The sequence below is a fragment of the Blennius ocellaris genome (assembly GCF_963422515.1).
Source record: "Blennius ocellaris genome assembly, chromosome: 17".
NCBI classification, from domain to species: Eukaryota; Metazoa; Chordata; class Actinopteri; order Blenniiformes; family Blenniidae; genus Blennius; species Blennius ocellaris.
Window position 1 is genome coordinate 12,519,335 of NC_137666.1, and position 144,179 is coordinate 12,663,513.

The 144,179-nt window shown below is 41.3% G+C and overlaps 4 protein-coding genes across 5 annotated transcripts; all 4 read left to right on the forward strand.

Moving 5' to 3' along the window:
- Positions 1-498: 498 nt before the first annotated feature.
- dph6 (diphthamine biosynthesis 6) lies at positions 499-61,531 on the forward strand (the record flags this gene model as incomplete). The annotated part of the gene is made up of 15 exons (XM_080513378.1): positions 499-521; positions 815-921; positions 2,721-2,905; positions 17,378-17,451; positions 18,373-18,491; positions 27,061-27,122; positions 27,851-27,945; positions 28,082-28,196; positions 30,040-30,190; positions 30,619-30,744; positions 32,565-32,694; positions 33,583-33,757; positions 50,234-50,476; positions 56,028-56,415; positions 61,353-61,531. The coding sequence occupies 15 exons, from the start codon at positions 499-501 to the stop codon at positions 61,469-61,471; spliced, it is 2,112 nt and encodes a 703-aa protein (XP_080369504.1). The 3' UTR covers positions 61,472-61,531.
- A 6,820-nt stretch (positions 61,532-68,351) lies between these two features.
- On the forward strand, positions 68,352-118,660 carry aqr (aquarius intron-binding spliceosomal factor). The gene is made up of 36 exons (XM_080513172.1): positions 68,352-68,426; positions 69,210-69,314; positions 69,813-69,869; positions 70,028-70,068; positions 70,171-70,206; positions 70,303-70,423; positions 70,547-70,687; positions 71,245-71,313; positions 71,480-71,580; positions 71,702-71,778; positions 72,613-72,677; positions 76,131-76,247; positions 76,342-76,455; positions 77,114-77,217; positions 79,977-80,079; positions 81,965-82,085; positions 82,856-82,997; positions 83,789-83,967; positions 84,676-84,843; positions 87,446-87,615; positions 88,568-88,809; positions 89,107-89,256; positions 89,526-89,595; positions 90,561-90,671; positions 91,056-91,165; positions 94,407-94,542; positions 95,812-96,021; positions 98,121-98,258; positions 98,409-98,480; positions 99,723-99,910; positions 100,012-100,183; positions 104,440-104,610; positions 109,960-110,045; positions 115,314-115,488; positions 116,691-116,801; positions 118,223-118,660. The coding sequence occupies exons 2-36, from the start codon at positions 69,231-69,233 to the stop codon at positions 118,520-118,522; spliced, it is 4,452 nt and encodes a 1,483-aa protein (XP_080369298.1). The 5' UTR covers positions 68,352-68,426; positions 69,210-69,230; the 3' UTR covers positions 118,523-118,660.
- An 11,228-nt stretch (positions 118,661-129,888) lies between these two features.
- LOC308142196 (actin, alpha cardiac muscle 1) lies at positions 129,889-133,943 on the forward strand. 2 transcript variants are annotated; one of them, XM_080512542.1, is made up of 7 exons: positions 129,889-130,038; positions 130,513-130,651; positions 130,930-131,254; positions 131,332-131,493; positions 131,697-131,888; positions 133,352-133,533; positions 133,616-133,943. In XM_080512542.1, the coding sequence occupies exons 2-7, from the start codon at positions 130,523-130,525 to the stop codon at positions 133,757-133,759; spliced, it is 1,134 nt and encodes a 377-aa protein (XP_080368668.1). In that variant the 5' UTR covers positions 129,889-130,038; positions 130,513-130,522; the 3' UTR covers positions 133,760-133,943. The 2 variants fall into 2 exon arrangements, with proteins under 2 accessions (XP_080368668.1, XP_080368669.1); XM_080512543.1 differs by having other exon boundaries at positions 129,906-130,038; positions 130,483-130,651.
- A 1,492-nt stretch (positions 133,944-135,435) lies between these two features.
- LOC308142399 (gap junction delta-2 protein) lies at positions 135,436-137,111 on the forward strand (the record flags this gene model as incomplete). The annotated part of the gene is made up of 2 exons (XM_080512779.1): positions 135,436-135,506; positions 136,268-137,111. The coding sequence occupies 2 exons, from the start codon at positions 135,436-135,438 to the stop codon at positions 137,109-137,111; spliced, it is 915 nt and encodes a 304-aa protein (XP_080368905.1).
- Between the last annotated feature and the right edge of the window lie 7,068 nt (positions 137,112-144,179).

A 144,179-nucleotide genomic window follows, 5' to 3' on the forward strand; every position in this document is an offset into this window, starting at 1 on the left:
TATTCGTGTTACAATTTATATATATTGTTATTATATATTTAATTATTTTTAGCTTTTAAAGCATGCACTTCACAATGGTTGGAACAGTTTTAGATAGCATTTTTTTCTCTTTCCCTTTCTTTCCATCTTCTTTTTTCCCTTCCATTTCTTCTTCTTCTTCTTCTTCTTCTTCTTCTTCTTCTTCTTCTTATTGTTATTATTATTATTATTATTATTATTATTATTATTATTATTATTATTATTATTATTATTATCGCTATTGTTATTATTATTATTATTATTATTATTATTATTATTATTATTGAAAGTATTCTCCATTTGGTACTAATTTTCTTTCAGGCATAATAGAGGGCATCTTGATATACAAAATGGGTCCTTCGCCAACCCGGAAGCTAAGCTCTCACATGTTGTTTGTATTCGCCGGTTGCTCAGAGCATTTTTTCCCCCATTTTTAAAGATCAGAGTCAATCATTATCCTCCGCAGCAAAATATAGGAAGATGAAAGTGGTGGCGTTAATAAGGTAATAGTCTCTCTTTACTTTAAGGACGTGTTCGTTTTGTCAGTGGTGTTTTCTACCGCTGTGCAGAACCAGTGCCGAATGTTTACATGCCAAATGAAGAGCTGAGGTTTGTACTGTGCCTGGAATAACTGGCAAAATTACACTAATCTATTGGACTATCTAACAGATAATTCTGAGCAACCTCAATTACAAATATGCCCATCCTTTGTGAGTAATATTACCGCTGTGCCACCGACATTAATGTATATATCTGCATTGTAACGCCTGTACCTATTTTTCACACTGTGTTCCAGTGGGGGCAAAGACAGCTGCTACAACATGATGCAGTGTGTTGCTGCTGGGCATCGGATCGTAGCTTTGGCCAACCTGCGTCCTGCTCTCGCAGGTGAGGAAAAATGCTGTGCTTATGTGGAGCAGCCAGCTGCACTTCTGTGGACTGAGAAACTAGGAACTGTACAGTAATACATTTCTAAAGAACTTTATCAGCATAAGCTGCGTGTTGTATGCAGATGCCCCTCTTCAGCTGGGTTGTGCACGGATACATTGTAAAAATTATTATCTAGAGTAGCATGTGTGTCTGTTTTGGGTTGTGCATTTGTTAGGCCATGCAGGAAATAAGATAAAGTCTTATACTATGACATTTTAATTAATTTGCAATTAATTTTTAACAAAAGTTGAAGGAGCTCACATGCTCACATTCGTGCTAAAATCGTCCTCACATTGGAGACACAACAAGACCTTGTATTGCTGTTTAAACTATCAAACTATATAGTAGGACAGTGTGGGTATGAAGAATGTAATCAGAAACTTTGTTTTTGCCACAGATGATTTGTACTTACTTTCATCCATGCATAGTCTGTTCTTTATATATGAAATTAATTAAAGGCCTTTATTTAAGTGTATGGAATCATATAGAATACCATGGTTGCACATGGCACAAGAAAATTAAAAAGTTAAAACCTGTAACTTTGAACAGGATAAAATGGATGGATGAATGGCTGGATGGCTTTTTAAGACAAAGAAACATGTCAAAACAGATCATTTACACATTTAAAAATAAGAACATACACCCATAATAGAAAAACATTAAATGTAAACAGCTGAATGCAGATTATAGTATTTTATTAAAAACTGTCTTTTAAATCCACTGTCTTTATGTAGGGTCACATTGCTCTCCTGGGGCTGCTTGCCAAGAAAAGTAGGGAGTTTGTGTGTCACCACGTTCAAGTGTTTTAAAGCAGGAAGACTGACTAAATCTTATTAGCATAGAAGAAGCCAAGCATCCCTGTCATATTTGGACTGAAGAGAAGCTGATATATAAGTATCAGATCTTCTTTTATTTGGTAGTATGTATGACCACTGTTGGACTTCCACTATACACATACATATTTAATTTAGCCTATTTTTGATTTTCTTCCATAAATACAAATTTTAAATACAACTGTAAATTATTGGGGAAGCAATGTGTGTGTATTTGTTCATATTTGTCTACGTAAAACAAAGATGAGTTGGACTTTAATAGAAGGGCTATGGTTTAGAGTGCAGCGTTTCTGCAACTTTAAGTCTTAATAGTTAAATAAATTAATACTGTAACAGCTGGACTTTGTTGAATACTAAATTCAATTGTTGTATCCTAAAATCTCTTCATTCTCTCAGCTGAGTCAGCGCTTTCCTTGTGTTTGTTTCCTAGAAACAAACACCTGCTATGAAATGTGTTTCTGTTCAGCGTTTTGAGTCCAAAAACAGATAATCAGAAAACTAATGGCTGAAATTCCTGTACTAGTTGGATATTAATCTTGTTTATTTACCAAATCATGGTGCATATTCTAACGGTTTTTCATGTTCTGTCAAAGTTGGTGTATATATCTGTGGCCTTTCATATACAACCTCCTTTCACCAAATAGCCTGAAATATTTACCAGACAATTTAAAAAAAAGTCTATTAATTAGACAAGTGATAGAGTTTGATGGGAAACTTGACTATCCTTTACCCAAAAATAAGATTTTCGTAATGCCACATTATAAGTATACAACTGATGAATTATATAGGAAAAGTTAAGATTGTCCAGCCAATTACTTCAATGATGATATGAATTACTTTAAGCCTTTACAGAGAATTGCTTCAGTAAACATGAGCCCATAAATGATGAATGTGATTTTGCCAGGCACGGAATGTAACATATTGTGCTTCCTGCCATAGATGAGTTGGACAGCTACATGTACCAGACGGTGGGCCATCAGGCTATCGAGCTGTATGCTGATGCCATGGACCTTCCTCTGTACAGACGCACCATCCAGGGTTCCAGTCTGGACACCAGCAGAAACTACAGGGAGACAGAGGGAGACGAGGTGGAGGACTTGTATCAGCTGCTGCACCTTGTAAAGGTAAAGTTGTTCAGTGAAAGATGTTCCATGCATTCTTCTGTTAGTTTACCGAGGCTGGCCAAGAGTTAATATTGGAAGCACCCACATTGTTTGATTTTCGATGTTACCTTTGAAATGTCTTAGTTTACAGTTAACACTAATGGTGAATACATCATCGAAAGTTGAATGATTCATCTGTATCCTTAGTCCTGAAGCAGGGAAAGACTTCAGACGCTGAACTCGGCTTTAAAACTCACCTCATTAATCCATCAAAGTAAAAAAAGGAACATCTTCTTGGCATCGTTCTCACTCATGATAAATTCCACCTTTTGTTTTAGTTTATAGTGATGCCTCTCAAGGACGATGTCCAGGTCCCTCTGTGTAACTGTGCTGTGTTTTGTCTTTGGTTGTGTACTTTTGTTTCCAGAAAAGGCACAGCATAGTGAGACATAAGAATCCACAGTACACCCACCTGCTTGATGACTTTCACAGCATAGAGCAGGAGTTCCCACTGAGTTTTGGTGGTAAACAGGCTCAATCTGGAGTCACCGTGAGGCCTTTTCCATGCATTATTTATTGTTGTTAATTATGAGGAAGAATTGAGCTCTACAAAGAAGTTGAGCGTACATTTATTCATATTTTAATCAAAATAGTTTGAGGTGTGTGTTTCATTTGTTTTGGGAATGCCCGGGTATCTTAAAATTTTGGAGAAAAATTAAATTGGCCACGTGGAAAATCTTGAGCACGGTCATTCTTTCATTCGGTCGGCGTTTGAGACATTATATTTGGGATTAACACCAGATGCTGAGAAGGGCTCTGAACAGAAATGTATATATACAATATTTTACTAATAGCAAGTCAGAAGGCAGTTGCGAGGAAATGGTTTGTGAAAGATTCCCCTTCGGTTGATGACTGGGTCAAAGTTTTTTGGGGTAATTTTATGATGGAGAAGCTGACTTTCATTCTGAGGCTTGACCAAAATCAGTTTGAAAGTTGGATAGAATATATGGCAACTTTGGGATAAGATGTTGATTAAAATAATAATAATAATACACCCCTCTTTTTTCTTTGTTTTCTTTTGCTCTTCTCCACTCCACTCTTTTAATTGTGTTTTCTGTTTCATTATTTGGAGTGTGCCAAGTACATGTTACACATGTATGCAGCTGGGTGCTCAGTGGATATTCACTATAATCACTGTCAAATATCTGTGTTACTTTTTTTTTTGTTTTTTTTGTTTTACAATTTACAGTGCTGATCACGGGGAATTAATGTGCAGTCAGTTGTGAGAAGGGGATTTATTTTTGAGAGATGTGGATATATTTTGGACAAACCTGTTATTATAATTACAATTGTTTGTCTTAATTTCTATTATATATTAAATTGTAATTATTATGGTTGTTTTTATTGTTGCAAGTTCAGATATTTGTGTGCAGAATAGGTAATACCTGGATGTTGGTGAATATATAAGTGCTGTAGTATTTTTTTTTTTTTAATTTTTCAATGTTTATTCATTTATTGAGGTTGTTTTTTATTGTTATTGTGTTTTATTAGTAAATGTTATTTATTTATTTCACTGCTAAATACTATTTCATTCAAGTCTTAAAGACTGGTGAGACATGCACAAAAATATAAGCAACATGTATAATCGGTGTTCTTGTTTTTCCAAGTAAAAAGTTCAATAACCAAAAAAACAATAATTTTGAGAACTGACTTTAATGTATATGTTGTGGAGACAAATTTAGGTTTCAAAAGACGTTTTAGTGCATCGTCATCATCATCAGTTTAACAGTCACAACTGATGACTCTATTGATAAATGAAAAACATCTAACTGTCGCATGAACCACAATGTCTTCCAATGTGAAAAACATCAGGAAGTCCAATATTCAAACTCAAATGACTCCTTGGCGAGCCACAAAAGATCTCAGGATGAGAGTTGGGAGGACAGATGTGCTTAAAGCTCAGTCAAAGGAGCCTCATTCTAACAGTTTGAATCGCCTGCTCTTTTGCAGCATTGCATTGTTCCATAAACTGGGAAATGTCGTTCCTGTGTCTGTTAGCAAATGCCATACTGTATGCACAAGCACACTTACAGGGCGGAAAAGAAATTGCCCAAGTATATGTATGAGTGAAAAAAGCTTTCAAAGCAACTGTGAACTTCTCTCATCTGAGCTTCATCCAGTGTGACACTACTGACATGCTTTACAGTGGACTCGCTGAAGTTTCAAAGTAATGGGAAAACCCATCGTACAATCTGCAAGAGACCTTTTCTGTGTAGCTTCAGTTGACTTTCCAAACTCTGACTAAAAGATTAGCAACCCATGTTAGTGTTTTCATTCTGTCTTATTTAGTATGTGTTCATTTTACTCTCAAAGTGGAGTAAGTTTGCCTTCTTTTTTTTTTTTTTTTTGTCACTGAAAAAAATGGTGTGCCTGGTCTATCAGTTAATCAAACTTTTATGTGCAAAGTTTGAGAGAGGTGCCCTTGAACAATGGCTCCACTGGGGGGGGGAATCCATTCTTTTTTTATCTCACTTGACAGAAGATCAGATGCAAAAATTAATCACCAAATTAATATTTCATCAAATACCACTTTTGCCAGGATGCTGAGGAAATATTCATTTGATGCCAAATTATGTATGAGACCTCGGTGGTCTAATGTGGTGCGGGGTGGCTGACTGACAGGTTAGAGATAACTGCGTGTGTGTTTAACACACCGCTGGCACTGCCTGTCTACCTGACCGCCTGCAGCCATGAGGAAGCGACCCGGACACACACTTCAACAGCAAGAGTTCTCCCTGCTGTCAGTGGGAACACGGTGCAGGATTGAACCTTGGTAACACTTTAGCCCCTCTGCGCCCTGACAAAATCAAATTTTTTTTGGTCTGGCAGTATCAAAATCCAAGTGCTTTTTTTTTTTTTATGGGTGATAGTTTGGATTTGTTGCTGAAGTGGGACTTGGCTTGATGCGGTGTAAATGAGAGGGGTTTGGGTATGCACAGTTCCTCCTGTAGCTCTGTGTGGAGACATGTTCATCTGGAGCTGATGACCGCTCCAGGGCCCTTGCATGTCCACACATTGCCTGAGCGGCAGGGGCCAGTCGTCCTGCCTCGGGGCATTTGGCGCCCTTTTGCCTGACTTCCTTTGCCATTTTCTGTGGAAATCTTCAGCTCGACTCGTGCAGCTACACAAGGAATCTCTTGATTTTCTCTCCAGTGTTTTGTCTGCTTTATATTTTGAAAAGTACACACAGTCATTCTCAATTTGTGAGTTTTTAGAGTATTTACAGCAAAGTAGCAGACATATCTTTGGTATGATGCAATATACCATCTCTGCCTGTGGTCAGGGCTCTAATTGCAAAAGGCTGCTAATTTCCTATTTCCAGGGCTTCTCTGGCCTGACCTCACCAGTCAGACAGGCCATAGATCAGGGCAGTTGGACTCCCATGGGGCCCTCGCAAGGCTAGCAGACCTCCAGTCGTCTCTCCGTTTACCTCTTTCACCGTCATCAACAGACCTTCACCATAAACAACGAGCTTCCTCTCTCACTCACTGAGTGATGGTAACCATAGGAGTTTTTATTTTGTTTTTTGTTTTTTTTCCCTCAAATTTCAAGTAACCACTATATGCAGTTGTTTTTTTGACCTCCTCACTAATTGATAGGTTCACTAACTTTTACCATTTGTTCCACATTATGTAAGAGATTAAATTATTCAAATCCTGTCACACTGTCTCAGTCTATGTCACATTCAATCAAGCTGAAGGCATTCTTTTTTATTGTGGGAAAAAAAAAACACACACACACACACACAAATATAAAAATCCTCCACTGTAAAGTTTTTGGTGTTGTTGATTAGTGGAGGGAGTGATAAAGAAGGGAGAAAGATACAGGGGGAAAAAAACACCTCTTTTGATAATGAGCTGTTAAATCACCAATGCTGGAAAAAGAACAGTTTTATGCATCCTGTTTGGAATGTGTGATTTTTTTTTTATTTTTTTTTTTACAAGTAGTTTGAATTAATTAGAAGTTACAAGATTATATTTGGCAAATGACACTTGAGCATTGATGAAATATATATTTTTTTTTTTCTCAGATCCAAAGTTGATGAGTTTTAAGTGGATGTTCATCCCTCCTCCTCTTGCAGCCGGGCTTGTAGCATGAGCCAACAGTGCCATCTATGGATCATTCCCATGAGCTGACGAACCAAACCTACTCTGCACACTTTGGCCTCAGAGAATGTTTGGAGCCATTGAGTAGATTCAAAGGACGAGATCATATTCTTCAGAACTATTGTTGATAGAAGGGGAGGGGGGAAAAAAAAGTCCAATTATATCAGGAAAAAAATGAGCTATCCATTCACTGGCGGTAGTGATAATGGGGGAATGACAATGTGGCCCTATCCTCAGCTCCTTTGCTCTCATCGCTGGCCGCCTTTCTTTGAAGTCTGTAACCTGATAGATATGCAAGCCACACCGTACCCTGTCCCATCCTGCTCGGTGCTGATCTTTGAACCCGCTCTTTGAGAGAGAGAAATAACAGTTCTGATGGGGCACGTTTGGACATCTATAGCTGAAGGCTACATATTCATAGAAAAGATGACATCTTTGTGTCCTCTGCCAGGATTCACAACAAAATCAGAACACCGACATCCTAAAACGATGTGTTTTACAAATAAGTATAAGCTCTATTTCTTTTTCTTTTTTTTTTTTTTTTAAAAAAAGGTCTCCTTGTACATTGTGAAATTTAGTGGATTGTGTGTCCATACTTCATTTTGTGTCTGTTCTGCTCCTCTGTCGTGATCTGCTCCAATGTGTGATACAGATCAACAGTGTCAGTCACCCCTAGCTGTAACGCCAGTCCCCCCGAAGGCCAGCAAAACCCCTCATATTAGTCATATCACATCCCTCAAGTCCTTTATCCTTCTCTCAGTGCTCTGTGACCTGACACAGTGGCTCTTTATGCCCCGTGACCCTGCTGCTGCTTGTGTGTGTGTGTGTGTGTGTGTGTGTGTGTGTGTGTGTGTGTGTGTGTGTGTGTGTGTGTGTGTGTGTGTGTGTGTGTGTGTGTGTGTGTGTGTGTGTGTGTGTGTGTGTGTGTGTGTGTGTGTGTGTGTGTGTGTGTGTGTGTGTGTGTGTGTGTGTGTGTGTGTGTGTGTGCGCGTGTGTGCGCGTGCGCGTGTGTGTGTGTGTGTGTGTGTTCAAGGTCAAATTGGGCCTCCGTTACATGATAACAGGTCTATCTCGGTTCTCCTTACACACCTCTGCCTCTCTTTTCTCCCCAGCTTACCTTCTTTCAACACTGGCAAAGATACGTCACTGCTCTCATTTATTCGCACTCTTTTACTCTTCAATATCTGCAAGGGAAACGGTCCTGCACATGAGTATGCATGTTTCTTGTGTCATTTGGTGTTCGTGAAACACTTTAATAAAGTGTGTGACTTTTGGAAAGATGCAACTGTAGCTTCGGTGTCTTCCTGTCGGGATGCGTAGAATATAAAAAGAAAATGACTGTATTGCAGCAGCTCTACAACCTTTGAGCTGATGAATAAAGACAAAGACATTTAAGCTCATTAGAGTGATGAGGAACAATAGATGATATCTATGCACATGTTCTATTCTGCCAGCTCTAATTAGCAGCACGGCAACATCTCTGTCACACTGAGACTCGGCTTTGGGAACGATGGAAATGTTACTTTCAAATCTAATTTTCCATCCTCTAATACATTTGACTTTCCCTAAAACACTGTGAGGATTAAAACAAAAAAAATCCAACTTATTTTATTGTTTTGCATCGATTTGATGGGTCATTTAACATCCAACTCCTGTATATTTTTTTGTTGTTGTTTTCAGTTATGTCTTTACAAAATCAAGCAGAGATGTATTGGGACTTTTAGCCCTTGTAGATGAAAAAGATAATCCTTTCCACAAACTTGAACCCCCCCCCCCCAAAAAAAAAAAGAATCTACTGTATTTCCTGACCTTCATTATACACAAAACCCCTCCTCATCCTCAGTCACTTCTGCTGCTCCGTTATCGACATCAGCAGACAAGACCGGGGCCCTCTGAGATAGCAGAGACGGTCTGTCCACAAGTCCAAACATTCTTTTTCAATCTTTCCTCTCACTCAGTCCTCCTTCCTTTTCTTCTGCTGGCACGGTTGTCTCCATTGTGTTGTTGTCGCACTTTCATCTGGACCCTTTAGAAGCTCGGCACCGCCGCGTTACGAGTGCCCTGATGGAGGTGCATCCTGCTGCGAGAAAAGAAGGGAGGAGGACCAGGAGAGATGAGAAGGAAAGGAACAGAGGAGGAGGAGGAGGAGGAGGAGGCGGCGGCGTTGGCTGGCAGGCAGGCAGATGGAGGAATCTCCAGTCAAACCAGGAGCTCTGTTGTATTGATTAGGCTGCTGAGGTGTTGTGAGACAAGATGTTGAAGAAGGGTGTGAACTGTGAAAGGGAGGGGTTAAAATCAAACACGCAGCCCTTCTCTGATTACCGGCATGGTGCCGCATTAGACGTACATCGGGGGCTCAACGGGAAAATGGATTTCTTTAAAAAGCCGCTTAATACATAAATCATGACCTCTGGGGTCACAGCGAGGGTTTAGAAGATTAGATCAATAACAAAGCTAATGCAAGCTTGTTGTAGCTGGGTTGTGGCGCAGAGAGCCCTCTAAATGGTGTTATTGGAAGTAGCTTTACAAGCAGTTATGGGCCAATGGACTTCTGTGGAAAGTTTATTTCATTATATTTCAGCAAAGTTTACAATGCCTTCAGAATATATGGCAGTGGGAGCATGTACAGAGCTTCTCAAACAGCTGTCATTCTCCACGCGATCGCCATTGTGTTCTCTTCCTCCGGTCTGAGATGCTTGTATTTATGTTGCCCGACACAGTGGCAGTGAGGTTGAGATTGCATGCTTGTTTTGCACATGAGGAAGGATAGCATTAGCACTGAGATAATGGCACTGTGTATTGTTCGCTGGCCGTGTGGAAGTGGTGGGACAGGATCTATTAGATGGAGGCCCATTTCCCACCAACTGACGCTAGCAGTCCCCCACAAACATTAGATAAAGCCTCCAGCCTTTGTAATTTGTTTGTATTTTTCTGCTTAATGTACTTTGCTCAATCTTGTTTAGTGATGATGGAAACTGATAGCCTTATCTCGCCCTGCCAAGGGCATGAACCACTCCAAACTGCTCGGCTGAACAATGTTTCAATGAAGAACGTGTGTGTTTACGGTCCGTCGTTCTGGTTTCATTTTGATGCTGAATGAATTGTGTGTGGATCTTTGTCCATTTGCATTTTAGCTATTGCCCAATATGTTTTGTTATGCACTGAAGTAAATACACCATTATGTAAAGTTTATTCCCACAATTTCTCTCTTTTGGTTGTGTGTTTATAAAAGAGGCTGAAGGAAAAATACTTCTCGTCTTGGCAAAATCATTTAAAGTTTTTTTGTTTGTTTTCTGTTTTTCTTTTCTTCAAAATGCCAAGACTGCTAATCTTTATATCTGGATTTATGTTATTATGTTTTCTTTAATGCATTCTGTACTTCTTTTGAAAAATTGCATTTGGAATTTTTGCTTTCAGATTTACTTGCCTTCCCCAGATTGGGGACCAAGCCTAGTGACGTGTGTCCTCTGTCGTGGACATGTTCAGCCGTCTCTCCTTACTCTTTTAAGCTACTCCACTGTTGTGGTTTTCTACAGTTTTCCCTTGAAGCTCATGTTAGTCCATGTTACCCAGAAGAAAAGGTGCCAACCCAGACCTTGAATGTAAAAAATAAATAGGCAGTTTCAAACTGAGTCGGTAACGTTTTGGGCTCCTCTGTGATGTTTTTGGTCCCTGGACTCCCGAGTTGGGAACCACTGCACAGGTTTTTCAGGGATATATCAAATGTTCTGCTGCTACTACTAGGCCTCAGACAAAATGAAAAAGGTAATTATAATTTTACATTCACAGTTGTTGCGTTGCTCTCTCAAACCATCACAAAATCTAAATCTAGAAAAACAGAAGTCAGAGAAGAGATTGAACTTGTAATAACATTTTTCAAACTGACCAGAATCAACAAGTCTGGCTGTCTCCCTCAGAAAAGACAGGGAAAGTGTGAAGTCTTTCAACTCCCTGCCACTCATCCACTCAGAAATTAAGAGGGCTTTTATGTTTTGTTTTCCGAACCGTTCCCCTCAAGAAGTATTTGTGGCCGGCCCCATCACCTCCCGCAGCTAAAGTCATAACCAGGCGTAGAAAAACACTGTCTGGTGTCTGGAGGACTGGGTTAAACCAGCATCACTACCATATTTTCCTCAAGTCTCTCTCCCTCCCTCTTCTCTCTCGCTTTCTCTCTGGGCGGTGGAGGATGGAGGACAAGATGCCAAGAGACTGGAACCTGACCTCACCAGAAAAAACATTTACATTTTGGAGTGTGCGTATGCAGAGGCCGGTGCATGACTGTGTATGAACAGGGGCATCAGTACATGTGCACGCATGTGGACTAGGTGCTTGTACTGGGCCATAAAAAGCAGCCGACATAGTTTACCTCTCTGTGGCATAAGTCTCGCTCTTTGATTCTGCCCCTCTCACTTTCTGGGAGCAGCTTCCTGTTTCAGACACTCAAAGACTTTTACCTCAGCCTAATGGGAATGTTGCAATGACAGAGCTGGGACCCGTATGATTTCAGATATTACCGACGCTTTAAAAGTAAAAAATAGAATCATGGTTCAAATGTTTGGAGGGAGTTACACAATTTCTTTCTGGCTCAAAATTCCCAAAGCAGCTATTCGGCTGAAGGTCAAGGCCTGCAGTGACTATTTGATTGATAACAAGAAAAATAATATATTAATAAAAATGTTGCATTTTTAAAACTGATTCATAACCGAAGTTATTTGTTTGAATTGCAGGCATTCATGAACGTGCACAACATCAATAAACAACCTTATGTCCTTCTGCTGCTTCTCAGCATTTAGTTTTCCGTGTGTCTCGATGTCGAAAGCCTCTTTGTCCTTGGCCTGCTGAAACCAGTGCTTGCTTTGGCGAAGACTTTCTCCCTCCCTGTCTGACAACTGGCTGGGTCTGTGTTTACGTAACCATATATATCTGAGAGGAAACTCGTGAAACGTTAATCTCTCCACTTTTTAACCCTGATGAATTTCTACGTTTTCCAGCTGTGCGGCATGGCATATTTATGCTCAGGCTCTATTGCTGAAAACAGTTCTGTCATTGTAAATGAATCACTATCCAAGACTACAGTGTGTGTGTGTGTGTGTGTGTGTGTGTGTGTGTGTGTGTGTGTGTGTGTGTGTGTGTGTGTGTGTGTGTGTGTGTGTGTGTGTGTGTGTGTGTGTGTGTGTGTGTGTGTGTGTGTGTGTGTGTGTGTGTGTGTGTGTGCGTGTGCGCGTGTGTGTGTGTGTGTGAACTTCAGGCTACTAAACTGTACAAATGCAAGCTCACTGGTGAATAGCTGCAGTCAGATCTCAGTGGATAAAATCAGAAGTTTCTTTTTGGTCTTCCCCCGGACCCTAATCAGTGCATACAAGCCCGTCACTCGTCACATTTCTTCTGGTAGATAAGTGTGACTCACTCATCACGTTGAAGAGACAATGTGTCATGTCATATCCTCTGCTGGCTGGTCACACCTGCACCGTGGCCTCAGCGGAGGATAACACTCTCCCCTCGTCTGCTTCCTCTCTCCCCTCCTTCCAACTCGGGCCTGCATCATCTCAGGAACCGGTCGGGGGCATTGAGGTTCGTGAGCAGCTGGCTTTGTAAGAACTTTGTTTTTCTTATTCCACTACTCTGTTACGGTCGAGGACTGACACGTGTTGAGTCATCCACAAGCACAAAAGGAAGAGACTGTCTTTCAACAGCTGCTTCAAACACACAGCCCGACCAATTTACCAACGGGAATGTCTCTGAAAGCCTTTTGGAGCAAGATTTTGACCGCTGTTTGTTTAACAAAGACATTCCCTAAGCCTGCATGTCATTTTGTTGCTGTGTTTTGATGGATCAGACATAGTACATGGTGTTTCTACCTCAGTTTATACTATGTAAGCAGATTATAAGTTTGCAAACAATGAGTGAAGCCCACAAAATCATAATGATTCCAATCCTTCATGTCCTTCATCTTGTCCACATGCATCCACACCCAGTCACTTCTCTACCAAGTGTGGGAGTCACCTTGGAGTGTACCTGCATACAGGGAATGATAATGAGGAAGCTGATTTACAACAAATAAGCAGTGTCTCCTCCTACTAAGCTCACACTTAGCTTCCTGTCAGTTTGGCATGTCTGAGCTGTCAGGACAGCCCAACACGCCCCGGGACTATGTCCGCATTACATTAAACACAATCGCTTGACCCTAGCAGGGCCCCATTGCATGTACCACATCTACTTGAGCTCTTACAACATGGTCCAACCCCCTCCTCCTCCTTCTCCTCATCCTCCCACCATGTAGGAAAACACGGCAAGAACAATCCCATTACATTACAAGAGAGCTGATCTAATGCAGAGAACATTAAAACCATGTTGCATCCAGTCACTTATTTGATGGATCTGGGAGGAGATGAATGAAGGGGAGGAAAGATGGACAAGAGAGGGAATGTTGAATAGAAGGGGGACGGGATTGGAGGCTATGAGGTCAGACGTGGCGACTGTGTGACAAAGTGATTGCGGCAATAGAGAGTACGCGATGGTACTCCGGTGCCCTTGAGCAAACTGTCATTCAAACCACTTTAATTAATTTCCCCACACAGTCGTGGTTCCCAGCTCCCCAGTATCACAGAGGAGTCAAACGGCGTCCATATCAACAACCTGATAAAAGCAGGAATTTGTAAAGGAAATCTGTGACTTTGTGTCTGTAATGGCTTGCAGCTCTGTTTACCGGACTCCTCTTGTCAGGGGAGACTGAAGGAGGCATTTTGGAAATGCACCATTTTGCAAAATGGAGCTTTGTATTGTTAGGGTGTATAATTAAGACCTCATTGTGACAGCCATTGAGAAAGAGTTAATGAGGGTTCTGATGTACTCCATATGAATATGAATATTGAATTTTTAATATTTTATGGATTTCTAATTGCGTGGGTTGCTGATAATGACTTTGACTGTGGAATATTACTGTGACTGAATATGTGGCATGGGTAAGTGCGGTACCTTCAAAACTGAGAGCTGATAAAATATGTGCATTCAAGTTCAAGTTCTTTGCTTGGTGATTTCCATGTATGTATCTGTGGGGCCGAGACATATCTTGACTGAAGGCATGTCTGTGACTGTGAATACATTTGAAGCAGTCTTTTACCCCCTTACTAAGATGAATGTATATATAATTACGAAGTATATCACGCACACTACCTTGATATAGAGTTTAATGGCCGTATCGTTTCTTTGTGGAGCATGTCTGCTGGCCTTAATCTTCTCCACAGTTGACATCTTAATAACTCAGCCCTCTCCATCCATTTCCACAGGAGACATCCGGATGTGGGGGAAGGATTAGTTTAATGAATTTGACAATTAGTAACAGAAGTTAATGACTGCATGGGGCTAAGTACCCTGATGGACATGGCTGGGGGGACTGAGGACTTCCATTGCTCTGGGCCATAGATCCTCATTAATAGTGTTTCTGCCTGCCGGAGAGTCCAGGGGAAGCCAGGCCAGGCCTTTGTTTAGTCTGCCCCTGACAGGGCTGCGAGGGGGTTGCACTGTTGCACGCTGCCATGCCAGAATTAGTCCCGCTCTGGGCATGAGTTAATGTAGGGCCTCGGGTCCTGGATCAGGTGAGGCTTCCTTTAATGAACAAGGGTCATTAAATGTTGAAAAAAAGAAAAGTGACACGGGAATCAGGGCAGGTAGGAAGCTCTTTCTTCACATCCTCTGCCAACATTCATGAAGAAAGAAGAGTGGATAGTAGGTCACAGACCGCCTCGTGACCCCTGGCTTGATTTACAATTACGTTAGCAAGATCCCACCTCTAATGCAGTCAAAACATCGTTTAGCCAGATAGTTCTCATAAAGATTTTATTATTATTTATTGTTTTACTGAGCTTCATGAGCTGCCTAGTCACTTTTTCAAATATTTCCACTATAAACTATTTTGATAAATTTTTCAGCCACCATAAAATCAAGGTTTGTGTTTTTTTTTTATAGCATCATGAATACACATAGAACAATTCCCATAACATCCCTCAGCTCCGATTTATATGTGCATATACCCCTTCTTCACCATAATTTATCCCACCTTCTCCCATAGAGGATGAGAAAGTATGGCTAGAATTTGTAAAATCACATCCAGCTGTCCCCTCATTCCTGCCTGTCTGCCGGTGATAGCTATAATGGCGACAAAAACATAACCATATCCAAAAATAATCGTTTCCCAAAGCTTTGGCCAAATGGTCTGGTAGTTCGACGCCAGTGAGAACAAGGGGATGTGTGAGAAGTTTATCCGGTGTTATCATTAGCGTGTGTGCGTGGGTAAAAGGCTGTATGATTAGATGTAAAAAAAAAGAAAAAAAAGAGAAGCGTTTTAATTAGTCCAGACAGAGCTGAACCTCTGGGGTCCAAGGTGCCTACAACAGAGAGAAAGGAGATAGAGGGAGAGGCCGAGACCGAAATGTGAGACAAAGCTGTTGTTTGTTGTTTGTTGTTGCTCTGATGCCAAATCTTATGTCAGGCCCTGCCAAGTTTAAAGCCAAGAGACCAAATTGGTGCTGATGTATGGTGCTCCTTCAACACTCCCCTTCGTCTATTTGCTCCTCTTTCTCTGCGTCTCCCCTTATCCCACCCTCTACCTCCTAATTTGCCTCTTTAGGGAGTGACACTTGCATTTAGGGAAAAGGTTATCATTGTATTAGAATAGAGTGTTGGCCTTGAGGCTTACCTAGAATTACATGACACTGCCTGCAGCCTCCTCCGCTCTGTGCTGGACTGAAATGTTATCAGTCTGACTTAATTACTGTCACCGGGCGGTAGAACTTACTGTAACGCTCATTCCAGTGTTGGACACATTTTAAGAGATATTAAAGCTCGAGTACTGAATCTCTTCTGAAGATCTCTTGGTGTTTAACTTTAGGTCAAAGAGATAAATTCTGGCTGTGTATTTGTCTGTATGTGTTTAGCTTCTGCCTTAAACCGCACGTCTTTGGCAGCACCGCCATCACGCACATACACACACACACACACACACACACACACACACACACACACACACACACACACACACACACACACACACACACACACACACACACACACACACACACACACACACACACACACACACACACACACAGAGCACATCCTTTATCTGATTAGCTGGCACGTTGTTGTTGTTGTGTGTGTGTGTGTGTGTGTGTGTGTGTGTGTCTTTGCATGTGAGAAGCACAGTGCATTTCAGCTCTGCATCAGGCCCCAGGCAGGGCATGGATTTCATTTAGGAAAGTATCAAAGGTTTACACGCTGTTCGCTTTAATCAGCATGTTTATCAGGCAGAGAAAAATTGCAGGAAGGGACCACAGGGAGAAGGAGGGGTTGGGGGGGGTTATCTTAAGGACCAATAGCCAGGGAAATTGATAATGGCTACAAGGTAATTTACTGGAGACTTGGGCATCCCTCCACTGCCTCTACCCTTGCCTCTCCTTCTAATTACAGCCCATGTACTGTTCTAATGAATCTGCAGGTGTGTGCGGGCAGGGGGAGGCCTTAGGAGGTGGGGATGGAAGTCGTGCATTCTTGTCTGAGTGCGCTTGTGCGTCAGCAAGAAGCCACAGCGTGCGCGTTTGTGTTTGTTTGTGTGTGTCACTCCGGATCAAAGCTGTTTTCGTGAAAGAAGATTGAATGCATCTCAAGGCTGTGTCTGTATCTCTCGAGTGCACAGTTGTCTCACTGTTTCTGAAATATGAATATGATATGAAAAGCAATTAGATTAGCCCTCAGCAATATTAAAGATACATGCCACTCATAGACGCAAAGTTCCGCTGATACTTCAAGTTGTCAGTGCGCTCCCATCTTCCGGCTGGGTGTAGAGGATGCAGGCTGCGGTCATGCACTCTCGTCTCCTGCTCACACAAGCCTGCTGATAAGGTCCAGTGGCCGTCTTTGGCGGTGCCTCCAGTCACATGCTCGCGTCGTACGCATAAACACACACGTTCACTCACACCGCCATGTACACAACAACCTCCGGGGGATATGGGCTGGACCATGAAGGCCTTGTGCGACCAGAGTGTAAACATCCCCACAGGACTGTGGTCCACTGAAAGGAAAAACTGTCAGGAATTTGCTTTCTTTGCCTCTTCTGCTCTGTGTGTGCGCACGCATGTTTACATGTGTTTGTGTGGTTTTGGTCACACGACACTTTGGGGTATCATTGTAAGTTTTGAGAGGATTTTTTTTTTTTGGGGGGGGCCTCACAAGACTGACATCATGTTACCGTGACAGTGTATCACGGAGCCACGAAGAGATTCTTTGGGGTTAAGTCGTCTCCGTTTTTCTTTTTCTCTCGCTCTCCTGACAGGAAAAGGAGGGTGTCGAGGCAGTGTCAGTAGGGGCCATTCTCTCCGATTACCAGAGGGTCCGTGTGGAAAATGTGTAAGTCAAACACACAAACTCTCAGTATCCAGAGCTCACTTTCTATCTAAAGTGTACACGCCCACAGAGTCTAGGCCTCTGAACTCAAATGACGCACAGTCTGTGGTTCACTGGAGGAAAAGAGTACATCCTCTGTTGTCTGTGTGTTCCAAACTTGGACCCAGTTTTGTTGGCATACGTGCACACACACCCATCGTGTTTTGTTTTCTGTTGATTCCATATTATTAATGTTGGCTTTGATTTTAGGATGTGGCTCAGCCTTTATGAAGCAATGATTTCCTCGAAGAGGAACAAAACTGATTTTGTTAATCTAAAAAAAAAAAAAAAAAAAAAGCATTTGCATTGGAGGTGAAACATAGTTCCTATTTCGAGAAAGATGAGTGTGCTACAGATACCTCCTTCTTGTCTTACCTCTTTCTTTCAGTCTTTGTTCTGTGTTATTCTACATTTTCCAAGAATGGACACTGAGATGCACAATAGATCTGGTCTTATTAACAAATCCTGCTGTCAGTCAACTGTTGTTTCCCCACACACAGAGTAGAGACACACATATGCACATCAATATCTCAGATACCGGTACTTTTTTTTTTTCATGCCGTAGACATTTGTCTGCAGACAGTTTGGCTCCAGTTACCTGCTGAGGGAATGTATGTTTCACATGAATTTATATGACAGACGAGCCATAGCTTAAAATGTTGGTTTTGTGTGTGTGTGCGTGTGTGCGTGCACATGTGTGCGTGTTTTGTCTTCCCTTTGAACGAAGCCGCTGGCTGAAGTGGCAGGTGAGAGCATGTGGGCCTATCAGGGTGGAACCCTTCCCGCCAAGAGAAAAGATGCACAGCCAAGTTTTCTTTGAAGTTGTTCTGCAGTTGGCAGTTATTCAGTATTAACCACTTTGCATCCTTTTCGCCTGTACCCCAGATGTTTGCGGCTTGGTTTGCAGCCTTTGGCCTACCTGTGGCGCCGAGACCAAGAGTCCCTGCTCTCTGAGATGATCTCATCTGATCTGCATGCTATTCTCATCAAAGTTGCAGCCTTTGGTGAGTTTTGTGTGTCGCTCTGTGTCTTAGCGAGTTTGCTAAAAGTTTAAAAGTGACCCTGTACTGATCCTGATTTTGCTCCTTTAATTAAATTCTTGTCAAGATGCTGATTGGGTTTTCTTTGGTATGGGATTCAAAAAGACTGAATTTGGATAAGTGAGGGATAGGATGAGGTAACCACATAAGTAACCCGAGAGAAAAAGAGAGACAAGCCGAGTAATGCCCCAATCATTAATCTCTGGCTTAGCCGTGATGTTGAGACTTGTGCCAGCGGCAAACGTATTGAAGCAGAGAACAATATGAAAAGATAAGAAGCACAGAGGGAGGAGGTGCGAGGCAAGTACGTGGTGGTGTTGGGAGGGTGGGGGTGGCAGTTGAGGAATAATCACTGGTGATTACCCTGCACATTAATGCAACCTGTCAATAAGCGACGCATATCCCCATTGTGTGTGAGAAACGCGGCTTTCTCTGCTTATGCATAGCTCAGAACACATGGTCCGTGAAGCGAAGATTAAAATCTGGTATCTCTCATTCACGTATTTCAACTGCTTCAGCACTGAAAGAGGTTAATGCTGTGTCGCCTGCTTTCTAGCTGCCTGTTTTGGAGCCTGAGGACAGAAAGATCAGATTACTGAATAACAGGAGAGACTTGCAGGGGAAAAAAAAAAAAGTTTTCTTTTTCTTTTCACTGATACATAATGTTAAGATCTCTACCTGTTTCTACTTGACATGCAGCCGGATCCTCTCGGTGCCCGTGATAAATGATAATTATCGCTACAAATGGTTCTTTTTACTCTCAAACTACTCATGGAGATAGATCATCATGTAGACACTGTTTATGTGCTGTTAAGTGGTTGTTGTCACCTTTGGAAGCAATCAGTCGAAAAGGGGTCCCCGCCTGACTGATGACCCACAGAGAGGAGTTGAGGACATTCTGCGTGTCTTTCAACACTTCTCAAATAACCTTTTGGAGAATGCACTTGTCAAGTCATTTGTCTTTGGAACTTTATGTTCTGAAATCATTTGTCATTTTTTTAATGGCTTTGATAAAGGACATTTTGGATATAATTAACATGACTTGTCAGTTGCCCATCAATGGAGAGATGATGTCGCCGCTTATTTTTCTTATTTCACTGAAATAATAAATTTTACTCAATGTATCTGTTTTTTTATTTTTAATCCATGCAGGAAAAAGATGAAATATGTTGAAAAAATGTATTCTATTATAACAATTCTTGTTCTAATAGGAGGAACATGCACTTGTGGGATGAACATCAGAACTGTTTATATGGGTTAGGTATATGTAAAGTTGTGTCTGTCAAAGCCAGACAGCTTGTGGCTCATAATTTGAGCTTCTTCTACCACTGGTTGCTAAAAATGAGATGTCTGATTGGCACCTGTCGTGCAGAGAGACCTCAAGATGAAGTCCCATATTTTAACAGTCTGAGACCAGACTCCAAGACGATGCCGACGGCTCCCACAGAGCAGCATTTTTTCAGAGGCTACCTGCAGAATTTAGGAGGGGAGAAGATGGATGGCTTGCCACCATGCGGAAGGAGTGTCACACTGTTTTGGCTGTGTATGCTTTTTTTCCACATGGCACTGACACCCCTGTTTATTTCATGACAAGATTTTCATATTGCCAATATCTCTTGTCTACTTCAATCATCCAATCCTTAAAAAAAACAGATCATCTGGAAACTTTTTCATGGGCACAACCCACATATGCAGCTTGGCTGCTCATCCCACAGATGTGCATTTAAAATAGAAATGCATAGAGTTATGGGAATAGAAGATTTTCAATAAATATGAACGCTTATGTAGACTAGGTTAATATCTACATGTGCTTTGAGATTTGCTCTTCCATAAATAACCAGCTGTCACTGCCTGTGGTCTTTTTTTTTTCCCATCAGATGTACATCTGTAGTTCCCACACTTTTTTGTGACCTTGATTTATGTCCCTTCTGACTTCTTTTGCGATGTCTATATTATGTGTATTGATGTCACAATCATGATACATGGTGCAGTCCTAGAAATAAACGGGGTTTGTCACTGATGAAGATACAAAGACAAATCCCTTTACCTTTTATGCAGTTTATTAACCTTGTAATCCAACAAAGTTCATGTTTGTATTCATTATTAATTGAGCTATCATGATGCCAAATTACCTTTCTGAAAATAATACCCATGTCAAGAAAGCACCCTGCCTTGGAGACCTCAGTCACCCTCTAACCCCATCAAGCTTTCTACTCTAAACAAAACTTTGTCTAAAAGCAAATTCTCAACATTTTTTGGAAGATTATAATTAGAAAGGAAAACCACCTCGGGTCTCTTTGAGTGTGTATCTTGGCCTCCCACTGTAGGTGTTTGTGTGAGTATGAGTGCATCTGTGTTTTGGCTACAGGTAAAAAGAAAAGATCTTATCAGGCCTGACTTCTCACCTGTCCCAAGGCAGTGGTAATTAGAAAGGAGAGAATTGAATAGGGGTGCGAGTGCCTGAGGCGTTTTAGGCAGCACTCATATAATTGCAGCTTTGGTGGGAGCAGGTCTGAGCAGCGAGGTGTGCTGTTTAGGGGAGATTGGGTGACAGAAGGGCGTACCTGCCGGCTTCTGCTGTTTGTGTGTGTCTGTTTTTGTGCGCAAAAGAGAGCAAGGGAAAGAGATTTAAAGGGATTTACTTGTGCAGACTCCGAGAGGAGTAAAAAACAACTTTCACAGGGTAAAGGTTAAGTCTGCGTCTGAAAAGCCAACCAACCACAAGAGCTTGTGACATATCATGGTCAAATAAAGTGCTGGACGCTTGCTTTTTTTTTTTTTTTTTTTTTCTTCATTAGTGGATCTATCCCTTTCGTTCCTTCTTTTAAAAAAGTTGTTTTACTTGGTGGCAAATCCCTGTGGTAAAAGACAGCTGTCCAAAAAGCAGGTTGATCCTCCCAGTGAATTCTCTGAAAGTGTTCATTTGTGTGCTTATGGTTGCTCGAAACCACATAAGAGAGAAAAGAAGATTTTAGTCTTTGAAGATTTCAAATTGCACATAGTGAAGTGAGTTCAACTACCTGAGTTTAAGCCTGTGAATGTCAGGGGGGGAAAAAATCTTCTAATTAGCCCAAAAGCTTTTTCTCTCAGAGGGGAATGTGCATTTTTTTTGTTGGGGAAACTGTCTCCTTATAATGCAATATCTCTTGAGCTAAGCTGGGTAATTGGCAATTCTAAAAGGTAGCATTAAAAATTCATGTAATTACTTAATTGATTGATTAGTGCAGGTGGGTATCAGGGCGCAGGTTCAGCGGTTAATTGGTCCTCAGCTCCAGAGGTAATTGGCATGTGTGAAACCAGCGTCTACCTGCTGCAAAACCTTTTTATCTCTGCGTGATCTTTTACCCTTCACACCGACACTGGCTTTGTGCTGTGAAGAAGGAAATTGATGTCACATATTTGCTTCCACTGATCACCTCAACATTTAGGGAATATATATCCATATTTTAATTTAATGTATGCTTAAAGTGATTTAATTAAATTCAAGCAAGATTGGAAGTTCAGAGAGCATGCTTTTCCCTTTTTTTTTCTTTTTAATTAGAATACGATGTTATGGACGTGAGGGTCACAATGAAAGCAAACTTGTGTATTTAAATACATTATATAAAAGATATGATAATATTACTCTATTTTGCAAAGATACAATTTGTCACGAGAAATATCACGTCGAGCATAACAAACTGAGGACATTCTTGCATAAGGCCAGTACTAATAACCACTACGCCTCTCTTTCGCCCGTTCTAAAGCACCCTATGACATTTTAGGCACTGCAAGTCAACAAGTGCCTACACATTGTCACCACTCCACATATGCTCATGATTTATTTTCCTTGCCTTTTCAATCATTCCCTATTTATTTCTGCTCAAAATGCACTCATTGGTACACTTACTGTATTTGCTCTGCGAAGGTCATCCACAGACATTTTCCACTGTGAACGAACTGCACCAGAGTTCTCTTGCACTTGTACGTAGATGTACGTATTCAAGTGGACTAGAGTACGCATGTTGGGTCGGTACCAGAGTATGTGAACTTTTACACCTGCTCAAATGAAGTGGATGATGTGGGAAGTGACATGAAGCAGACAAAACAGCACTGGTGTTAAACTGTCATATATTTCTGCTCAGACTGAATGTGAATATGTGATTGTGAGTGCATGTGATAAGTGGCCCTGCCCTCACCTGTACTTTAGGATGGTTGGATGGAATTTCCACGGGTTCATTTTGGACGGTTTAGAAGTACCTCCAATTTCTTCTCTTTGATTTGTTGGACTGAATAGATTTCATCTTGATCGTGATTGCTACACAATTCATGCCGCCTATTATTCTGCTCACAGACACAGAATTTCAGATAAGAGCCTGACAAATTTCACGTACAACCTTAATCTTATCATCCTTTGTACTGTTGCCACTTCCCTCCCCTTCTTTCTTCGCTTTAGTTCTGTATTCTTCCGTCTGTCTCACAAAGATTAGGTGATAGTGAACAGCTATTGTTTTGGCGGGGGTCTTTGAGTGCGCTGTTTAAAGGCTGATGCAGCTCACCTACTAGGGATGAGATGCTTATTTCATCCATTTAAAGGCTAAAATGTTACACATCATGAATCCAATTTTCTCTGCCTTTTCTCTCTGAAGGCGGGGATTAAAGCCGAGCTGTCAGCCGGCACGCCAGATCTTCAGACAACCCGCGGATGTCTGCGATACTGCGCTCAGCTCAGCTCAGACAGTATCAAGAATCTCCCAGCTTTTTAATTTGGCATTAGGCTCAGTAAGCAAAACCACAACTTGTTTCAATTAAAAAGGTAACTAGCTGCTGCGGGTTTTCAGGCATCAACTTCTCCAGGGTGGGAAAAGTCAGTCATCATCATTCGAAAATAATTAGTGCAAAATTATACTCTGGAAATTTCAAATTGACTTGTCAAAATGTAGAAATATGATTACAGTTCACTGGAAACTGTTTACTTTGTTTTTGGTTGTAGAATTGACTTTGTAAGTGAAATTTGAAGCACCAGCAGAGGGGAGGCTTGCCTCTTTCCATAGGTCTAGTTTATAATACTGTGAATATCTTCTGTTTTTATTTGAAGGTTTTTTTGGGGTTTTTTTAATGATCCTTCACACCTCAGGATAAAAACTAAACTGGATTGTTGAAGTGGCTCTCGGTTTCCTGGTAAACTTTTTCTTTCTCCTTAATTTCCACCCCCTAAATGTCGACAGTGTTTTTAAAAAATGCTCCCGCTCATTACTGGACTCCCTGGTTTTAAAGTTCACTGAATTTAATTGGAGTTTTATAGGATAATACGAGGTAAAAAGCCCTTTTAAAGGAGAGCCATTCTTCTCAGTCTCTCTTAGGGAAGCTCCTCTCTCTCCAAAGTGCGGTCTTGCTGTCTCTGGCGGCAGACTAATGGCAGCTTCTACCGGGCTTATTTGGGTTTAATGTGGCATAATGAGGTTAGGTAATTGGGTTTAGGTCAAGTTGTAAAACAGGTTCAGAGGAGACAGAGATGTGAAGATCATGTAAATGAGCGGCGTTACATCGCTGAAGGCTCACACTGGTGGCTACTCAAAAGTCTTGGCAAAGCATGAGTTGTACAAGTGGAAGCTCATTTCACCGATCCTCATTTCCAAAACGGTTTGAGTAACCTTAAGTCGGCAAGGAACATCAATTAGGAAAACACTCGTACAAGTGCTAAGTGGTCTTTGGAGAGATGCCTCCACAGTAATGCCATCTTCGTATCATTTTATCACTCACTTCTGTCTCCTCAGGTTTCCGTCATCCCCTTCCTTCCTTGTAAATATCAAATCATGTATCATATATTATTTAGGAGCAGGGAAGTTAATGAACATATTAAAAAATGTGGCATCCCTTCAGCAATTTGGAGCCAATTATTAAAATTTGTTAAAAGGCATGACTAATTAAAGAGGATATTTAAATTGGATTGAATTTTAATGCTTTTTTTTTTCTCTCTCTCTCTCCCCTTATTACCTTTGTGGCGGGGTTAAGATGAGAGGATGTTGAGATTAGATATTCTCACACTAATTAAGACCAAAGATCCCCTGGGAAGAGAATAAGGGCCTGTTCATTCTCTCTCTTTCACTCCACATGCAGTACTCCCTCCTCTCCTCCCTTTCTCCCTCCCACTGAGGTGGCCCTCCCTCCACCCCCCATAGCACCGGACCACCGGGGCCTGGAGGAGAGGCACAGCTGGGATTAAGATGAACCGGGGATGGGATGCGACGTCCTTCTTTCACATCTCTTCTCCCTTCCATCTCGTCTCCCATCCGTTGCTCCCCATGGGGGCCCATGGATGACACATTAACCTTTGAGGTTGTCAGGCCATGAAAGAAGAGAGATTCTCACATTACGATTAACTTTGTTCCTTTAATTAAACACATGAACGTGCCGATGAGGAAGACCATGTGATGTCTCGGAATAGAGGAGCTATATTGGATTCCAGAGAAATTATTAAGACAATTCAGCAACTTTTTTCTTATTGCGATGGCATCACTGTCACAACTATGCATCAATCTGTATAGGTCATTAGTTCCATGTTAATGGATATGTCAATCAATTAGGAGGCTGGCGTGTTAACAGCAAATAGAGAATATCTAAGACTAAGACTGCTCGGCCAATGACCCAAGCACTTCTGAAATGTATATAAAGAGGCGAATGATCTGATATAATGTTTGCTTAATTCTGGTCAATGTGAATTTAACTTGTGAAAAAACTGCATGCCAAGGTACTGTTTCTGCTCTATATCAATAAGGATTGTGATTTTTTTGGCTGTGTTTTGTCTGGTACCATATTGTACGAGTTACAGGAAATAAGTCTGAAAAAGTGGGGTTGTGGTTTTTTTTTGGTACATCATGGTGTTATTCTGAGTTCTGCATCACAACATTGTGTTTTGTGAAACAATAGAAGCATGCTGGATGTGCGTTGTGGACATCTGACTGAGTCATATGTCAAGTGTGTGCATTTAACACTGACTTAGGCCTCGTTTACATGGTGTTTTCAATTGAAAACGGAAAACGTTCATTGCGTTTAGGGTGTGATTTCACACGACAACAAAGCGCCGAACCACTGAAAATACAAATTTTGCATTGCAGAGACATAGACGTGCTAATGGAGAAACAAGCGGAACCAGAGCAACAATAACTGGCATGAAACCATCATTAGCTGGAGATCTTTTAAAGAAACAGGCTGAAGAAGACACTAGAGATTATATCTAAAACTGTATGTGACCAGGAAATATCTGAAAAGTTGTGAGTGTGCTTTAAGTTACACTTTCCCATTACTAGTATTTCAAAATGTTATTTACTAAAAGATTTAGTCTGCAAAACCATTTTCCACAAGTAATATTATCGTTGGGATTGTCTTGCGTTCGGACTATAACTGTAATTGAAATTCTAATCTTCCAAAACAACAAAGGGGAAATGTCGACTCGCATTAAAATGAAACCCTGCCTAATTCAGAATAAGTGCATGCGTGCATCTTGGACAGCAATTTGTGTTTGATCCATAACTTCTCACTGACTCCTTGCGGGCTGGTCAGGGGCAACCAATGTGTGCCAGTGCTCAAGTCTGGTCTCAAGTATAGCGGCAACAGCATATAAGGGTCGGAATTTCCAAAAATATAGCATTTTACATTCATGTCCTGTTATGTTTTTTATTGTTCTATTCTTTGTAGAAAGCACCTGGTGCTCAAGTCTTTGTTTTATTGTCGGAGCAGTGAAGAATGTGTAGTCGGAAAACACAGGCTGCACTTTCTTTCGCGAAAGGAGTGACAGGGTCAGATGTAGTTCAGCACGGTGCCCTCGGGAATACGCACCCAGAGGGTAAAATCAGACCTCTCTAAGTGGTAAAATCCTCCACTGCTTGATAAAGCAAATAAAATGGTCAATTTCTCTTAATTTGCACATAATCCCTAAACTATATTTAGTAATCATTTGTTGAAATGTAGATTAAGATCACCTCGTAAGGTTTATTTTATGGACCTAGTTTGTTGGTTAAAATAGCTTGTTTTGGGGTTTTGAACTTGACTTTTAAGTGTGTGGCACCACTGGGTGTGCATGCATACAAAGCTCTCCACCAGCCTTCTCTTCCAAGTCTTCTTTTCTCTCCCATGCCTATGAGTCACTTCCATGCATGATTTCAGGGGAAGGGGAGGGAAAAGGCAAATAAACAAGATCTCTTTCCAGAGTTTATGTTCTCAAAGGGAACTAGATGGGGGGTGGCTGGCAAGGAGGTGGGGGGGGTGGAGGGAGGGGGTTGTCTGTGGCCAGCAATTGAAAACTGTTGCCCTTACCCGGAGAGATCTGTGTACACTACTTGCAAAGTCAAACAAATAGATCCAGGGTGCCGGTTTACGTGCGTGTTTGTACGACTGCCCGTAAACCTCCCTGCCTGTCATCTTCAATCACTGTTCTCTGTTCCTCATCAGACCTTTTTCTTTCTCTTTGTCTCTCTTTCTCTATGCTTTTGTCTGTGTGCAATGTTTTTTATGTGTGTTTTTGTCTTCTTCTCTTGTGCTTTCTTCATGCCAGGCTTGGATCCAGAGAAGCACTTAGGAAAATCTCTGGCTGACATGGAGCCCTATTTGAAACAGGTCCTACACTCCGCCACCCCGACCACTCATAAATTTATTACTTTTAGACATTCATTTAATTGTGTTCTTAGTTACTGGTGATTACAAAGCCATTGAAAGGAGTCATCTGAGGTTAACATTTATTATTACAGTAAAACATACTGTCTTCACCTTTTGTTTCACTGTGACTGTATCCTCAACGCTTTGCCTTCCGTGATTTACTGTGAGAAAATGCTCCAGTCACCCAGTGCATTCTTGGACAATTACTTGTTTTACCACTGTGCTGCAATTGGTTTGGATAGTTTCTCTGAAGCAGGGGAAAAGTTTTAACCCTTTCCATGCAGTGGGTGTAACACCATCAGAAATCAAATTTTGTTATTAAAAAATTAACTTGTGACATTTATTTGTAAAGCTATGAAGGCTTTAATTAAATTTTGTTCAAGTTTATGTATATAGCACCAAATACAGCACAATCGTTTTCTAGGTGCTTTTTACTTTTGCTTTTTTAAGAGACCCAACTCATCCACATGAGCAAGCAACTGTGGAAAGGAAGGACTCTCTCAAGCAGGAATAAATCTTTGCAGAACCAGGCTCAAAGTTCCGAGGATTTATATTTGCTCTCTTTTGCAAGTACATTTTAGAGGATGAATCGATGAAATTGAATGTAAAGTGGCAGGAAAGACAATATAACTACTTTTTTTTTCCAGTTAATACATATTTAAACAAGTTCTTGTGTTTCCACTAAGTAGCTCTCCCAGAAATACGGAGTCCATATTTGTGGAGAAGGGGGTGAATATGAAACGTTCACTCTGGATTGCCCTCTCTTCAAAAAGAACATAGTCATGTGAGTATTACAGCATGTTTGTCTAAAAACAGATTTGCACTCTTTAGTATTTGGACGCCAATCTTGTATATCCCCCCCCCCCCCCCCCCGACAGTGTTAGATGTATGCTCATGAAGTGTTTTGTGCATTTGTGCAGCGATGCAGCAGAGACAGTGATTCACTCGGCAGATGCCTTTGCTCCAGTTGGCTACCTGCGCTTCACCGAAATGCACACGGAGAACAAAGACAGCTCGAGTCAAACTTCGATAAGTGTAAGTTGTTCCGCAAATCAGATCAATGCTTGTTCGGGGCTCAATCGATCTTTTTAACAGGCAAAAGTTGAGTTGCTTTTGGGTTGATTAGATTAAAACTGCTCTCCAGGGCGAAACAAATGCAAGAACAAACCCCTTCGGTGTCTGATAACTTTGTTGCGGAGAGGAGAAACACGGCACTGCGGGGCAGGGTTCAGATCAACCTCCAGAGGGCTTCTCTCTCTCTGTCTCTTTTCCACTCTCTTTGCTCTTGGTCTTTCCCTCCATCCCTTGCTCTCTTTCCTCTAGCCCCACATGGCCTACTTTGACGTCTGCAATATTCACTGCAGCCCGAAACTAGGCCCAGCTTAATAAACATGTCTGCTCACATTAAGGCGCTTTGCATTCAGGTAGCAGGATGCAAGCAAGGGTTGCAGGGAGGGAGTGGGAATTGGCTTTTGGTAATGCAGAAGCTGAATGGTGCGGAGTGGCAAACATTTGGCTTCCCCTGCTAGAACGGACAACTTTACGAAACTTAAAATATTGTCCATAATAAAAAGAAAATCAGTGTACAGGAAGTGTACTTTGTATATGGCTGGAGTAGTTGCAGTGAGTTATGAGTGCAGGGGTTGCACCGAGGGATTAACACGTCTCCGGGGGAGAGTGTGATTTGCACGTGTGCTTCTTTGCACATCACACAAGGATTTACACATGTGCTTTTGGTGTTCGTTTATGTTCAAGCAAGTGTGCGTTCCTATTTGTAGCCCCGTGTATGTAGATCTTCATGTGGGATGGCGGATGGGGCATTTATGGACACAAAACATACCCCCATCCCACAACCTTTGTGACCCTGCAGCCACACTGCCATATTACACACACACACACACACACACACGCACACACACACACACACACACACACACACACACACACACACACACACACACACACACACACACACACACACACACACACACGCACACGCGCGCGCCCTCTCATAGCCCTTTAGCCCCCCCCAGGTTGCTCGGGGAAGAGCAGGGAGATCCACGGCCTGCAAGAGGAGAAAGAGGAGGGGAGGAGGAGGAGGAAGAGGGGGGGGGGGGCAACCAGGGGAGAACCTGCCCTAGTTGAGCCTTCTGAAGCTCTTCTCGTCAGGGTGACAGATCTGCGGTGACACCAGCACTAGAGGAAACTGCACCGAGCTCAGGGGGTGGGGAAGGACCACCATCATTTGCCCTCCGTTAATGCTAGTCAAGCTATTTTTCATGCTGGCCAGGAGAGAGGGGCTGAAGTATAATTAATTTGATTATCATATGGCCTAATGCAGTTGACAGCAGATGAGGGGGGGGGGGGGGGGTGAATGAGTGTTGGGCAGAGTGAGGGAGGGCGTTGATGAAATATGAAATATGTATTTAAATGTGTGACACCCCAGCAGGATTTGGCAGGTAATATGTACGCCTTAGAGAATGGTAATGATTTGTTATTTAAAGAAGTAAGAGAGTGTGGAGGCAAAGTATAAGTAAACATATGAGGAAAATAAAAAACGGGTGAAATCCAGAGCATGTCTCACCCACCCAGTCACGAGATTTGACTGACAGCCGCCTTGATTGAATCTACAGTATCAGAAAACACCACTCCCTACTTGCCCCAACTACGAATATGTTAGCATGTTGTTTCATATTCATTCACCTTGAAGTTATGTGCGTCTGGGTCCTTGTCATGAAAGACTGACACACGCAGCCCACTTTGTGGGGTATTTGAAAAGGTTGGCTAATTATACAGCATTTTGTCTGTCTTTGCAAAACACTCTGTGCTCTTTGGTGGGCATTTGGCCTGATGTATTCCCTGTGGTGCTTTATTGCAGGATGTGGTGGCGGGAGCTTTGCCCCATGGTAGTTGTCCTTGCCAGAGCGCCATTGACAAGATGACTGAGGAGGTGGAATATGCTGATCAAGCTGAAGACAACCAGCACAAATTTACATCAAATTGTGACCTTAGTTGTCAGTGGGGCCATGGTGAGATTCATTTATTGTGAGACGCGCACGTGCTGACACGCATGCTTGAGTGTGTATTTATGTCTGCGTGTCAGATGATATCTTTCCGTGGCGTGCGCTTCCTGGATCTGTGTCACACGGCCAGCATCATGATGTTAGTGTTTTTGAATGATTGTTTGACAAGAGCTGTCGTATTTGGCGCTGCATTTGTGACAATCTCTGAATTAATTTCTCCTCTTATGTCTTTGCCCGGATTATCTCCTCAATAGCACGTCGGATGGTCATGCCTGATTATAATAGAGAAAAAAGTACAACCAACATAATTTATAGCTTAAAAATTCTTGAATAAGAATTTCTTTCATATACAGACGACAGAAAGCACTTTTTTTTTTTTTTTTAAACCTTAATGTGTGAGCCATTTTTCTTCTTTTTGGCATCTCGCCCAGTAGACTTTCCTCCATCCTGCTCATCAAGAAGCTCCAGGGGCTATCAGTGGATTTCTGGCATCAATGGCCTTCGGAGCGAAGACACTGGGATCCAGGGTCAGACTGTGGCAGCTTTCAAACAGCTGCAAAGTAAGGAAGGGTGTAAAAAGGAGACAGAGAATACACACTTTTATTAAGGACATGCTTTTAAACACCCTATAACAATACAGCCAAATGAACTGACCTTTAAAAAAAAAAAAATGTTTTCTTCAATCAAGTGAAAACTATTATGTGATGCATAATTTCTTTTTTCCAGGGGTGATTTATGTTGCTCAGTAAATCTTACTGTATTGCGTTCCTCACTTTACTCCTGTAAACACAATGAGGGGGAAAACTTCTATGTCCCGTGGGGGTCTTTGTTTCTCCTTGTTGTGTTAGCTAACCAGACATGAGAAGAAATATCAGAATTGGGAGAAGTTGTTTCTTGCTCAGAAGTGCTTGTCAGCACAGCAGGCAGTCCATGTGTGTCAAAGACTCTGTCCGTCACTGGGAAGGGGAAAGAGAGCTTGCCACCAATCAAGGACAAGCACTTCAAATTAAGCCAAGCCGAGTCTTTTTAACACAAATATACACACACTGTAGAGGCATGTTGGGTGGGTTATCACTTTTTTTTTTTTTTTGCCCTGCAGAAGTTTAAAAGTGCACGCATTTACAGTGTATCGCTGTCTTTTTTTCACTTTTGCTCTTTTTTTTTTTCTTTTTTTTTGATGGAGATAGTAGAGCGAAAGATGAAAAGCATATTTAATGTTTATCGTGGTGCTTGGCTGAACAGCCTTCACAGTGCCGAGACAATATTAAACAAGTTAATATTTAATGAACAACCTCTTTGTATGGGGGCGAAGTAGTCTGAGACGCTGGTGTTGGCAAAGGAAAAACAAACTTGAAGCTCCTTCAAATGATTGTGGGGAGAAAGGCTTTGCTTTGAGCCCCTGAGCTTGCCTTCGCATCCAACGTCTCACACTTGCGTACACACGGCATGTGACTGCACTTTTACAGAAAGGGACCACCATTACCACTTTAAAGCAATAGATTTCAATGTCAGATAAAAAAAAAAGTTCTGATCTAAATACACCTTTTAAATTCAGTGGCGATGGCATTCAAATGAATGTCTGAGCAGTTGACTGGCTGTTTGATAAGTAAAGAAGCGGTGCTGCAACTCTGGTGGCTCATCTTGGTCTCAGTCGGCTCCTGAATGCGGGCTTGAAAACAAATTACTGGATGTAAACTTTGTTTGACTACTGTCTTCTGAGGCACTCATTGATTTAAAAAAAAAAAAAAAAATCCTTCACAATTCAGACTTTATTGCTTGAAAATCTTTATATTCAGTAAAATGTCCTCCCTGTAATCACATTTCCACATCTTGTACAATATTGAGGACTAATAAAAAACAATACATTGTAACAATATTAACAATATAAAAAAAAAATGAGAAGAAGTAAAAATCTAGTTTAATTGTAGATGTAACCAAAAAAGTGTTTTAATCGTAAAATAAATAAAAAAAGCCCTAATAAGGAAATACTGTCACTTGACTTAAAAGAATGTCGCAGTTATTCAAATTCTGTGTCTTTAAGTTTAACGTATCCATTAGGAGTGGGAGGAAGGCAAACACTGTTTAGTTTGCAATGATATGTGTGTGTGTGTGTATATATATATGTGTGTGTGTGTGTGTTGAACACTGTCAACAGTTGGACATGAAATCCTGAACGGCCGCCTAGTTAAAAGCACATGTGCAAGTGGTACTCATTTTTGTCCACAAACCTGCCTTAATTTGTCTGCATGAATAAAACAAATTCATATTTTATTCAGAACACGCTGTGCTCTCAACCTGTAGCAAATATGTGCACTTTAGCTCGAATGAGCTGACTTGGTGTTGCCGTCATTTGTGATGTCTGTGATGTCCACGTCTGCAGCTGAGCTGGACAGCCGAGGATGGACGATGAAGAACATCATCCTGGTTCATCTGTATGTGAGGAACATGGAGGACTTTGTTCCACTCAATACAGTCTATAAAAAGCACTTTGACATGAACCCACCAGCCAGGTAAACATGCAGACTTTCAAACGCTCTCTCGGAAAACATTAACTGTCATTCGTGAACGGAACAAATTACATATGGACCGGCGGTTTTGTAGAGGTTAGTAAAGGGAAGTTGTGACTAGAAGTTCCCTTGTATGAATCTTACTGCCAATAGGTCTCCACTGTGGGTCCTTGAACAAGCCCCCGAAGTAATAGTAATAGTACTAAATCAAACATGGGATCACGTGATCCACAGAAATATGTAATTTTACAATTACAAGTACAATTCTTTTTCTTTTTTTTTCTTAATCTTATTTATTAATTTTTGGAAAGCGTACAAAATGTAGTGCTTACAGATAAATTGAATAAATACAATGTAGCGCCCCACATATTTTACTCCAACAGAGCCCCATCCCTGCAACAGTGTTACAGCTCCATTCATATACAAATAATTACAAATACAAAAAAATTTATTTGACTTGACAAAACTCTGAAAATATTTGTAATATTTAAAAAAAAATCTCTCTCTCTATATATAGATATAGATATAGATATAGATATAGATATAGATATAGATATGGCTGAATTTTGAAGTAAATAGGTTTATACTTAAAACTACAAAATTGACATTGTATAATTTTTATGTTATTGATTATTTCACTGAGGATTGTGTGTACTGTTAAAATAAGCAGATGGCATCCAATTGACCATGAAATTAAGTAAATCCTAGTTTACTTTGACTTGAATACTTTCTAAATCTACACTTTCAGTTGTAATCGAGTACAATTCAGTCAGTAATTTTCCTCCTTGTCTTCAAGCTTGCATTGCCTCTCAGCTTTTCATATTAAGCTTAATGAGTTATGTTTTTAATATTATGCCTTTTATAGCAGATTTCCCCCTCAATTTCATGCAGGGTGTGCGTCCAGGCGGCTCTACCTGCTGCTCAGCTGCTGCAGATGGACTGCCTGCTCCACGACTGGACGGAGCCCCCCGAGGAGGGCCGGTTCCACCAGAGACAGGCCCTGCATGTTCAGAGCCTGTCCCACTGGGCCCCAGCCAACATCGGCCCCTACAGCCAGGCCCTCAGGGTAAGACTCCAGAACCCAGCGCTGACAATCGCATCTGGTGGCAAGTACAGAGGAAAGTGTATGCTTAAGTATCGCTAATGTTTGATGTCAATCTTCTACTATAATCCTGAAGCATCTTTAGAACTATTCATGTGAAGTTTACGGGGTAAAACCTCAAAATATTGAGCACGTTTTAGCAGCCTGAATTAATTTAGCATCTTCAGCTATTTATTTAGTTTTGTCTTTTATTTTCTACACGAAACCTTTCAGTGTTACTTTTAAGAAAATTAGACACCATGATCATTTCATATATTTGTAGTTATTTTCTTTGTATTGAAATCACATTATCTTCTTGTTTGTAACTGATAAAACCAAAAGGTAAATAGTATAATATTTTTCCAAATCTGGCCAAGCCACTTTAAGTAGATGATTAATAGATTAATGAGGGATAATGGAGGATTACCCCACTGAATGATAGACCTTGCTGATGATTCCTGCTTCACTTTCACACGGTGGCTGTGATGTCTGAGATTCCCAGCGGTTCCTGATCTTTGGGTCTTTTCTGTCTGTGTTTATAAATAGACGCATGTGTGCAGATGCATGTGATTGTCGGTCTCCATGATAGTTTGTTCTCATTACTGCTTTTGTGCACACATGCAAGGACGCATCCCTTTCACAGAGAGCAGTGTGTGCCCACTTTTGCGCTTGTTTGTAAAGCTACGACTCAAACATCTTTCATATTGTTTCAAACCTAAAAAGAATGTGGAATTCAAAGGCAGAGCAGAGGAAGTGTGGGCCGCGGTTGCACGGTTGGCTTGGTGTTGTGTTTACCCAGTGTGTATTATATAGGATTACACTTGTCAAGGTACTGTCAACAAGGATAGTGTCCATCTCCTCCACACTGTCCTTGATCCTGCAGCCAAATCCGACTATGAGTGAGAACATGTGTGGATTAGCCATTTGTTCGGAGCTTGACGGCATATCTCAGCAGTGTGTCACCGAAGTTCAGTCGGAATTCCTGAGATGCAACCTACAGAGTCAGGTTTGCCCTTAACGTGCCAGCAGTGTTTGATTCCCTCAATGGAGTCTCATTGAGACATGAAATTGTAGTCAGCTGTAGGCCTGTGCTGTTGCCTCTGGAAAACAATCTAATCTCTCATCCCTCTAATGATCGTTCATATTCGGAGCAATCTGAGGAAACAATGAGAGGAGTTCGCTCGTTCTTACGACCCCTGCGTGGTCTCCCAGTGTGTCTTCTCCTCCTCCGTGCCACAATGACTTAATTTGATCAAAAATGTATTAACAGCTCTTCAGTACCGAGAGAGAGTTTTACATATTGATACAATTAGCCCCTTGCTGTGAGTGAGCAGGCAGCCCCACCCCTCCTCTCACCAGTACCATTGACGCCACGTAATGATGATTTTCCTTGGTGACTGTTACTGTGTGACACCATGGCGACAGGGCTTCTGCAACAAGAGAGATGAACCCCCCCCCAAAAAAAAAAAACCTGTTGTCTGGGCCCAAATAACCTGCAGCCCTTCACCTCCTGTTGCGGTGGAAAGGAAATAAGCCCTTTTAATATAATGCATGACTAAATTTATTTTTGATCTGAACTTTGCCCAGAGGGTGCATTCAGGTGCTGAGGTGTTGTTATTCCTTGTGATGATGCCTTTGTATAAACAATTCGGTTGAACTTTCATCCAGAAACAGAATCCTTTTGATGAATTTTGGTTTATTCTTCCCTGGATCAAAGCTGACAAAGCAAAGGAATGCTTATCTTTTTAAATGAATCCTTGTGTGCGTAACATTTCTCAGTTAGAAATAAGTAGAGGCACTTTACTACTCACTGTATAATCAAAGTAACTAATTACTTGGGAAAGAAGCTTTTGCATTACTTTGGTCACCTAAGTAAGGCTGTACTGATGAGCGATCACTAGTGATCACTGTATTACTCGTGTGTGTGCGTGTGTGTGTGTGTGTGTGCGTGTGTGTGTGTGTGCGTGTGTGTGAAAATATTGATATTTTATTAATGTATACTTGTATATATGTGTACACCACAACAAAGAAAAATAACATTTTAAATCTAGATTTAAGCATTTTTAAGGCACTATTTTATTAATGCAGCCCACTCAAGATCAAATTGGGCAGTATGTGGTAACTGAACTAGCATATGATTGACACTTCTGCTGTAACCCAACAAAATGTGGAAAAAGTGACATACTCTGAATTCTTCCAGATGCACTGTAATTAACTAGTAATCAGTTTCGAGCACACTAATGCCAAAAGTAGCGGCGTTATAGTAAAGCTTGATTCCAAGTGCTACAAACTGATCAATGTCCAGTTTATTCTTTGGTTTGAAAGAAAGCACATGGCTGCTGACAGAGCGGCACCATGGCCCTGTAGGACCAAAACCACAATAGGTCTCCATGTTGAGAGCTGGTGCTGGTGGCGGTATGGAGGACCGGCATTGCAGATTGGCATGTGATGGATGCTGGACCTTCAAACTCCATCCATCTCTTCATCCGTCTGCTTGGCTTGTCATGTCTCAGCTTCAGTTCTCGGAAATGGCAAGCTGACTGAATGCCGTCTTGCACTGGCAAGCTGACAGATTCAGATCGGACTTGATTTAAAGAATTAGTTAACCTTTATAATGTCAAAGCAGGGGGCCTCTTGGTGTATTGTATGTTGATATATAACATGGCGTCAGTTTAGATGAAAGCCCGAAGCCATAAAGATGAAACAAGTAATTTCTTCCGTGTTTTGTTTTGACACGGTTTCATATTGTTGTGTACCTGATTGACACATGTATAGAGGTTGCAGTCACTGTAATGTGCATTGTTCTACAATGCTATCAAATCATTCGTGAGGGTAATATGAAAGTTCTTGTCAGTAATTGTTTTGTTTTGCTGCCTTATTTATCAGAGATCTAATGCCAATTTAGCTGTCATTTGTTTTAAAAAGCATTTGCATAATCTAATTAAGATATAAGAAATGTCACTCTCTTATTACAGCTGTCAATTTATCAGAAGCAAAACATGTTCCCAGACATCTGTTTTTGTGAAATATCAAAATAGATTCTCTCATTCCAACAAAAGCATGCAGTAATGGCATGCTTTTAGAAGAAATAAAAGTTATTGCTGCTTTTTAGAAAAAGCTTTTAAACAATTCAGCTGTATTAGGATAATAGCATGAAAAGAATGGCATTAGTCGTTGCTTTTTTTTAACCAGTGTGATGCTCCTTAAATGTATATAGAACCGAATTTATACTAATAACAAACAGGGGTTGGGGGGGATGGGGTCTCAAACTGCCAGATTATTCTCTTCTTTAAAAAGAAAAAATAATAATGTTGCCTGTTGGTTCGCATTCCCATTGGAGCTGCATTTATCGTTGCAAACACAATAGTCAAAGCAGGGTTGAATAGAAAGACTTATCAGCTCAATGGTTGTTAAACATCTCCTCTTTCTTGTTAAGGTAAGTGGCTCACCCCTGGGATATTTGCTGTGAAATTATACTCACTGATCAGATTCTGCAGGGTGTGTTTGGGGAGTTGACTGCTCTAGCCTCAGGTTGCTGGTGAGCACCAACCCCTTTGCCTCATTCCCCTAACTGTGAGTGACAGTCAATATTGTGCAAGATTGTCTTGCCACAGCCAGTGATAGGATTTGCATTGGATTTTGAAAATTGTCAAAGTGGACATGTAAAGCAAAGTGGGTTTGACATTGACAATTAACGTTGAAGAGAGAAGTGAAGTCGTGTGGTGGGTGTTATGTAATTTGAAGACGGTTTTCAAACCGGGTCTAAATATCTAAACTTGGTGACGCATTTTCCGTCCACACATGACTCTGAGGTCAGTCCACAAAAGGTGGATCTGAGAGAGAAACGACAAGCATAATTGACCGAGATATGCCACACACCAAATGGGAAATAAGATTTCCAAAATAAAACAATCACAGACAAATAGAATAGAATAATTTACCTATTTTAAATAAATACAAACAGGAAGTTTTTACTCTAAATGCAAGTGCAATTTAAAACCTAGTCATAAATAGCAACATTTAAGGTAAGCGCTATATTTTTATGGTATGTTCTCTCTCTGAATGTTTCACTGCTGCAAAAGAGCAAACATGCAAAATTCAGCAGCACCTCCCCACCGCGCCACATCAAATACACCCCACCTCCCCAAACTTCCTCAGCCTACATCTCGAGACTACATCCACCTCAATTACCACAGAAGAGTAATTAGCCAAAAAGCACTGTGTGTGCATGCATCTGCGTTCAGGGAGGTATTCATGCAGCACGAACAGATTAATTAGGACATTTAACTTCATTTTTAATACAACAAAATTAATCCCATAAAATATGAGGGATCTCGGAGGAGGTGCCTGTCAGCATCTGACGCCTCTCCCCTGTTTGCCATAATCTATTAAAACCTTGCTTTTATCTCACCTCTCCCCTGTCATACTTTATGGATTTTTTCATAAACATGGCCCATACTTCATAAATGTCTCAATTTTCTAGTCTATTAACATTACTTCAAAAGCACTTGATAAAAGAGGAGGGCATGCGTGAAATAATGCACCAATAATACGAAACGCTGGAGGCTAAAACAGTAGGGGCGGCTCTCCAGCATGCACGCTCTGACAATGCAAGGGATGTTATCAACTTTAATAAAAGAACAAATGATCACTTCCAACTAAGGAGGTGGGGAGATGAGCCCAGGAGGAAGGGGTGGGGCCAGGAGGGGAACAGTTGTCGAGTAATTGAGTCGATGAAAAATGAGGTCTTGAAGGCTCACGGTTAGAGCAGCCGTGAGATTGAAGGCTACTCAAAGCTGCTGTGTTTTTAAGGTTGTGTACTAACTCGCTCCTAGTTGCAGCAGGGGATGTTAACACAGATTTGTTTTCTCTTTTTATTTCCGGAAAGGCACAGGCAGAATTGCCTGGCTGTCTCCTTTCCCCAAGTGCCTGGATTGTGTGCAGTGGGTTGAACCTTTTGTCTGGAGAGAGTCAGAAAGGTTTTGACTGACAGTCACGCCTCAACCTTTGGATCCTTTCCCCAGCAAGCACTGATTCAGTTCCTGTCTCAGCGAATCACCCAAGTCTGTCTCTGTAGACTCTCCTCATCCCAGCCAAACACCAGGGTCAACTGTCTTTACTTGAACCGGACACACACGGAAACCCACTGATCAAACCCAGTAAGACCCGAACACGGTGGCATGTCGGCTGTATGCCCCGAGGCCAGCTCTTACAAGGACACACACACACACACACACACACACACACACACACACACACACACACACACACACACACACACACACACACACACACACACACACACACACACACACACACACACACACACACACACACACACACACACACCTGTGTGCTCTGGATGTGTGACAAAAGTAAACTGGTTTATTCATTGAAAAGATCTTCAGTGAGTCGCTTGAATACCTTCATGTCTGAAAGCAATCAAAATGCACTTTATGATATGCAGAATAATGCATGCAAAGGCTTGACAAAACCAGCAATTTCTTTATGAATACCATCCCAAATCATCAACATGGTCACACTTGTGTATTTTTCAAATTTTTATATGTTTGCTTGTATACAAACGGCATGTTTTGAAAGGAGAACACGAGTTTCTTCCCCCTTCTCTCATACAAAGCCACATCCCAGGATATATATCTGCTCTGACACATGGTCATACCTTCGTCTTGGGACAGTGCTGGAGCTACTGGACGGGGGAGGGGCGCGCGTGCCTTCAAATACGTACACATATATGCGAGGGGTCAGATGAAGCTACCTTTTTAATCTGATGAGGGGGCAGTTTTATGGGAAGTGGTAGACGGCAGCATGGGTAATTATGTCCCTTCAGACCCTATCGTCCCAAGCCCCTGTCCCCCTTTTTCCCTCCCGCTGTGACCGCGTGGAGGCTGACCCGCCGTGGCAGCAGTCATTTTCACAAGGCAGCGCATACTTTACTACATCGTCCTGTGCCGCTGCAGTAGCAGCACCACGTGGGCACAGGCTGGTATCAGCTTGTACCAGGCGAGGACAGCGGAAGGACTGGATCTGTCAGAGTGCATCGGCTCTCATGCGGTGGAGTTTGCCGGCACCGTGCCTCTGCCTCGGCCCCTGCCACACTCCCACTCATTAATGGGCCCGGGCCCTGACAACTGATCCTAATTGCCTTTGAACAGCTCTTCATGTATTATTGGTGCCTGACTGCCTTGGTTCATGTCAACAAGCCATGGGAAGCAGGGACAGGATATCCACAGCTCTTTGTCTTTCACGCACATGCACAGGGCGCAGAGGCAAAAGTGTGGCGATACACATATAAGTATTTGAACGTTGTATGTTTTTGTATACACAATTAGATATGTACCTGTGTCTACTTGTCTTCACACCTGTGTACCGTGAGGTTTCTCAAGAGAACAAAGCAGTCACTGGTGTTTCTATTGAAAGAACACAATGTGCAAGAGTCAGTCGCCTTTGCAGTTTTACAAATAACAGCTACACTGTGTCAAAACAACTACTATATGAGATGTGTGCTTTATATGTGGGTTGCATGAGGACATTAGATTTTATGTAAATTAATGGCATCAGGTATCATGGCCGTGTGGTTTTTATATTCGATAAATGGTAGACTCTGCTTTTTAATTTGAGCGAGTCACATGCTAAATGAGTGTTTGTGTGTGTGCGTGCGTGTTGGTGCATCCTTGTTTGCTTCTCACTTTGTCACTGTTGATGAGCTGCGGAAGGGTGAATGGTTCAGAGACATCAAGAAGGCATCTGAAAAGCGTCATGTAAAGATCCCACCACAGCAGACATCTGCCAAGACACTTGCGCTATTACAATTGCAATCACAAACACTCAGTCAAAACACATCAATTATTTGTAGTCCCATGTGTGAATTATTACCCCATATCCAACTATTTACTTCCCATTTCACCCCTCTATTTGAATACAGCAAAAAGGAGAGGTGGGATGGCTCGGCTTTTTATTTGCGGAATGAAATAACTGAATACCAAATGCATAGATAAAAAGCATAGCGGCGTGTCCTGTCCACTTCCATCACTGTCTGCGAGGGGAGAGACGTATGACCATCCCATTACTATGGTAACTAGCCACTATATTCAGAGCTGCCCGGGTGTGTTTCTTCCCCCTGCAGTGACGAGAGGGCATAGCTGACAGGGCCTACACACACTCACGCACACAGCAGACACACACAAGCACACAGATAGGGAGGGTCTGGAAGAGGTTTGTTGTGAAATCTACACGTGTGGCAAATATAGACAGAACAATACAGGAGCCGACACCCACACGGGCTCGTGCAGTGACACACAGACACTAATGGGGAACAGCATCAGGAAATGTAACCCCCAACCCTGTCAACATTTTACTGTTACCCAGAATATTTTTTTTTTTTTACCAAAAACAATAGGCATGGGAATGTCTGAGAAATCCTGCAGGAAGTGAATTTCATTACATTTCTGAAAATAGTTGTCTATATTTTAAGATTGCTTTGTTAGCACGGCATATATGTAGCAGCCACAGTGAAGTGAACCAGGGAAAATTGAACTGCTCAAGTTCACCTGCAGTGCACGTGAACTTGAATTGATCAAGGCAATTTAGAAATGAGAACTGAGCAGAAAATGTAAACCGTACACTGGTGTTTCATTTGTTCCTCATTGCTTTAACTTCTGTGCTTCCACAAGTTGCACACATTCAAAACAAACGATACAATAACAGTTGTCAAATTATGTTGCCATCAATGCATTACTTTGATATGAATGCTCATTAAATGTAGAGGGTCCAGTTTCTTTCTCTCATTTCCTCATGATCACTTTATGTTTTTAAAGTTTATTCATTTCTTACACTATGGATTTATTGTATAAGGGAATACTCTATTTAGTGCAGGTAATGTAATGAAACTAAAATACCAAGGTTACTCAGCATATTATGAACTGCACAATATTGTCTACAGATCAGCATTTATTGAATTGAATTTGCAGCAAATGTAGTACCATTTGCTTTTTTCAGTTCATTTTAAGAGCATTGTGAGATGTATTAGGAATATTATTTTCATATCTGGTGCATATTGCTTTATGTTTCATTAAAAAACAAAGAAAAGATAAAAGTAAGAATTGATAGGAAGAAATGTTTTTAAGCACCTCGTCTTCACAGTTTATAGTATTTTGGATTATTTGATAAAAAATAAACATAACACTAATTTCATTGGAATCTCCTCTCATTTTGTGATACTATTTCTCTTTATTTACCCCAATAATCTTCTTTCATCCCTATTCTCGCATTACACTGGAGGAATTTATCGGAAGACTTAACATAACAAAACAACAACAAAAATGTGAAAACAAGAAAAATCCAAGAGATCTCCGGCTGTCTCGCCAGCCTGTCCATGGTTTGAACACACTCCACTTCTACTGAATCTCCGGTTGCCTCTTTTCAGTGCAGCCATACTGCCATCTGTTGAGACAAATAGGTACTCCATGCTTTTTGCTCATCTTTGCATTTTCTTTCATTGTCTTCCTTGCTTCTTCTTTTCTTGTTTGTGTGTCTGTTCGGCATTTTCTATTTCTAAATGCTAAACTACATGTGCATTATAAGTAGTGCAGTAATAAGAGGATAGCAAAGGTGTGTGCATACGTGTCCACACACACCTTGTTCTTCTAAATGTGGAGTTTGTTTTATATTGTTAGGGTATGGGTTGATTTGTTTACATTGTGTCAGGCAGAATAACATGTTTACAATAGTGTTATTCCTATTTATATCTTGCATGTATTATGTAAATTTGAATGCATTTACATGCATTCAAACTTGTTTGACTCGACCATGATTGAAACTTTAATGGTTGTGCCACATCTCTTTCTTGAAATTTTTTTGGGTGCCCCGGTTAGGTTGTTGCTTCTATTACCAGCCAATGTAGAGAGATGTAACGCTTCAAAAAAAAAAAAAAAATCCTAAAAGACAGAAGAGACGAGGTGGTCACAGCTGGGAATGGAGAAAAAAAAACGTGGGATGAGGGTTGCAGTTTCAGCATCATTCAGTCAGACAACATGCCCCTCAGCTGAAACAGCGAGACCCTCCCCGATTCTCTCGAATTAGGGAGATTAGCAGGAAAGCGCATAATGCAGGATGATGGAATTTGTCATAATTTGCATTGTCCTGGAAAGATTCGGCTTGATAGAGCGATGCATGGAGGGGGCTTGTCATGTCCCACGGGCAGGTCATAGAGGAAGCTTGGCAGAAATGATTTTTGCGATATGTGCATCAGTCGTAAAAGCCTCACAACCAATTTGTCAAAAAATGTGAGGTCGGGACAGTTGAAGGCAGCAGGGCATTTTGCCTAACGCAATGAAAAAACATGCCCCTCCATCACTCTTCATTCACAGCCCAGCTCGTGTGTGGCACAGTACTCCAAAGCAGCAGACAATTTCATTACATCAGCTGTGGGCATTTATTGTGTTTCATTTTGATCCTATTTCCTTATTTTAACATCAATATTACAAAGCAAAAATAAAAATTTGATTTAATTGAAAAACTATTTCTTTACGATGGCAAAACGATTGATTTCTTTGTTTGTTCTCGCAGTTTGACATTCAGACGTGTCTCCCTGAGCATCTAGAAATCAGGCTCCTCTGACCTTGGTATTAGCACCGAGCGGCAGCTCCTGACCAGCATAAAGTTGACCAGAGCTGACATGGCAGTGTTATTCTTCCGCACGGTTCAGTGTCTATGAAGTGGGCATGTCGTGGGCAGACATAACGTGCGGAAACACACAAATACACACACACGCACGCACACACACACACACACACACACACACACAAAAAAGAAAAATACACAGAAGCTGAGAGAAGGTGGGGGGTTGGGGCAAGGCCAGTGTCCCTCCACACTGACCACACGTTGCCTCAACAATGGCTCATTACAGTTGTGTAATTTTGAATATTTCTCTAAATCCACCAGTGTAATAACCATGTGTTTTGAACGTAAACATATGGTTTGTTTTCTGTACAAATGTGTGTTTTTAGCGTTGCGAGAATGCATTCAGAACTGCTTCATACTCGTCTTTCTTTGTGCACTTCATACCGCTATTTATGTCGCCGTTTAAGTAACGCTGATGTTGTGTGACAGTTGAGCATACAGGGGTTAGGCTCAAACTGGAGCACAAACAGGAAGAAAAAAAAAATACATTGGGGGGGAAAAAAAAAAAGAAAGAAAAGAGAATAAATAAATTAAGTAAAACAGAGGAATATCTTTTCTCTTTCCCATGAAGCCTTAAACGAGAAGGCTAACGTGGCGAGCGAGTCTGTGGAAGAGAGAAAGGTTGTGGTTCTACTGAAAGGTTTGCATTTGTAGAAATGAGGTGTCAGAAGAGGCAGGATTTCCTCAGGGCGCGGCACAACATGAGCCCATTTCTTATCATTTCCCGCTCCCAGACGTGATCTGCTTTGAATTCACTAATGCTGAAAGAACCCCACAGACTTGAAGCCAGTTCGAGATGAAATCGCAGCACACATCCCTGACAAACTGCCATCCACCGCACAAGGATTAAACGGTCGTTGCATATCAAATCCCCATAATAATATATGCACTTAAATACATTCACTGAAACTTCAACCTCAGTTTTTTTTGATCTCCCACATTTTTAACTGTTATGAGTTATTTGCCAACCCAAAAATATTCAAAGAAGAAATGAAATTTCTGGGGGGGGGGGGGGTAAAATGTATTTCTAATACATTTTACACATGAACCTCAAGGACATGGATGCCTTGAAATTAAGTTTTCGCTTTTTTGTCACACAAATAGGATTTTACTAAGAAAAATGGATGTGGATGTGGTCAAAAACTGCTTAAATTCTGTGCTCTTGTTTATATGAATACTTTATATACTTTAAATACTTTTTATTCTGTGCTCTTGTTTATATGTCAGTCTGATAAAGTCATTCACCTTTGGAGGATAAGCTTTAAAATTGTTATTAATCTGCCTGGATCTATTCAGATGTACTTGTTCACTTACCTTTACTCCAGAGTTAAGCCGTAAACAACCCTTCAAACATATGGGAACGTTTCAATGAGTAAACCCATCACGGATATTAATTACATTTTACTTTTAATTGTGAGCATTGGATACTGCCATTACTCCTTTAGCTTGCTTACATGTGTCCTTGCAAAAGGGAAAAGTTACACCATATTAATCTAACCTATTTTACACGTTTTGTATTATCATTTTCCCAGCTAAATTATGCATGAGGTCTCAATGGGGAGAAATGTGACCATTAGCATATCTGATAGGAGTGGTGGAGCAGTTTTCCACCTCTCTCTGTCCTTGGGACCAGGCAGAAAAACCTGACTGTTCGTCAATACCAGGTCATTTTATCCAGGCCAGCCTAGTTCATCTATACCTTTCCAAAGCTCTGCTAATGACACTTGGAGACATCCTCGACACAACGGGGGCCCAGAGGGCTCCGACACCCATGCAAATGTAGTCTCGCACTGTCTGGTCATCTCTGGAAGCGCCGTTGACAAAAAAAAAAATTTGCAATTAGCATCACCTCAGATACACCAGTCTGAAACAAGACACTGTGAAGGGTGGGAAGCGGACACTTCCAGGCACTTCCTGAGTACATTTACATGTATGTTGCTGTCTACACTTCACAGAGATGGAAACTAAAAATGTCTTTTATGTTGATGACCTTTTCGACATATCGTGGAATTTTACTGGAAAGCCATGAAATAAAGGTTGCTAAAGTACGAGATAAAAACACATCTCACACTACAAATTGCATATTTATCACCCCAGTTGTTCTTAAAGCTCAGCTGGTTTTGAAACGTAGACACCGTTCTTTTTTTCAGTTTACGTAAAAGCTTCAAGAACAATACAAAATGCATTAATTTGAACTTCATGGTGACACAGTGTGACATATTTTCTAGCAATGAATTTGTTTATATGACCAAACAAATCTGGTGACTGGGATGAATCATATAATTGTAATAATCAGTTCCGACACGTTCACAGGCGCTTCAGAAATGGGATAATTGAAAACCCTGGATTACATGTTTCAGTCCATTATTGGATTTTTTTGGGAGTACGTTCTTAATTTCCCATTATATGTCTTGATGAACATGGCGTCATTTCGCTTTAACATCAGCAGGGTTTAAAATTCTCATGTCTTTAAAGATGAAATTAGTCTCCTCTTCACTCCTTTTCTGCTTCTGCACCTATTTGTTTTTGTGAACTTCCTGAATACGTCATTTCTATTTCCTACCATGTAAAAGAAGGAAATCAAATGAACAGAGACATGCCCAGAGACACTGAAGTACTAGGGAGACATTTCAGAAATCACAATGATGAGATTTCTAGGATGCATGTAAATGAGCTCAATTACAATTTGTGGTTCACATTTATAATGTTTGTAAGTAACTGTTTCAACTTGCCTAATCTTTAAATAAATCTTGACTTTAGGCTGCAAATTTCAGAGTCGTTGTCAGAAAGGTAAGAACATGAATATGAGAGTGTAACATGGAGCATCATTTCACTGTAAATACTAGAAGACAGCATATTCTCCCTTTTCTCTATGGGCCATTTAGACTGCTAAGGCTAGCATTTGAAAAATACTTACCTTGTTATAGAAAGTTTAATGTCACATGCAATTGTTTGACCCTTATGAATATTAAAGGTTCCCATCTCTGGCCTATTAAAAATGCATGTGGCATTGTGGTTGTTGATCACGTTTAGAACGCCCATGCAAATTGGACTGTCTTCCCTGTCAAGGCCTAAGATGAATAATGTAGTTGTGTTGTATATTCAGGGACACACCATTGACAGTCAATTAACAAGTTTGATTGGTGTGTGAACTCATTCTTTTGAACTGTTAATTTTATGTAAATAGTATTCGCCCTCCCTTCTCCAATGTCTCTCCCCCTCCCGATCCAGGTTGAGCACAGAGAGATGTTACCCCACTGCCACAAACCTCCAAATCCCCAATTCCACCTCCCACCAAGAGTAACCAGAGTGAGATCCTTAATAATTGATCATCACACACCTGCTTCGTAGAAGCGATGCAGTCTGCCTTTAACAGTCAAGGGGGCCCCCATGCTAGCCCCTTTTGATATTCAAATTGACAAATGGTAGCTGGCCTTTATGAATTCAAAATGTGGCGAGCTCTTTTCATGGGGACGAGCTTGTTAAAAGATTCTGGCCACCCATCCATCCTGATGGAGCTGCTCTTTGCCGGAGTGGATATGATGGCATTTGATGGCTCATAAATGGAATGCCAATGACAATTTGTTGTTGATGTGCAGGAATCTGGCTTTTATGTTAGGCAAGTCGTGGTAATGCAGGTTCTTGTGCAGATCATGCTATACCCGCTAAGTGATCCGGTGATTGATCTGAATGTTTGAAAGCTGCGAGGGCCTTTATCCCTCCCTCCCTCCCACCGTGTCCTCTCACTCACTCGCACTCCTCATACTCGTCTTCCCTCCATCTCTTGTCTTCCACACTGTCCCAGTAATTTGGAGCAGTGAAAGCTGAAGATTCATCAGAGTTGACAAGTGAACCCAGCAGCGCGGGATCATGGCAAACCCATTTGATTAGGGAAATAGCCATGACTCTGTCTGCCCTCTAGCTAAACACTTGTGTGGCTCATATTTTTCTGCTATAGACATCCAGATTTCATACACTTCAGACGGGGGCAAATATTCGGCTTTAAATTTTCCACCTTTGGATGAGGCATGCCTGTTCCAACTCTGGTTGGACGAATCCAAACAACAAAAAGATGTGTTTTGAATGAGTCGGATGAAAAGGCCTTGGAGACCACAAGCCCTAAATACCACTCACTCAACACTCATTCTTGTAATTTCACCATGAAACGTGACATCCCTGGATGTGTCTTCACTAATCAGTATAAGACCTCGTCTTAGGCCGTGTATCAATTGATCCTCTCTGGAGATCTGCATATGCTCTGGGGTCTCGGCGATTCTCAGCATATTAGCAGCATCTGTTTGCATTGACCAATAGTGAGTGTCCGGCGCAAACTTAAACACCGACCGTGCCGCAGGGTCTCTAAAGACCTGACCTCCTTAATGCCACTGCTCATCCCCGCTCGCCTGTCTGCATTAAACAGATAGATTTTTTTTCAGGTTTCATTATTCAGGAAGCTTATTTCTAACCCAGGTATTTAGCACAGAATTGAGCTTATTATCACATGCCTGATTGTGATTATAAATAACAGCCACGGAAATGTATTGGCAGGCCTTTCACAGGATGCCTGCTTGAAAATGAGTTGTGAAACAGGAGAGGTGAAACTTTGTAATTAACACATTGCTAATCAAACCTTTGTTTTTATTTATTGTAATTTGGTTGTAGCACTTCATTATATTGTGCACATCAAAAAAAAGTCAAGAGTATAATGATTTGCCTTTTATCTCTAGGTGTGGGTATATGATTGCATGCTAATGGGGTTTAAGGATGAAAAAGATCTAATTAAATATTAATACGTTTTGCTTTACAAGTTGATTTTTTACTTTTAAGTGCAGGCAGCAGTTTTGGAAATTTGTGAAAGTGACTAAATAAAGTATTTTGATAGCGAACACATCCCCCAGCTGTAGAAACCTTTTCCTTACAGTTATGTTTGTTTTTGTTTTTAAACCGCATTCATAGAAATGTATAGTTATTATGTTGATATGGCCTATTGCCATTCATGAATTAAAACCACTACCGGTACTTTAACCCTATAAGGCTGAAAGCCTTTTAATAAAGTTTGTAGTCAAGCATTTGCCACACACTAAAACTGTTATCGTAGAGCTTTTTTACAATGCCAAGCATAGATCAGTCTTTTCTTGTGTATGACAGCATGAAACGAATGGGTAGAAGCCTTGGACTGTAACCGTAGAGGATGAGTTTTTAGACACGCTTGTGGTTTGGCTCAAGGGATTTTAGGCAGTTGGTCCATTGATTACGGCCTCTTGACAGATTGCTGTGTCATCGATTGCCAAATTTTTAAAGAGACGGTTTCCAGATAATTTTTCTGGCAACATCTTTTGATCTCTTGACATCGTCTGCGGCACCACCATGAGGTCAATATTATGGCTGAAATGTCTTGACAAATGTTGGTGCCATGAAATGTTTTCATCATGCTCTGCAGGGGTGGATTTACAGCAAAGAATTGCAAACCCGATGATGGTTTGTTCCAAATACCAGCAAAACTGGAGGTATTCCATTATCTAATATGAGCGAGGAGGGGATGCACCTCACCTCTCTGTGGGGCGAGGATGAAATCTATCTCCCACTCACAGTGATTAAAGTGACTTCACCAACAGACCGGACAAAACACAGCCGAGTGAAGCTGAGCTGTTTGCTTTTGTGTATCAGGAATAAAAAAGGTCTCATGCTCAAAAGCAGGTTTGGAGTTTTTTGGCCAGTGATGACCGAGACCAGAGGGTTGAGAAGCAAGCTTGTGATCGGAGATTCACAGGCTATAAACCCCTGAGCAAGGCCCTTGACTCCCAACTGCTCCCTTGGCACTGCATAGTAACTGCTCACTGCTCACTATAGAGACGGGTTAAGTGCAATACAGCTTTCTTCTTTTTCTTCTTCATGGGGAGTTTTGGGTTGATAGAACAGGTTATCTTCTCATCCCGAGGTTTGCAGTTTGATTCCCATCTGTCCTTGTGTCAAAGTATCCCTGTGGCAAAGATATTGAACCCAAGTTCCTCCCAATAACGTGCGAACCAAACACCTTATTTAGCAAACATTGTCATTATTGTAATCGTGTGCATGAATGGGGGAATGTGACAGATCATGTAAAGCAGGGGTGTCACATACGGCTCAATTTCATCTTGAGTGGCCCAGATCAGTAAAATACTGCCATAATAACCTTTACATTTAAACCATAAAGTTTTTCTACTGTGTTCCGTAGAGTATACGTTTTAAAAAAGTGCTTTGCAATTAGTACCAAAAATTACTACAATCTCAATATAAGGCCAATTTTAATAATCCTTTTCGCACAAATACAGTAAAATGTCTTCTATACCTGTAGCGTTATGCATATTTTTATAAACTCACCCTGACAACATGACATTGAGCGACGAGGCAGCGAGCTTTCATACCAATATCTCAGCCCGGATCTCAAGTGATGTGTTATATCTGCTACTCTTAAGAAATTAGTGACAATGATTTCTTAGAATTTTTTTCAGTTCGCTTAGTGCTTTGGAGGGCTGCATTGGAGCCTCTTGCAGGCCAGTTTTGGTCCACGGGCCTTATGTTTGACACTCCTGGACTAACCTGTCACACTTGTGTGATTTCCGGTGGAGATTTTTTTCTCGAGTTCTAAAAATATGTTTTCTGATCAAATGAATATGAGTTATCAACTCCAATTGTCCATACTTTTGTCTTGACAAAGAATTCAAGGAAATTATGTATTGACACAGGTCTTACTAATTCTCCCTCTTATGTTCTCCTCACCAGGTGGATGAGAATGTGTTCTGCGCTGGTCAAATTGCCCTGGTCCCCTGCACCATGCAGTTGGTAAAGGCTGCCACCGCCACGCAGGCCCGCTTGTCCTTCAGCCATGTCGAGAAAGTTCTGGAGGCTATGATCTGCGGCTTGAGTCTGGCTCACGTTGTCCAGGCCCACTGCTACACCACAAGACCTCAAGACATCCAGACGATCAGGGCCGTTTGGGAAAGCATGCTGAGGGACGAAGAGAAGGTCAGTCACTGAAATATAGGCCAGTGGTTAAGGAAAAAAGATCAATGTCTGGCTGTTTTATTATAGATACAGAGGGAAATATTGATCATACTTATAAAGTGTTACAGCCATAGGATGAACACATTTTTAATGGATTAAAAGACGGAGCATTCCATGCATGAGAGACGAAGTTAAAGTTGAGAAACTTCATATGGTATCCAAGTTTTTTTCAGAGGCCTTTCGGAATTGTGTTTTATAGTTGAGAAAAAGGGGAAGGTTTCTCGCCCCTCTTCGTCCCCTCGAGACCCAAGCCGCTGCTACTGATATTTACCAGTGAGTGCACTCATGAAAAGTTGATGATGTGGGAAACGCTGGTGTCTTTGATAATGTGGAGCTTGGCACAGAAGCAGATGTCTTCCTCAGAGCCTCCCTAATCCTTTGCCCCCACACACCATTTTGGAGCTCCGTTCAACTCTCAGAGCAGCTTATCCCCCTCTTTACCCCTCGTTCCTGCCACCTCCCTCCATCCTTCCCTCCATTCCACCGCCCCGGCTTACAACCCCTGCTCCATACATCTAATAGAGGCTCCAGTCTCCCTTGGCAGCCCTTCTCCTCCCACAGTAATCTGTCTAGCCGAGGGAATTGGGCCTCGGGGAGAGAGGCAGGAGCCCACCTCCAACATGTGGCTTGGTGTTGTGGTGAACAGTGTTGAGGACTGGAGGAAGAGTGTCAACTTTATGTCAGTTCACGGTACACTTTGAAATATCCGGCTATGTAAAACTCTAAAATGTTTTTTAAAGCCAGAAATGAGCAGCCATTTTCATAAGGCTTTTATCATGTCAATTCATGAATTCCAAATCGTACACTGACGTTCACATGTACCAGCCAAGAGATGCGGTCTTTTTTGTTCATTTGTGAGACACATTTTGCCTTAATGCAACTCACAGTAGACTAGCCCTATGACAGTGGAGTGCCAGTTTAGCATACAGACTGAGTCATTCAAATAACAGGGATAACCCAGGGCAAAGCTTTGGGAGGTGACAAGACGTGGTTCATTTCATAGGTCACTGAAGATGGACAACATCGTCCATCTGTTGTGCTTCAGAGCAATCAAAAATATGCATTATCCTGACCCAGGATCGCTGCCAGGAGACTGGTATAGTTTCAGCTGACCCTTTTATTAAGCAGCAGTAATTGACAGCTCAGGGTGTCTCATCTGTAAACAGGTTTGAGAACTGAGGTGGTAGAAGGTGTTCGGTTACCAATATCGCCCTCACACACGCACGCACACACAGTGTTTTCTCCCCCGGTTTTTCAGCTTCATATTTTTGTCCTTGTCTCACTTCAACTTTGAGAGCACATTAATATAGCACAGCAGAGGATTCAGACAAGAAACAGTTGAAATTGGTAACATTTTAAGTTAGTTTCTAACGGGAAAAAAAAAAGAGTTAGAGAACACTAATTCAACATTTTTCACTTAAAAAGTATTCTAGTCATAAATAACAGGAGACGTGGTTTGGTCAAATTTGAACAAACCACCAATTTTAATGTTGACCAATACAATGAAATGTTCCCAAAAAAAAAAAAAAAAATCTCTGACTGTTGCAATTTGCAGCCTTTTGTGTGCATGTTTTTAAAAACTCACAATGACAGTATGGCATTGAGGCTATGCCTAATTTTTACGGCAGCATCACAGACATCACGGCTTAGGTATTAGTGTTGCATTGTGTCTGCTGCTCCCAACAAAGCTGTGTTAAAAAAGTCAGTGCTTTCTTTGAATTTTTTACAATTTGCTTGGTGGGTTCATGGGCCAGATTGCAGCTTCTTGGCCAAAAGACTTTGTGTTTGACACCCTTGAATTAGAGTCACCTCTTGTGTGGTATCAGGTTAAGTCTTGACCTTGTGTATTTCGAACTCAGCTTCAAAATCCAGCTTCCAGCATGGAAATGAGCTCAGTCAGTATTAACCCAACTATGGCCTGCTGACCAATCGCAGCCAGAGAACCAATTATTTTTCCTTTAATTGATTGCCTACATTGGTTCCCCCAAGAAAAGCTTTACGAAACTTCCCTCGAATGACCATTACACACATCCTACTTTTACAAAAACATATAATCTATATATTCTACATTCAATGTCATAATATGTAACATATCCTAAAATGTTATCGTACTGATAGCTGTCAAACTATATATTCTCCACCGGTAAAGAGTTATCTGGCCCTCAATTTAAAAAAAAAAAAAAGAAATGTGGGGATTTGCTGTACAACCCCCATAAAAGGGATCAATCAATTGTACATATCAGTCATACTTATAAATTATCAAAATATATTACATAGTATTGCACACCTTACATTTTTATTTGCATTTTTTGCATGATATGAAATAAAACACAGATGCTACATGTGTCTGTGAAACCACAGGGCCATGTTGTTGTTATGCATTCATAATTTCTCTAATCAGGTGGATAAGGAAGCTTGCAGGGTTAATTGGGAGCGTACTAGAGTCGTTACACGTGTGAAATTGTATTTACGGTGCATTAAACCACAAAGAGCCTGTTTGTCTGTGTGCATGGAAGTGTGTGGGTGAAAGGTTTGATGAACAGGGAAATGTTGACATGATAAGTCAATACATGTTAAACAGACATCTCTTGACGGAACAATAAATTCTAAAAAATCTAGCAGAGCATATTGCTGCTCTTAAAAATAGAGGGGAAAAGCACTTTTTAAAAATAAATTCTAATTAGAACTAATTAGAGCCAAATTTGCACTTGAAAGACTTTATCTGCTGCTGTAAACATATTTCTTTCATGCTAACTTTGACCTTTTCAAGTAACCGTGGCCACTTCTAAAATGCCCTCATATCCTTAAACTCCCCTTCGAACCCCCCTGACTTCGCCCCGTGTGTTTCATTTACACAGTCTGACGAGCTTCGGAGTGCGATCCTGAGAAAAAAAGAGCGAATGAGAGCGCGAATAGAAAGGGATATTATAGCAGACTGACAGCACTACAGTAAGTGCTGAGACATAGAGCCACATGCTGAAGGCGTCCCGCTGGGCAGGAAATGTAGGGGAACTGGCTAAGCAGCGCAGTCCCATCAGCTCCCCGCTGTTCTCCGCCTTTACACCACTTCCTTATTACCGTGTTTACCGTTCGGCTTTCACGCCTCTTGGCCCTCCAGCCCGCCACACGCTCCAGGCACATGGACACGAGTTAGAGGGAGGAAAGTGGGGAGAAAGAAAACAAACATAAAGAGAAGCAGGTCACACCCCATCAGTGTGGAGAGCTGAGCGCAGCACATTCAAAACGATATGCGTTTACCTGCTGTCTGCAGAGTGCAAGAGCACGGAGTGAAATGGCTGTATGCTCTGGAAATGAAGTGGCATGAAGTAATGAGATGGATTGCGTTAAGTGGCCGGTCTGGAGAGGAACTGAGCCGTATACCCTCACACACTCTGCCATATGCCAGCCATCAGAACTTGCCACTCCAGCACTCAGCTCCACCATATATCAAGCTTTGCATTTTATCGGGCTAATTTAATTAATGACTTCTGGGCAGGTAGGATCGAAAGTGTTCCCCTTCTCGTTCTTCTGCCAAACAAGCACATAGTAACAGAGCTGTGGTGACACATTGAAAGAGACACACGCGCTCTCCAGCACATCACTTCCACAGAACAGCTGAACAAACTTTCCACCTCATGCAGCACTGTGGTAGACGCATTAATAAAAAAGCAAACATAGACTGATGTAACCTCGTCCGACAGCTCTGACAAAAAGTCAGCAACTGTGCCGCCACAATAAAGTCCTGCCAGAGGCTGGAGCACCGCGCTGAAGTCCCCTGATCTCCGAGCAGACGGTCGGTTGGGTATAGTACCTTGCCACCCCAGGCCTGCAGGGTGGCCTTTAAGCCTGGCTGAGCAGGACCCCCGTGTCCTGTCACTCCTTTCCCCAGTTCCCACTCTCTGTTCCATGTTCAATCACTATTGACAACTGCAGAGGCAGTTCCCTCTAGGAGAATACCTAGCCCCATGCCAGAAGTGCTAATATAACATTTATCAAAGCGCAGGCCATGTATGTGTGCTGTCACTTGGTGTGACATGCTAAGAGGCCCATGCTGACATGGTTATTGTTCTGCTCCTGTGATTGTTGTTGTTGATCAGTGGAAGCCAGCTCTCTTCAAACTAAGCAGAGTGAAGAAATCTTAGCCTAACCTCTTCACACATTGAAGACACCTGAGTTTGTTTGTTTTTTTTTCAGTTGTTTTGCTCCTTGAGGCGAGAGGTTAGCTGTTGATACACAATTAAGCGTTTGCTAAAGTTTAATCTGAAGGTAAGTGCTGCTCCAGTGAATCTGGTGGATTGGGTCATGACAGTCCGTCTTATGGAGGGACAAAGAGGCCGCCGTCTGCTCTTGTCAGTGATTTCTCTCTCTCTTTCTCTTTTTCTTTTTTTGTAAGTGAATATCAAAATAAAATGTAAGTAACCTGTTATTATTCTGCACTTACGGAGTGGGGTGTAAGTGGATGAAAATTGATCCAGCAAATTGAAAAGGGGGTTAAGTGTTTTTGCCCTATCGACTCCAACAGAAATGACGGTTATATAAAACACTCATTTCTCTCCCATTAGCAGATGAAGCCACGGCCAAGTATTATTAAAGGGCCACATTGTAGCACTGCTCCAAGACATTTTGTTACTGTTAATGGCCCTCAGTGCAGAGGAGAAAAAAAAATATCAAGAAATATTTGGCTCTGCAGATAAAATTGCAGCAGTTTTCTACTAAAATGTACACGGTGAAACCTCCATGACACTTTGTGAATGATCTTCTCGGAAAGGTGAGAAGTCGTCCCAGGAAAAAGACTTTTCATGTTTTGCACAAATTGAACGCATTTTGCTTTTTATCCACAGGGGCTGCGAGCTGCACAGATTCCCTCGCCATTGTTTGTGCACTTTCATTACCACAAGGGTCACCCTCACAATCTCGCGTTAATTTATAGTCTTGTCAGTCCGTCAAGTAAAACGCCTGTTCAACTGCTGCGCGGCAGCATTTCTCTGATGTGCTTGACAATAATGTTGATGAATGATGGTGTATGTGTTCAGCTAACATACCCTGCATCTGATGGTAGTGTGTTGAAAAGTTCATCTTCTCCTTAATTAAATTAAAACACTGAAATGTCTATTCTAAGATAATACAAATATCAAGCCTTTGATTGTATTTGTATTCCTGATCATTTTTAGCTTAAAAGTCATGACAAAAATGTTTTTCCTTCTTTGAACTAGATGCCATACTTTTATCTTTACTTTATATGTTATGAGTAGAGAAATAACTGACAAAACGATGAACTTTTCTCTTTTTTTTTAGACACACTTGTATATACAATAGGTCTAAGTCCACATCGCTTCCAAAATGCCTGTCATGAAGCTTTGTGGTAACATTTCTGCAATGTGCTTTACAATAACGTTGATGGAGTAGTGTTTCAGCAGCCACAGTGTGCGTCTCAGCAGGAGGGCCATGCATTTGATTGTAGCGCGTGGCCCAACGTTTTATTTCATTGGAATACCATCTGTTTTCATTGCAGGATTTGTTGTGGGAACCTAAAGTCAAACCGGTCCCATTACTGGTGGTCGTGGTACCTGCGTTACCCAAGGATGCGGCTGTGGAGCTCCATGTGACTGCAGTCCAGGACGATCTCGCCAAAAGGACGTCCAATCTCACGACGACTAAAGTGGCGCTTGGCTCCATCGAGTGCCACTCCGTGTTGTCTGCTGACGGACACGCTGCTTCAATTTCTCTCTCCTTGGCTGTTCCCGCTGATGATGTGCAGGTCACTGATGTGCAGCGTGTCATGGAAGGAGTTAGCGCTGCATTCAGGGATGCCACAAAGAGGATGGATGCAGAGCTGCTGCCACAGTGCGCGAGGCTGTTCTACAAGTATGACCACGCTCTGGCACTGGAGATTGTTAAAGGTAATTTTCACCTTGTGGTCCCATGTAAACGCTTTAGTGAAACACACAATAGGATGTGTAAAACTACAATCCTCAGTGTATAATGCTCCAAAAATAAATGTTGCTTTGTAATAATTGCCAAGAATTTGGGGCCATTTTGAATTTAATCAAAACAATAATGTAATTACTTACTTATGACTATTCCATCCACAATACTTATTGAAACTTTAAAAAGGAAACTGCAAAAAACACATTTTTTTATCCCCCAAGAAATGCAGTGCTACTTTGGTAGTAGAGCAATATTAGCTGCAGTTATTACATTTTAAAAAGGATTTTTTTTTTTAATGCTACACATGTAAAAATAATGATTATTGGAAAAGTGTTATTACACTAAGGGTTCCAGTATCCTATTACACTATTGGAACCTTATTGGTTCTATTACATTTAAAATAGCCAAAAGTATTACTTTATTGGTCATTATTACATTAGTGGTTGTCACTATCACACAAAGTGCATCTCAAAAATTGAAACACCGTGGAAGTTCATTGTTTACCATGATTCAGTTGATCCAGTGATACCTCCTTAAAATAATTTTGACACACGAATAAACCAAAATATTTGAAACCTTTTTGCAGGTTTTAATTTTAATTTCAGTTCATAAATCCAATAATTATCACAAGTTTAATTGGCTTTCTTCTATTAGTTGTTTATATGCCATGAGTGTTGAAATAATAAAAAAAAACGATTAAATGTTCAATGATATATATATATTTTTTTTTTTTTTAAATGCAACTGTATGTATGGTAGCTTGCTGGTCAATCAAAGTTTATTCATAAAGCGCTTTTCATACAATAACACCCCTCATCCCTCGACCCCTATGTCATAAAAAGATTAAAGGATAAACACTATCTGTTGCACAGTCACTTCATTCGAAGTGATCGAATGTTAACTTTCATTAAATGACTTGAATCAAATCCAAAATGCAGCCCTTCTGCGTTTCCGCTCCACACCACTGCATTAATGAAAACAAAGCGGCAGCCTGTCTCCACTCTCCCGTTTCACAGAAAGTTTGGGCTTACTTTGATTAAGTCAACATAAAGTATTGAAGGAAGCAGTTCCTCCAGAGGATCTTCTCTTGTTCCTGTGTTTAATTATTGTAAGTCATTTGTTGTGTCTGCACTGTGTACAGTAACCCAAGCAGCTGGCACGCTCTTTTGTCATCATTACACTTTTATACGCCGCCATCTCCTGCTCCCAGGGTTCTAGGTTCTCGTCAAGGCAAATGTGGAGCGGTATTTGTTTTATCCTGAGAGATGTTCTCTCTGAGGGAAAAGGGCGATGAGCACATCGATCACGCAGGCTGAGCTGTCAAGTCATTGCAGAAGCAGTCAATTAACATTTTTGAACGTGTGCCAAAAAAGCCTTCGAGCTGTCATTTTTAGCCTTGACATAAGTCATATTTTGTGAAAGTGAAATTTTCTCACCAGCCACAAATGGGGGGGAAACGCATGACAGACAAACTGTGCTATTTACTTTTGTAGTTAATTATATAATTATGTATGATCAAACTTTTTTTTTAAGATATATAATGCCTCCAATGTATGTCTGTGGTCCTCCACAACGTAAGTAAATTCAGCAATGACATGTTGTCAACATATTTTTCATTACAGTATTGGTAAAAGTGAAGATTTTAAAAATGTTATTGGGTCATTGGTAACTGGAACAAATTCTGTTTTGTTCTCCACCCTTGACAAGCATTTTTTTCCCCTTGATTATTGACTGCACAGACTGCTTCCCTTAAACCATCGACTGACTCATCATTTGGCTGGAATCCGTTACATTACAATGCATGCACAGCTCAAGTCCTTCAAGCCCGCCCCATGGGCATTTTTATGGGTCACAGCCAATGCTCATCGGGTGATGAATCCAAAAAGTCAAAGGAGGAAAAGTAACACCTCTGGCGTTAGCCACTACGGCCTTGCAACTGCCGCCTTCAGACAGACGACACGGGGGCAAAATGTGACTGCACACCCCCCTCTTTCATTTACTTGCGTTAGGATTCACAGCTGATAGACGTGACATATGGTTCAAATGAAACCTTTAAAACATCTTGTCTCAACTTGTTACTTACGATAGAGAGGTTCCCTTCAGGACGGAACCCTGCGAGCCAACAGAAACTTCTACTTCTTAATGTAGCAAGGTATTTCAGTGTTGCAAAGTATAATAGTTGGAAAAAAGAAACTATAGGTGTGATGAAATTTGCTATATTTAGCTTAAAAATAAACATTAAAAGCTGTTTCGACATCTGCTGTTACATAAATACAAACATTATTGGAGGTATTTGGACCTGTAAGGATTAATGTAATTGGATTCAACAAGAACAGCTCATATTCTATGATGTCAAAATAAACGACATTTCATGCAGACTGTAAATAGAGCTGCTAATATCAATATTTACTCTAAAAGCTGCAATGTAACATGAAGAAGATACATGTTGTATATTGACAGTGTTATGGAATGATTAATTCATTACTGATATTAAGTTCAATTTAAAATATAATGCAAGATGAAAACCACAGAAATAAATTACATTTTACATCTGTTTTTTTAATTGTTTCTTATTTGCTCTTATAAATATTATGATACCACAAAATCAGAATGTGTATTCACTGATTTTTGTCACTCATAGAGCTGCTTTGATGAAAGGTGAGGCAACCCTCCTTAGTTCCTCTGGCTCCACTGAACACCCTCAGTCCCTCAGCCTCTGCGTTTATTCTCCTTGGACTAAATTAACAATTTTCACGAGCCAACACTTGCTAATTACCACCTCGTTTACCGGTTAATGTGACCAGTTTGGAAGTCAGTGTAGCACAACTAAAAACCACTGGCTCTGGGCCTTGGCCACTGCTTAAAAGCCCCATAAACCCAGCAGGCATCATCCATTCCACACAGGAAAAGCCTTTTCTTTGCTTTCCACCACACTTCACTGACACCCCGCCTTCTCTTCACTTAGGCTTCTCAATATTTATATATATCTTAATCCGTGCAAACAACAACAACAACAACAAAAAATGCTTGTTAATGTTTCGCGTGAAAGGGTAGTTTGTGGACATTAGTGATGGTCTGCTTTTTAAAACATAGATTTAACAGCTTTTCAGCCCTCGGTGTTTGCTGTGAAGCAGAATAATGGCTGGTCCTCTTGGGTAGATGGTTAAGGCTCATCTAATGCTAATGTGATGGCTTTTTGAGTCTCACAGCCTCTGACCACCGGGCCTCTCAACAAGGCTCCCCGCGTAGCCCAAAGGAGGGGGGGGGGGGGCAAGAGACACCATGGGAAGAGGATTGCGTTTGTAATGGGATGTGCTTGTAGGATTTGTTGTGGATTTTAGTGAAGCATTTATCGAGATTGGAGAAAAGAAGTTTGTCTTTCCACGCTTTTCACTTAAAAATAAAAATAACATACTGAATTGCCTGGCCATTCATGTCACCTTCACCCCCCCCCCCCCCCCCCGTGTCTCTCGTTCACACATGCATTCATGCCTGCATGCACAGACAGCGAAAGGGAGCCAAAGCGAGGGTGCAATTATTTCCTATCGGTCGGTACAAAGATTAAAACATCCTGACATGAAACAAGCCTGGGGAGCTCAAGGTATGATGAAGGGTGCGTTTCTTCCCTTAATAAAACCATCCTCTGTCTGTGATCTCCCTCGCTCGTTCAGTTGTCAGCGACTCATCTCCAGAGGATCCCGCTTCCTGGGGTACGCCACATGCTCTGATAACACATATTTAGGCTTTTAATGCCCTTTTTAAAAAAAGGCCTGTGTGCAGTGGGGGCATTTTAAGCTGTAGCACATATTAGCTAATTAGGGTGTAGAGACTCTTTGTGGGAGTGTTCGGCATGCTGTGTGTGCTTCAAATGAATGAGAATGGTTTTTGAAATGATGTTGGACTGCCCTTGTAATCGTTATGGCTTTATGACCATGTCACTTTTTTTTTCTTTTTTTTTTTTTTAATAAGTTCACGCTCAAGTCAGATCACAATCCTAGAAGATTGGTTTATTGTTGATTGTCTACAAATCACGATTTCTTTGTAAAATTATGTTGTGAATATATTTAATTTGATACTTGTAATAGTTTTTCCCAAATTGTGGAGATGCCGGGCCACAAAGACCACACCCAAGTCCCTTCCAACATGCTGTTAAATCAAAAGAAATCAGACAGGACAGTCAGCCATGAGACAGGAACACTTGTGACCAATTAGTGCACACAGCACAAGAGGGATGGAGCTAAATCCCAGCTGGCTGCTGCTAAATAGACAGCCTGTCATCAAGACCGGGCTCTGAGACACTCAATGAATTCTCACATGTCCACTGTCCGTCTGTGGTCCAGCCACACGCAAACCCTCATGCATACACTAACAACATGTCTCAGCTCCAGTAAACTGAGTGGCAGTCCCAACACAGCTTCCTAACATCCCAGCTCAGCAGGAGCACAGGATCCATTCCTCGAGATACTTCCAACAAGCTGCTCTGTTGTCCAGAAGGGTAAATTGCCCCCCCCCCCCCCCCCCCCCCCCCCCCCCCCCACCCTGGTTTCCTTGTGTGTGTGTGTGTTTGGTTGTGTATAGATTGGTGTGCAACATTAGGAGGGGTAGCCTTGGGTTCAGGCCTTGCTGACCATATGTCCGCACTGCAGGAAAATTAATGGGGTGGGTGGGTTGGGGGGGGGTGGGTGAAGGGCTACAATCTGCCAAGTATTTAAGAATGCCAATAATTTGTAAACATGTCCCCCACTTCTCTGGTTGAAGGGTTAAGTGCAGCCTCTGTTCTGGGACAGCCCCAGTGGGAAAGCTCTATTAGAGGCTAATGCCCAGCTCTAGTTAAAGTTCTCATGAAACTAACACCTCCCTGTTCTTTTGCCCTCACCTCCCAATCTCTCTTCCCCACCTCTGGGTTTCAGGACTTGAGGAAACCTTCAAGCGCAGTCTGGCTGAATCCAGTCCAGCGGTGGCCCCGGTTCCAGTCCTGGACTTGCCTGACTCCCAGATCCTCCACCTGTCCTGCTGGCTCAGTTTATAGAAACGCAGCCAGAGTCAACAACCCAACTCCAGCGATCCACAGCACTGGAATTCAGTGGGGCTTTTCTGAAGGAGTGCCTCTGACAGCCCATCACCCAGTGACTTACAACATGGCATCAGCTGATGTGGAAATGAAAAACTGCATATCTCCACATTAATATTGGCTGTTTGTTACGTCTGATTGTTGGAACGCAAAGCTGTCCACGGGTGCCCCTTCGTAGGGTTTCGTTTTGAGGATGTGTTTACTCCTCCTCGCACCCCAGAACACAGGCCTGTAATCCACTTTGTCATCCACAGAAGTTTAGACTGCAGCAGCTGCTCCTCTACCTCACAGACGAAGCTCGTGGAATGTCTTTAACCTACCGCTCCACGCCATCAGACTGAAGACCGCAGTCTACAAAAAGAGACAGCAGCAGTGTCTCATTCCACGAGGCGATAAACTGTATCCCCTGATATCCCACCGTTTCTGGTGGAATTTCTCTTAGCACGCAAGCTAACACCCCTCGTAAAGGCCTAGCACCGCCGCTCACACCATCTGTTCAGTTGTAAACCTATAGATTTACTGTGTGACTGCTTTGTGACCGTGTGTAATGTGCCGGGATGAGCCGAGTGTGTGTTCTCCCTCTCCCTCATGCTTCATGGGACTCAAGGTGTGTTATTATTGTGTAATAGGCAATCAGCAGCAAGCACCTGAAAAGATTAAGCCTCTTTATGTTTTCTATTGATTTTGTTGCAGCCTGGTTAATGGCAGCGGGGGGACACTGACACACACAGCTGCAGGGCCCGTGTGTGTTCCGTCACTGTGTATGTGTGTTTGCGTGCACTGGAGGCATCGTCGGAGGACACAGAAAATAACACAATTAACCATTGCTCCTGGAACATTTCTTTTCTCAAAGATCATGAACCGTATTGATAATCTGAGTTGGAATGCATCTCCACTCGGGCTATTCTCTTCATCGCACTCCTGATGGCACTGGAGTGGAGGGAGCTATTGATCCTCGCCCACCGCCGTGTTGTTTTGAGAGTTGTTATCAAAAATTGAACAACAGAGGCAGCCAATAGAGCCTGGAGATTTTTTTGATTTTTCTTTTTTTTTGAGGTCTGAAAAACACAAACAAGCAATTATTTATGAGAGGGAGCAAGACAATGCCCCATAAATATACAGTGTGTGTAACACCTGCTTTAAAGGGTTGCACCAGGCAACCTCTGATTCTGATGTTTTGATTGATGAAGCTATAAGTGTTTTTGATGGAGTGCCTTCATGATGACGTCTATATGTCATTCATCAATTATAATTGTTTTTAGTGCTCTTATTTCACTGCAAGCAGGTCCCTACTTTTGACTTTAGACTTGGAGGGCCCTTGTGTGTGTAGTTTGTATGCCCTGTTCATGCATATGTGGCTTCTGTCCACACTATCCTCTCACAGCCCAGCAAGATGAATTTGAGGTCTGTCTCTCTCATTTGGGGTGATGATGGACTGATGACCTGACCGGGATCTGTTATCTTCTCCAGTAAATGTGGATGGATCTGTATGTGATTATATGTTCATAATAAATGAAGCTTTGCATAAATTGCTTGTTTTAGAAAGTGTTCTTTAAAATTATTTTTGTCTATATCAAGGCTGACAAACATAAAGCCCGTGTGCTAAAATTGGCACAGAAGAAGCTCCAATCCATATGAGCCATTAAGCAAGCTTCAAAGAAAACCTTGAATTGACACCTGAGATGAGAATAAGTTTTGTTTTTTTGACATTTCACTGTATTTTGCACCGTTTGGTTTCATTGAAATTGGCTATATGTTGAAATTGTATACATGTTTTGTAGTAATTGTTTGGTTTTTGTGAAAATATATACATTTTTGTCACGTATACTCTGCACCACAACAAAATGAACTGAAATGCGTGTGACAACCCTGGACCTAATCAATGTTACGGAGACTTTTACCAAGTAACCTAAACGAATGTGTTTAGAAAACTTGCACACCCTCTATTAATTCTTAAAAGATATGTATCAATGACAAATACATGGAGCACCTGGATGATTACCTGGCTTATTAAGACTTTATCACTGACTCTGGGGGCTGCACTCCGACCAAGAACGTCCCCACCATGAGTCAGGGGGCTTTTCAGTCTGGAGTTTGTGTGTGTGGGTTGTATAACCTATGTAGAGTATGGCTGGATGGATGGATATCTGAACCTGCAAATGTTCAAAACTATTTCTGAGGGTGGAATAACAGCAGAAATATTATAACGTAATCCAGAAATCACAAAACGTTTTATGAAAAGAATGAACCCTTTTTTAAATACTAAGAAGCATCAGGGCTGGAATTCATTGCATGCCGAGACCACTTGTCAATTACTTGCTAAATATTACATTTTGTTTTTGAAAAATCACATTTTCCTACTGACACGAGCAAAGCCACAAGTATATCTTCACTGCCTCATCGTAACCAATGTGATGGCCTCTGGCAGACACATCTCTTTGTGTCCTTACCACTGTGCCTCCTCACAAAATGAGTAAAGACAGGGTGACATTTATTTTTTTCATGTGTTTTGTCAAATGTACATTTTTCCACAAAGCTGACCTGCAACCACTCTGCAAACAAACTGGCTGCTGTGGCTAATGTTGTCCTTTGTGTGCAGTCTGAAAGCCCGCGGCTCTTGTCATTGTGGCCTTGCACATGGACTTTAACTGTGTGTTTCTTCCTCCAGGCAAACCCAGGCTGATGTGTGTGACTCTCTTTCCCCCATAGCGACCAGCTCCAGCAGGGGAGCCAGCTCAGGAGCAGCCTCGCCGCATGAAACGCCTCCTCACATTGTGGTCTGTGTGCCTCGCTGACTGTGGTTTTGTTTGTTTTCATATTTGAATCCATTTTTTTTGTTTGTTTATTTGTTTCGTAATAAATTGTTTTCTTCCCCTGACATCTTGTGAAAGCATGTCCTGATGTCCACAGCACTGACTTAACCAAACTTTGTCAGTATGCTGAACTGGTGAGCCAACAAATGCTATTGAGCGGTGTCTGCTGACCTCTTGTGGTCAGTGTCAGAAGTGCAGTTTCAATTTAGGAGCGCTCAGATCCATTTGTACAAATTAGTTATTACATGTTTGTTTTTTGTTTTTATGTTTTTAAAAGTCATATTCTCTCTGCAAGAGTATTTGTATATATTGTCTAACTTTTAACATATGCAGGTTGTACATAACTAAAGTCAGCTTTATTTGACAATAAAGCTGACTTTGACTTTGAGTTTGATTTATACATTTCTCATATAAATGTTATACAAATGTCAAACTGGTTATTTCATTATTCTCAGTGAAATGTGTAGGTATTTATATTCAGTATAGTAGTTCTCCATTTGCATATGTGGGCTTTCTCCTGGCAATGCAGTATCTCCCACAGTCCAAAAAACACTTGATAGACGATGACTGTCTGGATGGCAGCTGGATGGGAAACTACATTTTTTTTCCATAATTCGCGATAGAACATATCTCACAAACAATACTGGTAATATGACCACAGACTTTATATTCAGAATTAAATGAATTCCTATAATGTCAGTCACTTCCTTTTACTCCTGATACACAGCATCCTTGTTTCCACCTATCCATTGTATTCTGTGGAGCATCATTAGAAACTCAGTCATGGCTTCATCAGTGGAAGTGTTGAGCAACAACTACTTTACTTCCTTCCATTTGAATTCAAATGCTCTCACTTTCTCCTTTTCTGCTTTGAAAAGGCTTGTTCCCTGTGAGGATGATTTATAGTTTCCGTGAAAGGATCAGTGTCAATAATAAGTGTCAAATCCATCTGATATATAGGTTTCAAAGATATTTCATAGTTCTTCATATTTTATACGAGGTAGTTTCTGACTCAAATTATAGTACAAGCGGATTTATGTTCTCAGGTTAATATAAAACTTGTATCGACACTGAAAAACATTGTAAAACAATATCAATAGTTATAGAGATAACAATAGTTGTGGATAAATAAATATAATAGTTATCTAAAAAAAAACAGCCTCATAGATGAATGCTTTTTCTCTTTTTTACTCACAAGCCTCTAAACGTTTTCTTTTGATGCCCAATTGTAGTAATATGAAGCTACATCATTGTTTTATTATTAATTTAATCTTTTTTTTCCCCCAACATTTTCAACATGCACAACTGTGATAATCTCATGCCAAGAGTAACGAAACCATGATGCCGATAACTCATTTGCTGTGTTCTCCCACTGGAAAAATGTAGTTAGGACTCCCAAAGTGTGTCATCATCCTCAGGATAGTAATGCAACAACGGAATTTATGGTGCATGTAAATTATCTTTCAGTATGTCATAGTCAAATGTAGATTCTGTTCCTCAATTCTCATTTTCTCTGCTCCTTCAGCTTTAAATGAATTCGTCAAAGTCATATTGAAGAGCAAAACAATTCAAGAGAAATACCTGAAATGGTTCAAGCAGACTTCTTCCACATCATTGAAACTGAGAGGGCACTTGGTTATGAGATCAAATCTCCTGTAAAAGAAGGAAGAAAACACCGGAGCGCCAGTTTTTAGAATGCTTGGAAGTTTTCTGCTTACAACCAATGCTTTGTATTGATACATGATGGATATCCTCCTGCAGTATGATACACTGAAAGCCTCAAAACAGAAGTTCAACCAAAAGTTTACTTTTTTTAAATATATTTTCATTTTATGTATGTGGGATCATGCAGGATTTTTAACCATCATTTTAAGCATTTGTGGTAAAATAGGAGCCAGGAAAATAAACATCTATACTAAACCATCATTTTCCCCCATATATCACTGACATAGACCAATAATGGGACGTTCAACTTATGATCATTATCCTATTCTTCCTTAAGATGCTGATTTCACACAAGCTGAACAACATACAGCAGAAGTTCATCCAGCGTTTCAGGAAGTTTCCAAACAGCTCTAAACTGAATGAACATGAAACAGCATTATGTTGTGAATAACAATTTCACCTCACACGTGCTTTGAATTTAGGCTTTCAGGCCTGTCTGTACTGTGTTTGCGTGTTCTCCCTGTTCATGTTTGAAATGTGTGAACACTCCAGTTTCCCCTCACAGTCCTAAAACATTCTTTTGGGGTTGATCGGCGGCTCTAAAATTGCTCTAGGTTTAAATGTATACGTTGGGTTTCACTGTCTCTCTGTGTTTGTCCTCTGGATCTGCGTCCTCGAGCCAAATTTAGGTAAAGTGGTACAAAAGGACACATGGATGGAGATACGTGGCTTGGGCAATGATGTTGGAAAACATTAAAACAAGGTCCACCTCTAAGATCGTTTCAAATAGCACTATGCGACGAAACTTTCATCAAAGCACCTCAATCAACAAGCTGATATCAAAATCAGCAGCTGCTTTATCCAAGAATCAATGTTTGTAGAGCTTCATATAAAAGGTTATGAACACAGACTGCGTAACATGATCTATGACTATATTCATATAGGTTTGTTGAATACCAGCCAACTCCTGCATGAAAAATCTTGCTTGCTGGGTTTGAGTGTGGATGCTGGAAAAGTCCAGTGAAAGACAGAGTCTGCCTGTGGTCTTCATTATGTGGAGACAATAGACAGAGAATAGCTGGCAGTGCCAGGAACAGGCTCGAAAAAGGAGAGTACGGATTAATGAGGGGAAAAACAGAAACAACATTGTAAACATGCTACGAACTCCCACAGTTATTCATTCACGTCTGAACCTGCCTTTGAAATAAATGAGCTGGTTTCAGGATCCAAACAATGCAGCTCCACTTTTGTCACATCAGTGTATTTGTCTGAAAGTCACAGCAAGCGTTTAAGTGATGCTCTGCTCCGCTCTGTGTTTGACGTCAGATGAAGTCAAATAGTGTGAATGATGAGCTGTCTGATGATGGGAGTTCACTAAAATGTCTGTTCTGCTTCAAAACAACTGTATATAAGCTTTAACCCTTGAAGAGATGAGTAACCGTATATAGTCACATTCAGTTTGCCTTGCTTGTTTACATCAGGCTGATAGAAGTTACTAACAATTACAGAATGCTGATAAAAACAGTTTTTTGCAGGACACAAGCACCATGTGGAGAACAGAATGAGGCATCAGGATGGTGAACGCTTCATGAAGACATGATGACAATCAGTCGTGAACTACAATGTCTTTTCAGTCGGTTAACAAGTTACAATATTCCTCCAAATTTGCATATAATTAACTTTATTTGTTTGGGTTTTTTTCCCAAAGTGTCCAAAGAGTCCAAAAACTGAAAAACTTCAAAAAGGTACATCTTTTGATATTATCCATTTCTAAATGTTTTACTTATAAAGGGTTAAGGAATAATTCTGTCGCTCTTAACCTTTAAAACATATTATATTATTCACAAATATATGTGAAAATATTTCCTATTGTCTGTACATTTCAGAACATACCAGCTGATAATCATGATGACTTTCAAACAAAACACAAAATCAACAAAACAAAGAAAATCAATTGAAACCTGATTAATATCTCAAGCTTGGTTGAAAGCCAGTGAGTAAAAGTAGGTTTTAAGATACATTTTAGATGTAGAGAAATAAGATGTCTGTATGTCTTTATACATTTTGAACACTTTAAAAATGTTTTGTAATTCTAAATTTAATCGAACGTTAATAAATATTTGTTAGAATATAGGTAAATGTGCTCATTTATGGGGATATTTAAATTCAACTTCAACCTACTCGTTAAGTAACTTGTTTCAAAGTATCACTCGAAATAAAGAAATGAATTCATTCTAACCTAATCCATTAATTTAATTTTTTTTGTTTTTTATTTGACAGAAACCGGAACGGTTGACGAGATGTGCGATTGTTTCCGGGGACGATATTGTGGGACGTACCCATTCAGGAAGCCCGTCGCACTCGGCGCGTTGTGGTTGCTACATGCTGGCGATTCTTTCAACAACTTTTCTCACTGATGTTAAATAAAGACTAAGGTTAGTGACTTTTACTCAACACTTACTTTCGCGACAGCATGTCATGGGACCGCCTGCAACAATATTATATATTGAGAAACATTTGTTATACAGAGCTGCATCACAGTGCTAGCAGTTAGCATAGCTCATTAGCTGCGTTATGAACATGTTGCACGGATAGGATGTTCATAAGATCTATTTAGCGTAATTACATTATTACAATATAATTGAGCGTCAGTCTTATCAATGAACACTACATTTTAAACCGAGCTGGACAACGTTTTCAGTGTTATACTTGCCTCATTGGTTCACCACACATGTTATTAATCTCCCCATTTATTAAAACAGTTTGAGTTACGTTTTCCTGTGTCACAGGAACGACTTCAAAATCTCACTCCTGATCTACAAAGCTTCGAATGGTCTTGAGTCTAAATTAATCTCAGATTTATTTGTTGGATATGGAACTTCCAGACCCCCGAGGTTCTCAGGAAAAGGTTTACGAAGTGTTTCATAGTCGGAAGCAAACAAGGTGAAGCAGCTTTTATACTCGTGGAACTCCTGAGAACTGCTGACACGCTCACTTCTTTTTAAATCGGCTATTAATACATCAGTATTTGCTCAGGATCGCCATTAAGCAATAGAATGTACTTGTATCTTAATAAAGCTTTTAACTTATGTATTCTCTTTTTATGCCTTACTAAGCCGCCTTGTTTTGATACGTTTCCTCTGAATTGCCTTGTGTCTGAATGACGCTATAGAAATACATTTACCCTGCCCTCATTGCTTATTCTGTATTTATCGCAGGTGTCACTGAAGTTTGTTGAGATGGCCTCCACAGAGAAGGAGACCCCGGCTAAGAAGGCTGCAGCGCTGTCTGTTTCACAGATAAACGCAGAATATGTCACGCAGGTATAATTGCGGGTTCAACGACTGTGCTGTATGCGTTTTCTTTACTGTCGTAATGCCATAAATCACCGATATATTTTAATCGGGTAAACTTTTATAGAATACATGCAATCACCCTGGGATTAAGTCGATCTAAAACAGAGAGGTTGTCTATATCAATCTTACTACATCTTTGGTTCATGCGGGGTTGTTTAGCTTCATTTGCATGTATGCATGTTGATCCTCTTGTATATGTAGTTCTGGAGATAATTTAGTTCATTGATTATGTTTTTAAAGTGCTGGTTTCGTTTAATAGTCATTATCTCAGATCCATTTGAAAAGCAGACTTTCCTTTGTAATCATGTTTGAATCTACTTTTAGTTTCCTCATGAGGACCTGCTCAAAAATTAATTATGCCTGATATATTCTAAACTAGAAAAGGACGTTTTAAACATTCCACCCATTCACCAACTTGTATTTATTTATGTTTATATCTTTTTTCTATGTTCATCTTGCATTTAGTTGGCAAACAAATACTGGGCTCCACATGCAAAGAATAAGCTACCATTTGATCCCAAGGTGAGTTTTATACTCTTTGATATGTGTTTGTTTATGATTCTTAGTTTAACAACGTGATTGCCACAAAGAAATAATCAGTGTTCTTAATGTATTAACAATGTGGTTTTCATTTATTTAATGTGATGAAAAGGTTTGTTTTGGTTTTTTTTATCTCCAAGGTGATGGAGGATATTTATGACAAAGAGATTCTTCAGTCCAAGTAAGTTCATTTGTTCCATTTTTCTTGACATGTCTTTTCTAATCTAGCAAAGTTGTATTCGTTTGATTTATTTTCGTCTTCTGTCCATATTGTATTTTTCAGATTTGCCATCAGAAAAATTATGCTTCTTGAATTCAGGTGAAACATTTCAGCACCTCTTATTTTCTCAACTTAAGAAAAGTGGCAACACTCAATAAAATAGTGAATTTATTGAATCTTCTTGTTGTCTTTTAGCCAATACCTGGAAAACTACCTGTGGGTGAACTACACTCCGAAAGTGTCCAGCAATGCCTTTCTCATGTCCATCTGTTGTATCGTCAATGAGAAGTTCAGAGAAAATGTTCCAGCTTGGGAGGTACAGAAGAAAAATATCCATTGTTCTCTTTTCGCTTTATCCTAATTATAATAAGCTGACTGCAGAATATTATGTTCATGTGATTTATTTAAACACTGCTCTCATCTGCTTTACAACTGCCAGGTGTTCAAGAAGGAACCCACTCATTTCCCATTCTTCTTTAAATGTGTAATGGAAACGTTGCTGGCAGGTGAGGAAGCTGTCCTCACTCTGAAGGAACAAACTGTTCTCCTGGTCTTCCTGGACCACTGCTTTAACAGTCTGGTATGTATCATGGCACCATATTTAGTAACGTCACTAACAAACTGTCGATGTCTTTGCTATAGTGTAACAAACAGAACAAAGAAGGACGTCTATAGTGGAGGTGGATGAGTTCAGATACATGGGGGTCAACCATTTGAAGCAACACACAGTACAGGCAGGATGGAGTGGAGTGAAGTTTCTTTGAACTTGACTTCAATGCAGTAACATGACAAAATCTAGAACAAGCGGAGCAATGCCCCAAAAAATGCATTGTCACACGTGTTTGATAGTTTAAGACAATAGCCTGTAATGTCCACTAGGTGGCAATAGTACACAAGGCAGGTCAATATTGCCTTGCTCTGCCTCTTCACTTTCAGAGCTGCATTGAACCACAGGGAAGCACTGCAGATGTCTCGCTTTGAAATCTGCTGTGATGGCCCTCTGCCCTTTGATTGTATCCCATAAAGGCCTCTAAATATTTTAGTTGGAGACTTTTATAAGAAGCCGAAGTAATAAAAATCTGTCGTGCACAGTGTTTTTTGACAGCTCCCTCTCTCTCTTTGTGTTTCCTCCCCTAGGAGGTAGATTTGATCAGAGAGCAGGTGCAGCAGCTCATCTCTCTGCCGATGTGGACGTGCCTCTTACCAGTAAGATATCAAAATATTAACCTAATTATGTTTGTGTGCTGTTTGGCGGCACACCAAGTAATGATGTTGTTTGATGATTTCACAGGAAAGAATTAGTCCCTTGCTGTCACACTAATTATTTTTTTCAACTGAGGTGGGTCCTGATTAGTTTTTGTCATTTTCACAGTCCAGACTCCAGCACGAGCTAAAGAAGGTTCCAAAGCTGCAGAAGTTCTGGAATCTAATCAAGAAGAAGTTTGATAAGATGGATGCAGAGGCAGCACAACAGTAAGAATCTTTCCTTCACTTGCTTGTTGAGAAGATATACACAGGCATTGAAATATGTTTCTTTCTTTATTCCTTGAGTTTCATGACTTTGTCTGATTTACTTTCTTTGTGTCTTCCTCAGGGCAGTCAAGGAGAGGACCTTCCTCTCATCTCTCATTAAAAAGTTTTTCGGAGTGCTCACGTCAATCCCGCCGACAGGTAAAAACAAGAAAGCCCTCTGATTGGCCTCAGGATATCGTGCTCTCTTCCACAAGACCATCTTAATAGACAGTGCCATGAACAAGGAATGATTGTTATATTTTGGTTATATTCTTATTCAGAAAAAGTGCACGTTTGGTGTTCATTCAGTTACTTTGTACAGTTTTTTGTTTCTGTGTGACTCTGAAACTTGCCTGAGCCTCTTCAAGAGCTGGGAGAGTGTCAGATTCTGCCCGTATGAAATGCAAACAATCCCTTTCTCCTCACTGCTCCAGTTGCACCGCTTCCTCCTTATACTTTCCGATTTGTGCAGCTGCCGAAGGAGCATGTGCTCCAGCTGCCGTGCAGCCACTGGCACTGAATCCTATGCCGTAATCCAGGCCGACATACAGGCCCCCCACCTGAATGCTAAAAACAGAATGTGTATTTGTGTGTTTAGATAGAATTCAAACCTGACAGATTAGATTACAATCTCAAACACAGCAGGAGCCGCATCACTCTGATGCTTGCTGCATGCCTCAACTTTAAGCACCCACACTTCCACACACCAGCATGCTTAATGAGGGCTGAGGTCCCAGCGTGCTGCTGTGCCGGCCATGCAGCATCTCATAGTGACGCTCACGCACTCAGCATGTCACCTCAGTGTTGTCCACACGCGTTTGCTGTCCTCATGTCCTTGGTGAAAACGACTCCTCCTTCACACCACTTCATCCACCACATCCGGTCTCTCTTTGACCTTGTATGTTCACCAGATTGTGTTTTCCACTGATAACATCCATATATTGATTCAAAGTGAAACGATCACTTTATGATGCCTCCATTCATTTTCCACAGGACCTGTGTCTATGGACAAAGTGCATTACTGTGAGAGATTCATTGAACTCATGATTGATCTCGAGGTAAGACGCTTCCTCCTCTCACAAAGACGACTCAGTAAATATTGTAGCCTTTTGCATTTGACTTAGATCCATATCTGCTGTCATGATATCCACTATAAAGTCTGCAGTATCATGATTATTAATGGTGCCTTCATGAAGGGAGCGATTTAGACCTGAATTTCCGCTGAGCTAATTTTCCTTTTGTCCTTCACATTTGGAACAACTCAGTTCAACAGACAGAATAAATGTCTAGTCACCGCTCCCCTCAGTTTGCCTGTCACTGCTGTCTGCAACTCTCTGCACTATTTGAGACAAGCAGACTTTGTGTATGGGAGAGGTTATATTCACCCTGATGACTTTTGGCATGTGCTCTGAAGTTTAATGTGCAGTGGCAGTTTGACATATTGGTAAGAAGTTGACATTAATTTTCCTTGAGGGATAACGAGTGTTTGACAAAACAGCTTGTAAAACAGGTTTCTATTATTGTTAATGACTTTGAACTTAGTTGGAAGAGTTTGATCTGAAGGTTGAAATGTGGATCTTACCCATGAAATACGCAACACATTGAATGTTTTTAAAAGCCATTTTGAAACACTGTCATTAGTATTATTCACCTTAATTTCTTTGGATATACAATATATCCTAAATTTATTGTTCACGTATGAAAGAAATATGATGAAGAAACAGAAATACCACCCAGTCACAGCTGGTGTAAATTAGGCATAAAGATCCAAATGCATAAAGACATGAACATCATCTAATAAAGTGATTGTAGATCTTTGAAATCGTATCGTTATTGCGCACTTGTTTCACACAAACATTCAAAATAACCATTTGTTTCAAAAAGACAAACATCCAGTTTACGTTAATAGTAAAATAAATTTGATACAGTAAATTCAAGGACAAGTTTTAAATTCTACTAAAACACGAGTAAGCTCTCAAAAGTACTCAAGTTCGATCCATTTGTAAATTGTTTTAAGGTTAAAGAAGCAGAGTCAACATGCACACAATTATATGCAAAAGGCTTTGTCTATGATTCAGTTTAAAAGAATACACTTTGTGGCACAAAAAGTTAACACCTTGTAGAGTACCCTATTATATCTGCCAGTGATAAAAGTATTAGAAACAATACCAAGAAGTAATGACAGTGTAAGTCAGAAATCGGCACGCTCACTCACTGCTTTTGGTCCTGTTGGAAAATCCAGCATTTTTGGCACATCATAGACCAAGAAATTAACAAAATCCTCCGCATTTATACAAATGGTGGGCCATTGACATTACTTCTTTGTACAGTTATTAACAAAACACCCTTCTAAAGATCTACCCGAGGAACACAGTGGTGCAGTTGGTTCACATGTTCTCCCTGTGCATGTGTGGGATTTTCTCTGGCTACTTTATTTTCCCCTCCCACAGTTAAAAAGCTTGTCTTTCTGTCTGCGTGGGTGTATGCAGCCTTTGCCAATAGTCAGCCATTCTGCAATAGATAAAGCAGTATAGAGAATTTGCATGAAAATGTGATTAAATGTTGCCTCATATGGTCTGTTTTCTATCTGTGGTTGAATCTCGAGAACACGTCTTCGAGGGCGCAGCTTTCCTGCAGTGGATTTATGTTCTGCATTGGGATTCATGATGCACTCTGGCTTTACGGGTGAAGAACCGACTTGTAAACATTACGAGCTTTTATGAACCGTCAATACGTTGGTTTGTTTAAAAAGAAACGATTAAGCAACGCCAAAGCTTGAGGTCGTCTTTCATCGAGCTCATCCCCCTAATGACGGCGCGAGCCTTCAGACCCAGTTTCACATGGAGTTGTTATTCCTGCCGCCGGAGCAGATCTCCTGTTACTAGCAAAGGAGTTCAATAGATTTCAGCTGGCCGGCCTTGCTGTTCCTGGCAGCGGCGAGTGGCCGGCCAGCTGACAGTCCCAAGAGACATCTCCTGTCCTTCAGCGCTATCCTTTTACAAAGCCTCAGTTGCATGAAATCCATACTTCCCCTCTCTGATGACGACCTGGAAATTAATGCAGAGAAAAGGATCCCTGTTATCATGCCTGTTTTATGCTGCCTGTCAGGGCTGAGTTGAGATCAAAGATGGCAGCAGGATATAACGGTATCTATTCTCCCGGTGTTTAGGTATCACTTGCTGCACCTGCTGCCTTTGAAGAACCGTTTTCAATGAAGAAAATAATAGATAGTTCGTTTTGTTTGTGTTTTGCATTTCGGTAATCCATTTCATATTCGGTTTCACAAAGCTGTTTTTTTAGTTCTTATAGTGTGGATCTGTAGGCATCGCTCACCCGCTCGTTCAGACTGCCTGTTCATCAGCGTGTTCCGAATTTCTATTGTTATATTCCCACTAAGGGTGCCCTGTTATTTCACTTTGACAGTTTTCTTCTGTTCTTGCCTTCATTCTATGTTAACGTGCGCCAAACAGCAAGAAATCAAATAATAACTGTAGAGGCAGCGCCTTGCTGTCAGTTTGCCTTATGCCATGTTTCAAAACAACCACAAGACAGGAAAAGGATACATATGGATAATGACATATACAGATGCTAGGGAGTAAAGTGCTGGTTTCAGTTGGTTTTTTTGGTGACCTCTGAGAAGTTTCAGCTCTCCCAATACCTGTTTTTGTCAGGGATCAAGAGCCTTTCTTTCCTCAACTAATAAGGGCACTTTCACACCAAGTGAATCAGAGTTCACTTCCTGAGATAGTCCATAACATTTGTGTAGGTGGGAAACCTCATCCTCATCAGTGCTCGACTATAGAAACCAGGGAACTCTGGTCGAGCAGAAAACTGGACCTTGGTACATGTATAAATGACCTTATTTGCAGTCGGAAATGCCAGCACCCTATCCAGCAGAACAAATACAGGAAATACACTGAAGAGAGTGATGTAGAGCTCGTGGTCTATTTTGAGTAAGAAAAAAAGCCAAGAGTGATAGCCGGAGGAAGCTGAGAAAATCAAAGAAATAGTTTGGAAAACATTGTGTGGGCAGACGTAGAGTAATGGCAAGGTGACTATTTATCTTATGACTATTTATAACAGTTGGTTTTGGCCACCGACAAGATCAAAGTTGTTTTTACATCGCTCCATTGTTTGTCGCTTGTGTGTTTTTTGGGGGCGTCTGAAGCAGGCCGAATGGATGGATTTCCATTTTCTGTCCTGGCCAATCAATGAGTCGGCTCCACTTCTTCCTTATGCTTTTTAATTTCCTCGTCATTGTTTCATTGGGAAAGAGTGCCCCAGACTCGCAGTTGTTGTAACTTGCATGACCTCGTCGCAGCTTTCAAAAGTGCGGTGGGAAAGTGAACCAACCAGCTCGTTCCTTTTCCAGATGCAGATTTTACAGCTTCCCTGATGTTAATGGAGCACCTCTGAGAATTGCGTGAATCGTGAACGTAATGGCTGAACAGGGTCATTTTTAACATAAGCATGCAGCACAGTACTGCTAACATGGTGTCCTGTGTGTCTAGGCTCTGCTGCCGACCAGACGCTGGTTCAACACGGTGCTGGACGACTCCCATCTGATGGTCAGCTGTAACCTGTCCAGCCTGAAGCAGAGAGAGGTGGAGGGGCACCTCTTCTGTCAGGTACAAAACATAAGATGTGCACGTGCAAAACAAACAATGGCATATTCTGTAATTTGTATGTGTTTAATTTGTAAATGTCATCTCACGTTTGCAGTTGCTGGACATGCTGAAGTTCTACACTGGTTTTGAGATCAATGACCAGACAGGAAATGCCTTGACTCAGAAAGAGATGACCAACCTGCACTATGATAAAATCACCTCACTGCAGGTAAATGTACAGGAGTGAAAAAGATCTGTTTTTTGAATTGATTTATTTTTTAACCAAATTTTACCCCCAAACATTCCTTGCTACCAGCTATTCAATTGGCACATTTCTTTCAAAGTGTTTCGCGGGTAAATTCACCTGCAGAACATGAACATTTGGGACATGGTTGCTCGGCAACATGATGGCACTCATTTGACCAGAATTGGCTTTGGCACAATCCTCAGTTATCTTATCTAAAAAAATCTCATCTCCCAGAGGAATCTTTACACAAATAGTGATTTAAAATGCCAACACCATATCTGCAGATTTGTGAAGTTTTTGTTTTTACTTTTTTTTTTGAAGTTAATAAAACGCAACACAACACACACAGGACTTTGCCATCTATATTGATCTGTAACTTGTGTTGTAAAAAAAAAAAAAAATGTATACCTATAAAAGGGTAACACATAACGTCTTCTGTTTCCATGTACTTCTGGTGTCCAAAGATATGTTTTTGTCTGCAAATATACTACATTTGACTCTTTTGCAGCTACAGAACTGGGTCACATTTTCAGTTGTAATGTACAAAAGGAAGTCTTTCAGGCAGTTGAACATGTTTAATGCTTGACAGTTTTGATATTTTCACAGTGATGGTTTGTTTTGCTCTTCTCTTGTCTTGCAGAGGGCCGCCTTCGCTCACTTTCCAGAGCTGCATGACTTTGCTTTGTCCAATGTGGCATCAGTAGACACTCGAGAATCCTTGAACAAACAATTTGGACATCTCAGGTAAATATAAATTACATACCTAAATGACTACTAATTAATTTGTTCTGCATATTTAGCTTCATTTTTAACAAATCTGCCTCATGTTTCTGATGCTTAGAAGCTCCATCCTACAATATAAAGGTCTAATAAAAAGTGCTATAGACCATCTTGAATCATTTTTCCTTTAAAAAAAGAAAAAACTAATTGCTGTTAAAATAGACAAACATGCAGAGTTGTCTTGTTCTGGTGTTGCAGTGCAGCAGCACCTCCGCTGCTGCCTTATTTCCCTGCTAAACGGCTGCTAGTGAAGCCTCGAACAGGCAGCTGGTAGCAGCCAGAAAGAGGCACGCCTCATTAATTTAATCGATTTGCACTGGCTTGAGAATAAACTCTTTGAGCAGCTGTGTTTGTCAGATCATATTAGCTTGCCAAAGAGCCAAAAAGCGCCCTCACTTTGATGAACTGGCTTGTCCGCGTATGTGTGTTTTAACGTGCGCACGAGTGGCTCGGAGGAAGAGCGCATTGATTCTTTGCTAATTTGTAATTACTTCAAGGTCTAACCTTTCCTGGCATCTGATATCATAATGACCTGTTAAAATTACCACCTGGACTGGCTGATTGCTCAATTGTTTGTACTTGGACGAGCGTCGTTTGTCGCGATTGTGCCGCTCAGTTTCGAAAACTCAGACTTCCTCTCCGCTGTCCATGTTTTCACATCCATATTTTTTTTGACTTCTGTGGTGGATTATAGATGCTTAAACCCCACAGTAAGTTTCTTTGAGTCAGGAAGTGGTTGATGAGCCAAGCTGAGCTGAATCAGGTAAAGAATTAGCTGAACCGTTTCATGTATTTCTCGAAGCTCTGCTCCTTTCCCCAGAATTAGCTTTTTGAATATAGCAGGAACTTTATTGTTGCCTGTTCCACAACTGTCACCAAAGAGCTCCTGGGTGACTCCAAATATGCCGATCAGATTTAACGAGGCACTTTTCATCCAAACAAACTCGCACTAATGCCAGTTTATTCCAGCAGTGCTACCCGTCGGCTAAGCTCCCAGTCACCCGCGGCTCTGAATTTATCCGCTAAGTCCCCCAAACACACAAACGCAGCATTATTGCACAGCCTGCCCTCACTTATACACACTCATTCACTCACATGTACACCGACTCATCTTTCACTTCTGCAAAACATGCCGCGTGTCATTTGAGGGCATAAAATGAGTGCGTGATCAAAAGCATCGCTGTGAATTACAAGCGAAACATGACGAGTCATTCAACACTACAGGAAATGTAAAAATAATTGGTGTAATTGGTGTGATGGAGCTTTTTTTTCCCCCTGTAGTCCTTGTCATCTGGAAGGATGTGTACAGATTTTTCATTCCGCTTTTCAATGAACTTACAATTTTAAGCTGGAATATCGGGCAAACTTGGGGAAAGAAACGGAAAACGGTTAAAAGGCTCTGCAAGCTTAAAGTCTGCATAATGAGGCGCCATAGAGAAGATTTTGTATGCGTTTTGTTTTGATTTTGTTGATGAGAAAGTCTGTTTATAAAACAAGGGTGCTCACAATGGTGTGTTGGTTAGCACTCTCACCTCACTGTGCCAAAGTACCCGGGCTTAAAATCTGTTCTGAGCTTTGGGGGCTTGTCTGTGTATGGTTGGTATGTTTTCCCTGTTTCCTCCCAGGCTAAAATCAAACATTGTTGACTCTAAATTTACCGTAGCTGAAAATGTCTTGAATGTTTGTCTCTCCGTGTTTGTTTTGTGATTGACCGTTGAGTTTGATGAAGCAGATGAACGATGAATCAATACAACTTTGGATCTTCTCAGGTGGTTTGATATGAACAAAAGTGCTAACCAGACCAGTAAATTATACATCAAATGGCCTTAATGAAATGGAGGTTCATCCAAAATTCAGGTCACAGCAGCCTCTTTCTGGCTGAGTAAACTTATTGTAGTTTCTGTTAGATCTCCATCCCTACCTCACCCTGTCCGTGGCTCAGCTGTCAGTGGTGACCTGGTCCAGTCATCTCCATTACTCAGGAGTGAGTTGTTATGCTGCAGTTATTTTGTTGCTAAGGGAGGAAACGTCTACACAACCAATGCCAGGTCATCCGCTGGGCCACCAAACTGCAACATTGGCAGAATTGCCACCCCACTGCCCAAGCGTGGCATCAAAGTAAAAGAACGGATGCGCAGACACGGTTCCAGTTGGTCAGTGCCACGTGTGGCTGTCCAGGCCTGTCACAGCCTGTCCGGGCCCTGTCCTTCGCTGTGCACCCGAGCCCGCCTGTGTCACTGTGTGTCAGCCTGATTAAACAGGTCTGTATGCAGAGAGCCACGTCTCAGCTTTCTGAGACAGAGATGGGCTTTGATTTTCATAATCCTGTCTCATCAGGCAATCCCGGCTCCTTAACACACATGCTGACGGAGCAGGAGTGCAGTGTCAGAGCAAACACAATTGCCTTGTGCCGCAGTGCTAATAAGCACAGAGAAAATGATACAGCAGTGTAATTCTCACACACAAAATCTCTCTCGGTCGTTAGTATCCAAAAATGTGCAAACTTGATGCACTGTCTTGACATGTAATCTGTATTAAATTGTCCCTGTTGCAGATTTCATCTTCCATTGTTAGCATTACTAAACCATTGTATTTAGACAACAATTAGTTATTACCCAGCGATTGTCATCCCTGCTCTGGATGAGAGTGTTTGCTACAACCTGCAATCTGCAAATGCACTTTTTTCAAGCTGACTAACCCACTTGTTACTCTCTTTTATCCAGTCCCAACATGCTCCACCAGGTGGCCTCGTATCTGTGTCTGCTGCCAGAGCTGTCTGAAGGGCAGGACACCACCATTGAGAAAGAGGTTCTCCTTGAGTTGCTGGTAAATGTTGTTAGCTTTACTTTCTGTTTAAGAATCCAGTCCAGAATTTATGCTTCAATTATAAAAATGTTGATTTGAAAAGCGTTTTTTTTTCTTCAAGTTTTTTCGGCTTACGCCATCTTTTTTATACATCCCTAAATTCAATACTCTAAGCAATTCATGCATTTTTCAAAACCTCACACCTTTTAATTGACAAAGCCATACATCAGGCATTGATTGGTTGTCAACTGACAATGTAAAAGATGTATAATTGGTGTTGTTGAATAGTTATTTTCCAGAACATTAACTGGCCACTCAGCGTTACGGCATAATAGGTTTTGTGTTTCACATTTGAAAGTAATTAATTTAAGCCCTTGACCTTGGAAAATGTGTAGCATCTCTTCATCACTGCCCCGTCCCTCTTGAATTTGCCTTCTTATCCAATTATGACTTTATGTGGCCATTTGTATGGTAAATTGAAGACAATGCTGATGAAAGAGGGCTGTTTATTTATTCTTTTTTTTCTTTCTTTCTTTCTTTTTTTTTTTGTAGTGTCTCTTGAAAAGCTTGAGTTAATTCGATTGTTCTCTCCAGTTGCCCTTCCTCTCACGCTCCTGATTTTGTTTTTGAAAACCTCTTCAGGAATCTGTTTTCGGCCCTTGCCCTTCCAGCCTCCCCCAATACACACTCACACAACGCACTGCAAGCCTCTTCATCAGAGTGGATGTTTCAAGGCTGTCCTGCAGTTATTCATAATTATCCATGAGAAGCGATGGAGAAGAGCCGTTTTGCAATTATCTGATTAAGTTGTTGCGGGAGACTATGTCGGGGAGGGGGGGGGTTCATTTGTGTGTGCCCGAGGTTGCCCCAGACAACAAATATCTCTGATTGGGTAGATTTAATAGAACGAGACCACACCGCAGGGCACATGTAGCAAAACAATCATCCGTGTTATGGAACACAGTGATAAACACGCTCAGGGAGGAGGAACTATCATTTTTTTTTTGCCTTCAGACCAGCTTTGATGTTTGGGTAGTTCACTTTTTTTATTGGGGGGAAAAAAAGACTTAATGTGATTTATGTATAATGGACAGGCTTTAATATGAGTGCATTAGTACAGCTAATGTACGGTAAGTACAGCTGACATTGGACAGTTTGTTGGGAGACTAAAGGCCTAAATATACTCCCTTTACGCAACGTGTATTTCAAACATTGTCATGGTTGTTGAACGATGTCTAGTACAGGGCAGTGGAAGTTGTTGGTTTCGTGTTGAACTTTTCAAACCCAAAGGTCAATGAAACAGATTTAAAAATTTTAAAATATGTATTTGTGTCGGGACTAGTATTTCCATTTTCTGGGTGGATTATTATTTGCCTTGTTTTCAACTTTGCTATTGAAGACATCTGAAGCTTCTTTGTCTTGATGTCCCATCAAGGTAATGTCCTCGGTTTACGTACACATTTGCACAGGGACCGTCATTTTCTACTATCTTCCATGTTCTGTTGTCTTTTTTTGGTTCCTTTTGTTTGTTGTGCATGTGCTGTACTGCACAAGACTGCCCTCCACAGGTCACCAATGGTACTACTCTTGCAATGAATACAGATGACAGGACTGCCATCTGCGTATTTACCATCGAGCATCTTTGAGCCTTAAGATGTTGTCTTGCATGAAGGGGAGATGAAAACTATGTAGGATCAAACAATGTGGAGAAGAGTAAAGCCAATGAGATGGTTCATGGATGTATTGAGGGAAGACGTGCAAATCATTGACTGAATAAAGTTTTGATCAATATGATCCACTTTAGTAACTCCACAAACAAATACAAATGCAGAAAGACGAGACAAATGCAGTCCTTTTGGAATAGTCAACACAATTTTCTCTCTCTTTCATTGTTTTCCACACACAGGTCTCCCGTCACGAGCGAAGAATCTCTCAGATCGAGCAGCTTAACCTGATGCCCCTTTATCCAACAGAGAAGATCATCTGGGATGAGAACATTGTCCCAACTGAGTACTACTCAGGCGAAGGTGCGCATTGTATATAGACTGTCACATGTAATTGTGTTACTGATGTGTCTTGTAGCTTAATGTGCAGCAGAGCTCATGTCTACATACAAGGTCAGCAACCATTTAGAAAATGAAAGCTATTTCAATGGTAACTGAAATGTGGTAGCTACAACTGATAGAAACACGCCAGGAAGCCCATTTAATAATTTATTTCTATTCAGCTCAATTTGTTTCAGCCTTTGACTTTTGACTTCATTTTGAATGAAGGAATTTAGTTAGGAATCACACCAGTTACTTCTTTTTGCATTTTTTTTTAATCATTTTGCTATTGTTTACACTTTGAAATCATGTTGTTTATAGTGATGCGTACTTTTATAACATGCCTTGATTGCTCTGTTACCTCTGCACTGTTCATACCTGATACAACACCTTATGTTATCTCTTAAACCTTCTTAAAGCACTTTATATGGTACTTTGGCATTGAAATCTCCATCTCCTTAATGTACTTGATAGATATAACTTTTTTTCCATCTTTTGTTCTTTTTCAAGTTCTAAAAATGAACGCCACTTCATGTCAGTTCTGTAAGATTGTTAAAATATGCAAAAATTACCAACTTCACAAGTAATAACGAGAAATTTCTCGAAATGGGAAATGCTTTTGCCACGTTTCTTTAAAAGTTACTGAAGCCTGACATGCAAAGCCTCTGTTAAAACTTTGTTAAAACTACAGAATTGTGTAATTGAGTTCTATTCCAGACGGAATGTGCTTCACTGCTTTTCTTCTTGTTTAGGCTGCCTGGCTCTCCCCAAGCTGAACCTTCAGTTTCTAACCCTCCATGACTACCTGCTGAGAAACTTCAACTTGTTTCGTCTGGAGTCCACCTACGAGATCAGACAAGACATAGAAGATGTGATTTGGCGCATGAAACCATGGTGAGATGTCCTTAGTGGTAATAGTGTCCAAGACAAGTTGACTTCTTATATTCTGCTCTTATTCATCATTAAAAACAAACACACACACACACACACACACACACACACACACACACACACACACACACACACACACACACACACACACACACACACACACACACACACACACACACACACACACACACACACACACACACACACACACACACACACACACACACACACACACACACACACACACACACACACACACACACACACACACACATTTTAAAGGCTGTGCTAAAAGCTGTGATTTGATATGTTGGTTTCCAATTCTGACATCTATCTGAATCAATACTTCACTTTGTGCTTAGAATCCCCCACTGATGAGATTTTATCAGTCGTTTGTTAATTTTATGCTACATTGTACAAGTAGGATTTCATAAAATTTGGATTCTGAGATGCCCCAAAGTGCTTTAAATCTCCACTATCACCAATGTTGACTTAAATGAATGAAAATCTTTTTTGTGTATATATATATATATATCTCCCATTGTGGCACAGCACATTGATAATATTTTATTAAACGACTATGACATTTGGTACACCACATTTGGAAACCCATTGCTTAACATAATAAGTGCTCCCATTATGTCAAGTAATGTAGCAACTTTCCTGTTGTTCCTCCAGAAGTAAATAAATAAGCAGCACTGCCATGTGCTGCCCTGAATCCAACTGATTTTCAGTCCTGTCAATTGCCCACAGCTCTTGTCTTAACTTCTTGTCGCATCTGTCCTTCTTCACAGGCAGTCGGAGTATGGCGGCGTGGTGTTTGGCGGCTGGGCGAGGATGGCTCAGACCATCACCGCATTCTCCATCGTAGAGGTCGCCAAGCCCAACATCGGAGACAGCTGGCCAGCTCGCGTCCGTGCTGACGTCACCATCAACCTCAATGTCCAAGATCATATCAAAAATGAGTGGGAAGGTAAAATCATTCAGTAGTTTTATTCCAAAGCCATATTTTAAGATTCACTTTTCTTTACGATGCACTGAATCTCGACATTTGATACAATTCGTGAAAAGGAATGGCAGAAAGATTTATGACAAAATATATTATGCAATATCAGCTCTTGCATATTGTTTTCCTACTCCTCCACTCTTCCAGATTTTCATTTTATTGCATCTCTCAATTATTCTCCAGCGTATAAGCTTCATGAGTCAGGTCAATAAAATGGATTAAATCCCACCAGTTTTCCTTTCACCTATTAAATAAGAATAACCAGCTTTCTTTCCTTTGTATGCCAGAGTGTATTGAGCCAATTATTGTAGAAATTGTGTGCTGAGGAATTATTATCCTTTGATTTCGTTAAGAAATAAGTTATCAAGAATCGACAGTCTTTTTACAGCTACTTTTGTGTGAGTTATTCTTTTTTTTTTCTTTTGTGAGTGAGTTGACGAAGTATGACTTCCGTACTTTTCTCTCACTCGCTGTTTCCCCCACCGGGAAGCTTCATGTTTTAAAGATCAGGCAAGTGCTGACAGGGTGGTTTGTCTCCCATCTCTCCACTCCTCCACACTGCTACTCCCTCTCCCATCAAACCTTTCTCATTCATATTCCCGTCTCTGTTTCTCCCGTCTCTTTATTTCTGGCTCAAATTCTTTTTACCCCCGTTTCAATCCGCCCTTCTCACAGGCCTGCGGAAGCACGACGTTTGCTTTCTGATCACTGTGAGGCCCAACCTGCTCTACGGCACACGATTCGACCGGCGCCAGCCCTTCGTGGACCAGACTGGCCTGGTGTACGTGAGAGGCTGCGAGGTGCAGGGAATGCTGGACGACAAGGGGCGTGTTATCGAGGAAGGTGTGTTCGATTGTTCCTCCGCCAACACACACACACCCACACACACACACACACACACACACACACACACACACACACACACACACACACACACACACACACACACACACACACACACACACACACACACACACACACACACACACACACGCAGAGTGGCACATGGCAGCTACCGTCTCGTCTGACTTGCACACCATCATCTCTGGCAATTTATCTTCAGGACGGGGGTCAGACTGATGTTGTCATGGCGACACTCAATGCGAGACCTGAACTGTTCCCATTAAAATACTATTAACCTAAGGTCAACAACAACATCTAAGAACCATGGTCCCTGAACTTATCTTTATTTATTGGATTTAAGTATAGGTTTGTATGTATCCATTGGTTTCAAAAGGAGAGCTTGAATAAGGATGTTCCCTTTGGTTCTCAATTCATATTTTACAATGTATTTGCTAAAAATATATCTTTTTTTATATATATTTCTTTCTTTCTAAAATCCCATCTTTTACATTGTAGCCTTTTAAATGGCTTTTTTGAGGCCTTAGCCACAACTTTGAATGCACATGTGCAATACACCAAACAGACAAAAATACATTACATATAGATAATTTTCATATTAATGTAATTCAAACATAGGAAAACATAAAGTACAAACATGGGATTTCAACTCAGATTGACACTTCAGGATACTTCATAGAGCCTCTTTCAGCCATTTTTCTCTATGAACTAGTCGCATGACATCCATGATGCTGTTTTCGATACAGCAACAGAATGATGTCATTACAAGTATTTTCTCTGTCATTTAACAGTGCATTCTGGTATTACAAAATTTATTTCAGTACAGGATGAAATTATATCAGTGAGTTACTGTATTTGTCTAACAAAGGCTTTCAAAGGTGCTGTCATCACATGCAAAGGATTGTTTAGTCTGTCAAGACATGAAAAATAGCCTCCGAACCAACTGAAATATCTAGTTTTTCCTGGAAAGTCAAATATATTCATACGATAAAACGACCTCAGTTTTCCATGTGGAGCGCTTCCATACAGCCCAAAGCAGCATGTCCGAGTGGTTGGTTCACCCGAGTTTGCCTTCAAGTGTTTGCCTTTTCTCTCTGTCAGAACATGTGTACATGTGCTGAAGCTCCCTTTCCCCCATCCTCTCTCATCTGTTCGGATTAAATATGCAGAGGGAAGGGTTATTTAAATAGACATTATGCCAAGCAACAGGCCCTGCCAATGTCGGCTTGGTTAAACTTTCAGATCCCCAACAGGGATAAGTGCTACTTGGGCTACTGGGCTGATGTCACAAAAATCACTGGGCACTTGGTGAAGGTATGTAGGGAAAAAAAATTAGATGTGCATTCATGGACTCTGATAAATGACTCACTACCTTATAAACAGGAAAAAATACGATATTGCAATTATACATATTCGTTTTAACTTACATGACTGTTACAGGTTATTTATCCCCTGCTTTAAATAACTGACAGCTTAATAGGATGGCTCATGCATGTTATACCGACTCACACACCTTGGCCCAGCTGTCCACATTGTTACCACATAGTGTTGAGGTTGTAGCTTCCACTCTTAAGCGATCACCATTCTCATTTTAGTAAGGGGATTTGATGATCCCCACATAACGGTACACGTGCGCATGGGCGCACACATCAGAAGCCGACAAGATTGATTTCACTTTCCTGCGCTGTGCCCTGCAGCGCCACACGGGGTCTATTGAGAAATCTGTGAAATCTGCACTTGCTGCACCACAGAGACTCCCGTTGGGACAAAGCCTAAAGCCTGTGGCCTGTCAGTCAACATGTAATTCCTGCTCCTGAGAGATACATGGGACTGCAGCATGCAAGGCTTGGTCAGCTCTTTAAGGTTTTCTCTTCGTCTTTTTTTTGGATCCCAAAGCTGAAATTGCCTGTTGAAGTTGTAATTTTCTACCTTAGAAAATGCTCATGTCACACAGTGGTATAGTGAGTGCCACCTCAAAGAAAGACTATCCCTAGTTTGAGTTGACATTTTTCAGCCTTTTAGTGCAGATTGCATGATCTGTGTTTGCATGTTAGTTTCCTCCAATAGTCCACAAATATGTGTTTGAGGCTAATTTTGTCCTTTGAACATGTGTGACTGTCTCATGATGGCCTACCGGACCAGAGTGTACCCTACTTTGGCCCATAGTCAGCTTGGATCAGCTCCACATGAAGTTTCAGGATGAGCCGCAGAACTGCCATAGCCAAACAGTGTATCTGGATATTTTAGCTTCTCCAGATGGGAGGCATCTCAAAGCAATTGCATCAAGTCAATTGGACTTGGTCATATGTCTCGGAAGATATTTCAAGACTTATCCAAATGGCATTATCAGTGAGCCTGAGACGGTCAAAGTAACAACGTGAACTGATGAAGCCTCTTGGATAAAGACCAAGACATTTTTGCAAAGCTTTTGATCAAGCCCAGCTGGCTTGATTCAGTTGCTTTGGAATGCCCAACAGCTGCTGAATCTTAAATTAAGTTAAAATGACTTGAACTGACCTTTAACATTAGAAATGACAATCATGGCGTTTTAGTGATCACCAAAACCGCGTGTTTCATGTTTTAGGACCTGAGCCGAAGCCCAAGCTGCGAGGAGATGCGAGGACGTTCCGTGTCTGGCTTGACCCGAACCAGTATCAGCAGGACATGACCAGCAGCATTCAGAGCGGCACCGAAGACCCCTATGAGACTTTCAACATCATCATGCGACGCAAGCCCAAGGAGAACAACTTCAAGGTTCGGATGCACTGATCAGGCCTCGTTGTATGTGGCGTTCGAGTGCTTTATCTTCAGACCTTGAGCTATGGTCACACCAACACCACCTTGAGTGATGTATCACATGTATTATACTCTCCAGGGTATTGGAGCTGTAAGGTTGGGGCCAGGGCAGCTCTGATATTGCCACCCACTCAAGGCTTTCCCAGTGAAATCCACCCCTCTGTCTCCTTTAAGAATCCCCTTGTTACAGCTATAAAGTATGTCGTAAGGTTACAATGTTTTCTGTGGGAAATCCTGGCTGTGTTACACAGTCAGTGGAACATGTGGGGCCCCTTCAGATTTTTAATAAAAAAAGCACATCTGTGGTTAATAAGATTTTATTGCTTGTGGTTTGTGGCAATTTTACAAAAATCTTTCTTAAGGTCATGACTTAATTAACCACCTGAGCTTTTGACGGCATTCTTGATGCTTTACTTCATTTTGTTCAACATTTTCGGAATCTTAAACCATGCATAAAACGTCTCACCATCTCATTAATGCTTTGTCAAATGTGCTATCTCCAATTCTGAACACCCATTTCTGTCTTTTACAGCCTGTGCAGTGACAGATGTTTTTGAAGTGGGCCTTTTTTTCAGACCTTGAGAAATGCAGGAATTAATGGGTGTTCAAGAAACATTGTTGTGCATCTTTGATGTATGACACATAAAAGTAAACACAGTTCCTCAAACAGTGTTTGATGAACAGGGTATTAGACAGTTTGCGGCTCATTAAAATATAATTGACAGACTTACAAATTACCTGCTGCCCCATCAGGCCGCCACAAAGTTATTTTTATCCTGTTAAACTCCCTCTTGTGGAATGGTTGTCTTGTTTTGCGATGTGGCTTCATTCAGTTGGGTTTCCTCTTTCAGTTTTCGATCTCAGGAGTTTGATATACGTCCGTCTGTCGTTTCACATCTTTGTGTTTTAGGCTGTGCTGGAGACCATCAGACACCTGATGAACACTGAATGTGTGGTCCCAGACTGGCTTCACGACATCATCCTCGGCTATGGTGACCCCGGAAGTGCACATTATTCCAAAATGCCCAATCAAATATCCACGCTGGATTTCAATGACACCTTTTTGAATCTGGATCACTTGCGCTCATGTTTCCCCGATAATATGATCGAGGTGACCGAGGAGAAGCCTGAACTGCAAGTGCCCCCGTTCAGGTAAACGACAAACACGTTATATATTGATACAATTGGTAAAAAAAAAAACCATTCAGTTAAATGAACAAAGCTGGTCTCAGTGTGTACCTCACATGAATTAATTCATTACATGATGTCTTTTCAGATGATGTATTTTTTTTTTTTTTTTTTTTTTACAAAAGTTGCCACATAAGTCATTGCTACTTGTGCTGGCAAGTTTTTATGCCTGATACTTCCTATTATAACCGTGGCTTTAACCCAGATTCTTCATCATATTGTATTTATCCCTTTCTTTCGGTCATCTGGCTGCCTCAATAGAATCAAGTTCCCCATCACTAACAATACCAACAAAGGGAAGAAGAGGAAGGCTGACGAAGAGACAAAGGACAAAGAAGAAGACAGAACTCTGATAGTCGAACCCTACGTTACTCCAAATCGTGGGCCATATCCCTACAACCAACCTAAACGGTGAGAGGTCAAAACCTGGAGCTTTCTGTTCACAGTTAAGAGGAAGGGTCAAAAAATTGAAAATGATTTGGCATTTTTCTTGCCGTTACCTTCGTTGAACAAAACGGAGATGTTTTAACCAGAATACTGGTTTGCATTTTGAAACCACATGGTGTCAGAACACTTAAGCAACCCTCAAAGCAACCCTCACAGATTGTGTAATTTGTCAAGCGTATTCATTTTTTCATGGAATTTGCTCAAATATAACGGAGAATTCCAATTTCTTTCAGGAATACAATTCAGTTCACACCTACTCAGATCGAAGCCATTCGAGCCGGGATGCAGCCAGGACTAACCATGGTGAGAATTCAGCTATATTTTTTTCTACAAAATGTGTTTTTCAGACAAGCATATCTCCATAGTTAAGAAGTTGCATTGGAAACCCATCTGTTGTCTTGGCTACAGCATGAAATGAAATTTTAAAGAGCCACAGAGGCAACAGTTTGATATGCACATTCATAACAAAGGTATTCCAGCTGACTGTTGTTATGTCAAGAGTAATGCGACATGTGCTGAGTGGACTCTTGTAGCTTGGCTGGAGTTATTTATTCTTCAGCCATCTGAGGTAAATATGGCAAAGGAGCTATCAACAAGCGTCGTAAAACAACTCTGCATGCATACCTTTCTCTGAACCTCTCCTCGCCCCTTCTAACCTTCCCTATTGGCATATGTCATAGTCATTAGCAACCATAACAAACACGTTCTACATCCAACACTGCCTGGCTTTCTGGGGAAAACCAAGGTGCTTATTATGCTCTGATTTATGCAGGAAGATGTAATTGTACCTGCTAATTTTAGCGGCGATTCCTCACCTGAGACCCACACTAAGACCACCCTGTTTCATGAATATTTATTCAGTGAATTAAATGTTCTGCTCTTCCCAGTTAAGAAAATATGAGGCTTTTTATCATGGTAACTTGTACACAGGGATGAAATGCTAATAACGGTAGAAAAGGGAGACTTGAAAGGCTCTTACATTTGCTTTTTTAAGTTTTTTTTTTTTCTATTCGAGCTGTCCTGTCCTTACAGGCCCAGTGACACCACATTATATTGGGTCTGGCTGACCAGGGCTAACAGTGGGGTTCTATTCTGGCCTGTTGTGACATGCCCATGGTCTGGCTGTCACAACAACTACGTTTTCTACAAAGCAGTGCCTGTGTATTCACACATGGGATTGTGGTCATGTTATTGTGGCTTTTTTGTTCATGGAAATCTTTTTATTTTTCTAAACCCTTCTTACCACATCGCTCTCTCTCTCTCTCCAGGTTGTAGGACCTCCCGGTACAGGAAAGACTGATGTTGCAGTTCAGATCATCTCAAACCTCTATCACAACTTTCCTGAGCAGAGGACCCTCATTGTAACACATTCGAATCAGGTAAACAACCCGCACACAGCACTTCCATACAGGCTTTTGAACTTCACAACCATGCATCAGGCTCGTTTACAGCCTGTGCTCTGAACGGCCCATTAATCAGTCATATTCAAACTATGAAGAAAGGAAAAATCTTAGCTCCCCTGTGTGTCTTCTCCCGTTGGTATTTAATCATAAAGTAATCAGCTGTTGTTTTACACCAGAAGGACCCTTATCCACTCGAAGCACAGCTCTGCAATTATTCTCCTGCTACATACCCTGGCCATTTATATTCCCCAAAGAAGTTTACCTTCCATATACTTAAAAACTCAAATAAACATATGGGGTGGAAAAAAGGTTTCCATGTCTGACAGTTTGTGCTGGCTTTTCTGGTTTCTTGATCACCAGGCTCTGAACCAGCTGTTTGAAAAGATCATGGCTCTTGACATTGACGAACGCCACCTCCTGCGTCTGGGCCACGGAGAGGAGGAGCTGGAGACCGAGAAGGACTTCAGCAGGTGAGGACAGCAGACGGCGGGTGCAGCCAGGACACACAAGATTAGGTGCACCAAAGCAAACAAATAAACACATGTGAAAAGTGAGACGACATGAATTCACATTTGAATGTGTGAAAGTGCATTCGGCAAATGAGCAGGCCGACTGCTTCTGCAGTGCCGAGGCCAGTTGACCACGGCTGCACACACGTACACACACAGGGAACAGGGAAAGCAGTTGGCCACATGCATAATGAGTCCAAGCCAAATGTGTGACAGGGCTGTTCAATACTCTCATAGGCCAGGCCGCAGTCCTGCTTTGTCTTCATCAAGCATCACTGGACTCTCACAACTTGGCGCCAGTGTAAAAGATCTGCCCCTGCAGCCCTGCGCTCAGACGCAATGCATACTTGATTAACCCATTCATCACTATTCCAGAACACATGAAGAAGTGAAAATAATTATAAAAAAGCGCATTGAATTAGGTGCTGTTAATACTATGGGCATATAACATTTTTCTCCTGTTTCTGAGGCACAATAGCATAAAACCAGCTTAATATTAGACCTCGACAACAACATAACCCCACACTTTTAAGGAAAAAAGTGTTGCAATCAGCCCAATTCCGTAACTGCACATTGCTTTGAATAATATAGAAATCATAGTAAGTTATTCTGAAAGTTTGGGGAATTGATTTTAATATGAAATATTAATCTAAGTTAACCCAGTTCCAAATATTTGTCAGTCTTATGAAGTCTTATGAATTAATAAAAATAAGTGACCAAATAAATGAATAATTACATCTACTACAAATTTTCATCTCAATTTACTAAGATACAGTTTATTCAGCTCTTTTAATGAGGATGCGACCATTGATGAAGGGAATTATCTGAATATAAACAAACACATTGTATAAACACAGATAAAATGCATGGCAGTCTTTCTCATTCTCTTTTAAATATTTTATTTATAAATTATTTAAAAATAACAGGACAACAGGTATACTGTGGTAAATAAGTCTTTCTCATTCAAGAGCGATGGCGTGACAATAAACAAAGTCTTTAATAAAAAACCACCATCGCTCCTTTAAAGAAGCCTCTGTAGTACTGTGTGTGTGTGTGTGTGTGTGTGTGTGTGTGTGTGTGTGTGTGTGTGTGTGTGTGTGTGTGTGTGTGTGTGTGTGTGTGTGTGTGTGTGTGTGTGTGTGTGTGTGTGTGTGTGTGTGTGTGTGTGTGTGTGTGTGTGTGTGTGTGTGTGTGTGTGTGTGTGCGTGCGTGCGTGCGTGCGCGTAAAATGCCTTGAAGCAAAGTGACTCAGTCCTTACTACGGGATCGTATGAGGACGTGAATAGAGAAAGTGGGGTCAGTGCATTTTAAGCACTCCTGACAGACTTTAGAACGACAGATTATCTCAAGATACCCAAAACATTTACAGTTCTCCATGGCTGCTGCTATATTTACCACGAGTACAGAATGAATCAGGGATGAGCCCCCCCCCCCCTTTCTTTTTCTAGTAGAGTGTTTTTAGCTCCCACTAAGTAAAAATAGCTAAGTGTCTTGAACATGAACACTCTTTTCGTGTTCTTACTATTTAAAGATTCTATATAACCTACATTGTTAATAGCCAACCCATCCCTCTGTGGTAAATGAGCAGAATGCACCCTGTAGCTTCTAGCATCAACTCCAAATGAAGAAGGGAGGGTTTGTACTCCTCTCTCATCTGCTGTACCCATAGTGACCCGAGCTAATTGTGAATCCATGACTGTAGCATGAATAGCGCCATGTGAAATCTGCAGTCTGCGCATCCCTTCCATTCCTAAATTATGCAGCGACACAGACATAAAAGAAAGAGCTTTAGCTAGCAGCATTTAATATGTTCCTGCCTGCCTCATAGCAACATGCAGACTCCACACTTCTTCCACCCCACTGACACCAGCGAGAGGAGAGAGTCGGGAGAGTTTTAATTAACGCTGTGTACAGAAGGGAAAAAAAAGATGGTTGGCAGTGCTTCTCTGAATACCTAACAAAGAGGAAGCTACAGCATCAATTAACAATACTTCCCTGCATTTCGTTATGAATTTTGTGCACTTTTAATGAGGTTCTGGAAGTAGATCTTGGTGGCAGCATGGGGGACACTATTTACTTCTTGTTTCCGGGTCATTATACCACTTTAGTTTTGGGGGATGAAATACTCCTCTGCTGATATTCGCAAAATTGACATGTATTTAATATGATAGTCTTTTCAGCCAATGCAGACTCGCACAATTTTTTTTTCTTTTTTGGTCTCGCCGCATCCGTTCCAGGTGTGTCATCCAGACAATCAAGGTCGCTTGCCATTTTTATTTAATATTATTCAGGCCAAACGGGCACAGTGGTGTCATCGTCTTTGAGTCATCTGCTGACTGAGAAACTTTGGAGAGGTTCTAAAAATAGTCCTCACCTCTGTCATTATCCTGTTCCCCTCCTACTTCCCGTCTTTCTGTGTTTCGTCCCATTGCCATCTAATAATCACTTTTAAACTGCATAATAATGAGACGCGTGATAGAGACTCCACAAAATGCAGTTGTTTATAGTCACTGTCCTCAGTAACTTCTGTACTAAATGAGTCATTATTACTAATAATTTCTTCTTTTTTATGCATATTTTACTCTGTTTATGTCCCCAGGCAGCCACAACCAGGCAATTAAAATTCAACATAATTAATTAAAAAAAGATCTCAAGACAACGCTGTTTGTTATATTTCTGAATCAAATTTTACATTAAATTATTTCATGGGGTTGGTTATGCATGTCTAGATTCAACTAACCCTCGCTATGCAAAGTTTAAGTGAAGAAGTGAGCAGTTTTAAATACATATACACATATAGTTTTGTAGGGCTTCTCAAAACATTAGGATATTATTGAAAAGATTTTTGATGGTGTATTTCCACACTCGTAATGTATGAACAAAAAAATGTCGAGCATTTCTTCAAATGTTTATTTTATCATTTATACCCTGAAAATAAGAATGAGATTAAAAAACAGCCAACATTTTTTTGCATAATTTCAGTTCTTGCCTCATAAAGCTACACAATATGGATGTTTCATTGTTTTGAATTTGATATTTTTCTATTTTGCTGCAATTGTTTGATGCACCCGTGTGTTTTAATTATTCATGGTCAGCGATGAGCAACTATAATTCAGATAAAGTTTGTCCTTCAGTTTTTTTTGGTTTTTTTTCTCTTTCCCCTTCCATTTCTGACCTGCTGCACTATGTGCACTGTTTGCAGGTATGGGAGAGTGAACTATGTCCTGGCTAGAAGACTGGAGCTCCTCAGAGAGGTGGGGAGGTTACAGGAGAGCCTGGATGTTCCCGGGGACGTTTCTTACACCTGTGAGACCGCCGGCCACTTCTACCTCTACCAGGTGAGACTCTGACTTGGCATGTTTTAAACCTGTGTTTGGATTTTGTTGTTGATTTACAGACAGCGCGTGTTAGAGGGATCCAGGAGAGATTTTGCTGAATTAATTACAATGGATTTCTCTAATGTCGGTCCTGTTGCTGAGACCCTTCATGCCAATCAAATACAGACATTATTGAAGTTTCAATCCCCAAGACTCGCTGCTCTTTTCGCCGAGACTGCAAATATTTAGAAACCTGCTCAGCCCTCACTGTTTACTCTTGTCACCTCATTATTACCGTCCCCTCAGACTGCAGCAGAATTGCTACTGCAGAAACTCGCCTTCCCATTCTTCACTTTAAGGCTTCTAAAATAGACATTTGTAGCATAAACAAGTGCAGGGTGTCATCCGCAGTGGAAGCTCGAGTAAGAACCTGTTTATCTCGCTGTCACTTCAGTATCACTTTACAACAACAACATGAGACATTTATAAACAGTAAATATAGCCAAGCATTGCATTGGTTGTCTATGCAGTTCATATTACATCCTACATCAGATAATTTTCAGTGGAGTACATTATACATATGGAGATCCAACCAAGCTTTAAATTTAGAAGTGTTTTGTCTTATGCTGTGCATGATGCCATCTTGGCGTTTTGCCAGCCCGCTGTTGTTCCTTGTTGACGATCCTTCATAGAAACTGGATTCGCAACCCACCTTTGAGTTGTTGTTTTTATTTTAGCTCTCAAAATCCAACAACAGTGACTTCCTCCGCAGACTTCTTTGCCTTGTGCATATGTAGAGATGCTTCAGGTTTCCGTGGTGGTCCTAATAGCCCATGCAGACAGTCAGACACTTAACATGCAATTAAGTTGAGTCCTCCAGCAGACTCATTAATGCTTTCCTTAAAGTTGTTTTTCACAGAGGTATTTATAGAACTAGGCTACCCTGCTGTTTGGTTGAAGCTGGTTTATTAGGTACTCAGTGGGGGCACTTCACTAAGAGTGAAGCTATCTGTTCTCATTTGTTCATTTCTGTCTAGTGTTTTTTTTTCCCCATAAAAAAAATACAAGATGCACCTCTCAGCCCAGCCTGGGCAGGACTCCGTTTGTGCTCATGCAGCAAATTGTAGACAGCAACATCTTTCAAGCAATTAAAACGTGCCGAGAAACTGCCTTTCTTTATTCAGAAGGCTTGTTTTTGTTTATGTTATGACACAAAAACAAGCAAAACTCCAAATATCACCACTGGGACTTATTTAGAGGGTGTTCAATGAATGTCGACTCTCTCCACAGGTGATCTCACGCTGGGAGGAGTACACGAGCAAAGTCAGGCCCAAACAAGGCATAGAGGTTGAGGTGGAGGCTGTCGCCGCACACTTCCCCTTCCACAAGTACTTCTCCAATGCCCCGCAGCCTGTGTTCAAGGGTCGGTCCTATGATGAGGACATGGACATCGCAGAAGGCTGCTACCGTCACATCAAGAAGATCTTTACCCAGCTGGAGGTAAGAAGGTCACAGGCATGACTACGCCAGGTTTCCTCACTCCTCTGAGCAACACCCAGTGGGAGATAAAGAGGTTATTTGAGAGCAATAAGGCGAGGTAATTCTATTTCAAGAGCTCGCATCATTGCACCTGAACATTTTATATGAAGATAGAAAGAGCGACAAGTATGCAGTTAACAAATCTAAATCATCGGTCTGTCATGATGGGCAAAGGCATGTTAGATTTTCGGTCCAGCGAAATGCATGCTTGTGCTGTGGATACAGACCAAACCACAGAGGGAACATGCAAACCCCCACACACACCCCCAGGCTCAACCCAGACTCCAACTGAGAATATTCTCAAACGCTGACCACTGGAGCCCTGTGAAGCCCAAACTTAAATCGGTGGTGGAGATTTTAGCTCTGTTACTTCTTTTTGTTCCTGCAGAAGCTCTGCCAGCTGTATTTGATCTCTCTTTCCTGCTACAGCTGTTTGTGCAGGTGTTGTGTCTTCTCTCATGCACACCGAGCTGCCTTCCTGTCTACCACACAGACAGATTGTTGCAGATTAATAGCGAGTGCTCTGACTCTTCCTGGTTGCATTTGCAGCCTACAAGCTTTAGTCATCACCTGCCTCCTTGCTTCAGTCTCATCACATCAAACACACTGTACATGTATTGTAAACGTGTATTTCAGTGTATTTCAAATGGTACTTAGCAGATCCCTGCTGAAATGACTGGCCACACATAATTATGAAGCCTTTTACTGTTCACTTTTTATTCTGTCACTGTATTCTCTCACTCCTTGAGATACTTTATTGTTCTTCCTCAGCCCGTCGAATATTTCTATAGGGATAACAAAAACATTTCAGATTTATGGGAACACCAGGAAGGTCTCTGAAAAGCAATAAAGAAGTTATTGGCTGGAGGTAATATCCCAACATGTGTGGTGACCTTGATTTATCTGGCTGGCCTCTGTATCACTGCATCACCGCACCTCTCCCTCCTCCCTCAGCCTCACCCATGCTGCAGTGAAATCTGTACGCCCATTAAGAGGTATTGCTGTGGTGCATTGTAACAAAAAAAAAATGTTGTGCTGAATGAGCATATCTACCTCTTGAAATGCAAAAGCAGTTTTAAATTAAGCGTATCATCGGGATATCCTCCCAATTTATTGCGAGACAGACACGGACGTATTATGCCTCCTGGGCTCCTGCATAGACATATTATTTTCACTTCTCTCCATTCCCACTATATCCTTACCCCTTTTTAAGTTATTTTTGTTTTCGACTCCTCTTTCTCTGCTCATTTTCTGCCAGTCCTCACCATCTTCCTTTCACACTTCAACCATTCTGGAGCCATGGGGGTTAAAAATAGACCTCATCAATATTGCATGTTTTGATTGGTTTAATATTAATGCAAAAATAGTAACACATCAAATATTTATATCTCTGCGCTGTCCGAGTCTTCTCCTCTCTTCCTCCCTCCGTCACTCCCTCCTTCCCTGCCCTACACAGCTTGTGTGGCGACCTGAAAATAGCCTGTTTACCCACATACCCCCTCTGTGCCTTCCCCGCAGTGATATTTTTTAGTGCCACGATTTCAGCTCTCAAAAGTGAACTGATTTGTATTTTTTAAAAAGTATGTCTTCCTAATTTTCCCATAGCTGAATAAAATCTATAATAAAGCGGCGCCAAAGTTCTCCTCGAGCCGCTGTTATCGAACAACAAGCTGCATCCAGTGTATTCTCCGCAGAGGAGCCCCGTGGCTGGCGAGTCACTTAATCACTGCATCATGGGAAAAGATAGAGGCTCAGTTCTAATGAGAGTAGAAAGAAGTAGGATTATGTTAATGATAGATCCCGTTACAAAAGCAGGGTGCTTGGTGTTGCTATCATTTAATTGTCTTTTGTGACATTGCTGAAGTTCGGAGTTGTCCATCCTTTTGTCAGTTTGCCTTTAAACTTTCTTCTAACAACATCAGGCCCCCCAAAAAAAAAAAATACATGAAGGCTTTATACATTGTGACCAACATAATTAGTCACTCCTTCTTATAAGATGCTACAGTGCATGCAGCCTTTCATCCTCTGATCCCTCGTCTTCTCTCCGGTGTGCCCAAAAGGAGTTCAGGGCCTTTGAGCTGCTGAGAAGTGGACTAGACCGCTCCAAGTATCTCCTTGTGAAGGAAGCCAAAATCATCGCCATGACCTGCACACACGCTGCCCTCAAACGGCACGACCTGGTGGAGCTGGGATTCAAGGTACACTTCCTTCACAGGAGACAAACCTCTCACTACTGTTTCTTCACTACTTCATTACTGTTTGTTTTTTTCACTACATCTCGTACTACTGTACCTTTCACTATAGTTTGTGCTACATTTTCTTTCCTCTTTTTTTTCCCTTTTCCCTAGTATGACAACATCTTGATGGAAGAAGCTGCACAGATCCTGGAGATCGAGACCTTCATCCCGCTTTTGTTACAGGTAACGTATTGAACCCAATAATCTTGATATGCTTTAGAATTAAGAGTAATTACCAGGTATGTAAGGGATAAACCACTTAATCAAGTTTATACACCAATCTTATCTACTACCTGACTTTCCTTGTTAGGGTGCACTGATAGACTGCAAGCATTTTAATGGAATTCGTCTAAGTTGTGCCTAATTGTCTGAGATAGTGCTAATTTTTGTGTACAGATGAGATTGTTAATCACATCAGCCAATCCAACAGGCCTGCCTGGGCTCCTCTCTTTATCTCTCTTTCCTGAGGAGAAACATTCGGAGCCTTCTGTTGTTTTCCTCCCCCTCTACCCATTTTTTATTCAGCCATCGAGCCTGATCGCTGATTTCAATGAAGAAACCAGGTTTAGAATTACAAGGCTTTGAGCATCAGTTTTGTGTCAAGCCAATCTCCAACTGAACTTTTGATTTATCGGTATAACATAGACAACCGTACAACAGTATCGCCATCCTGGCTTTTAATGTAATCCCCCTATATTGAAAAATCAAGCAATTAAACAGATACTGTATTTTATGAACACCCTGATCATAAACCTCCCTTCTGTTCCTGAAAGAAAGACAATAAAAACAAACTCCTGTTAACATTTTTATATACTGTAATTGGGCACAAATGAATGAGTATGCACACGCAAGCTTTACAATACAACTTTGCCAACTTCAGTTATTTCCTGGTTACATATAGTCTGATTCCTCACATGGATTTCCAGGGTCGCTGGTTTCTCTCCAGCCATTATCCCTCTCATGACCTCAACGTCATTTGACCATGCAGCATTTAAAGAATTTGAACAGCTTGTTAACAACGTTAAGCACCTGCATCTTTTTTCTCATCCCCCCGCCATGACCACCATGTCACTGCTCGTTTGATTGGCTGAGTCAGGTGTCCACACTGCATGTCTACATTTTTGTTGGTCTTGTTTCTGAAGCCCCCCCCCCCATTCTGTTGTTTTGAAGAATTCTACATAAAACCCGCCACTGAATATTAAACCCACATTATTAGGTGAACTTACTGTTTCCATGAAAATAGGTTTTGTATTTGGATTAATAGCGCAATATGAATTCTGATTACATCTAACCTTAGTCAGACTTTACAAATGTAATGTTGATTCTTTCAGGCAAAGTTATAAATCCAAATTAACTTTTTTACGCAAAGTGTTTGATCAGTATCTCACATTTTTTCAATAAAAAATGTCTTTCTGTTCTGTGCAGAACCCAGAAGATGGCTACAGCAGACTCAAGCGTTGGATCATGATTGGAGACCACCACCAGTTGCCCCCAGTCATCAAAAACATGGCTTTCCAGAAATACTCCAACATGGAGCAATCTCTCTTCACCAGATGCGTGCGCCTGGGCGTGCCCACCATAGATCTCGATGCACAGGGCCGTGCCCGTGCGAGGTGGGTCAACTGAGAACATCACATTTCTATATTCACTGTAGATGAACTTTATTTTCAAATACATATATACTTATGTATGTTTCTCTCTCATTGTCCTGCAGCTTGTGTAATCTGTACAACTGGCGCTATAAGCACTTGGGCAACCTGCCTCACGTCCAGCAACTTCCCGAGTTCCAGGTCCCCAACCCCGGCCTGACTTTCGACTTCCAGCTCATTAACGTGGAGGACTTTAATGGAGTTGGAGAATCTGAGCCCAATCCTTACTTTTACCAGGTCAGTATCACACAAGTGATGTCATTAGTATAAACACGTCATGCTCATCTTTTCAACCGCTCCGCTTTGAGCGACAAACTGTAGTTGCATTTTGATTGCTTTTTCATACAGCTATATCGGTGCGAGTTCACATCGTACAGTTCTCTGCAGGCACAGTACGAACTCGCAACCGGGTAGGCAAACCACAGTGTTTTCAACATTTCAAGCATTTGAGTGTGTATGGCAGGTGTTATCAAAAAGTTATCGGCGAATGGAAAATGTAAAGATCATGCACCTCACACAGATTCACAGATGTTTTTCATTCCCCTTCTAGTTTGTTTGTTATATTTGGACAATTCAAAAGATAGATATAACATAGACCTACACATATACTCTACATTATAGTGACCCACTGTAAAATGATCTAATCACAGACTGGACTCATCAATGTGTCACATATTTGTAAAACAAGCTTTTCATTTGTGTCAGAAACACAGTCAAAATAAATGAATACCAGATACTGAAAGTTGAGCTCATCTTGGAAAAAGGGGCAAAACAATCGCCGACTTATCATTTTTGACAATGCTACAGCCTCACCATCCAAACAAATGCAGTCAGTTGGGTTATAAAGAGTTAAAATTTGCATAACTGTGAGCCCCCACTACATAACATGAACACTTCAGTTAATACCTGCACCACAAGAACATTCAGCTCATATGTGACAGTGTGTTGCATTTTCCAAACAGTTTATACACCTTTACACAGATCAACACTAATGCACCCTCAGTTCAATCTGAGAGCCATATATTCCTCCCTGGCTTCCATCTCCTCTCAATTGGTTGTAATACAGCAGTTTGTTCATTTTTAAATTGTAATAGTTTAGCTACCGGTCCGTCTGCTTAGTCTGCAGCTAACACTGGCCGCCCAGCACAGACCAGTGGGTTTGTCCTTCACAACAGGGGCAAGATTGTGTTTCATCCTGACATTGCTGAGACACCAAGACTGTGTGTGGGTGGAGGACAGGGCTGATACGGGGTGTTTGTTTTGGCACCGCACCAGCACAGCAGACTGAATGCTGGTGTCAAATATAACAGCAACGCTATCCTGTAAACTAAGAAATTAACAGACGATTGAAGGATTTTAAAGGATACAGAGGAACACTTGAAAATGAGGAACATTAGACATCAAAATGTGGAATGTTTCAGTGTCCCAAGATATGAAAACACAAATTTTACAGTTTATATGCTTTGCTATTTCTTTGAAGCTTGGTTTGATGTAAAAATGCATAATGATTAGAGTATCAAATAGTCATGTCTTCATCTTTACTAAAGATATCATCACACTGCTTCATGAATGCTACGCCTACATTTCACGTCCCTGAAGCTTCTTATTGTTTTTAAATCCAAACCATGTGCACTTCTCGTGACACCAGGTCACATGAACCGCGCCTCCATTTGCCTCAAGGGAATTGCCAGTATCGCTCACTGTGCCTGAGACACACACACACACACTCGCACACATTTACTTTCAAAGGATGTAAATTGGACACTAGAGAAGAAATTGTATCCGAGGCACACAGAGCACATGCACAGCTGAGCAAACACAGCCACAGTCACGGCTTTGCACTTAGACGGGAGCCGCGCACAAAGTGTGCTGCTCACACGGGCGAGTGTGTGCCCGGGCAATGCATGTTACAATAGTCTCTCTCACCTTCTTTGCCTCATTTACTAAAGCACTCTCCATATTGACACATATCCTCTGAGTTTATTCATAGCACTTCACTGTTGTCAAATGGCTCATGAAGAGTAAGATGCTTATCTAAAGCCACATCTTCGGTTTGAAAATTGCCTCTCCAAGCCACTATGCTTGTTACCCTCGACTTTTCAAGCCGCATAAAGGCACACACCAGATTTACACCTCTTCCCATCCATATTGTGCTTGTATCTATTCTACAAGATGTGGCTATGTCTCTTTTGTCGCTCTCCCATCTTTTCATTCCCACTAGTTCTTATGTAGCTACCGGCCATTGACACAAACTTGGGTTGGATCTGACCTTGTTGTCATGGTTACAAACTTCTCTCTGGTGTCGGGGCATTAGATCATATTTATGTTAAACATGCTCATGATGCAGGCAACGCTGGAAATGTCAAACATGTTGCTTGGATATTTTTACTGTACGTGTGTGTGTGTGTGTTTGAGATACATTTACATGTTTATGGTGCTTGTAATACTTTTTTTTTTTCTGTCACTGGAGACAGTCAAGCAACCTCATTAGTTTATTTGATATATTATGTTGCAGGTTAGCAGATAATGACGTGTCTTTCCCTTTCAAATAGATTGAGTTTTTGTTTTTTCTTAATTGGAAACGTGATGACCACATAATGTTCCATCCTCCCATTATCACCTTTCACCGAATGAGCATTCATCATTTTATTACTGACAGGCAAGTAATGTTAAAACATAACCGTGGTTTTGTGAACATTCTTGGACTACAGCTGCCCATAGTGAACACCAACAGTCACAAAAGCATTTTTTATTCAGTAAAAAACATGGTGTGATTATTAAATATGTGAATTTGTGTGATTCGAAAGCAGGTAACGGGGAAAAAAGACCAAAGGCTGTCATTGTTTTTGATGTGTTGACTCCAGTGCAGCTGGATCAGGAACTGTTGATGAAGCTGCATAAATTATTATCAAAGATGTGAGGCTTGCAGTCCACATTTAATTGAATCTGGATGAATAATGCATACTGTTGGGTTGTTTTTTTTCTTTCCTTTTTCGGTCACATTTGAAGGGCAGAGTTTAGCCTTGAAGCCAGGATGCAAAAGCTGAAGAATGTGTTGATTGTGAAGTTGGTGAATAACGTAGTGTTGGCCTTTATATTTACCCACAATGGGTGAAAAACTCTGATGTAGTCCTGTGGGCTGCATATTTGTAATTGGAAATGAGGTGCAGATACAGCTTGAGTACTTTAGAAATGGCCTTAGAACCTTTTCCAGAATGATAGATTTCAATTACTTTTTTCTCATTTTTTCCTGAATTTCTGTGGATCTCGGCATGATGTCTATAGCTTTTAAGGATCTTTTTTGAGTGATGTTTTAACAGGAGCGAGCGGGCAAACACTCTTTCACACAGGGCCATGTAGCTTTGGATTTTTTTTTGTCCTTATTAATAAAACCCTTCATTTAAAAACTGCATTTTGGGTTTACTTGTGTTACCTTTGACTAATCTTTTAATTTGTTGGATGGTCTGAAACATTTAAGTGTAGAAAACATGCAATAAAGTAAGAAATCAGGGAGGGGACAAATACTTTTTCACACCACTGTATGTGTTTCTTTGATCTCAAGATTTGAAAACATTTTGCACTCATGACACACCAAATCAAGAAACTTTTGATATTGCACACATTTGTCACACTTCTAAAAGCCCGTGTGCCTACCTCAAGGTGAAAATACACTATTCATCCCTTTTGCTTTCATTTCCATTCTGTCAGAGTTTTGCTATTGGAGACTTTGTGGCGCTCTCTCTTAGATAATTTATTCCATCTCAAATCTCTATTCACACATGAATTACTTGAGCTTTTATCGACAGAGAAGCTGAAGATTTGAAAGGTGTATAGCAAGATGGCGCAGTGAGAAAAAAAACAAGGTTTTGAAAAGACCAGGCAGTCAGTTGAAAGTGAGGCTTCTTTTTATTTGAGTAATGCAGTCAAGTTGTTTCCTTTAGTAGCAAAAATGTTTGATTCACTTTAAGTATCATGTGAACACAGTCACGCGAACACCACTCTTATCTCGTTTGCATGACTTCTAGGAAACACTCTCTGTGCACAATTGTCTTTTTTTTTTTATTAAGGGTTGCCATAACATCATCATCTTCTTCCAAATTACTGATGTTCCTCTTCTGCTCAACATCCTTTTCCCTATGAACACCGAACCATCACAATCTTGTCTCTTTCACCTTCCTGCTGACGTAAGGTAGCCTTCTAATGTATTCATACACCTGTTCATTCTGTTCACTCCCAGTGTGAACCTCAACAGCTTCAGGCCCGCCACCTCCATTTCTGAGATGGCAGCTCTCATTCTTTCCCTGTCAGCCACGCTGTGACCATTCTGTCACAGATCATTCCCGACGCTCATTTCCATCCACTCCACCCTGCCTTTGCTTTCATTTCCCCTGCTCTTTTACACTTTTATACGCTTAACCCCAAGGCCCCACCTCCACTCTATTCATCCTTATAATAATGTGAACTTAATTCATCCTCTCTTTCTCCCCGTGTAGAACCTCGCAGAAGCAGAGTATTCTGTCGCTCTCTTCATGTACATGCGTCTGTTGGGCTACCCTGCCGACCGCATCAGCATCCTCACCACGTACAATGGACAGAAGCACCTGATCAGAGATGTCATCAACCAGCGCTGTGGTGGAAATCACTTCTTTGGCCAGCCGAACAAGGTGAGCGTGCAGCGTTTGGTAATCATCCAGTCAGAAATTGTCTTGTGCTGTGGCACATGCGAGCTGAAGCTTCAGTGAACATGACATACTAACAGTGTTGCACACACTCTTTAACGTTTGCGCCTGAAAAACTCACTCCTTGACACTTCCACATGTGCTGCAGCATTTTAACACTGAAACACACCCGGCACTCTGAGCAGTATCACTTGGGAGTGACACATTCCTTCTCTCCTGTCGTGGAGGAATACACATCCCCAACAGATATGTTTTCACCGTGTGTGTGGGGGGGGACTAGTTTAAGCGGAAGCATGAATAACACACATGGCATGTACATGAGCTGCTTTTTCACACCTCCCTTCACTGCACATAAAGGGGCATGAGAGCTGTAAATTTTGATGAGGTTTCTCATGTCTCTTCCTCGCAATATTATGGATCCACACAATTGTCTCCTTTTCTGAAACCTGCGTCATTATTTTTTTTAACCCCGCGTTACATCTACAGTAATATATGACTTAGACGTATTCTGAATTATCGAGGAGTCGCGTTGCTTACACTGTCAAAAGCTTTTTTTTTTTCTTTTTTTTTAAACAGTGGCTTTACTGTCCAGCTTCATTAGATAACTACACTGTTAAGATGTCCACAGGTCATGAGACCAATCAGAGCAGGACCATTTCTACATACCAACCAACTGCATACCTCGTGAATTAAAGTCCCTGATGTGTCAGTGAGTTTAAGGAGGCAGGGTGTGCGAGCGTGCAAGCAAAGAGTAATCTAATGCTCTGTTCATTTGGGAAAGTTGCCGTTGGATTGTTTTCGTGTCACCCACATTAATCCCCCGAAGACCTTTTATCTTTTCTTTCTTTAAACTGTGTTCACTCCACACACTGGCACAGTTTTCCTCTTTCTACTCGGTATGTTTTGCTAAATACTATTACTCGCTTTCTTTTCATTCTTTTTCTCCCTTTTAGTTGTCTAATTTTTTTTTTCTTTTAGAACTGCATAGATCTTACTTAAATACAGGCTTGTTTTACCATTGCAGGGGAGCTGCAAGATTAGTGAAAATGTCTCATTTAAAGTATTATTATTTTTGATATATAACTTCAGAGGTGAGTAGGCAAGACTTAAAAGTATTGGTAATTGAGGATAATATTGTGCAAGTGAAAGAAGAATAGCCATTCCAAAAATGACTTGATTAAGGCCACGTTTACACGTTTTCAAGTGAAAAAGCAAAAATTTCGTTGAGAATCACCGCAACAGCAATGCAACGTGGTCATCAGTCCACACGGATGTCTGCGTTCTCGCTTGTGTTAATGTTTACAGCATGTTTACAACATCTCTGCAAGCATGTGTTCGTGGTTTCTTTCCAAAAACAAACAGCAGCACCGACTCTTTGCCTTGCATGCTCACTATATAATTTTTTTGTGTTTTTGCCTTGAGTGTAAATTGACTATATTTTCAAACGTCAACATCAACGCAAAACATTTCTGAAACAAATACGATTCCTTTTCACGTGATAATTTGTCGTGCAACACCTAAGAGTTATAAGATACTTGGATTGAATAACATTTTTAACTTTGTTAAATTAGAACATGCATATTCTATTGCAATGAAACAAAAATACTTTGTGACATAAGATAACATATTAATCAACTTAAAATATCAACTTTTGGTCATTATATATTTCTGTAGCTTTTTTTCTGTCAAAATAAACACTTTTAACTTGCACACCTCCAATAATACTTTTCTGGCCTATGGATCCCAAACAGCTGCGGATTAAAAAATCGTTTGATGTAAAATTCTTGAGAAAATGTAAACATAAATCATGTAAAACATCTTGGACTTAATAATCTCTGAGATTCACTTTTGATGCTTCAGCGTTGGCAGCTTATTGCATGACAAAGGAGAGATCTCCAACAAGACAAGACTTCTTTTGATTAAGACATCCACAAATAATCTAAATTATTGTTGTTTTTTTAAGTTGACACGACAGCTCTGGAAATAACGACTAAAGCTATCTTTACATTTTGCCTCAATTTGGTTTCTTATCTTGCATGACCATCATAGAGCATTAACGGATTGTGTTAATGTTTTTTATTTTTATTTTTTTAGTACAACCAACATCGAACCTTCTCGTTATTAAAGAATAGCTCCTAACACCTAAAGGTCATTTAGTCCAGAAAACAAGTAGGCGGGAAGTGGATCTCTCTGAGGGACTTCCGATTACAGTCTGAAATGATGGAGCCTTCTGCAGCCTGCTGGCTTGGAGTGTTTACGGATCCCCTCTTGTTGTGTCTGCATTTTGTGCAGTGCAACCCTACCTTGTTGCTTTGTCAAAGTATATTCTCCATGCTGACAGCTCGTCAGAAATTGTGCTTCGCCATGTGAAATGTCCTGCAATGTTAAGACATGAAGCGTCATTCAGTGCGCTTTCGGCCTTAGTCAGTATGCATACACGGGAATAAAGTGACAGCAGTGACAGGCTGTTAGATTTGCTGAGATGAAAGATAGCCAGAGAGGGGCAGGAACCAAAAGAAAGAGGGGCTCTTGTGGGAAAACGTTGAGCAGCTGAAAGGTCATGATGCCGAGCACGGTGTCCACAGTGTGTCTGACAATGTGTCACAATGGCTAAAACCAAGGAAATGTCAACAGCCAACTTACTTTACTGTGAAGACTTTAATTAGATAGAAAAGGCAGAGGAAGGACGTGCAACACCAGCCACAGTTGTTAAAGCAGACATCAGGTTAAGCTTGAGTCTAACAGTGTTAACAGTTCATCTCACATATTATTGTCAACAAGGTCAAGAAGGAAAGAAAATAAAAGGTATCCATGTTTGAACGCTGAACTCTTTCAGGATATAAGCCCCCGAAATTCATTTGCAGAGGAGAAACCTCTATTTCACAAAAGAAAGCTATTTGACCAGAACCAAGCTGACTTATAATCAGATTGATGGAAAGCATGTTCCAAATATTCCTCTGAGAAATGGAAAATCGTGAGACAAGTCACAAAGCTTTGAGCAAGACGACATTACTCCCGTTAACTCTGCCGGCTCGTTGACATTCCGTTGTGAAAAATTGAATAATCTGGCAGTCTGACTTCTGCACATTCTCAGGAGTAATTACCATGAATAAGACATAGGAGGATAGATAGAGTAACAGAAAGAAAGACTGGCGAGATCCATGACCGACCATTAGCTCTCATTGTCTTTATGACAATGAGATGGAAAAGACAAAAGCATCCATTAGCAACTACCTGTGTGTGAGTGTATTCCGTGTGTGCGTTTGTCCAAAAAACATGCATGTGCAATGACATGACCTCTGTAACTCTCTCCCTGGATGATTTCTCATAAATAACTAAACACCATGCAAAATGCTGCGCCTTGGGGAGATTGTCGATCTGGCTTCATTGTCACTGTCTGCAGGCTAAGAATAACTCCCGACTCTTAAGCACCCCTCCCACCCCTGCAAAAGCAAGACTCGCTGTTTCATGTGTGTGGACATGTGCGTGCTTGCATACCAGGGTTGTTTGACTTGAACATTGAACGCACAGCCTGCGACGTCTCATGCTACTGTAAAACCAACATATTGTTGCCTCTGGTGCTGCACCTGTTCTGCTTTGCAACAGGGAGATTTAAATAAATACCTTATCAGCCGCCTTTGCTCTCTTGTTTTTACACATTCATGCAAAACCTCACTACATTTCTGCTTTTTCCGAGAGGTTTGGGACTTTCACGTTCACTGATGGTTGCAGGTGCTAATAGCAGGTAACCACTGCCACGTTCTAATTTATTTATGGTGATTGTTTCATGCTTGCTGTAGTGCTGGACCTTTGTGGCTTGTGGATGGTAGCTGGTGTCCTATTGATTTGCTCTGGACCATGGATCTATAGCAGCCCCACCTCTTTCTGCTGGCTTTGGCTTTTTTCAGCATGTGGCGTTTGTGTCTACGCTGTAGTTTTCACTGTACAATAGCAAATACAGAGGAGTTTGCAATCGTTTTGTCTTTTTGGGAAATTTCACTTTGAAAGTCAATTGAATAGTTTCACTTATTTTGTGGCTATCATTTAAAGTCAAAGCTGATCTTGTAATGTAAATATTCCTGTTGTAATAATCTTTTGTAACTATGTTAGAGTGGTTTCATTGCTTTAATAAACTAAGTATTAGTTTCAGATTATAAAATAGACGGGAAGCATCTCCTGCAACTATCAAAATGACTACAGACAGGTGAAGAGAATATCACCACTTAGGAAAGTATGCTTTATCCATTGCGTTTGGGAAATTCCTTTGCTGTATTTAAGGAATTATACTAACTCCACATACCAGAAGTGGGCTGACATCTGTGTGGCCCCTCCTGGAGTCTTTCAGTGGGATTCAAATCGGTGACATCAAGGCCACCACTCTTTTGTCTTTATCATCGGACATTGTACTTCATTGGATATACAGTCCCGATCATAATAAGACCATAAGTTATAAAATTGCAAGCGTTTGCATTTTGCACAGTTGTGTATTCAAAAGGTTCGAAGTAGAGCTTCAAGATACAAAAGAAGAAATGGGAACAAGAAACAAAACATTTTAGGATCCAACCGTGCAAAAGGTAAATTCTTGCAATTTTGTTACTGGATATTGATCCGGAGTGTATTAGACAGCCAGTGAACATTTTGTCCTCAGAGTTGTGGTTCTAGATAATGCCGCTCATTTTTACAGTTTCAGTAAAGTTCTAACATCAGTGGGTGATAATGTTATGTTATAATGTTATGGCTGATCAGTGCATGCTGCGGTTGACGGGCTAAGCCTTTACAAGTTCCATGTCATCAGTCTTCCTCCCCCTGCACCACGTTTCAAGTGCAAGTGCTCAATGTCTTTTTTTATGTAAGAAGTAATCGACAAAGTCAGGTCACAGCCCTGTTCTTCATGTAGGGGAATAAGAATGCTTCCCAGCAAGGCAGGATTATCGGGGTATAACACCAAATTGGCTGACACGACTTTCCTTTTGCTTTGACCAAAAAAAAAAAAAAATCCCACAGAGAGAAACCTCTCCTCCATTCTCTGTCTCCCTGAAATAATCTCTCAACCAGTCAAACAAGATGCCCCCACCCAACCACCCCAGCACCTTGGCCTTGATTCTCAGGGGCCCAGGTAAGAGGCTAGTGGTGGCAAATGCCCTCTAAGCTGCATTAACGTCTCTGGTTGCCCATGTGGCCCACCGCGATAACGGCGGGAACGAGTCAACACAACTGCCGTCACTCATCCTCCCCTCAAAAATACTTTAAGAAAAGAAAAAGACTTAAAGGTCGGAAGGAGGCCTCGTTCGTGTTTTGTTTTGATGCATACTGAATGTGTCTGTGTCTGCGCAGGTTACAACGGTGGACAGGTTCCAGGGTCAGCAGAATGACTACATCATCCTCTCACTGGTTCGCACCAAAGCTGTGGGACACCTCAGGTAATTACTTCAGTGTTCAGTGCACGCCAAGCAGAAAAATGTACCTGGTCCAAAATAGCCTTCAGCTCCAAGCAGCTATTTCACTATAAAAAATACTTGTGTGATACGTAGTACACATAAGATAAACATCCTCCGGGGAGACAACACAGCAGAAACGTCGGCACTCAAGTCTCTGGAGACGTCTTTTTGTCATGTACAAGGACCGAGTGAAGTTTGCTGAAGGAAACTAGTGTCGCTGCGGTGAAGTATACACAATTTTAAAGTTGACGCGGCGAAGGGGAATAATCCTCCAGGAGAGGCACGTTTCCGTGGCGCCGACTGTTAAAAGAAGCCATTGTGTGCTGTGATGATCAGCATGAGACTCTTAAACAAAGGGCTCAGTTTAGCTTGGAGGTGAAACACTGTATGTAGCAGTCTGTAAGCGATCGCTTTGATGTCTCTTCACCCCATTTCTCTCTTCTTAGTCCTCGCCTTATCTCTCTGCTCTCTTATACTCACACCACAAAACTCTACCTCACTTCACTGGATTATTTTACAGTCCATTGGCCTTTCACTCCTCAGCGAATACAAAATCCCATTGAACTCCTTACAGTTGATATGCTACTTATTTTGATATCACAGTTTTGGTAAGAGTCTTTAACGGCGATATGAGACCGGTCACAAGTATTCAGAGGTGAAAGAAGCTAAAAGTGAAATGGTCAATGTTTGATGTATTTATAGCAGTGTAAAACAGAATTGGGGCAAGCACGTTCACACCCAAGTTAGAAAGTCAAGGTTGCATCTGGCAACACAAGTAAGACAAAACAATAACTCCTTCTATCATTAGACTGGAAACTTTTATATGAAGGGTGTCAAACATATGGCCAAAGCTGGCACACCAGGGGGTGACCTTGAGAGTGTTAACAAATACAAAGACATCAAAAGAAAAGCTTCAATCAAAGCGTCTGCTCTTTCTAGCTCAATAATAGCAGGCGTGAAGTAATACTAACTCCGGAAAGCATATTGAAAATGGAAGCAACACTGGATATCACAATCAAAATATCAATCAGGTTTTATTTAACTTAAAGTTTCCATCAGCGGAAAAAAATGTCTAAATGAATAGGTTGTGGTTGTCAGTAAATACTGGGGGGGGGGGACCCGTTTACACATACCCATGTATCTAAGAAATGTTGATATAAATGACAATAAAAGACAAATAATGGAGCATGAATACCAGTAAAGCTACTTTCATGACCAGTCTTTCACAGCCAAACTTTAAAAAAAAAACTGACATCTTAGTAATTATAAAGCAGATTTAAACACATTAAAAGAGGAACAATGATTTTTATACAAACTTCTCAAACTCATTACTTCTGTGCTAAAAAGTGTTTCATTATTGAAATGGAAATGAAAAGAACGTCTGATATAGTGGGTGATTATATGAGATATTAGGATATTTTGAGGTAAAATGATTCCTGCCAAATATAGAATTTTATCTGATGCATTAAAAAAAATATAGATTATTTTCTCTTTGAAATACTCTATCCTAATTCTTCATTGCATTCGGCTGTTGACCCCATTTTACTTGACAGAGAACAGCATGTTTTGCCCCATTTCTCATCTCACAGATGAAGCCATCAATTGATGGAGCTGAGAATGAGGAAGTGCAGCGCGCCACCTAAAGCGGTTGTTTATCTTGCTGGCAGTGCCCACTCTCCTCGCCATATCTCTGTATCGTCGATTCGATCTTGTCTTACACTGAATATTACGCTCTGCCTTTGTGCTGCAGGACACAATCACAGTGAAGATGAAGAGCTCACGGCCTTGAAATTCCTCTTTTTCACTCAGCTTTTTGCTGAATGCCTCCCGAGTTTTAGCTTTTGCCTTTGTTTTCTTTCATTCAACAGGTCGAGCGTTTTGATTATATGACCACAAAACTGTTGCTCACTAGAATTGGCAGATCCTATCGAAAGATTATTCAGAAAGCCACGAGAAAAACCACCACAATATTGAACAGATTTAAATCGATAAGGGTTTTGATCCCTGCATCAAAATATGTAAATGTAATAAATTCTGAGATTGGATTTTGCTTCAGTCTATAGAGTTTACCCAACTATTATTGTCCACACTTATAGTCACACATTTTTATAGATGATACAATCACACAGTGAATGGATCCAGCAATCGACCGTTATTTTTTATTAGAAAGTTTTTTTTTTGTAATTTAGGTTTCATTCATTTCAAGTGTTTGGTTAATCCCCTGTTGTGATATAATACACTTTATTGTCCTGATTACTGAATTTATTTGGCCAAACACAATACACTAAAGCTATTGCATTACAAATGTAAAAGCACATTAAAACCTTATTCATTTATTAGTGCAAATTTGTAGTCATCCGTCTCATCTAAAACTAAATAACTAATTTGAAAAATAGCAATTTGACCATTTTGTTAATTTACACATGCTATGTAGTTTACTATGCCATCGTATGAATAATTTTACGAGAAAAACCTTCTGTGCCGACAAAAAAAATTATCATAATGAAAATGTGATAATGGAACAGAAAATAATCTCACTGCCTTATTTTGAACAGTGACAAATGTCTGTTGATAAACGGTGTTTTTCTCACGCTGGCCTCACTGGGGCATGCCACTGACGTTCACCTCCCAACCCTCCTCCTCCTCCTCCTCCTCGCCACCCTGGCCCCTGCATCACTCTCATGGCAATCTGCTGCCGTGGCGACCACGGGGGACGCAGCTGACCATATGATGAGCTGACCCCTGGTCTGACAGGGGAAGCTTTCCTGCTGATACACACAGGCACGCTCACATGCGGGAACACACACTTTGACAAGGAAAGCGCAGATTCAGACGCGCTCTGACATGTACACACATACATACACACACACACACACACGCACAGAGATTTTCCAATTTGCCCCGTCATGTCACAGCACAGCCCAGGTGGGCGTCCACTGTCGTGCCATGTCCACAGGCTACCCTCCTCCATGATTGGTTCACCTCCTCTACAGCTCTGTGCTTATTGGTGCAGGCCTGGTGTGGTTTGTCTCTGTGGAAATGTTACACTTTCTTCTTGGGTTTTGCCTCAAATGTGCACAATAACGCACAGGCTGTTCACGTTGACTCACTCTGTGGCTTCCATAAGCCGTCACCATCCCTCCCTCTTTCTACACATCCATGGAACCCATCATGCATATTGCGAGGATTTAATCCTCTTAATCTCATGAAGCGCTCAGGTGGACTTCATATTCCACATTTTTGGCTGCGGTTTTAGTATATGCATCCTGCGTGTTGCTGTGTATTTGGAAATGCATCTTCACAAACATGATTGCGTGCCATATTCGCCTACATGAAAGCGCTGCTTCACTAAGCCAAAGACTTCTTCGTTTGTACATTCTGTCTCTTCATCCACACAATATGTTTTGTTTAAATCACACTTATAAAGCAGCTACATAGTTGTATTTTGTTTCATAGGCTGAAATAGTCTGAGAGGTGCTAATGCCGCATTGTTGGTATACCTTTTGACTTGTGTACGCTCAGCATTCACACAATGGAGCAGGTAGATTACCACAAGTCCGACTCGTCCTTCTCTAATCTCTTAATTCTACCCAATAAGAAGGGGGGGAAAAGTAACCTTCTCCCCTCTTTGTCTCCTGTGCCCTTTGCCTTCCATTCTCTCGATTCTCTCCTCGCCTCTATACTCATCCCACTCACTGAGTACTGCTTATCCTTTACTAAACCTCCCTACTCCTACACTCATTTCCTCTTCCCCTTCATCCTTTCACCGTGATCATTTTTACTTAAGTTTTGTTTTGGCCACTACACATGTTTTCAGCTCCTCCTTTCCGTCCCCACGCCTTGACATCGCTTTGATTTTTGTGTGGTTCTCAAACCAGTTCGATTTTTTTCTATTTTTAATCCTGAACTGTCCCATATTGATTTTATTGCTAGGAAATCATTTGACTGATTGAGTTCAATTTATTTCTCATATAACTGTATTTCTTCTACATGAGAAAAAAAATTGTTATCGCTATTTAATGACAATTCTGATGTCATCTATTAATGCACTTATCATGTGAATCTGAAGCACCTTAATGTTTTGTAGGTTCATTTTACAATGTCCTTACAATAGTTACATGGACCATGAATAATCCGATTAAATGCTAATCTGATTAGATTAGCCGTATCTGATTGAATTTACAATCAGATCTGAGGAGGAGTTGTAACGCTGTTTATGATCTGATCAGAGTTCATGAAAATGGCACATTTGTTTGTTGAGTAACTTTAATGATCCCCTTTGAGGAAACAATTTCTCTTCATTCAGGCGCAGTGGGAAGATGCTGCAGGTCAAAGGTCTGGCTCGGGGATGCAGTGCTAAACTGTCAGCAGTGATTAAAACCTACACACCATTGAACACAAGCTTCTCTAATCTCAAAGCCACCGTTGCACCATGTCTGTTACATGCTGGGGGGGGGGGGGGGGGGGGGGTGGGCGGCAAAACAACAGTGGTCAGTTCAGGAAACAATGCTGAAACATCTGAAGGACCCTGTTTCTTTGCTTCAATTTCGCAATTATTTCTTTAATTAATCTGGAAAACAACTCGTTGAGATCGAGATCTGATCCGTTGACAGGGCAACAGTGCTCGGAGCAACTGAAAATGCAACTTTTTGAAAACGAACCATTCGGATAGCTTTTTCAAAACATTGCCGTGTAAACACAATTTCCCTCAAATAAAAATCAACGATGCGTTTTTACTTGACGCATCATGTAAACAGGGCCTGAATTAAAAATAAACCTTCTACAAAGCGACCATATTAATGCAGCAATTTCTGTGGCTTCAGTTCATTTTTCATATTTGGTTCTATTGTTTTGTTTTGGGTTTTTTTTCCATCCGTCCCACCTTGACATTTGCCAGGTCCCTTTCCCTGGTCGTAAGTATTTTGAAAGAAACTGGACATAGCATGTTTATATACATACAAAGCTTCATCTGGCTGGAATTATCTCCCCAGCTCTCAGAGATCTCAATTATCTCTCAGCTGCTTCAGGACTTCCTCATTACTTTTATCTTAAAACTTCCTTCCTGTGTCTTTAACCTTGCAGTTTTTACTTCTCTCTTCCCAACTGAAAGATAACTGTTACTGCTTTGCAATTCGGCCTGGTCTTGTGATGCTTGAGTTCCATGATATCAACTGTTCAGGGCTGGAGGCTGGAAGCGAGCTCTTCCATCTGAAGGGGCTGTTGTTGAACTGGATTACGTTCTCTTCGCAGGGATGTGAGGCGTCTGGTGGTGGCCATGTCGAGAGCCAGACTGGGCCTGTACATCTTCGCCCGAGTGTCACTGTTCCAGAACTGCTTCGAGCTGACTCCCGCCTTCAACCAGCTCACTGCCAGACCAATGCAGCTGCACATCAGACCTCACGAGTACTACAACCAGGAACAGCCTGTACGCAAATGCACACACAGTCACATTAATTTGTTGAAGCACAGTACTCTCATACTTCATTAAGTCTGTCTGATTGTGACATACTCGTTCACCGGATTGGATGATAAGAGATGAGCTTAGTTTCCCTTGCATTTCAATAACTGTTGCCATCTCCAACATCCCATCGCATCAGTGCCGCCACGGCCTTTTGGCTCCATCTAATCCTGCCGCTATATTCTGAAAGGAATCCTCCCGCCCTTTGGTCTTTGCGGGTCCCAAGTCTTTCCGCAGCTTTACCCAAGGGCCCCGTTCTGTTAACAGCATTGTGCACGGGGGGCCATCTGTGAGCATGGGAAACACGGGCCGGGCTATAATTAACCCCTGAAGGTCAGAAGGCAAAGCCACTCTCCCAAATCCCGCCTGGCCAGCATGAGACGACTGTTGTCTGGCCACTGTGTCTCAGTGACAGGCATGTGTGGCAACAGGGGTGTCTAAAATACCCTGCAGCCGCTGACACTTCCTCTGAGTCTGGAGTGTTCATTCCCACAGGGGACAGCTCTTTCGGGCACACACATGCGGCCCCTGCTTAGCCGGACTGTCTGGAGTCAGTGGGTCCATGTTGCTTACGCACTGACGCGCAATAAAAATCCCGTTTATGTGTCACTGTTTTACCAGAAATGTTACTCTTCGATTAACATGTTTACATCACTGTTAAAATGAAGAAGTGAGATGGTAAAGATGGATGTATAATCGTGCTCAATCTCCAAAGAATCCATTAACGATGAGGTTTTTTTTTTTTTTTTCACTGCAATGAAACGGCACAGTTAATACAAAGAGTAACGAAGCGCGTGAGTCACTCGATTTGACGTGTGTGCATCCCCATCCATCTCCTCGCCTTCAGTTGAAACTAATACTCAATCTGCATGCTAATACTGTCAAAATTACCTCCTGCGCATCCTTTTTTGGGGGGGGCGGGGGAGTGTTGTGATCACTGATTGCTGTTGGAGAAAAAAAAAAGTTTTTTAATAAGAAGCAGCTGGGGGGGCGGGGGTGTTGTATTGTCATTTCCCCGCACACTTTGCCTCGGATCAATACTTCAGCAGGTAGTGCCTGAGAGGCGGAACACTAACGAGACTGATTTCTTCATTGTTATTCCGTTCACATCCCATCCGGAATTCATAAGACTCGCGCTCAACTGTTAATCTTTTGACTCTTCCCTTCAGAGAGACGCGTCTGGACAGCCCGACCAGACTGTGAAGAACATGCCAGAGATGGCAAACCTGGTGTACAACATGTACATGCACATGATCCAGACCTCCCAGAAGTACAGACAGGTAAACTGTTTTCACATACTACATAACCCCAGTGTGTCCAGGAAGAAAGAAAGGAAAAAAAAAAGAACAACCAGCTGCACAGATGCGACTGTAAATGAAATTTACGAGCCGCAGCATCATAAAGTTCACGATACATCCAAGGCAGTTAAAATCATGTACAAAGACGAACAATAACCTCCGCACCCAAACAGACATCTTTAACTTTCTTAGAGCCCCAACAGCTGTCGCCCTTTATCTGCTTTGGGTCTGGGTATTTTTAACTTTTACATGTTAATCCAGTACAGTAAATAGGTCAGATGTAAGAATTGTTGCAGTTGCACATGCAGAGAATTAACGGGCCAGAAGCCAAACACGAGTGAAGCTCCAGTGTTTTTTTTTTCTTTTTTTTCCCCCCACTCTAAATTTGCAGTCTCAGTTAGAGCTGGGCTTCCTTTTGACTCTTATTTGTATTCTTGTGTCCTCAGCAGATTATGTTCCTGTTGAAAACATTCAGGTGGTTCATTATCACTTTATGAACATAAGCTTTTCCCTTCAGATCAGGGGGAAACTGTTTGTTCTCCTTCTCCAAAATAACCTATCTGGATGCATTTTATTTGTCATATTCCATAAAAAATTCCCATTAAAGTGAAAGTTGCAAAACCTACACTGCATTTGTTTGAGGTAACTGACTGCAATCTGACACATGGTACCTTTAATACATATAATTTATGTTGTTATTTATGGTCATATATGTGTCATACATATATATTATCTGGTTGTATTGATTCATAAGGATTGTTAGGTGAAAGTTATTGTAGGGCAACACATTGGAATATAGAATTGTTGTGGGGAAAATAAACACCAATATTTACAAGAAAACTGAAAATGATCATTTATTTACATTTCTGACTGGAGTAATTCAAAGGGCTTTTCAGAAACCTGATCTGTTGACCACGTGGTAGTAGTGCAGGGACGTCAAACCCAGCCTGCAAGAAGCTATAATTCATCTCCAAATAGCAAAGAAAACATAATAAAAATAGTAAAGAACACATGGAATGTTTAACACAGATTTCTTAAGAATAGCAGACATAACACTGAAACTCAAGCTAAAATAGCTGTAATGCATCCATGAATTTTAATGTTTCACTGCATTTTACATAATTAAAATTAGCATTATGTTGAAATTGCAGTAATTACTGATAGTATTTGTTGTTCATAGTTTGGTAAAATAGAGACTTTTTCAAAGCTTATACAGGCAACAACAAAGAGAAACTTAAAAAAGAAAATTCAATGAAAAGATTGTTATGGCACCGTTTCACCACATGGTGAAATAGTGCCGTAATAAACTTTAAATTGTTGTGAAATGCATTAATGATATAATATGAGTTATAATGAATAAAATTTGGTTGTTTTGACGGTTTTGCTTTTCTTTGGCTTTGCAGCAGCAGAAGTCGCTGGCTTTGCCTCCTCAACAATCCAAGGCCGAAGCCGTGGAGCAGAAAGCTCCGGCTCCGGCTCCGGCTCCGGCTCCGGCTCCGGCTCCGGCTCCAGGTCCTGCTGGCAGCAAGGAGCCGCAGGAAGAAACCCCGATGGAGCAGGAGGCCGCAAAGGAAGAGGCAAAACCAAAGCCAAACTCAGAGGATGCCGGTGCGAAAGATGAAAAGCAGGATCCAGCCGACCACGCGAAGATGCCGGAGCATCCTGGCAGAGATAGCGACAGCGAGGAGGAGCAGGCGGAGTAGAGCAGCTCCATATGGGACTATAGAGAAACTAAGACGATTCCTTTTAAAGAAAGTGTAAAAATGTGTTAGTATCCAAGTGTTTTCTACTGAATCCTGATGTTCGAATGTTTTCCTTCCAAAAACATTTTGTACTTTGTTTCTGCATTTACTTTAATAAAAAAAAACGCCATTTTTACTTGTGGATGACATGCCAACTACACTCTCACTGCTGCCATCGCTACTAATACTCTAATCTATATATATATCTCTCCACCTCGCATGCATCCTCTAACATGTAGTGTACAATCAACATGTTGAAGCTTTGTTAGAATCTCTCTGTCATGATACGTCCATCCATTCATCTGCCGCCCTCCAATCTGATTGGCCCAGCCTATACAACTAAGCTGCATTTGTAGGTCACTGGCTTCACCCGAGGGCCAGTGTGCATGCTGGGGGATTTCAACTGGCCCTCTGGATGTACACAGTCACTCAACCAGCAACCTCAAATCCTCTGCCATTCATTCATAATTTTGCGTGGAGGGCTGCCAGTGAAGTGTATGGCGGTGTCGTTTACAATCAATTCAGTGACTAAACGGGACTACGAGAAGAAACTGCCCAAAACATGGTAGTTGGAGCTTAAATAAATCACGATAATTAACGTAAAGAAGTTAACCCAGTTCACAAACCCTGCAGGTGGAAACGCAGACTGGAAATTATCATGCACCAGAGGTTAGTCCTGGTTACATCAGACCTGAGGCGGGCTGATGGAGCGGGTCAGCTGCACAGCTGCTTGTGTCCAGGCCAGTTTAAGGATGGACAACCACGTGTTGACGGATGTAGAGAGACACATTGTCTGCATTCACTCAAGTGTGGAGGAATGAAATGTCCATTTTCCCCCTCATCTGAGCGGAGGGCACACCGAGGCTGGAGGTCATGCGAGATTTCTGTGGGCAACGCCTTCCTGTCTGTGAGAAAAAGGGATTAGAAGGAGAATTTGGATAAGAGATTATTATAGCCTTCAACATGAAGCCAGATGATTTTTTTTTTGCATGAGATAGTTAACTTGTTTTATAAGATCCTAGTCTGTTTGGCAGCTCTCCCAGATGTCCTGCCATATCATTAATTCTGAAACTCATGACACACTGCATAGTTTTTCAGTCACATGAATGTCTGCATTGTGTAATCTCCTTCCCCTCCTGAGAGGTTGACTTTCTGTTTCCTCTGAGCCTCATGGCCTCATGTGAGTCGGGCTGCCTGTGGTACCTTGTAGTAAATTGGAGCTAACTGGTGGGAAGTGACTACTGCTCATACGCATCATCTTCGTCTGTGGAAGTCCTTTGTAGGATCTGGGAGAATTTGCTGCCAGCGAGTCAGGAAAGCAGACGCTCCATTCCTCCACAACATTTCTTACCCCGCTGAAGGTGAACATGTCTTTTATACTCACTCGACAGGTATTCATTGCGTTAATAGCTACTTGGTAAAGCTCTTACTTCTAACCTTTGGTTTATCTCGGAGACTAACAGCATGCAACAAGTGAGCATTTTTACTTGAATTATCTTCAGTATTTCTAGACAGTTGATGGTGAGTCAGACATTTAAATGGGTTTATAATGTATGTAATAGAGGTTAATAAGGATATTTCTAAAGCTGGAAGAGTTGAGAGTTTTTGTGTGAGAACTGAGGTTGTAACAGTCAGGTGGCACACTGGAGTAGAGGATTGCACTCCTGCTTCATAGCAAGGGAGTCCCCAGTTTGAGTCTTCTCCTTTCCATGTTCTTCCTGTGCAGGTTTTCTAATGATACGCAAAACATGCATTTGAGAATAATAGGTCACTTTAAATTTAACATAATTGTGTGTGTGTGTGTGTGTGTGTTTCTGTATTTATCCTGTGGTGTTTTAAAGAAGTAAACAATATAGCCATAGGAAGAATCTGGCCCACAACGCCACTATGGATTTTTTTTTAATGACCAAAACACTCTTTTGGGCGGTGCACCAGGAGATATCAATAAAATTGTCTTTATATTGAGAGTATAGTACATTTTGATATCAAGTGTGAATCTTCAAAAATGTATGGTCTGCAGAACAACAAAGAAAAATAGTTTAAATCTAAATGTTTCTATGCCACTACTTTACCGGTTGTCTGACACCTCTGTTAAAGATGAAGTAGTGGATTATACCAGCAGTAGAACTTTGCTTGGTCGAGTGGTACAGTGTAGAATAGTTGTGCTTTTGGTGGCTGATTTTTTCTTGGGTTTTTTTAACTCTCTTGTTTAAATGTAAGGCCATTTACCCAAAAGCACGGGACTCACCATGGGACACACTCGTGTTGTCTGTGTAATTTGTTGCCCAACCCTACATGACAGTGGTGTCACAACAGGAAATTACACACGAGGCCGAGTCAAGACAGCGGTGCCTGGAGGGGAGGAGGAGCTGAACAATGTGTCTTAAAGCAAAGGCGCGCTTAGAAAATCAGTCTGACGGCATACAACTCTTTCACACTCATGAAACTATCGCTTCTACCATCTCAACTTCAAGGATGGTCTCTGGGGCAGGTTTTTCTAGAGAATTTTATCCCTCCAAAAAATATGTACAGTCATTCTCCTCTATTTTAATATTCCATTTTATGTGAAAACAAAACAAATGTCTTCCTACTGTTTACTACTAATAAATGTTTAGAGGGACTCAGAATAATTAGCAGGTCATCATCACGATAACACAAATACAGCTCAGAATAGCAGCACATTTTACTCGGATTTTACTCGGAGCTGCTGTTTGTTATCAGCTTCGACAGTAATGCTTATTACCGAAGTAAAGTTATGCATGATCTCTGCTCATCTGCTATTAGTGGGTGACTAATGTGCCAGCGCCGGTCTGCAGCACGATGTAAGTGGGTGGCCTGCTGACCCAAACTGGCAGACGGGGCTGGTGGTTATTGCTTGAGGTTGCCAGCTTATCGTGCTTTGTGAAGGCCACAGCCTAATCCTGACGGGTACATCCAGATCATCAACAGGGCACGTTTCAATCTGATAATCTCCTATCATCACAGAAGAAGCACCGCTGCTCACGGGAAAACACTGATGCTATTGTTGCGACTGGCACACTATCGCAGGCGATCTAAAACGCCCCGCAGGCAGGCCTCTTCCGAAATCTGTTATAGTTGTAGAACAGCTTAACTCGGATCTGTCGGGCTTTGCGAAGCATGTCAACATCCTCTTAGAGCCAGTTATCACTCATCCTAAACTTTGTCTCTCTCCAACAGAGCAGGATGGCTAATTGCGGCACATGTTTTTGGTGCATCGTTTGGCTGGTGATCCTGCTGTGTATCGGCTGGCCTCTCAGCATCCTTCTCGGGGGTCTCTACGGTCTCGTCACCCCCCTCACCACCTGCCTGGGCCTGGACCGACTCTCTGACTTGCTCCTGGAGGGGGCCAACATCGGTCGAACCTGTGCTAATAACATGAGGCACGGGAAGCCTCTGTGCTAACGTCCACTGCCAACACTGAAAAGGTTTCTCGATGTCTCGATTCGATGTCTGTTTTATGTGGGAGTATCCTGAGATGCCTGGGAGAGGAGTGTCCCCGCAACCTTTTGTAACAACGCGGTCCAGGAGGTCTGGAAAATGGATTCTACTCCTACTGTTAACGTGAAAATAACCATGGATTTCAAATTTCTTTGGGTTTGTCAGGAAGAAAATAGGCTTTGTGTCCACGGTCCGTGTTTGATGCTTTATTCACGTTGACACTGTGTGCAAAAGATAAGAACGAAAATAGCTATTTAACAATGGAAATGTTTAGACTTGTAAATGACTGTACGGAAACTTAATGCGATTAAAAATGGCTTTGAACTTGCCCTCTGTGGTTGTTGACTGACTTATTGTACAAAGTGTTTGCTGGAAAATCCCCGTGGCGAAATCTCAAGGTAAATAAAAAGATAGAGAAGCTGCAGATGTGATGCATTTAAGCTCATTTTTGTTTACCTGCTTTTCTTATTTAGCGACACAAGGGATCAGGGATTAACCTTTGAGAGAGATGATGCACATGACTGTGTTCATGTAGACAATATATGGGAAAGACGACTTCATGAACAGGCTGATCAAACATTAACAACCTGGTCAGCCATGTGGCTTGTTCACTTCACGAACTAAACAAAGATTGCATGTAACATTCAAGTTTGGACAACTTAAAGTGAGAAATAGAATTCAGATTAGAATGTCTAAGGACAGAAAAACAAACTGCCAAAAGATCTTTGTCTTTTGTCTTTTTGTCTTTTGAACTAGCACATGATTTACTAAAGCAAAGTTTATCCAGTGGATCATCTTCCAGTCATACAGAAACAAAGTGATATGTTCTCAGTGGGGCCTTTTTAGAGTTTAAATGAAAGCTGAGAGGAACTGAAGGACTGTAACTTTCAAATTGTTGGTCACAGTTTCACAGCCTGCTGCCGTGATTGGCTGAAACAGTTTTGAGACATTTCGTTTAAAAACTACTCTGACCATACTATGTCAAATACACACACATTGTTTGTGTCTGTCCAGCTAAGGACTCACAAAGTATGGATTAAAATATTGTGAGTTCGGACTGAAAGTGGGAGCAACTTTTCCAGCAGAACTTTCAGATTGTGTCTGAAGTCGCCTGACCCTCTGGTTCAAAAACCTCGAAAGCCATTTCTTTCTATTGTTTCTTCATAACAGCCTGTTAACTTCTTTTTGAGACTTCGATAGCTTGTTATGATAGTTCTGAAGTTTTCGGCTTAAGGTTTAGGCTTGACTTCCCTCAAAAAAGTAAAGAAAAAAAAATAGAAAACCCTTGAAAGTTTCCACACACAGAGTTCTGTGAAGGAGTGTGATCCAGCGGCTCAAAGTGCTCCGCAGTTGCACTGAAGTTTTGACACCGAGGCTTCGTGCCTGAGAAAAGTTCTTGAACTTTGAAAGCCAACACCCAGAGGAAAGGGTGAAAAGTTCTCAGCTCAGAGGTTCGGATGTGAAGGGGGGGACTGGATTTGTGCACCAAGTAGAATTCAGCTGAGACTCTGCATCAGATATTTGGTTAATGGGCCTTTTCTTTTTTTTTTTTTCAGAAAGTGCAGCAAATCTTTCACACTATTTTAAAGACATGAGGACGAGAGGTAGTTTCCTGCTTCTAACAATATAGGGTTACTTAAATTATAGGCAGCCTTCTTCATTATATCATCAGTAGGTTAAGTTAAAAATATATATATTTAAAAAAAAAAACCAAATCATCACTTATTCTTGACTCAATGTAAATTCAGATTCCTAGGATCTCAAAGTTTTGCATTTCCTTTTCTTTGATAAATGAAGAGCCATGAATGGTTTCTGACCTGAAGTCGAACCAGGTCTGTGCCATTATCCCTGCAGTGTCTCATGGGGACAGCAGACCATGTTTAATTCCATTTCTTTAAGGCTAATTGTTAGTTTCAACCTCAGTGACTCAACCCGGCTCGCCCGCAGCTATCATGACAAACAGGGAAGGGGGCCGCTTGTGCTTGACCAAATATTTTAGAGGGATATCATAGTAAATTACCATTTTTCATCCCTTAAGTTCTAATTTAGTGACCTTAGCTCACCCTTTGCTGCATTACATCTGCTGGAATCAGCCCAGTTTGCTTTAGGAGAGCTTTGCTTCTACTTTGTTCATAAATTGATGGTTTCATTAAAAAAAAAAAAAAAAAAGTTTCTGCTTAAAAACAGCAAACTTCTCTTGTTGATAATTATCCAGTGGAAAGAAAAAAGTAAACCTATAATCAAAAGGAAGCATGCTTTCAGAGTGGAAGAGTCCATTTCAGCCTCATTGATGGGCGACTGCCATGACTCAGCACAGGTGGAATAACACTGAGCTTTCTATGTGCAGTTCTCTCCATGTGTCGGATTCCCTCCCACAGTGTGAAAACATTCGCTTGAGGTGAACTGGCAACTTTAAATTGCCGATAGGTTGTATACAGCAACTGTTGGGTTTTAGTCAGCCGGGATTGGCTCCTGTTCCCCCCGAGAACCTGTGTTGAAGATTGAAAACACAAGACTTTTATTGACTGATTGACACAAATAGATCAGAATAATGTGGGGAAACCATCATCTGCTTTCTGATTCAGGACGGGCTTGTTTGTTTTCACGGTTGCTTCTTCTAAGAGGCAGCAACACCATTACTTTAGAAGTTTGATTCGTCTGCGGCCTTGCAAATCACTTCTGAATCTCCCAGAAATATCAAAGGCTTTCCATATATTTGCCCAATGGTCACTGTCAGCTGAGTGAAGAAGAAAAAAAGGCTCACCGAGGCACCTTTCACACTTTTCTCTTAGAAGATACTTTTGAAGCTGCTGGTGAAGAGAAGAGCAACACATGAAACAGAATAAAAGTTCAATAGGGTATGCAGAAAAAGAAAAACGAAAACTGATGCGGTCAGTAAAAAGAGCTGCAACCAATCGGCCCAGGAGTGTATAGCTGCTGTATTTACTGCAGTACTTTGCTTCATTGATTACTTTAGTTTTAGTACATTAGTTTTGTTTGGAGGCTGCCTCAGAAGTTTTTCTTTCTTTTTTTTTTTCTAATTTATCAGCTTCCGTGAAGTCAGCATGCTGCAATGCAAGCTACATGTCGGAGTGACTAATACGCTTTACAATGTGAAGGCTAAATTAAGCACGACTATCAGAAAGTCTGTTTCACTGAACTCCTCCAAACGGTGTTGCAGTACTCTGCTTAAAAACTCGGAAGCTTTCCTATCAGTTTCGACGCCTCACCCATTCTCAGCTACCACCAAAAATAGCTGAGGATTCAATACTTAGGAGGAAACCCTATAAATACTTACCAAAAACTGCCCGTGCTGAGCTGCCTACCTACAAATCTGTGCAGCTGTCTATTTTGTAGCTTATTCAAATTCGAGTCAAGGAATATTTCATTATTCAATCCAAACTAGGGTTTTATCCTCATTTCTTTCCACTCGCTGCTGACTGACACACCCTGACAAAACCTCGCTCATTCTTTTAATTCGGGCTATAATCTCAGACAAATTTCTTTTTTAAACAACAAGGAAGTCAATGCCAAGATGCATAATGCAATATTTATGTAGGTATAAAATGAGACCTATTTTGATGGCTTGTTTGTTCCTGTACTGAAAAAATCTAGAGGAGAAGGAACACATGCCCAAAACATTGCATGATTTTAACACAACTTTGTCTGTTTTTCCTCCCAGAATTCCTGGCAGACAATGCATGAGGCAACAGACCTTGATGCCAAGATGACATTAAAACTAAAACTAAAACAGAGAGAGAGAGAGAGAGAGAGGAGGCAAGCTGGTGAATATTTCATTGGGGTCTGTGACTGGGAATGAAAGAATCCTGCTCCTACTGGCTGCAAAGAAACCTGGGAGGCAGATAGACAGAGAGAGAGCGAGAGTGAGAGAGCGAGAGTGAGAGAGAGAGAGAAGATAAGTATAGGCCTCCCCATTCAATTAACCACATACTGTTCTGTAATTTCAGCTCCAAATACATGCACGTGCACGCATGCACGGCAACACACAACATGCAGCCGCCGCACTGTTCAATGGCTATATGAGGAAACGTCACTTTGCCAGGGCTCAAAGTGGGCCACTTCTCCGCAAGCGCTCCACAAGAGGAAGAAGCTCCCCCGGTTTTTGGTTACCTAATGAGGGGATTTCAGGAGTTTCTTGTTGTTCTGGCTGGTGGAGGAAGAGGGAGGAGGACAATTTGGGACATTTTTGATAAAATCAGTGCTGAGCACAGCCGCTGCTGAGGACGCTGAAGTTACAGTAAACTATGTTGAATTTTCTTGAGCCTTTTTCATATGTGACAACACCAGGAAGAGTGAACAAAAAAAAAATCTATAGATAGATAGATAGATAGATAGATAGATAGATAGATAGATAGATAGATAGATAGATAGATAGATAGATAGATAGATAGATAGATATGGATAGATAGATTGAAGTTGATATATTCACCAAATTGCTGGAAGTTTAACTAATTCAGCAACAATGCCTTTTCTCTTTGCTCCTTTGAAGTAAACCTTTAGTGTCTATCTTCATATGTTGCAGCCTCATGTGTTTGTGTGGCATGGTTCTCTTTTTATTGTGTGCGTTAGTCATATAAACATGTGTAGAAACATTTCAGACTTGCAAAATCACATTTTACTATTTTATTTGTGTAAATTTAACATGAATGGGTTGTTATGAAATGAACTGTGATGACAGTTTAACTCAGTAAAGCAACTAAAAATTAAATTAAGTACCAGTATGTTGTTTTCCCCCACACATTCTGAAATATATTCTTAGTATGTGGAATATAGAAGAAGATAATCCACTGTGTTCATATACCAGTTACAAAATGAACATGAGTAATCATTTGTAATAAGACAACCAGAAGTTGCCTGCAAGCTTATTATATAATATATGTTTATAAAAGAATAGTATGTACTTTTGACGAATGGGACTTATTGGTCCAAAGTATCAGTGACAGTGAAAGAGCAAATGTTTACAGTATCACTTTAGCCATAGTGACAGTGATCCGAGCTCCATGCTTCTCTGAGGTACCCAGTGGAAGACCCTAACATAAGCCAACAGCTTGTCACTCAGTATTCGGCACACGGGCCAGAAAGAGGGCACCAAATTTTCACAGAGCAATATGTTTCATGTCTTCTCTCTGCTGTGACCTTTAAATGGCCCCTGACGCTCAACACAGATGCATGCGACATGTTAGAGAGAACAAAGTGCTTTCAGACCATTTGTATTGAGCGAGTTTTTGATGAACAGCTCATATGCTACAAGCCTGCATAGGCACATTCTAATATCTCTGCACACTATCGACTTAGGTACAAAACCTTGCCCGCATCAGGCAAATGACTCCCCCTCAGGGTTCTTTAAAGGGATTTGTACTCTGTTTATGATGTGAAAATCCCATAGAAAATCAATATGTTTTTTTGTACAGGACAGTTTTGTCCTTATTATCTTGTCTCTGCTGCTGAGTAATGAGGCCCATCTCCAGAGGGGCTTTAAGTAGGAGGAGAATGATTGTGCCACAGTGATTTAATCTCAGTAGCAACTGCTAAAGTGAAAGTCACACTCCAGGATTGTTTGAGCTGCCTCCAAGTGTCCCAGTGTCTAATCCAGGCAATGGCATGAGCCTTTCACACCCGCGGATGCTCTATGAGGTAATATTTTAAAGATCCCAATACCAGTACACATGGCAAGCTCCTGCTCTGGCAGTGACAGTGCTCACAATGATATGGGACAGCAGCAAACACTGATATGCCCTTTTTTAAAAGTGATTTCATATTGTAACGTTTAAGGGCAAACTCAGACCGATCCCTTCTGATCTTTACAGCGTCGTCCTCTGTGGAGACGTAAAACTAAGCTATGGTCCAAAAAAATGTTAGGGATATTTAAATACTGGGGCAAAAGGATGCTCAAAGCAGACCACTGCCTACCATTTATTACATAAGAGCAAAACAAAGAGTCACACAGTGAAGGGTTATGGCTCCGGGTCGGGTGACAGCAGCATATGATTCATGGCTTGCTGTGCCCTTTTGTCTTGTCCTCCTTGTGGTGGGACCATCCACTGCTCTTAGCCAATGTTATTTTACAGCCTTCAGAGTTCCTTCTGTTTCAAGCAAACCGGCAATGTCATTTTCTGTGTCTACTTCTTTCCTCAGTGCAGGAATAAATAAAGAGTATGGCACATGTCACAACAAGAGATGTTCCTTTTTCCTTATTGTTTCGATGTAGGGAGCAACAAATATGATCAGTGTTCCAAAGTCTTTCTCATACAACAGAAAACATTACACATACAACACATTCAATGTGCAGCAAAAAGCTTTGATATATGCAGGTGAAGCATTGGAGAGTTGGTTCCCGTGAAGTATTTGCTGAGTAAACTGAATGCAAATGCCGAGAGAAGCTGTAATTTCACAATTCTCCATATGTTGCATAATCTCCACATCAGTAAATTCCAAGAATTATAATTAGCGAAATTCATCGATTTTATGCATACGAACGCTGCAAACGCACAGGCCAGAGTCTGTTTTCCATTACTATGGACTGAGCCCGGCAGCGTGTGGTGCACATTTGTGAAATGAAATCAAGTAGTTGGGGGCTGATGGGGACACCCTCACACTGACTGCTCTGAAATGAGGAGGAGTGTTTGGTCTACAGGATGGCTGCCCCTCTTTGGGATAAATTTGAAATGTGGGCTTTGGAGCAGCTGCTGCCACCAGCTGTATGGCACAAGTGGTCTCTCCATTTGCTACTGTCAGCCTGCATGTACACTGCAGGCTAAATTGATATGTGAGTAAAGGATATTTTAAGAAACACACACAAACAATACAAAACAAGAAGTTGTGGATGTGTACTCGGTGTTGGTCATGTTTGGACGTTTTAATAGGTGTCACAAGATTTGAATGGATTAGCCATAGTCTGATTTCCTCTCCAAACAATTTTATTTTAGGTGATTTTGATATTAAGTGAAGTGTCATATCTCGTTTTATCATAAAAGGGAAAGAAAACTAACCAACAATTAATTTTCACAAGGTGTTAAACTCAATGGGTGTCTTTGTTGACTCTGAAGACATTTCTGTATATTGATTTACTGTAAAAATGAAGTAATGGTTACATATTATAACTATCAATGCTAAAATAAGAGTGTTCATGTTTTAAACCACTTCGGCTGCTTGAGATTATCTTTAATAGCCCATTAGATACACTAAAGAAGTAGATGTGGAAGATAACAAGAGGGACATGGCATGGCCAGCCTTAATATGAAGAAGTTACCAGCGCCCTCTCGACAAAGAGAAATGGTAAAACAACTCATGAGTAGTCACACACAGCTGCCAGGCGAAGTCACACGGGATTGGGAAAAACCCAGTGGCTGAGTGTTTTGTCTTGCCCACAGACACTTTGGCACATGTTGGCTTGATAGGGATGTGAACCACTGACTTTGGAAATGGAAGTCAATCCGCTTCACCAGCTGCAGCCACTCTCAAGTCAACAAAGCCATTTCCTCTGTGATATAAATATTAAAGTTTACCTCTTGGGGCCCCCTGTGCTTTCACACCTACTGCCCTAAAAATTCAATGGAGCCACTCCTGGTTAAATCTACTAAACCTATGTGGCTCTTTATCTTTCAGTTGGATAATTTTATGTTGTTTATAAAACATCAGTAAGTTTGAAGAACTGTGGTGGTTCATATTGGAGAACAAAGTGAGTATATGAGCAGATTACTCACTAAGGTTGTTGTTGTTTTTTTAAAGAAAAACATGATGAAGGGTAATCAGTGCGTAAAAGATCAAAATAAGGCAGTGATCGTCCTCCTGCAGACACAGAGTTCCGTCTCCCCGTCAAGCCTTTCATGGAAAGGCTGTTGTCAAAGGGGCGATGGGATACTAAATATGGAGAAGGGGTCGCACTGTTTGTCCCCATCTCACATCTCACAAACACTTGACGGAGTATAAATCGGCTCGACGCAGTGTTCCAGCACTCCTGGTTTACACACTCAGGATCCACCCCCGGTGCTGATCTGGTGAGTACCGAAGGAGGATCAACCACTGTGGACTTATTACAAGAGGATGGACACAGGATTTTAACACAAACAGCACAAGCTAACCAGACGTCATCTTCTAACTGTAAAACGGAGCATCTCATCACGTCAACCTGCGGAAACCAATTTTTTTGAAATATATATCATTATCAAGGATTACATCAGCTTTTCACAGTAACGTTAATCATTAACGTCCAAAGGACCGATATTCTACGCCCCATGACGAAAAACCAGACTATATCACTTTTTACATTTCTTTAATAGGGTATCATTTGGGTACAATAAAAAAAAAATAGGAGATTCAGAAAGCCATACACCGGAAAACACCGCATCATTTGTGTTATTAAGAGCAACGAAGACAAAAAATATATAAATCGCCCACCTCAAATACAAAAAGGGATTTTAACAACCGACCTAACCGTGCAGGTACACGCACGCGCGCCTTTATTTTTGCAGAACTCCCACCATGTGTGACGACGACGAGACCACCGCCCTGGTGTGCGATAACGGCTCCGGCCTGGTGAAGGCTGGCTTCGCCGGCGATGACGCACCGCGCGCCGTGTTCCCTTCCATCGTTGGTCGACCCCGTCACCAGGTACGGAAAACATACCATTAACGCAACAAATGTATCGGTTGGGACAACCACTATTACTTTAAACGTTTTACAATACGCTTTAAATAAGGATAGCAGCTTGGAACCCGGATGCCTGGATCAATTTTGCTAGGAACGGTCTCTCTTTAAAACAAATAAAAAATTATAATAACAAAAAAATTATAATATAACAATAATACATAGAAAAAGAAGTATCATACTCTGGTGCATGTATCAGTAACCATTTATTACACAATTGTTGTCGTGTCTGCTATTTTCAGGGCGTCATGGTTGGTATGGGGCAAAAGGATTCGTACGTCGGCGACGAGGCACAGAGCAAAAGAGGTATCCTCACCCTGAAGTATCCGATCGAACACGGCATCATCACCAACTGGGATGACATGGAGAAGATCTGGCACCATACATTTTACAACGAGCTGCGAGTGGCCCCGGAGGAGCACCCCACCCTGCTGACTGAGGCCCCGTTGAACCCAAAAGCCAACAGAGAGAAGATGACCCAGATCATGTTCGAGACATTTAACGTTCCCGCAATGTATGTGGCCATCCAGGCCGTGCTGTCCCTGTACGCATCCGGTCGTACCACGGGTATGCAGGTCGAGTCCTCACCTGAAATTTTGATGTCATCTCAATAAACTCATAACCCCACTTTCATGATAATTTAGGTATTGTCCTGGACTCTGGTGACGGTGTGACCCACAACGTGCCCATCTATGAGGGTTACGCGCTTCCTCACGCCATCATGCGCCTTGACTTGGCGGGTCGTGACCTCACGGATTACCTCATGAAGATCTTGACAGAGCGTGGATACTCCTTTGTCACAACAGGTGAGCGCAAAGGGATGATCACAAATTCCATAAATATACGGTTAGGCGTTTTACGCATTGTCCCAATCATGTAACTGCCACAAAAATACAAATATTACTACATCAAATTGTTTCATAGCCAACCTAGTATTGAAAAGCAACGTCTCACATGCAAATATTTTGAAGCATCTTTGACTCTAACATTCTCTTCTGACGTCATTCAGCTGAGCGCGAGATCGTCCGTGACATCAAGGAGAAGCTGTGCTACGTCGCGCTGGACTTCGAGAATGAGATGGCCACGGCCGCCTCCTCCTCCTCCCTGGAGAAGAGCTACGAGTTGCCCGACGGTCAGGTCATCACCATCGGGAATGAGCGTTTCCGCTGCCCGGAGACCGTCTTCCAGCCCTCATTCATTGGTGCGTAAAAGCAAAGGCAGACAACCACGCGCTATAATTAGTGCCACTATGTTACAGTGAAGACACAGTCAATTATCTGTAAGACCTTTTAGTGTTTCGGGCTCTACTCCATAAATACAAATTATTTTTTTTTCTTGTCAGTGAGTAGTACTTATTTGGTATTCAAATATAATATTACCATTTTAAATCTTAAATGTCAAAAAAATCTCGATTAGCACTCAAATTTATATGCAACACATGTAATAAACGTGTATGATTTGGTGCAGAAGTTTAGACTTTACTCTGTGGGATGGCTTCTAACCATAACAACATTAAATTGCTGCTTTCAAATGATTGCATCAGTAATTAATCGTGTAATACAGCCGAATAGTTTCTAAGGAACCACTTTACATGATAGACAGTTTCTCTTTTAATACTAACAGTACATGCAGAGAATACTAAGACTCTGGAAGCACATATTTTGCTTTACTTTTTGTAAAGTTTCACTTAAAATCAACATTCAAGAAATTATTCAGACGTTTGGAGGTGAAACGTACTTCTCCTGTCACTACTTTCAAATGATCCAGTGTATTCGAATTTGACACTTAACTTAAATATGATAAAAATTGCATACTTACACAAAAGTACAAGTTCCCCTAAATGCTACTTAGATAGAGTAATGTGAGTGTGTGTAAGAAAAGTTTTTCTTTTGTTAATGAATGAACTAAAGACTAACTAACTAACTAACTAACTAACTGGGAACAGTTCAGTGTGTCAAGAAAATATTAAACGTAACACTTGTGAATAAATCTACTAAAACGAGAATAGTACCTGTTTACAGTAATGTGAGCATTTTTGGCCACGGTGGCTATTGGAAAAAATACTCATAAAAGTAAAAACATCACTAAAATGCATTATTGTGAGCGTTTGTAATTCATTACTTCCAATCCTTGTCACAATGTGTTCCAGAAACTTTGGGCAAACACGTACAGTACATTTTATAGTGACGCGAGATACATTTCCCACCAATTTGTACAACATAAATAAAACTATTTAACTTACTGCCTGATGTTCTCCAACCTGAATCAGAAACGCTTATATGAGTTTATTAGTTTAGTTTAGTTTATTTACTTAGTTTATAACAAAGTGTTTGTACTCCCCTGTGGAGGAGAAGTGACTCGACCCTGACGAAACTTTTGAATGAGCGTTGTTTCTATCCCCTGATGGGTTTATTGGCCAAATCGCTGACTAATTGCGATCACCAACTGGAGGTCACAGTTAATCCATCTCAGATTTACCACCTCGTGCCCGATAAACAGCGGCCTGGGATGTGGGGCGTGCGCGCGCGCTGGGGGCGCAGAGCTCGCAGGGCTGACGGAGCTGTCCGTTTCAGCACCTGTCCTGACATCTGACGGCGGTGTCAGATGTGTTGTGTGCTGCAGGGGGGGATGAAACTCACAGAAATGTCCGCTGTGTTTGCACAGGCATGGAATCTGCTGGCATCCACGAAACCACATACAACAGCATCATGAAGTGCGACATTGACATCCGTAAGGACCTGTACGCCAACAACGTCCTCTCCGGGGGGACCACCATGTACCCGGGTATCGCTGACCGTATGCAGAAAGAGATCACCGCTCTGGCCCCAAGTACCATGAAGATTAAGGTAAACTTTCATGTCACAGTTTGTCATTTCGCTGATATATCCATCTGCAGCTTCACAGAGTAAACAATGTGTTTGTGTTTAGATCATCGCCCCCCCTGAGAGGAAGTATTCCGTGTGGATCGGCGGCTCTATCCTCGCCTCTCTGTCCACCTTCCAGCAGATGTGGATCAGCAAACAGGAGTACGATGAGGCAGGACCCTCAATAGTCCACCGAAAGTGTTTCTAAGCGCCAAAACTGCCCTCGTCTTCACCGTCTCAACTTCTCCTTACCGCTCCCCATCGTCTGTGCCAACAACCAAAGTTATGGCTCCAAAGCAGAAATCCATGTGCTGTCGTCAAATTATTTGTTTACACAAGTGCAATTTATATGTGGAAATGTATAGGTTTATAAATAAAGAAGTCCCGAGCCACTTTCTTTCCTTTTTTAAAAGATACATTTCAAAGTGAAGAGATCGCAAAATACACATCATGTTTTAAAGTTTTATTAACTGAAAACAACCCTGGTAGCAACAAAAAGAAACAAAAAAGAAACAAAGAAACAAAGAAACAAAAAAAACCCCCAAAAGACCACAGTGATTCAATTAGTTTAATTTCGGTGCAAAACTTAGCAACAAATTGACTTTCTGTATGCAAATAAAGGTGTTCAAATTCAATTCGTGTATTATTCACAACAGGGGCAATCCCACACATATCTCTGACTTGGAGCGCAAAATCACCCAGCAGTCTGATATTAGTGTGCAGACAATGCAGAGCCATAAATTGAAATCACAGAACAATAAGCAGGGCGGAGTCACATACTTGACTTCTATTTTTAAACGTCCACACAGACACAGAGAGGCAGACAGGCAGGCTGCCTTGTAAAGCGATTAACAACTCGGATGGTACTTTCACTCCGTCACTGTATCCACAGCGTCATCTCTGCCCGGGGTGAAAACAACAGCTCTGCCATCCGGGCCAGCAGCCGGCGACATGGGGAGGGATACCTCTGGGCATGTGAGGCTGTCCGCTCCAAAAGAGAAAGGATTAGGTCAATTGTTAAAGCTGCGCACTGGTTGGGGATATGGGACAATACATCCAATCAAGCCCACTGTAAATGTTTGCTATATGTATACTATACTACACGTGTTGAAGTGTATGAGTGAATTACTGATAAGTTAAAAGCACAGGAAAGTCACCTTGACCCGTGTCACCCGGACACGGATCATCCACAGGCTTTGCCTGGGAACGGTGCGTTGTTGGAGAGGAGTATATTTAGACCTCTTGCCGCGTTCGTTGCGTATGGAGCAACACGGTGAGGTTTGGGGCTCGCCACGCACGAGGAAACACCCGTGCAAGAATGCATAAACTGAGTCTGCTGAATTGCTCACGCTATACAAAACAACAATATTGGAAATCAGAAGCGCAGGCTCTCCTGGCTGCGCTCCACCGACCTGTCTGTGCGTACGTGACGCGTGGGGAGGGGGGAGACTACTTAAAGGCGGATTAACGCTGGCAAGACATTAAATCCAACCTCCCTCCATCCAGACGCTGCGCGCAGCCTATCAACCTGATCTGAAGATCGAAAATAGGAGGGCTTATAGTAATCAGCCCTCAGACTCTCATGACAAGGAAAAGTGTGGCAACGTTGTGGGAGCGCTCGGCACACAGCAGGACGCTCACTGGCGCTGCGCGCTGCGCGCACAACCAACCAGAAAGCGCGCAGACACTCGCAGAGAGACGGGGATGGTAGCAGCATCCCGTGACGGATGCATTTTTTAGCTGAATTCGGACGCTTTGGAGACTGACTGAGAGGAAAAACAGAGAAAAACTGGACGGGAAATAAACGTTTTTTTTTTTTCCTTTTCTCTCGGAGGGATTTGAACACTTTGCTTTTTTACATTCGTCTTCTCCGGATGATCAGAAATGGGGGAATGGACTATACTAGAGAGGCTCCTGGAGGCTGCTGTCCAGCAGCACTCTACTATGATAGGAAGGTAAGATCAACAAAAACCAAGAACAACGAAGAAATGCAGCAGCCTCCAGGATCGTCTTTAGCATGGGCCCCCAGTCCCCCGTTTCTGTGTTGTGACTCCAGGATCTTCTGTAGCATGGTGCCCAGTCCGTCGTGTCTGTGTTGTGGATTTTTTTCCTGTCTTGTTTCACAGATTCCACCCTTTTGTCCTCCACCTAAACGAGATAGCTGAGTCAATCAGTTGACACGCTGTCTTTCCAGAGCCTGGGATGGTGCTGCAAAGTATAACAAGCTAAACCACACTACAATTCATCTGTCGTTTCATGTATTCATTCATCCACTTATCCATTTGATGTTGGTTGTGGTGAGTTTGAGTGGTGATTGTGCGCTCACGGGTGGCAGGTGGAGACGGAGCGAGAGCCGAGAGAGCGAGCGCGAGAGCGAGAGCGAGAGAGAGAGCGAGAGAGAGAGCGAGAGAGAGAGCGAGAGAGATCACCTTTTCACGTTAACACAGCTCATACAGATATTGCCTACATGTCATTCCCATTACGTGAAAAACCAAAAAAACACAAGCAATACCGAGATAATGGTAAGCGAAACACACACTCAAACATACACCGCGTCCCGTTTCAGCACTGGACAGCTCCTTAAATCAACACCCAGATTGGACCCCGCGCTTCAGCGCGCAACCCCCCCCCCCCACACACACACACACACACACACACACGCATTCATAGATTTGCACTTATTTTCACATTGTTTGTTTGTTTGCTTGCTTTTTAGGATCCTACTAACAGTGGTGGTCATCTTCCGGATTCTAATCGTAGCAATAGTTGGAGAGACTGTCTATGATGACGAGCAGACCATGTTTGTTTGTAACACCTTACAACCGGGCTGCAACCAAGCATGCTACGACAAGGCATTTCCCATTTCACACATTAGATATTGGGTTTTTCAAATCATCATGGTGTGCACCCCGAGTCTTTGTTTTATCACATACTCGGTGCATCAGTCGGCCAAGCAGAAGGAGCGGCGATACTCAACAGTCTATCTGACACTAGATAAGGATCAAGATTCCCTGAAGCGAGACGAGAGCAAAAAGATAAAGAACACCATTGTAAACGGAGTACTTCAAAACACGGAGAACTCCACCAAAGAAGCCGAGCCGGACTGCTTGGAAGTCAAAGAGATCCCTAATTCGGCCATGAGAACTACAAAGTCCAAAATGAGGCGACAAGAGGGCATCTCCAGGTTTTACATCATCCAGGTGGTTTTCAGAAACGCGCTGGAAATTGGCTTTTTGGTCGGCCAGTATTTCTTGTACGGATTCAACGTCCCGTCGGTGTACGAGTGCGATCGCTACCCCTGCATCAAAGACGTCGAGTGCTACGTGTCCAGACCCACGGAGAAGACAGTGTTCCTGGTGTTCATGTTCGCGGTCAGTGGGTTCTGTGTGGTGCTCAACCTGGCAGAACTCAATCATTTGGGCTGGAGGAAAATTAAAACGGCCGTGAGGGGCGTGCAGGCTCGGAGGAAGTCCATCTATGAAATCAGAAATAAGGACTTGCCGAGGATGAGTGTGCCCAATTTTGGTCGCACTCAGTCCAGTGACTCTGCTTATGTGTGACACATGGGGGTGAAGAAGAAGTGAAAACATGTAAAAACAAACTAAAAATGATAATAACAATACCATGATGGACATGATGGACAGTTCCGCACGCCTAATTCGTGTCATGACTTTAAGAGTGGGCCGATTTCTTTTCTTTTCTTTTCTTTTTTTAAATTATTTTAAGGACTTCATGGCAAACGTGGATTACATGTTTGTTTACTTATTTATTAATGCACTGATGCAACTTTTTAGTAACGTTTATACTCTGTATAAGATGCTTAATGGAGACCATGTTAACGTGTTCACGCATTTACTGTTTGTGGGCTGTTCTGCTGTACTTGAAGGAGAGTAAATGCAAAAGAAAAATAATAAGAAAAAAAATTGCACTAAGAGGTGAACACCTGGGAGCCTGATCTTATCCAAATGTGCTACTGACCTGACGGTGTTTTTAAGACATTTTCTTTCCACCTTTTTCTGGCACCAACCTAATTACCTGGCACCATTAAGGAAAAAAAAAACAATCCAGATTTATATGTATATGCATTAGATATATAAATCCTTACAGACAATGGTTAGTTCAAATACATCAGCTTAATTCATGTTTTTTGTTGCCTGTGTTGCACCACTGACCTTAACATATGTAACCATTCCATTGCTTAATAGCTGAACTTGCAAAACAGTATCTGGTGAATTTGCTGCAAACGCTAACGTCTGTGACTTCCTTAATTTATGACACACCAAAGCGCCCACTGCTTTTATTTGTGAAGTGTTTTCTTGCTTTTGTGTAATCAAGTGCCATACTTGTATATAAACATGATATATATGTATACATATGAATATATAAATATATAATACTCATTATAAAAGCTGATTCCCTGCTTGAATTATGCTGAATACCACCCAGTTTCTTTTTTAAATTTGCTTTAAATGTATTTGTCGTGATTTGAATGAAAAAGATAAGATATACCAAATCCTCTGTTTTTCTCCTGCAAAAGACTGGAAAAAGAAATGAAGTGCTAGTCTCTTTTTTTTTTTTTTTAATATATCTATATATACAAAAACGGAGCATCACTCCCCAATCACAGCTGATCAAAACTGGGGGGAAAAAATAGCACAAATAGAAATTTTTATCAAAGAATGGGCAATACAAATCTGCTCTGGTGCTACAGTTTTTCATAGAATGGTTTTAAATGTAACAGATCAGAGAAAAAACAACAAACATCCTTTTTCTTTTCTGTGGAAAATAAAAGTGGGATTCATGTACACCAGAAACGTGTGCGGTGCAGTACTTTGTGTCTGCTGCTGGAGCTGGATGTGACTGACCTATCACGAAGATATTCAGTGCAAGTTTTGCCTTGGTGCAGTGAAGATTATTAGCCACACCCACTCTGTTTTTTTTTTTTTTTTGAGAAGCCTACTGCAGGACACACCTTGTGCAGGATCTCACCACTCTGCAATGTGTTGCAATACTGACGCTGCTTCCATGAGACACATCAATACTTATGCTCCATAACGAAGTGGCCTGGGGGAACTGTTAGTCTAAATGGCGTGCATCAAATTAGAAACTGCCCTGTATATACACAGGCTTTCATTATGAACTTGATATGTGACTTTCCTTGTTGTCTGCCGGGAAGAAAAAAAGATGAACTCTTGAACATTGCAGGTGCTGCCCTTTCTGTTCACCCCTTCTCTTATTTAAGGGAGGTGGTGGTGGTGGTGGTGGTGGTGGTGGTGGTGTGTGTGTGTGTGTGTGTGTGTGTGTGTGGGGGGGGGGGGGGGGGTTCTGCTTGTGAAGGTCAGAATGAAAACAAAAGATGGGTAGTGGGAGAAACAAAAAGGGCACAGTGCTCAACTATGAGACCACAGAAGGGGGTGAGTGTGAGAGGGATGAAACATTTGCAGGTCACGTTTGCAGGTGATCTGGGAAGGGCTGGTCTCCTCGTGAGTCCACTGCCGGAATGACTCTGCAAAGCCTGGAGAAATCGAACAGCAGCGGCCCTGAATCCGTCTCCAACTCAGCAGGGACTCCAGATTTCTTCCTAAGTCATGAAGTAGAAAAAAGAAAGGGAGAAGAAAGAAGAGCCGTTTGTCAACTTCACTGTGATGCAATGCAGTTCACAGCTGTGTGCATGTACGTGTCCCTCTATGAATACTGGTTAATCCTGAAGTATCCTACAACAAAGCGAATGAAATAAAACTGGAATCACTTTGGAGTATAAATATCACAATGCTGCTATTTCGTATCTATAATTAACACAGAGTGCTCTGCAAAAGTCTTTAAGCTTTTGCTACAATATTACAAAAAAAATCATCTGGAAATGTATGTAGACACGCATTGATATTATGTGAGGTTATAGCAGAGCTTATAGTGTACTGTAAATCTGTACTTCTAATGCTCGTGGCAGCCTGCATACTGGCCACATAAAAGCTTTTAGTTGACAGCTTCACAAATACACATGACAATTAACTGGTAGCAGATTTATGCATCCAAGACAATGTGGATGTACCGTACGTCAAAAAGGAGAAATCTCACAGACCTGTGCATTTATCTGCTGGCCTCAGCTCCATTGCATCTGCAGGAGAAGACAATAAGGCCGCATTTGAGCTATTTTAAGACTGCAGGAACACCTCCAATTTTGTGTGATTGCAGGTTCTCAGGGTAAAGGCAGGGATTTGTAGTCACATATCCTCTTTTAGTGTGACTTGCAGACAAAGAAATACGATCGTGCTGAAGGCACGGTTTGTTGTTTGTCTCCTCTGGTTGTCTTGGGTGGGGAGGAAGACACTGAGCTCATAAACAAACAGCTTTTTTATGAGCAGCGTGGCCCTCTTCGTCATTATTCTTCCCATCTTGATTCAGGACGAACAAATATATATCATGCTGCACATGCAGACGAGAGAATCATAGATTGATCATCTATATTGATCTCCCAGTATCACAGCTTGTTGTGTGAGCACATTCCTTTAACCAATTATTAAGGGAAATTCATGTTATTTAAAATATTTTGCATTCCCACAAATGGAGGGCTTATCCCCTTTGAGATATAGCTGAGACAGTTGATCAAAAAACCTTTTGTTGATATTTATTTGTATCATTGACATGCGACTGTTCTGAGTGTGAGCACAGGAAATTGACATATTTAGTAATGAAGAACAAACACCATGCTGCTACAGCATTCATATTCAAGACATGCGTAGACAATATTTAAAGGTGCCATGTTTGACATTAAATTTCATTGAAGCGATGAGGCTGTTGTCACGTCACCAGGCATGCTGCTCCAGTAGCTCCTGATATTAAGAGTTAAAGCAGAATGTGTGGCATCAGCTACTCGTGTCGAAGCTGCAAGTGAACGCCCCTGATTGTATTATTTATTCCAAAAGTAGATCAGGAATGTTTTCTATTTTTCACATTGACCATTTAAATTTCATGGGCTTATGTTGCTGAGTATAGCTCCAGTGTAGCTTCAGGCTTGTGAGTCTGTTCAAAAAGATGTGAAAAGACTGAGTGAGTTGTTTGGGGTTCAGTGAGCTAATCTGCTCAACCAGTGTCTCTTGGCACTTTCCTCCTGAGAAGGACAAAAAAGTAGTCTTTGTCGCTCGGAATGTGAGATGTGATACATCCTGAGCTGTGTGTTTATACTTGGGGGAGAAAAGCTCAGATGCACACATGAATGATGAAGTTGAAGACATCTTTAGTTCATCAATTCTGCAGCCAGCTGACAGTGTCAAGAACAAAAATATGTGAACTCTTATGAATTATCCACACATGTTTGAATTGTATTTTTGAGCAAATACACCTGAAAACAACCACAATCTATTTTATAATCATACAGCCATCTTCTATAGTGCTTCTATAGAATACTGAATACTTGCAAACATACAAATTGACATTGTCTTCCTCATTATTAGCCACCATTTATCCCAGATTGTCTCAACCCAGGACTTGAATTACATTATGTGTACCAAAGTCTCACACATGTTTTGTTTCAAGCAATAGTCAATGGTTAATGTGTTTGTGAGGGCATAGTAAATACTGTTCTATTAAAAAAAAATACAAAGATAAAAAAGAACCTGTGGAAGGTAAGATAGGGGACAAATGTCACATGTTAAAGCTTCACTCAAACTATTTCTTCTGACCATACCAAACCCAACATTTAATACACTGTCCTTTAACTGTATTACATATCATGGTTAAACAATATAACTCTGTGCAGAATAAAGTGTTTTTCCTGCTTTGTGTGGTCTTAAAAATTTAGATTAATCCAGAACTTTCACCTGAGAGTGAATCCTGCAATCCCTCTGCCCCCCTAAATAACCATGTCCTCCCAATTTCTCCCCTTTCACCAATCTGAAAGGAGAAGGATGGCTCGAGGCTCCTTAATTCTGCCTTTTTGCACAGATTACTGCATGAAAAGTGGAGAGCAACCAGAAGAAAAACAGTGAGCGCTGGTCTTTTTGATCCACTCAGCCAGAAGCAATGAATTTAGCCTGGTTTCAGCAGCACATATGCATGGTATAGCATGGTATAGGCAGATATGGCAAACTTTGAAACAAAACACAGTTGATGTTTGCATCCGTGTGGGGGGAGAGGCAGTAATGCATTTGCAAAGTGTGACCAAGTCTCAAACTTTCCTTCTGCCAGGGGAGCGAAAGCATCCACTCCACTCCGGTGGTAAAGTAGGTTTCTCTGTCTCCAGCTACAACCGCTCCTCTCCCTGCTCGCCGCAGAGCTGCGTAGCAGTTCAAAGAAGCAGAACAGCAACAACACTTTTTCTTCTCTGATCTGTGCTTTTGGGTATTTTTGATTTTTTTGCCACTACTATAATGAAATCTTCCACAGTAACAAGGACAGAGAGGATGGAGTGGAGACAGAGGGATTTGGCTGGCTGCTTTGGCTGGTGGTAAGGTCATATTGGCCCATGCACAAGGATTTGGTTGAAAATAAGCACTGGCACCGACGAAATACACCTGACAGACCTGACAGCAGATTAATTTATCATCCATTTTTTAATGTGACCCCAGGATTAAGAACATTAGCGGATTATACTCAGATTTGTCAACCAGAGGTTCACAGTGGGACAGTCGGCACCTGGGTGAGAACAAAATGTACCCAAAACCCAAAAACCCTGGATGCCTCCTCCTTTCTCCTGAGCAAGATAGGCCAGGTCGAGACAATGAGTGCAGGGGTGGCGCTTCAATGGTGGTATGTTGGCGACACCAGCTTGGACTGTATAAACCATTTCTCCTCATTGCCATAGATGTAAGTGATTTCATTCTTTGTGTTAAGTTACCATCTGTCCTATTTAAAAATGAAAGTAGCTTGAACTGGGAGTGTAGGACTGAAAATGTTGTCACTTGGAGGATATTTCTGCCTGTCTTCACTGCAAAGGCTGAAGGAAATGTTACATTTTGTGATGACTGACAATGCTAAAATAGTCACATTTTGCATCATGCTTCTAAAGGAATGATAAAGAAACAAAGGTTAAAGACAATAACATAACCATGGAGACATGCCCAACCTCATAATACTGTTGAAAGAGGACTATAAACAAGTCAGTATCAATGAACTTATCTAATAAAATCTTGATCAGCCCCTGAGTCACATTTTTAAAAAGAGACCAAGCAAGTTCAGTCATTTACCTAAATATTTTCTTTATATTCAGCGAATTTGCTGTTGTGAAGCGTCATGATTTATAGGTACAGCCCATAGGGGTACAGCAACTTTGTTGTTGCCACACTGCACCAACTTCCTCTGGTAAACTAGTTTATCATTAATGCAAATCAGACAGACTCAGGCCCCGCTGCAGCAAAAACAAACCATAAACAATTTCTTGCTTGTGACAACTTCAATTTCTTTCCAGTGGTGACAGTTCATTCTGACATCTACAGCTTGTTCGAACTTTCTACCGCCGCCCGCCTCCTTTGCGCTGCCTAATAGCTTGTACTACATACAGCCCATCGACCCTGATAAATGTTTAGGTTCTGCACCATTACACAGCCAATAAAAATCAGTGGCTGGCAAGTCTTAATCGGACACCGAGCTGGTGCCAGAGCCAATTGGACTGCACTGATATACGGTGGGAGGCTGGGAGCAGCAATGTGCAAGATGGAAAAGGCAGAGGCAGAGGTGTAGCGTTATTAATTTACAACTACCCACACTGAAATGCAGTCACACATAGAGAAGACTATGAATCACTACAGTGTATTACAGAGGCTCACATGAATAGAAGATAATACCCATCTTGTAAGATTTGTGGGTGTAGAATAAAGGACCACCTTTCAACTTGTCTGTATAGCTGCCAGAGGAGTATGGAAGCAGCAGCAAAGGGGAAAAAAAAGATAATTTATGAAATGCAAACAGAGAAAGAGAAGGGAGGAGTTCAATAGAAATATCATCACTTTGATGATTTCAGCTGTTTCCAATTCCGGGGAGGAAACACAAGATTACACAATATGGGTTGGACTCACTGACCCTGCCACTGCTGCTTACTTCATACATGATCTGCCTCGCTGTGGTTTTTACCTTTGCACTCCGCGTGAACCAGGCTCATTGTCGTCTGTCTTTTCTCTGTGGCTTTCCCGTGATTATCACAGTTTCTCGCTCCACACTCCCTTCTTCATGTATTCCCTTTTTCCTCCCCACTAAAGAATCTATACTTTTCTATATTTGACTGCCTCACTCTAATCTCCTTCTCTCACCCGCTCCTTAATTTGTCTGCCTACCTATTTGCTCATCCAACTGCCTCCTCCTCTCTCCTCTCTGATACCACTTGGCCGTGAATCACGTGGCTGTCGTTTTACAGGGCCTTTAAAAAAAACGGTATGAGATCACACATTGCAGAGGTTTTTTTTAAATGCAGCATTGTTTGAAGCCATTGTAGCTGGATTAGCTATAGTAATGCAACATTTAATTCATTTTCTATGTAAAAAGACACAACAAAAATATGTTAAATGGCTCGGGGATAGTAAATTCAAAATAAATTGCATTACTCCTGGGAGTCCTGTATCCAACGAAGCCATTTAGCTTGTGTTTGCATGTTGACACTGCTGTGGCATATTTTGATGCTGCAGAGAAGCAAAATCGCT

Excerpts from the sequence above, each read along its gene's own strand:
- aqr (XM_080513172.1), top strand. The coding sequence starts at position 69,231 with ATGGCCTCCACAGAGAAGGAGACCCCGGCTAAGAAGGCTGCAGCGCTG. Across the intron at positions 71,779-72,612 it reads CACGTCAATCCCGCCGACAG|GACCTGTGTCTATGGACAAA; the intron begins GTAAAAACAAGA and ends CATTTTCCACAG. Across the intron at positions 99,911-100,011 it reads CAGGGCCGTGCCCGTGCGAG|CTTGTGTAATCTGTACAACT; the intron begins GTGGGTCAACTG and ends ATTGTCCTGCAG.
- LOC308142196 (XM_080512542.1), top strand. The coding sequence starts at position 130,523 with ATGTGTGACGACGACGAGACCACCGCCCTGGTGTGCGATAACGGCTCC. Across the intron at positions 130,652-130,929 it reads TTGGTCGACCCCGTCACCAG|GGCGTCATGGTTGGTATGGG; the intron begins GTACGGAAAACA and ends TGCTATTTTCAG. Across the intron at positions 131,494-131,696 it reads ATACTCCTTTGTCACAACAG|CTGAGCGCGAGATCGTCCGT; the intron begins GTGAGCGCAAAG and ends GACGTCATTCAG.